Source organism: Cynocephalus volans, chromosome 9 (assembly GCF_027409185.1).
Source record: "Cynocephalus volans isolate mCynVol1 chromosome 9, mCynVol1.pri, whole genome shotgun sequence".
NCBI lineage: Eukaryota > Metazoa > Chordata > Mammalia > Dermoptera > Cynocephalidae > Cynocephalus > Cynocephalus volans.
This window is the reverse complement of record NC_084468.1, coordinates 64174436-64318614: the sequence shown is the minus strand read 5'-3', so window position 1 is coordinate 64318614 and position 144179 is coordinate 64174436. Positions and strand designations below refer to the sequence as shown.

The 144179-nt window shown below is 40.9% G+C and overlaps 1 protein-coding gene across 2 annotated transcripts; it reads right to left on the bottom strand.

The window, feature by feature from the left end:
• Positions 1-39808: 39808 nt before the first annotated feature.
• On the bottom strand, positions 39809-142946 carry PARM1 (prostate androgen-regulated mucin-like protein 1). 2 transcript variants are annotated; one of them, XM_063108159.1, is made up of 5 exons: positions 142645-142946; positions 75163-75894; positions 73673-73720; positions 56778-56856; positions 39809-43673 (listed from the first exon to the last, which is right to left on the bottom strand). In XM_063108159.1, the coding sequence occupies exons 1-5, from the start codon at positions 142685-142687 to the stop codon at positions 43589-43591; spliced, it is 987 nt and encodes a 328-aa protein (XP_062964229.1). In that variant the 5' UTR covers positions 142688-142946; the 3' UTR covers positions 39809-43588. The 2 variants fall into 2 exon arrangements, with proteins under 2 accessions (XP_062964229.1, XP_062964230.1); XM_063108160.1 differs by lacking the exon at positions 73673-73720.
• Between the last annotated feature and the right edge of the window lie 1233 nt (positions 142947-144179).

Sequence of the window (144179 nt, the reverse complement as noted above, 5' to 3'; positions counted from 1 at the left end):
CCAAGAAGAAACACTCAGTCAGGGTGCCTTTCGTCTGTGAAGGCCACAGAATAATGGTCAATGATACGGACTCCAAAACTTTGTCACCAACATATCCTTTTTGAAAAACTTACTTAACTACATCCTCCAACTGGTCAAGAAATAAGTCAAAATGAGAAGGTCAGGAATGGGCAAACTTCAAAGAGGAAGCATGCAAACATGCTAACTATGGAAGAATAAATAATTGCTGTAAATTAAGTTACAAACCAAATGCAATTAAAGTATTTTAAAAATGTTTGAATTTGAGGATATAATAAATATAACTTAATAATTGAAAAGAAAGGACTAGAACAATGACCATAATTTGTGAATGGTTGTATTGATTTCCTGGTTCAGTGTGTCTAAGATACAGTGAGAGCCAGGATTTATAAACTCTGCAATGTTATTTCTCAAATGTTTAAAAAATTGGTTTGCTTTGATTCCCTCAGTGTCCTAAGAAATCGCAATCTTTGCTACCTTGTTCTGCTTGCCATTTTTTGTTTTTGATTATTTGTAAGTTAAGGTAGTACTTCTATTTTTTATGGCACTTCTGTTAAGTGACCTAATTCCCTTCATTACAGAACCATATTGTGGCTCTTATCACTTCCCTTTCCAAATATGCTAGGGTACCTCAAAAAGTTCATGGAAAGATTTATATTATCTTTAAATTCTATTTCTCCATGAACTTTTTGAAGTACCCTTGTGTGTATTTTTTTTCTATTTCTCCCTCTTTATTGTGTTGTCTGTAAGGCCTGTGACATATTGTTTCCCAAACCTTATTCTTCTTAAATGCCTAAAACCCAGGCAACACAGATGGCAAGACGATGTGATAGGCTGACCACCTCCCAGGTATAATTTTAAGATCTTTTCCCTGTGAAGTGTAAGGTAGCATGTTATACAGGTGGTGGAGGTGAAGCACAGACCAAATATCAATAAACTTTCCTCTATTCTCTGTCCTACCAATCAGTAATTATTGATGCAGGAAGAGATCCTAGACACAAGGGTGTCTAGCTCTTGCTTTAGAGATGAGGAGACAGAAGAAGAGTTTTCAAGGAGAACTGATGGTTAATCCCAGTTCAAAGGCCAGAATCTAAGTCTCCTGACTCTCAATTTACTGGCTAAAAATTGTGCCTTGTTTTTTTCTCAGAAATGAGAAATTTAAATGGTGAAGCATTGGGTGGAGAAGAGGAAGGAGAGAGTGAAGTCCAGAAGGGGCCCTCTGTGGGCTATAATCTAACCTCACGAGTACCTCTCCTTCTTGTTCAGCATCTCTCCACTAAGACCACTGTGCTCTGGACCAGATTTTGTCAGCAGAGCCATTCTCTGAAGTAAGTGACTTTCTCGGTATGTGATATTTTACATCCCTTGTAAGGGGTCCCTTTGTTTCCCTTGACAATTTCTATCACTTACTGCTCAGTCTGAGCTGCCTTATGTTCCTCTTAATGGGTTTATCTCCAGAGTGCATTAGCTAGATGCATCTCTGAATGTATGCCATATGCTTGCTTTATCTCCCTTTCTTCTTTTGCTTTTTCTGTTTTTTTCTCCAATCCAAGATCATTGGAGGCTCTTCAGATTAAACATCCAATGCTTCCCAGTTTGGGTTTGACTCTTCTTTTAACCACCTGAACTATTTTTAAGTATACAGTTCAGCAGTGTTAAATGTGTTCACACTGTTATGCAACAGATCTCCAGAACTTTTTCATCTTGCAAAGCTGAAACTCCATATCCATTAAACAACTTCCTCTTTCCCCCTACGGTTTGGTTTTACATTACATGATAACAACCTATAATAAGATAATTTTCTGGACTGCAACTAGGGAAGGAAATAGCTCCCAATTCCTAGGATCTAGTTATATAGAGATGAGAATGCTGGGATGGTTATCTTAAAATTAGGGGGAAAAACTCATTTAGAAGAAACTGTCATCTCTTTGGATGCAATAATCACACACAGGTTGAATGATACTTGGCGCCTGAATCATCAAGACTTTAAATATAAAATACCCATAGCCATGAGTGATGTGTGGCAGACAGGACCCAGCCATTTTTTGATGGCAATTCTTAAATGCATTTGTAGTCACGATGCCTCTTCCTCCTGGTGTTCTAACTTTATGCAATTTCTGTCTGTGAGGCAGCCCTGAACCTTTTCATTCCCAGAGGAAGCCTGCCATCTGCTCATCAAACTTGGAGTAGCTGGAGGGAGCAGCTGCAGTTTCTATCTGAATCTGAATGAGTACATGTTAGTCATTAAGAAAAAAATGTGTGCTCCTTTATGTTTTGAGTCATAACTGTACCATCAGTTGGTCCTAACAAAACTGTCAATGCCAATCCCAAGGGAGCAAGTCTGGGTTCTATTCTCAGCAATGCTCTCCTGTGAATCCTGGGCAACTCATATAAAATCCCTCTCTTTGTCTCCATCTAAAAATGGAAAATGTTCTTTAAAAATTCACCTTTTCCCCTTGTTGAGAATGAAGCAACAGCTCTTTGATCTTCTTCCTTATTGTCTCTGGGAGGGTAGCTTATGTTCAGCTCTGGGGGAAAAGTTCTCCTCGAAGAGAGAGGCTCAGCTAAGAAACTGTAGTGTCCTATAGTTGCTGTAGTGCCCCAGGAGGGAGAAATATGTTTAACAAACAAAGCAGTCTTCGTGAGTTAGGTACCGCGCTGGGTGCTTTTGCGGGTTATTTCATGTGGTAACTACAACGGAAGAGAATTAAAATGAGAGACATATACTCAGAGACTTGCTCCTATTGAACACTGAGCAATGCAAAATGAGGGTTTATTCATTCATTTACTGAATATTTATTGAGTGTCTTTGTTTTTTTTTTCATTTTTAACATTTACTTTTACATATTTGTGTGGTACAGGGTGTTGTTTCAATACATGCATATACTGCACAATGATTCACTTAAGGGAGATAGTACAGTTTTTTACCTGTTAGTCCACCACTTCTCCCCCTCTCCTTCCTCCCCTCTTGGCCTCTGGTAACCATTATTCTACTCTCTGTTTCTATGAGAACCACTTTTTTTCTTTTTTCCTTTAGATTCCATGTATGAGTGGGAGCATGTGGTATTTGTCTTTCTGTGCCTAGCCTATTTCACTTAATATGATGGTCTCCAGTTCCATCCGTATTGCTTTGAATGAAAGGATTTCATTTTTTTTTATAGCTGAATAGTATTCTATTGTTTATATATACCACAGTTTTATTATCCATTTATACATTGATGGGCATTTAGGTTGATTCCATCTCTTAGCTATTGTGAATAGTATGGCAGTGAACATAGGAGTGCAGGTGTTGATATACTGATTTCATTTCCTTTGGGTATATGTATAGTAGTGGGATTGTTTGGTCATAAGATAGCTATTTTTATTTTTATTTTTTAATTAAGGAAATTTATTTATTTTTTAATTGAAATGTATTGATTGTACATATTTATGGAGTACAGAGTTATATTTAAGTACATGTATACAATGTGTAATGAACAAATCGGGGTAGTTAGAAAATTCAATATTATAAAAATGTATCATTTCTTTTTGATGAGAACATTTGAGCTCCCTGCTTCTAGCCATTTGAGAACACAGAATAAATTATTGTTAATTATAGATGTCTTGCACTACTTTACACCCTAGAACTTATTTTTCCTGTCTAGTTGTAATTTTATGTCCATTAACCAATGTCTCACTATCCTCCAACCCTTTCTCAGCTTCTAGTAACCACAATTCTATTCACTACTTCTTAAAGTTCAACTTTTTATTATTATTATTTTAGCTCCCACATGATGGAGAACATGTGGTATCTTTCTGTGCCTGACTTATTTCACTTAACATAATATCTTCCAGGCTCAATCATGTGGCCACAAATGACAGGATTTCATTCTTTTTCATAGCTGAGTAGTATTTCATTGTGTATATACACCACATTTTCTTTATTCATTCATCTGTTGATGGACATATAGGTTGATTCCACATCTTGGCTATTGTGAATAGAGATGCAATAAACATACGGGTGCAGATATCTCTTTGGTATGCTAATTTCCTTTCCTTTGGACAAATACCCAGCAATGGGATTGCTGGATCATACGGTAGTTCTATTTTTAGTTTTCTGAGGAACCTCTATATTGTTTTCCATAATAGCTGTATTAATTTACATTTACACTGACAATGTAGGAGAGTTCCCTTTCTCTACATCTTTGCTAGCATTTGCTATTTTCTTTTTGATAATAGCTATTCTAACTGGAGTGAGATTATATCTCACTGTGGTTTTAATTTGCATTTCCCTGGTGATTAGTGATGTTGAGCATTTTTTCATATGCCCGTTGACCACTTGTATGTCTTCTTTTGAGAAATGTCTGTTCAGGTCCTTTGCCCATTTTTAAACCAGGTTATTTGTTTTTTTGCTGTTTTGCTGTTTGAGTTCCATACATATTCTGGATATTAGCTCCTTGTCTGATGTGTAGTTTGCAAGCACTTTCTCCAATGTTTTCTTTTTCTCTAAGATTACTTTGGCTACACTTGGTCTTTTGTGATTCCATACAAATTTTAAGATATTTTTTTTCTATTCCTGTGAAGATTGTTATTAGTATTTTGATAGAGATTCTGTTGAATCTGTAGATCCATTTGTGTAATATGGGCATTTATATATTGATTCTTCCAACCCATAAACATGGGAGATCTTTCTATTTATTTGTGTCTTCAATTTCTTTCACTAATGTTTTATAGTTTTCATTGTAGATGTCTTTCACCTCCTTGGTTAAATTTACTCCTAGGTATTTAATTTTTTTTTTTTTTTGTAGCTATTGTGAATGGGAATACTTTCTTGATTTCTTCAGATATTTTATTATTGCATATGGAAACACTATTTATTTTTGTGTGTTGATTTTGTATCCTGTCATTTTACTGAATTCATTTATTAGTTCTAATGATTTTTTGATGAAATCTTCAGGTTTTTCTATGTATATGATCATGTTGTCTGAAAATAAGGATAATTCGACTTCCTCTTTTCTAACATGGATGAACTTTATTGCTTTTTCTTGCCTTATTGTACTGGCTAGAACTTCTAGTACTATGTTGAATAAGAGTGGGGAAAGTGGGTATCCTTGTCTTATCCCAGATCTTAGAGGAAAAGCTTGACTTTTGTCTGTTCGGTATGATATTTCCTGTGAGTTTGTCACATATGAACTTTATTGTGTTGAGGTAACATACCTTCTATACATAATTTGTTGAGTATTTTTATCATAAAGGAGGGTTGGATTTTATCAAATGCTTTTTCTGCATCTATTGAAATGATCATATATTTTTTCCCCTTCATTCTATTAATGTGATATATTACATTTATTAATTCGTGTATGTTGAACCATCCTTGCATCCCTTGGATGAATCCCATTCGATCATGGTAAATGATCTTTTTAAGGTGTTGTTCGATTTGATTAGCTTGTATTTTGTTGAGAATTTTTGCATCTATGTTCATTAGGGATATTGATCTGTAGCTTTTTGTTGTTGTAGTGTCTTTTTCTGGTTTTCATATGAGGGTAATGTTGGCCTCAGAGAATGTTTGGAAGTATTCCTTCCTCTTCAGTTTTTTGGAAGTTTGAGAAGAATTGCTATTAATTCTTTAAATGTTTGGTAGAATTCAGCAGGGAAACCCTAGTCTGCTCCTGGGGTTTTCTTTGTTGGGAGATTTTATTACTGCTTCAATCTCATTACTTGTTATAGATCTGTTTAGGTTTTATAATTCTTCATGATTCAACCTTGGTAAGTTGTATGTGTCCAGAAATTTACTCATTTCTTCTAGGTTTTCCAGTTTGTTCACATATAGTTTGTTCATAGTAATCTCTTATGATCCTTTGTGTTTCTGCAGTATCAGTTGAAATGTCTCCTTTTTCATTTCTGATTTTATTTGAGTCTTTTCTCATTTTTATTTGTTAGTCTAGCTAAATGTTTATGAATTTTTGTTTATTATTTTGAAAAATCAGCTCTTTGTTTCATTGATCCTTTGTATTATTATTATTATTATTTTTTTGTCTTTTTTGTGACCGGTAAGGGGATTGCAACCTTTGGTGTGGTGTCGCCCGCACCGTGCTCAGCCAGTGAGCGCACCGGCCAGTCCTATATAGGATCCAAACCCACGGTGGGAGCGCCACTGTGCTCCCAAGCGCCGCACCTTCCCGAGTGCGCCACCGGGCTGGCCCCTTTGTATTGTTTTTTTAATCTGTAAGTTATTTATTTCTCCTCTGATCTTTGTTATTTCTCTCCTTCTACTAATTTTGTGTTTGGTTTTTTCCTTGGGGAGTAATGTTAGGTTGTTTTTGGAGTCTCTCTACTTTTTTGATGTTGGCATTTACCACTATAAAATTCCCTCTTAGATCTGCTTTTGTTGTATCCCACAGGTTCTGATATGTTGTGTTTTTATTTTCATTTATCTCCAGGAATATTTTAATTACTTTTAAATTTCTTCTTTGACCATTCACTGTGTAGGAGCATGTGGTTTAAATTCAATGTATATGTACAGTTTCCAATGTCCCTTGTATTATTGATTTCTAGTGTTTTTCTGTTGTGGTCAAACACAATAGTTGATATGATTTCAGTTTTTAAAAATTTGTTGAGACTTGTTTTGTGACCTACAGTGTGGTCTGTTCTAGAGATTGTTCTATGTGCTGCTGAGAAGAATGTGTTTTCTGCAGCTGTTGGATGAAATGTCCTATAAATGTTCATTAGTCAGCCTATAGTAGAGATTAATTCTGATGTTTCCTGGTTAATTTTGTCTGAATGATCTGTCCTTTGCTGAGAGTGAGATATTAAATTCCCTAACTGTTATTGTGTTGGAGTCTCTCACATCACGTCTAATAGTGTTTATTTTATGTATCTGGGTGCTCTGGTATTGGGTACATATATATTTAGGATTGTTATATTCTCTTGTTGAATTGATCTCTTTACCATTATATAATGACCTTCCATGTCTTTTTTTTTTTTTTTAACTTTCCTTGACTTGACGTTTATTTCATCTGATATAAGTATAGTTACTCCTTCTCTTTCTTGGTTTCCATTTGTATGAAATATCTTTCTTCATCTCCTCATTTTCAATAAGTGTGTGTCTTTACAGATGAAGTGAGTTTCTTGTCAACAGCATATTGTTGGTTATTGTTTTAAAATCTATTCAGCCATTCTTTGTCTTTTAATTGGGGAACTTAATCCATTTACATTTAGAGTTATTATTGATATAGAGGGATTTTTATTGCCATTTTGTTGCTTTTTTTTCTAGTTTTTTTTTTTTTCCCCTGCTGGCTGGTACAGGGATTGAACCCCAGATCTTTGTGCTATTAGCCCCATGCTCTATTCAACTTAGCTAACTGGCCAGCATTCTATTTGTTTTGTAGATAACCTTTTCCTTTTTTCTGCTTTTTCTGTCTTCTTTTGTGATTAAGTAGTTTTCTCTAGTAGCATATTTTCGCTTCTTGCTATTTATTTTTTGTATGTTTGTTTATTATAGGTTTTTGTGTTATGGTTACCATGAGTTTTACAAAACACATGTTATCATTATAAAAGATTATTTTAAACTAACAACAACTTGACTTTGATAGCTAAGAAGAAAAGGAAAACAAAGCCAACTCTATGCATTAACATCATTACCCCAACTTTTTGACATTTTGTTGTTTGTTATATCTTTTACTATTGCCTATCTCTTATATGGTTGTTGTATTTGTTATTATCTTTTTAGGTTTGCCCTTTAATCTTCATACTAAGGATATAAGTGGTTTATTCATCACCCTTACAACACTGGAGTATTCTGAGATTGTGTGTGTACTTACTTTACTAGTTAGTTTTTTTTTTTAACCTTAAATGTTTTCTTTTTAAACTTTAGTGTCATCTTCTTTCAGACTGAAGAACTTTCTTTAGCATTTCTTGTAAGGCAGGTCTAGTGTTAATGAATTCCCTTAGCTTTTGTTTGTTTGAAAAATACTTTATTTCTCCTTCATATTTGAAGATTAGTTTTGCTGGATACAGAATTCTTGGCTGACAGTGTTTTTCCTTCAGAATCTTGGATATATCATTCCAGTCTCTCCTGGTCTGTAAGGTTTCTACTGAGAAGTTTGCTGAGAGCTGTATTGGGGCTCTATTAAATATTATATGTTTCTTTTCAATTGCTGCTTTTAGTATTCTTTCTTTGTTTGTCTTTAATTTTTGATAATTTGAGTATGATGTGCTTTGGGGTGCTCCTCTTTGCATTGAATTTGACTGGTGACCTCTGAGCTTGCTGTAGCTTGATGCTGTCATCTTTGTCTATACTTGGGAAATTTTCAGCCATTATTTCCTTAATTATTCTTTCTAGGTCTCTTCCTATTTTGTCTCCTCCAGGTACATGGAGGTTATTTTGCTTGAAGTTGTCCCATAGTTGCTGCAATTCTGTTTCATTTTTTCTCTTTGCTCTCTGATTGGATAATTTTATAAGTTCTGTCTTTGAGCTCACTGATTCTTTCCTCTGTTTAATCAAGTCTGCTGTTGGAGCTTTGTATTGAGTTTTTCAATTCAGATAATGTATTCTTTATTTCTAGAATTTCTATTTTTTTAAAAATTGTCTCTGCTCCTTTGTTAAATTTCTCATCTTGCTCCTGAATTGTTTTTCACATATTATTTAATTTTCTATTTGTATTTTCTTAATACTCCCTGAACATCTTTATGAGGATTATTCTGAATACTATGTCAGACATTTTATAAATTCACTGTTCTTCTGGGTCCATTGCTTGTGCTTCATTGGTTCTTCTGGTGGTGTCATATTTCTCTGTTCTTTCTTGACCATTGTGTCGTTATGCCTGAACATTTGAGGAGACAGTTACTTCTTCCAGGTTTTGTAGGTATCCTTTGGTGGTGTTAGACCTTTGCTGCTCAGTATCAGAATTTTGTCTCTGATCTGTAGTTTTTTTCTGTTCTGTGGTGGATTAATAGCAACCACCAAAAATTAAAAACTGCGCTGGAACTAATATGCTGTCTTGGGATTAATTCCTGGATTGGGGGAAACTTAATGTAGGTACTGACACTTGAATGCTGTGCCTGATCTAAATTGCTGTCTTGCTGTTGTTTCTCCAATTGGGGAAAACTTTTTGAGTGGACTGGATTTTAACTGTTGGCCTTTTAGTCACTTCAAGGTCATGTGAGGTCTGCACAAACTCAACTGGGCTATGGAGCAGCTGGTGGTGGGATTGATCAGAGTGATGCCTCCTCCCATTTGCTGTGGCTGTTTTCATCTTAAACTCAGCAGGTCTGTACTCCTCTTCCCCTGAGTTCCAGTATTTTTAGGATAGCAGTTTTTATGTATTAATAGTTGTAAGTTTCTCTCTTAAGGGGGCGGGGAGTGACTCTGGGGATCACCTATTCCACCATCCTGGTGTTGTCTGAGTGTCTATTATGATCATGGAACTTATGGGCACTAAGATCACAAAGAAGAAAAAGTCATAATCTTTATCCTTAAGAAGGTCACAATCAATTAGGCATAGTAAAGCAAGTACATGCATTTATCTACAAAAATCATGCTAGGCATGGAAACATTGCATAGCAAGTTCAATTAAAAATAAAAATTATCACACACCAGATGATTACTTATATATAGTTGGCCCTCTGTATCTGCAATTTTGGCATCCACAGATTCAACCGACTGCAAATTAAAAATACAATTACTTTCAAACCATGCAGGTCTAGTCATATGCAAATAAGTGTGGGTCCACTTAAATGCAAAGTTTTTCAGCAAATATATTTATTGAAAAAAAATAGTTAAGTAGGCTACCTAATAATAGGCTGTTAGCAGTTAAGTAAAATATTAGCAATTAAATAGTTAAGTTTGGGGAATTTGAAGTTATACATGGATTTTCAACTGTGTGGGGGGCTGGCACCTCTAACACCCATATGGCTCAGGGAACCAACCTCTTGCATAGCCTCCTAATAACCTACAGTCAGATAGGTGTGAATTCATGACGTCCCTAATCAAAATTTTCCAACATATTTATTGAAAAAAATCCAACCCATGTTGTTGAAGGGTCAACTATATTAAAACAAACAACCCCCCCAAAAAAAACCCAACACAACAATAAACATAATATGAATTTTAAAAATACACTTTATCAACTATTTTTATAGCATTTACATTGTGGTAGGTATTATAAGTAATCTAGAGGGGATTTAAAGTATATGGGAGTATGTGTGTAGGTTATATGCAAATACTAAGCTATTTTATATAAGGGACTTGGACATCAGCAGATTTTGGTATCTGCAGAGGTCCTTGAACCAATTCCCCAAGGATTCTTAGGGACAATTTGTACAATCTTGTGATAGCTTTTCTAAGGAGAAACCAGTGCTTCCTTCTTCACTGCCCCCAGAAATCATCATCCTAATTTTTTATTGCAGTTTTATTAAAAACCTGAAAAAATAGACTACACAAAGATTGATATAGAAGAGTGAACATTGGAGACAGATACTTGGGGACTTATTGATGAATGACATAGCCTTCACTTTGAATGAATGACTTTGCATCTAACTCAGATTGCTACTGATGGAAAGCCACCCGAATTATTATTTAATATTTTGGAGGTGACATCTGTGTTCAAGAGACTGCTTCATAAATAATAGGCTCCCATAAATAATGAAGACCCAGTGTGCTTCAGGAAATTGCAATTGAAAATTGCAATATGCCTAAAATTGACTAAGGAAAGGGAAAATAAAAATTGGAACATTCAGGAAAGCCATTTGCGGGTGGGCTGGCTGGACTTGGGAAAACACTAATAGAGCATAATAAAGCAGACAGAAGGCCAAACTGAAAGCTAAGATTGTGGCCAGGGAAACAAAGGCAAAAACTCAGGCTGGGAAAGTCAGGAATAAATGGAAATCTTGTGCCTTTTGATTTCATACAAATAACATGAATTTCACTTTCTGAAAAATGAAACGAAATAATCCTCTAATTTATTAAAACTTGATATTGCATTTGCATGCAATTAAAGCAGGAGTTTAAAAAATCAATACGGTAGAATTTACTTCCCTGGATGTTACTTATTTGGAATAGAAAAAAGAATCTTTCCTTTAACTTAACATCTCTTTCTGCTGTTGTTTAGTTGGGTTCATGTCAATAAAAAAGAAATTAAATAAGTATATTACATGGTGCAGCTCCTCCCCAGATATAAGACTTCAAATACCCCCAATGAGCTGTTTTTAATGTCTTAATAATAGCTTTAATAATTTTCTCAAAGATGGCATTTTGCCACTTATCTTCTGTGTTATTGTCTTCATGACTGTAGAAACAAGACTTTCTAATGAGGGTAACACGAATAACATCAAGCTTAAGCTGTTGATAGAACTTGCATTACTTGGCTATTGCTGTAAAAGAAACTACCCCAAAACTCAGTGGCTAATAACAATTATTATTTAATATTATAGCTCTATGTCTACAGATCAGATCTGGGTTGGGTGCTACAGGCAGGGATTGGGTATGGTGATTCTGTTGCACATGTCTGTAATCCTCCTCTTGGAACTGGTGAGCTAGTCTGGACATGTACTTCTCTTGAGATTCTCAGAGGCCCAGCTAGGCAGGTGGAAAGCATGCAAGGCCTCTGAGAGCCTTGTACACCATTACTTCCCCCTCATTCTACTGGCCACGACAATTCACATGGCTGAACCTAAAGAGAAGGGGTGGGGAGATATACTTCCTGTACATGGTGGGAGGACTTTGCTCAGTTATGAGCAAAAGGTGTGGATACAGGGAAGGGTAAAGAATTAGAGGGTATGAATGCAATCTTTCTCATTGTGCCAAGATGACAGAGATGTGGGTATAAATTTTAGCTCTGTTATTTACTCATTAAGTGTCTTAGTGAGGTTGCTTAATCTTTCTGAATCTCCATTTACTTGTCTCTGCAACTAGATAATAAAATGTTCAGATTGTGTTTGTAAAACTTCTGGGACTTAAACTAACTTAATTATTCTTTTTTCTTTTTATGTTCTGTGTGTACAGCCATATGTTTGCTATCATCACATTCTTGCAATGATGCCCACAAACACTCTTTTATGCTGCTCATGACTGCCTCTATCAGTTCTCAAAGATGATCCTAGCAAAAAGGAAAAGAGAACAAGGTGGAATTTTTCTTCAGTGATGTAGTGTCCAATAATCCAAACTTGAGCAGATGGGAGTACTTCTCTCTTGGTTTTGGGAATGACTATACACCATATTAACCTTCTTTCTGGCTCATGCTCCCACCCAGAAATATGAAGGACTTACTTTACATGAATAACTAGTGATTTCCCAATGTACCCCCAATTATTTACATGAGAATACTATTTAATATCAACAGTGACAGCTTTGCCCAGTCCGCTGTAAGGTCTCTAAGGGCATCTACACTTGCACAGAAGATTGTTTTATGAGGATATCCTAGAAACACAGTAAGGAACATAAGCCACGTAGCTAAGTGCATCATACCCTTACCTCATTTAATCCTCACAACAGCTCTGTGAGGTACACATTGTTATTTCCTCTATTTTATAATAGAGGAAATATTTTAAGCCTTTGAAAGGCTGAGTATCTTGCTCAAGATCATATAACTATAAAGTCATAGAATCCAGTCACAAATGTGAATCTAATTCTAAACTCTGTATTATTAACCACTTTTTAAAATTTTTAAGTGCAACAGTATTTAATTGGGCATTACATTCCTGATTTAAGATTTGGAATTAAATAAACTGTGGATATAACCTTTGCTCTCAAAAAGTAAAAACACAACAACAAAGACATTTAAAATAATTGGAAACATTATTTTATTCTGAGTAATATGAAATGTGTGTATATGCTGTATACATAAGTCTCCAACATATTATTAAAGATACATATTTTATATAATAATTCAACTCTACAATATATTTGAGCCGTTGCCAACACATTGACTACAATTAATGTCACTTAAATATTTAGGTCACAATAATTTTGCTTTCCTTTGAAGAAATGTTAAAGCCTTTTCTGGAAATGATTCGAATGGTCCAATACTCTTTTTGTTTTGTTTTGCTTTGTTTTTGTCTTTTTCGTGACGGGCACTCAGCCAGTGAGTGCACCGGCCATTCCTATATAGGATCCGAACCCGCGGCGGGAGCCTCGCTACGCTCCCAGCGCTGCACTCTCCCGAGTGCGCCACGGGGTCAGCCCAAGTCCAATACTCTTTTTAAAGCATCTGGGGAATTTGAAACTGATTTACTTTCCCGTTTGCTTTGTAAATTTCCCTATAGCAAGTGGAGACCCTCTAAATTATTGGCTTGACCTTAGATTGTGTTCTAAATTGAGATCATTCTTTTCCAAAATAGCCATTGAGTATCTAAAGATTTGAACATCTGGCTAAAGATTTTAATGATGAGGTTCTAGTAGAAGAGACATTTCTCCAAACTTACTTGCTTTTCACATCTTTCAATCTTTTCTTTCAGCAACTCTCTTTTCATCCCTCTCCCACACCATCTCCTCATTCAAAGAGTCACAAAAGTTAAAATTTGGGGGTCTGGGTGTGGAAGTTATATAAAGGCAGATTTTACAGATATGAGCTTTTTCTTAGACCAACTGGCAGCTCCTTAGGTCTTATCTCCCTTCACTTTCCTGAGCAATTATCCACCATGACTCATGTTGCCTGCAACACAACCAAGAAATGAACAGGCAAAGTTAGTGAAATGTGGATTGGAGGATAGCAGTAAGTGGAGAAATATTAGTACCCAGAATATACCAAAGCATGGGTGAGTTAACTACAATTGAGAACCATATGTTTCTTAAAAGCAAATAGGGAGCTAATTGTTTTCCTCTTGGATTTTATGACATCATAGCCCTGCTTTTCATCCTTCTCACAGGCCAGCACTACTCAGGGTCTTCTGCATGTTCCCCGTTGACTCTGGCCTCAAAATGTAGAGGTTCTTAGGACTTTGTCCTGGGCTTTTTTTTGGGGGGGGGGGGGATTCGTTTTGTTAGGAATTCTTAACCTCTAACAAGATGTGACATATCACTTATATTTCAACAATTTAAGCATTTTTTCCATTTCTAGGATCTTTCTTCTAAGTTTCAGATCCATATATACAACTGCTGACTTGATAGCCCTACCCAGATATTTCACAGGCATCTCAAATCCAACATGTTTAAAACTTGCTAAACGCCTTCAAATGGCCTCTGTCTTAGTCTGTATTGCGCTGCTATAGCAATGCAACAGTCTAGGTAATTTATAAACAATAGAAGTGTATTGGGCTTGTGGTTCTGGAGGCTGGGAAGTCCAGGATTGAAGGGCCGCATCTGGTGAAGGCCTTCTTGCTGTGTCATAACCTGGCAGAAGGCATCACGTGGCAGGAGAGCATGTGAGAGAGAGCAAGAGAGGGCCAAACTTTTATAACAAACCCACTCTTCTCACAATGACATTAATTCATTCATGAGGGGAGAGCCCTCATGATTTAATCACCTCTTAAAAGTCCCACCTCTCAACACTATTACAGTGAAAATTGTTTCCAACAGATAAACTTTGAAGGATACATTCAAAACATTAACAACCCCCCTTTGTTCTGTACTATCTTAGCTGTTGCTAACTTCATCCACCTGCCAGAAACCCAGGAATCACTCTTTTTCTTTATCTCTTCTTTTAAATTATTAGTTTGAAGTTTATTCCAGCTTTAATGCAGATTTCTCTGACATGCTTCAGAGCCCATTGCCAAGATATCCTGTTGTTCTTGTCTTTCTGATTTATAGATCTGTGCAATTTCTGGCACTAGTGCATCTTCTGAGTTTGGACCATATAGTAGTGATAAAATGAGTAGAATAACTTCAGAAATAGTTAAATCAAGAGGCTATTGTGATTCTAAGAAAAATGTTCCCATTATTATTTCATGTTTGAGTGATAAATTAGAATCATTAGCATTTAAGCATTATTTAAAATTTAATATCATGCTAATATTTGGATGACAAATTCTTGCTGTAAATACAATATTATGTCAGAGAGAATACATTGCCTTAATAAGGGCCATCATTAGTGCCTATAATTGTGGTTTGCCAATCTGTCACAGGCTGAATGGTTAAGTTCCTTACAAGTGGTTTTAGTGCTATAGTTTATGCTTTTTCACTTTCTCGGTATGAATGTCAGACCAAACCCGAGGTCATTGGAGTTATTCTTTGCCTCAATCATCTTTGCTGAAGACAAGTGCTAAATGGATGGCAGATTGGAGGGGAGGACGGGTTGAGAGATGAACCAGAGCTGAGAGCAGTGAAGGGGAAGTGAAAGCCTTTGTTCCCTGGGAGTCGCCCTCAACAGTTCCTTCCCTCAGTCCCCTCTCCACATCCAACCCATTACTCAGTGTGGCAATATAAAGCTCAGAACCACTAGTCCTCTCCACCCCACTCGCCACCATTATCTCTCCCTGTACCATTGTCATGCTTATCTAGGGGATCTCCTCTCATTCTCTCCAGCCTTGAACCCATCCTCCACACAACAGCCAAAGTAAACATAAATCAAATTATGTCTTTTCCTTTCTTAAAACCCTTTGGTGGCTTCCTACTGAACTTATTATGAAATCTCATTTTCTTAATGTGTCCTACAAAGGTATTCATGATCTGAGTGCTTCTGCAGCCTCTTCTACCACCACTCTCCCTTACATTCTCTACCCTCTAGCATGTCTTCTTGATCACCCCCAGGACTTCCCAAATGATAGCCATGAGGCATGCAGTTCTCTCTGCCAAGAAGCTCTTCTCCAAGTTTCTGACTGTCATTAGCTAATTACCTGCTATTAACCCTCCAGATCTAGACTTAAATATCACTTCCTCAGAGGGACAGTTCTCAAATCTATTGATTAATTGTCATCCTCTGTTATATTTTCACCTAGTACTTTTCTTTAAGTGCTTATCAACATTTGTAATTTTATATTTATTCATATAATAACTGTTTCCTTTACCAGCCAGTGAGCTTCACAGGGCAGGAACACCATCTATTTTGTTACTATTAGCACATATCTAGCATGTAGTTGGTTGGCAAAAAATATTTGTTGGGATAAAGGTGCTATGATTTTTATTGTAAACTAAATATATATATATTTTCTGGAAAATCTAACTTTTGGGGAGACCAAGTTTATCTTTGGAAGAATTTATCATATAAATCCTCATATAAAAGACATTATCAGGTAGCGTAACAGAATTGAACTTAGAAGTCTGGGTTTAGAGTCTGCTCTCCTAACCACTATGTTATACTACCTCTAACCATGAGGCAATAAGGGCATTTTTTTTCCAGGTACTAAAAAGATTTAGTCCAGATGCGTGGGTCCTAATGATCCAAATTAATTAGATAGAACTTAGATAGCCTAGAAAAATTGATAGTTACTATATACCCTAGACTGTCTCTTTCAATCATCAGTTTCTCAAGTAACCTTTTAGTTACTGTCGGATTTTATCTGCATCAGCCTAGCAAACCAAGTCCAAAACGTTTTATACCTGCCCATCTTCTCTGCTGTTCATATATTGAGTTAGCCGGATAAATTCAATTTTTTTCTACTGCTGGTTTCTCACAAATGTGACTGGTGTCTGTATTTCTGCAAAGGTTCTAATGCACTGCAAGATTATCATTGTATTATTATAATAACACATCACAGATTACACTGATGAATGCCATGAAGAGACATGATAAACAGGGTCTATTTTGACTGTGTAAAACTCTCTTGAATTTCCTGGTCTATAAAATGGGGATGAGAACAACTGACTCATAGTGTTGGGGTGAATATTAGATTAAAGACAATGCCATCTATGAGAGCAATTAATAGTGCCTGGCATGTGGTAGGCATTCGAGTAATGTTGTTTGAATCTGAGTCATTGTAGGCTATGGTTATTGCATGGCTAAGACTAAGGTAGGAGAAAATGAGGAGGGATATACACCAAATGAGCATTTTCCATAGTCTGGGCACTATGCATGGTGGTTACATGCATATTGTTTTATACTGTGTAATTAGTATGTACTTTCATAAGATGACTTTCCTGTGTGGTATAAGGCCTAAAATTAAGGTCCGATATTATATGCTGCCTTGACGTCTGGTGAAATCAGGTAGCTGGGGGTCTCAAATGTCCTAGCCACAAATTCTCCTCCCTACTCTGCATTTGTGGATAAGATCCCCAAACAAGCAACTGTCCTAATCAAATGAACCAGGAGAAGATCCTACTAATCCCTGAGTAGGGGGTTTCAGTCCCTGACAGCCTGCAGATTTATTCAGAAAAGCCAATCTCCTCCTCCCGCAGGAAACAGGGGCAGATCACCCGCTTGCTAGTACAAAGCCTGCCTCCCACAGCACTTAGTTGTTCACTCTGTTCCTGAGTACAGCCCATGTGTATCCTGGTGAGGTATGCGATGTCCGTCCATGCTGCTCCCTGCTGTGAGTATATGTGACTAATAAACTGCGTGATCTCATCTGTCCAGTGTCAGGTGGTCTGTGTTTGCTGTCCCACTAATTTTAGGGTGGGAACTTTTCTTTAAATAACAAGGTGAAATAGGAGGCTGTCAAACACCCTAGAAGAAAAAAAACTGAACCGAATGGGTCGCCACTGAATTCTCTAGATTGCTGTTTCTTAATCTTTAAAGTGCAAACTAATTACCTGGGGATCTTATTAAGACATACACTGTGACTCCGTAGGTCTGGAGTGGGGCCTGAGATTCTGCATTTCTAACAAACTCCCAGGTGATGCAGCTGCTCCTCAGACCACACATTAAGTAACAAGGCACCACAGGACAGAGTCTGGGCTGGAGAGAACTATAGCACTCATCATGTCACTCATCAATGACCTTCCAATCACCTAAGAATCTGGGATCTCCCAGAATGGCTGATAGCATCCTCCAAGAACTGGGACATTCAGCCCGAGGGCTAAGAAACTGACTAGGTGCTAAGACAGAAAAATCCACTGTTTCAAGAAGAAAGAAAATGCTCAGAGGTCACAGGTGGCTGGGAGAAAAGGTACTTATCAATCTATGCCTTGCTTTAGCCACCTTGTGATCAAAGACTGTTACTATTTTAGAAAAGGAAATACTAGCCTCCATAAAGTTCATCACTGGACTTCTTAGGATTAAAGAACTTTGCTTATTTCTATTAGTTTTTGGTAAGATTTGTTGGGAAAAATGTCTATTTGACTCAGGGGAATGAGGAAAAGAGACAGAGGATTTGTTACCAAATGCTCTAATAACGAGCAAGGTATATTCTTTTCATTGAAAAGGATAGGAGGAAAAGGGAAGAGGCAGCAGAGGGCTGGATGAAATCAAATCATGTTTCCTCCAAGAGGCCTGACCTCACTGAAAAGCCAAAGGCAGGACCCCCCAAAGGAGGCCTTCTGCTCCTGGGAGACAATGCATATTAGATTGGCCTTCTATTTAACAGACAGGCCTTGATGCTAATCTCTCTTGACCTTCTCATGTGACTCTTGTCAGCCTGGCCCTCATTTGTTAAACTTGCTTTAATTATGTGCATAATGGTTCATTATTTTTTATAAAGGAAGCAGCAAAGGAAACAATTATGCAAATGAATGAGGCTTGTTGTTCATTGAGGAGCCGTGGGCTAATTGGGCACTGGTACAAAAACTCCATTGCCAAACACAACTCTGCCAAAAGGAAATCACCAATCCCTATTTCAGATTAAGTACGTCAGTACCTGCAAGATAAATGTAATGCCCAAGAACAAAGATAAAATGCCAGAAGAAAACAGCTAAGGCTTTTCTTCCTTGCTAAGGTCAACCAAGGCCAAGCTTCTCCAAGCACCATCTCCTGTTTAGTTTGGTTTTTGGTTGTTGCCAGATGGAAAGGATTTGTGTGTTTGAACCTAGTATTCTTTCTTTTGGTCTCTTCTCAAAATGTCTCATTTATTCATTAATTTTGCCTGTTTTAACCGAATCTAATTAAATTCTTTACCTGCAAGGCTCTGTGCAATTTTGTTTCTTCCTGCCTTAACCAATGTCATCTCTTCCTGACTCAGTTCACTCATCACGGGCGGCCTTCTTTCAGCTTCACGGGCGGCCTTCTTTCAGCTGTAAATATTCTAAGCTTCTTTGGTCTTTTGCCCACAATGGATTCTCTCCACCCCCCCCCCAAACCAAGTGACCCCTAATTCTGATTTATTAGATTAGGTAAGGAATAGATGTTATATGCTTCCACATTACCCTGTGTTTCTCCCTTAGGGCATTTATTTTTGAAATTAATTGCTATTGTAAAATGACCTAAGCCAATGGTCATTTACAATTATTACTTTTCTCCTCCAGAATTCACAAACAGCAGGGACATTACACTGAAGGCAAGTTTCAGAACAGATTCTGCACAACAAATATTATCAAGCAGGCACAGAAACTGTCACACAGCCTGTTCTAGTAGCTCAGAGGAATCCTAGCTTTTTGTCTTTTTATGCAGGAAGATGAGCCTTAGTGAAAGGGTTCATTTAAGGCAAATGTGGAAATATTTTAGCAGCAGGATTCAGCAAGGTTTCTAATCAGGATCAGATACTAACTAAATGGTAGGATATAGGACCAGAAGAAATACCAAGACCTAGGGCATCATTTCAAAAGATGTAAATCTGTTACATTTGCAGAATTCCTACATTTGTTTATGCAAGGATGGGAGTGCCTATACAGTCATTCCATACAACTGGAAGATCATTTATTTGACCAAAGAAAAATCATGTTGTACTAAGTAACAAACCTTTTGCTGTAGATGAGATATTAAGGTAACTAGCTTTATGGTAGCTGCCTCTGTAGTGTGGATTTTGATTAGCCTTTCAGATGTTAACTAACCACCCCTGGATTGTGTATTTCTGATTAGGGTAATTCAGATATTAATCAACTACCCCTAGGATATAAATTAAAATGCTCATCTATTTATCACACATCTTAGAAGTATTTAAAGTAAATTGTAGGCAATATAGTAATTGCTGAATTGTAGACATATAGTAATTATTAAATTTGAGGGTCAATGTTTGCTTTGCTTGCAGGAATGCAAAGCTCCATGGATGAGAGTGATTTATTCTCACCATATACCCAGAGTCTGCACAGTTCATGAAGCAGCTGATCAAGAAATGTTTTTGGAATAAAGGGAGATCAGCTGCCATCCTTTCTCCTTTCCTTCCCGATTCACCCTTTGCATCTCATTTTCTTCTATCGGTATTCCTTCTTTTTTCTTACTCTCTCTTTTCTTCTTCCCCTCCACCCTCTCTCTTCTTAAGTGTGTGGGGAAGTCATGTGGCTTTTTTAGAATTCTGGCTGTATATCTCTGTTAAAGAACTAGGATGTTTGAAGACTTGCTTTATTCTGATTTAGTTGCTTGGAGGCTTTATACTTTCTCTGTTTCTTTGTCTGTAAGAGAGAGATAGCAGGAGTGCCTACCTCAGAGGGCTGTGAGAATTTGTGAGGTGTGCCCAGCATGCTTCATTCTTCTTCTACTTCCCCCTCTTATTTAGCCTTAGATCCATTTCACTAATTATTTGATTACTTGAATTTTCTTAGCCATGATGTCATTCACTTCTTTCTCCTACTGGTCTTGAAAACATGCCAGTGCAGAATCTTCTTTGCTGGGAGTGTATGTATCTGTGTGAGGGAGTGGGCAGGGGTTGTCTGGCCAAGGAGAATGCTTATTCTCTTCTTGTGGCTTTTCTTAGACAAACCAGTTCATCTCTTTGAGCTTTTTTTCTCTTATCTGCAAATGGGGGTAATGATGCAAACTTAACATAGATATCCTGAGGATAAAATGAGATTAGTGTATGTGGAAAGATGCTTAGCCTAGATAGATGCTCAACAGATATTATCAGAATTGAATGATCCTTTTTAACCAATTGTAACATCAGGGTTTAGCCAAGAAGCTGATCTTTCTGAGCTATGGATATGAAATTTATTACAAGAATTAGACCTTGTTGGGAAAATAGAATAGTTTGGTCAGAGACCTTGCCTCAGGTCTGGTTGGATGTGGTTTTAACACATCCTTTGTAAGCAAATTGTATGTGTGTGTGTGTGTGTGTGTGTGTGTGTGTGTGTGGAGTTAGTGTGCATACGTGCCAATGTATCTTTTTAGTTTTGTTGCTATTCTTGTGATCTTTGGGGAGAGAGAGAGAGAGAGAGAGAGTTTCGGTGAAGCAGGCAGGTGGGTGTCTGCCCAGAGCATCCATGCTTTCCAACCTATGGCTCCAAAGACCTTTTGGCCGGTTACCTAGCTCATAGACCTGCATGAAGGGGTCTGGTGACCCAGCCTGGTGTGTAAGGGGTCTGGGGACCCAGCCTGGCATGTGAAGGGTTTGTGACCGAGTCTGAATGGGTTTGAGGGGTCTGGGAGCTCCAGACCCAGCCCTAGCTCATCAATTGGCTCAGTTGGCAGGATTACCAGCAGGTAAAAGAGCCTGACAACTGGTGTGGTCGAGTAGCTAGACAGATCTATATATATGGGAGGCCAGAGGAAGTGAAGGTCTGAAAGGTGAGTTGCAGAATCTGAGAATGCACCAAACAGTTCATCTGAAAGCCAGGCACATCCAGCCATCAATGTGAGACCAAGGGAGATGGAGAGGCCTATGGAAAACCATTGCCTGTCTGGATCTGTAGCCAGGCATATGTTAATGGACCTGAGACCTCTGTTAAATAGCAAGGTGAATGGTCAGGAAGAAGAGCTCTACCTTGAGCAGAGGAGAGTGACAACTATGTGGACCTCTCTGGCACCTGCATTTGTCTGTCACATCCAAGCATCATAACGTTCAGAGAGTAGTGGCTATTGTTTCATTTCAACCTTCCAAATGCATGTACATTCCACTTTTTTTTTTTTTTTTTTTTTTTTAGTCTTTTTCATGACTGGTAAGGGGATAGCAACCCTTGGCTTGGTGTCGCCTGCACCGCGCTCAGCCAGTGAGCACACCGGCCATCCCTATATAGGATCCGAACCCGCGGCGGGAGCGTCGCTGCACTCCCAGCTCCGCACTCTCCCAAGTGCGCCAGGGGGTCGGCCCTACATTCCACTTTTGATCAATCTAACTCTGTAATATGTAGGTGTAGGATTCTGGGAAATGTAGTTTCAGCTTTACCAAGTTGATGCAGAACAAACCACCATACCAATATTTTCCATTTTATGGCTGACTCCTTTTGGCTTTGATTGAAAGGACTTTTTTTCACCCTCAAGTAATTCCAAATATTACTTTTTAACTACAATCTTAAGTTGATGGAGTTGCATAAAGTAATATTCTAAAGAGGTAAGGCCCACTACTTCACATTGAAATGTGATCTTACAAGAGAGAAGGATTTTTGATATAATCATATGTTAGTTTTCTTACAAATGGGAAAGAGAGGTTTTATTGATTATTATTTGGGTTTAAATTTCAAACCTATCCTATCACTTAACATATCTAGGCTCTTTTTAGTTCATTCATTTGTTGCTATTTGTCTCCTCCCACTAGATCTTAAGTTTCGTGAGAATAGAAGCATTGTCTCTCTTGTCATCTCTTCTCTGAACCCCTGGGACTCTGGCATGAGAGGCCTGGACACTTTTGAAACTGTGCTTCTAAACCTCCAGAGGGCCCAGAGCAAAAGACTGAAATAGTAAGTGCCATCTTCCATTTGTTGAAAAATTAAGGTTTTTTTGTGCCTTTAAGGTTAAACCCTTAAAAATTTTCTTAATAAAATTTGCTTCCCTTCCTGGAGGCTAATAGCACAACTGTGACACTGGTTACTTAGAATTTCAGTGTAGTTTAAAAGCATTAATCACCTTCCTTGTTAAGCAACTGGGAAGGAAAGATGAATAAAATGCTGGCACTGCTCTCAAGGAATTTCAAATCTAGCATGTCTAGGGGGAGAGGAGGCAGCAATTATAACTTTGGACTCTGGAGGAAAACATGGCCTATTCTTGGGGAGGATAGGACAAGAATCAGGAGAAACAAACTAGAGGACGTGCCTCTATTTGGCCCCCTAATATTTCATGAAGCTAAGAAAGTGGGCAGGGTGTTTATTCCCAGTAGGGGAAACTCAAGGAGATCTGATCTTTTAATTAATCTTTTAATAGTTCTGGTTGAGTGAACTGAGAAGCTTAGTTTCTGTCTTAACAAACTGACTTCTGACAAGAATAGATTTAGGAAAGATAGAGAGCGAGCAAAATAGAATGAGCTTATGATCACAAAAAGGTAAATTGTTAAGGGGATGAAGTTGATTTTTAGCATCCCTATTTACCCTCTGGGGCCCTCTAACCCACCTTGCACTCAAGGATCTCAGTGACCTTATGCTATCCATGGTCATTCTCCCTAGTTTAATGCCATACTTTTGCTCAGCAGGACTTTCGTTTCTCTATTGAGCCCTAACCATTTTCTTAGTCTGCTTGAGCTGCTATAACAAGGTACCATAAACTGGGTAGCTTATAAACAGCAGAAGTTTATTTCTCATAGTTCTGAAGGCTGGAAAGTCCAAGCTCAAGTCTCCAGCAAATCTGATGTCTAGTGAGGGCCCACTTCCTCACAGGTGGCAGTCTTGTCTATGCCCTCACATAGCGGAAAAAGTGAGGGATCTCTCTGGGACTTCTTTTATAAGGGCACTCACCCCCATGACCTAATCACTTCCCAAAGTCACCACCTCCTAATACCATCACCTTGAGAGTTAGGATTTCAATATTTGAATGGGAAAACACAAACATTAAACACAAACCATAGCATGTCTGTGTCTTACTCTTTTGGGGCTCCGTTATTAAACTACCTCTTTACCCAGACATCCACTATCATCATTTGAATGTCTTACATTTGTAGAGTTCCTTAAAGTTTGCTAAGTGCTATTAAGTACGAGGGTACTTCAAATAGTTTGTGGAAGAATAGCATTAAAAGATAATATGAATCTTTCCATGAACTTTTTGAAGTACTCTTGTATCATGTCATTTGATCAACTTACTAGAATGGGTAATATGTTAATAAGTTAATCCTTCTAGGCCACACCTTGATACATTAACTACTGGAAATAGTACCATACTCCCCGAATATCTTAGATTTGCATAGTTCTTTATACTTTGCAACGTGTTTTGACATCTGTTATTGAAAAGGCTCTAGATTAGAGGGAAGTGGGCACTGGGTAGACTGGAGGAGAAGATATCTTAAAGCAGAGGGATCTTTTGGACTAGGGCCACCACACTGTGCAACCCCAGGGGGTGTCATTGACCCTGTGACTGGGAATGGCACCTGGCAGCTGTGCAGGGCACCACCTGTGAGCAGCCAGACCCAGTAGCTATGTTTGTGATCTTCAATTCATTCCCCTGGTTCTTCTGCCCATGCCCAAGAAGATGGCTTAAACCTCCCCAGCTAGTAATGCTTAGGGAGGACAGGGCTGGGGGGAGGCAATTCTGACCCTTATACTTCCAGGACAGAATAACTGAAAGACCCACAACCTACCCTTCTTCTTCCAGCCCAGGAGCAGTTACAAAACTATGCTCCAGAGAATTTTCCTCTGAAGGCTCAGAGTAAAGCTCCTTGGAGTTAGGATTAGAGCAGAGGTCCCAGATCATAAAACCATATAAAGCACAACAGGCTTTTTTTGGTTTGTTTCTTAATATACAATTCTCTCTCCTAGTCAGCTGTCATTTTCAGCTCAGTTACTGTTCTCATGTTGCCAAGTATCTGTAGACAGGCCATTGCAATTTTCAGTTTTCCTGATGAATTCAGAAGGTACTCTAGTTTTAGACGAAGTTTGAGTGTACAAGATTGATAAGAAGGGGCTCTGACAGACACGCACTGGCTGTCAGAGCCCCTTCTTATCAATCTTTTACACCCAAATGGTATTTTCAGGGTTTCCTGTTTCTTCTGCTTTAAACTCACTCTTTCACTGTGGTGTTTCTGCTGCAAAGGCCCAGAGGTCTTCATGGACTCCTGAGACCACAGGTTGTCTCAGCAGTTTATCAAGAATTCCTCAGAAACTATGGCAATTTTACAGAAAAGGGAAATAAACATTTGGTCCAAATATGAACACATTTGCAATGTAAGATCAATTATAGGCTTCAAAGAAATTCTGTTATTTTCCTAACAAACCAAAACTGTTTTAAAAGCACTGCTTGTGTCAAAAGACCACAAGGGTCAGCTGTTGCTGCTGACATTTGGTTCATTTCTATGACTACATTAGTGTTAGGTTTGAATTTCAAAAAGTTCACCGTCACTGCTCCAGACACAGATTTTGCCCCAAACTACATAGGGACAAGAATAAAAATGGAAGAAGCAAGATTTCTCTAAATAGTCACTCCTTCCCACACCTATATTTTCCCAGATAAAGGTGCAGAGGCTTATGAGCTTTTCTTCAGATTCTTGGCTGGAAGCATGGAGACCCACAGAGGTAATGGGATGTGTTTGAGTGGCCCTGGGGGGCTTATGATGAATGCACAAGGAGCAGATGCTCCTCGGGCATTAAGTGGAAGCTGTCTGTCAAGTCACTTTATTTGAGGGTCGTTTTGAAAGTCTGGAAGGGGTCAAGCCCGTGGGGCATGGAGCCTAACCCTCCAGTCCCAGCTACCGCCCCTGTGGCCAGCATGGTTGTTCTGCCCTCCTCTAACTGTCCACAACCGCTTTCTCTGAACTGTATTCCCACATTCAGTTCCTGCCAAAACTTAACAAATGGTTTTTATGTGATATTACAGCCTTTAAAACATATGGACATTATCTTAGCCCTCATTTTATGCTCAACATCTTAATTAATGTCATTCTTTGTCACCATTTTAGGTGGTTTACAAAGGCAAGCTTTTTGTACATGCCTGTGTGCAGCTTTGTGCTCTCACACTCGTAATTTTTACTTTACAATTATCATTTGGGCTCACAAGCTCTCTATTTACCTCACTCCTAAAGGGCAGGTGAGGGCATTATATAATATTGTGCATAGACAATCTGGCAGATTAAATGCTTTTCCCTAACCCCTGTTTATGTTTGTTATTTTTATTTTTGATTGTTGCCTGATTCCCTGATTTTATCAAAATGATTCAAAGCCTTGAAAGGATCTATTGAAGTATAAACATAATGGTAACAATAGTCACATAAATATTAGAACTCAGAATATATGAAAAGAACTCCACAATACAGGGTGCAAGTATAATGAACATATACTGTGAATTTACATGAACTGGGACAAGTAAATCCATGGGAATAATGATTTTTCACAAGACAAAAACGAGTATTATTAGAACTCATAGCAATAAATATCTGAAATTTGAATGTTACTGGACTGACAAAATAATTTTTCATAGTAGTGTATTGTCCATTGCAAACAAATAGAGGCACGAAGTCATTGTAGTCTTTGAATCTTTTTCAAACACTGCATAAAGATAATTTCACTAAAGATAATTTCAGCTGGATATGAGAAATTACCCCCCAAACAACAGTAACTTGAACAAGAGAATGATTCATTTCTCTTTCTCGAAGAAGTCTGGGAATAGGCAGTCTAGGGTAGGTATAGTGGCCCCATGGTGCCATCAGATCCCCAGGCTTTTTTCTCTCTATTCCATCATCTTAGTGCATGGCTTCTGTTCTTACAATTGCTTCATGATCAAAGGTGGCTGCTGGAGTTCCAGACATCACAATCACTCTCTGGTCAGCAGGAAGAAGTAAGGGTGGGCACACCTATTCTATTTCAAGGAGCCTTTCCAGCAAACATATCTATTTATACTTCATTGACCAGACTTAGTCACACAATCCTAATTGTAAGGAAGGTGAGCAGGTAGTCTTCTACTAAGCAACATATTTCCATCTAAAATTTGATTTTTTGGTACTGAAGAAGGAGCAAATGGACATTTTATGGACAACTATCATTTTCTTCTACAAATGACCTCCACAGCAACCTAATCAGTTTTCTAAGAATAAGCACACAATGATGCTTTTTAGTATGATAACAATATACTTTGTTGCTAAAGGTAAAGAAGAAACCAAAATGGAATCAGAATCATTTAAAGTACTACCCATGACAAAAAATAGGTGCTTACACAAACCACAAGAATCTTACAAAATTAGTCACAAAGTTAATAATAAATATCATGTTTGAGGGTTATTGGTAAAATGCCTTTATGAAATGACTGTGTGTATGGCTTAACATCAGTGAAATATAACGTGGAGGGGCATCACCACAAGTACACAATAATAGTAAATATTTTTCTTTGCAGTTCTATAAAACCTCAGATTCAGAGTTTTAAATTAGCTCCTGACATTTGTCAAGTTATATATGAAAGAAAATTGCTAGACGTCTTTTTGGTTTTTTTATTCCTGAAAACTCATGGTGTAGGAGATTTTTGTTCATTTAGTTAATAATAACTTTGTAAGTCATGATGTAGACAGGAAACATGCATTGAGATTAGTACTGAAGGGGGACCAGCCATGTTTACAGCAAGCAAAAGAGATTCCATTGAAATGTGAAATCATTCACTGTTTTATTTATACAAAATAGATGGTGGTCAAGTAGACCACAGGTTTTAATTTTAGAGGGAATAGTGAAAGTTACAAATACAAATAGTGGCCATGTAGAGTATTACTGTTAAATGCATTATTCAAAAAATTGGGCAGCAAGTAAAATCTACTGAGGTAGGTAGAACACAGCCTGTGTCATGGTGGTGCAAGGGTTAACCATTTTAATCATGGTGAACCAGATGATAAGCAGCCAACAAATTGACCTCGGCCTTGTGAAACTTAAACAGAGAATCCTGTTGAGCCTGCCTGGACTTCTGACCTATAGATATGTGATGTAACATATGGGTATTGTTTTAAGTTGCTAAGTTTGTGGTAATTGTTACAGAAAATTAATACATTGTGTTCCAGAGGATAGGAGATAAACTCTAAAAAGATTCAGGGGCCCACAGCAACAATGCAATTTTTAGTCTAATGATCTGAAGTACACAGAACATTCTCTCCAAAGTTAGGGGAAGATTATTGCATCTCACAATTCTCATCACCAGGAAGGAACACCATGCCTGATAGGTGTCTTCACTTTACAAAGGCAGTAGATTGCACACTTGGGACTATTGTCTCAACTCATATACTGGGTGACATATGAGACTCCAAAGTTTGTGTGTGGCCCAGGATAGAAAAGTATCTGCAGTAAGTCCAGGCTACAGGATTCCTTCCACACTGGACTTGACACCTATTCCGAATATGGGTTTGCTTTTTCAGCTTGCAGAGCCTCACCCAGCACCACTCACCAAGGGCTTAGAGAGAGTTTGGTCCATTGGATGAGATCCCACATAGAACTCCAATGGATTCAGAGACGAGTTATACAGGGGTACTTCAAAAAGTCCATGGAAAGATTTGTATTGTCTTCTAATCTTACTTTTCTGTGAACTTTTTGAAGTACTCTTGCATAGCAAAGGAGGTGCAGCAGTGGGCACATGACCATGGTATCCACTGGTCCTATCATCTACCCCACATATTAGTCCATTTCTGTTGCTTATAACATAATGCCTGAAAATGGGTAATTTACAAAGAAATAAAATTTATTTCTTACAGTTTTGGAGGCTGGGAAATCCAAAGTCTAAGGAATACATCTGGTGAGGGCTTTGTTCTTGATGGTAACTCTACAGCAATGCAGAATATCATATGGTGAAATGGCAGAAGGAGAGAAAGAGACTAACCTCCTCACTGTCTCTCCTTTTAAAGCCATCAGAACCATGCCCATGACTACCGAAAACCATCATTGGATTAATCCATTCACTAGGGCATGGTCCTCACAATCCAATCACGTCTTAAAGGTTCCACTTTTCAATTACTGTATTAGGATTTCCCACCCTTTTAACACTGCCACAGTGAGGATTAAGTTTATAATACACGGAACCTTGGGGGGACACTTTTACCCACAACACCTCAGCACCCAGAAGCTACTAGAATGATAGACTGGAATTGTCTGTCAAAGATCAGCTGAGGTGTGATCTTGGAGAGGATGCCCTGTGCAGATAGGACACTATCTTCTAAGATGTAGTACACACTCCAAATCAATAAACATATGGTGCTGTGTTTTCAAAATGTAGGATACATGGATCCTGGAAGCAAGAGGAGGCAGTGACCCTGCTTACCGTCAGCCCCAGTGGTCCCTTTAGGGAATTGTGCTTCCCTTCTCTGCAGCTCTGGGTTCTCCGAGGGGGAATAGTTCCATCAAGGAGCATAGCAAGATCCCAGTAAGGCAAGGATACTGCTCAGTCACTTCAAAGACCTTGTCCTGAGAGACCAGCAGGCAAAGAAAGTAGTCGGCATACTGGCAGGAATAATAGACCCTGACCACCAGCTGCCATTGAGAAAAACAGGGGCAGGAATGAGTACATTTAGTACTCAAGTGATCTACTGGGATTGATCTCAAGCCCTGGGTAACCATTTTCCAGATTTGACAGTAAATGGACGAGAGTAGCAACCATGGCCTGAGAAGGCCGTGGCGACCAGTAAGTGGTCGTTTTTCTCATTACCTTTACTCTGGCAAGATTCCCCCAAAATACTGGAAGAGCTTCTCCCAGAATTTATCATATGAAGCAAGTGGATCCAAATGGTGCCAGGAATTGTCTAGAGTGGATGCCACTGTGTGCCCCTGGATCCCCCTCCAGGTCTGTTCATTCATTCCCCTAGCTGGTGGGAGTGTTAGAGGCAGAGAGCTCTCAATGGACTTCCCTTTCTGGGAGTTGCCATTGTCTGGAGAGAGCTGTCTTGCCCAAAGTCATGCCTCTGTGGAGAGGGGAACATGCAGTACTCTCCAATTTGAGACAAGACTGAAGGGCCACCATAGCCCCAGAGATTCTCATGAGGTTGAGGAGCCCTTTGTATTGCAGTTCCAGGTCATCCTCTGCCCAATACTGCTGCCTTCCTTCCCTCTCGGGTGCCAGTCCCCAAATCACTCCCCCCAAAGCCTCCTGCACAAAGCTCTCTGTTCCAGAGTATGATTCTCAGGTTTCTGACTTGTGACAGGTTTGTGCCAATCGATATCCCACTAGAAATATATGAAGTAATAGTTTCATTGAAGCATTTCTGGCATTGGATACCTTGGTTTTTAAAGTTGAGGATTTATTTTTTGTTGTCTAAATTTATTGTGCAAGATGGTACGTCAGTTTTATTTAGAATTTTAAAAATTACTAGCAAAATTGAAAATACCCTTACATATTTGTTTACTAGTTATACTTTTTTTTTGGTAAAATGTCTGTGGGCATGATTATTTTTGGATCTGGCCTTTTTATATCATCCAGACCAATGACTTTCTTTTCCAGCTTTCCTCCTTCTTTTACAAGGAGCACAACAGAACATTTTGAAGTATGCTGGTCTTATTTACTGTCAGTGTTTAAGATGCTATTCTGTCCAACAATCTCCCAAATTCCTGGAAGGGCCAATTAATGAAATTGGGAGGAGCACTGGGCTGGAAATATGCTAAATATAAATAGGCTTTTTATTAAGGGGCTGTAAACATACCTCATGACTCCTCTTTGTTTATTTAGGCATTTCAGCTTTTCCAAGGCTGGACTGTTTTCTCTGGATGCAGGGCTGCATGTTCCAGGATGAAATGAGAGACAGCACTCTGCATCCATGGCCTGTGCTGGGATACTCTTCAGACCGACAACAACTTCAGCTTTTATTTGACTTCTTAGAAAAGATTAAACAGAAGTAAGGATATTTGGAAGCTTCTTCAAAAGTCAGAAACACTTTAATATCACTCCAACTACTACTGACATTTTAAAACTTCATTATGCAAAGAACTTCATCTCTGGGATGTGGAATTACCTACTGCCAAAAATAACTCAATTGAAACCTGGAATCTTTTTCTAGCTCTGGGAGATGTGATGTTAGTAGGATTAGTTAATAGGCCAGAATTCCCATTTTGATCAAAGACATCAAATGTGATTAACGTTATATTTGGAAACAGGTACTACCTGGTTTAGGATGGTTTACCATGAAAAGTTCAATCTTTATAGGTTTATCATAAGAAGGACTTTAACCATAATGAACAAACTTCATATTTATGATTGCCTATCAGCTAAAATTGATGTGCTCTTAGAATAAAGTCAGTGAAAATAATTAGTCATAAGACAGTGTGATGTGCTCACCCGAGAAGAAAAAATTTGATAATATGAATTCATGATAGGCTAAAGAACATCTTCCTGAACTAAGCTATAAATTTTGGCAAAAGCAATGATTGTCTCTTTTTGAAACTTGTAACAAGAGCTTGGGAAACCATCAAGAAAAGGTGGTAAGGAGTAAAGAATGGTTTGATAATTCAGAGAGATCATTGGTCAGCAAATGATCAGATTTCAGGGGAAGCTGAAAGGACTGATCTAGAGACACGGAAGGCTTCTCTAGAGAAGTTAGCTGATGTCTTTGAAGATGAAGGCTACTGTTCAAGATGGGTGTTTGATGTTTTTGAAAAGGGAGCAGGAGGTCACCATAAGAGAAATCACCTGGGAAACTCCTCCGTTAGAATTGGCCCTTTATGTTCACTAGCTTATTGGTGGAAAATTTTGCCCCAGGTTGTCCAAATATTTAACATTTCCAGGTCCCTAGAGCAATAAAAACTGCTGATTCTGATTACTAAGAAAACTACCAGGAAAAGAAGGCATCCTCAGTCCATTGGACTCACATTTTCAGGAACTAAACAATTAGCCTATACCCACATCCCCACTCCCAAATATTTTCAATTACGTGTTTGATTTTTAAATACTGAGTATATGTTTGACAAAGTGTGTATCCAAAGTATGGGGAGTTTTCTTTTCATGAGTATTTGGCATTTTAATTATGTTCAATGGGTTTTTGGGAACAAAACTCCAATTTATAAAACTTCAACTCTTTTAGCTGTCATCCAGAAACTTTATTGTAAATCATGCGTCCACAATCTGCATTTCTAATTCTGCTGTGTCATTCCTGCTGAGGCACAGAGAAAGGAAAAGAAGAAATGAGGGTTAATGTTTATTGAGTACTATGCATTAAGGATCTTATTTAGTCCTCACACACAAAACTGCCAAGTAAGTATTATCCCCATTTTTTTGAAGTGAGGAACCTGAGGCTCAGGGAGGTTTAGGAGTGTGCCCAATGTCATTAAAGCTAGCACTGTGATTGGCAGAACTGAGACTTAACTGCAGGTTTACTTCCACATACTGCTTTGCCAATAATCTATCCAATAAGAAGATAAAAATATAGCATGAAACCATTAGTTTGAAAGTGAACATTGTGAATTTTACTTCTTTTTATGCTAAAGTATGCCTAGCTCAGGGCTGGACACACAGCAGATGAGTGACAGGGGTAGGTAAGGAAATGGAGAAAGTGTGAAGTTTGGAACTGTTGCACTATGGTCCAGAGTCAAACCCTCAGGCTCAAATCCTGGCTTCACCACTAACCAGACATGTAACCTCGGGCAAGTCACTGTTACTTACTCATTTTGTCTTAGTTTCCTCAGATGGTAAAATGGGGATAATGATATCTATCTTTAAGGGTGGTTGTGAGGATTGAGTTGATCCTAATAAAACACTTAGAACAGTATCTGGCACATAGTAAGTGCTTAGTATTAGCTTTTAATATGATTAATCAGACAGATTTCACCACATTATGCCTGTGATCAACTTGAGCAAGCCTCAGGTTCCTCATTTGTAAAATGGAGAAAAATATTTATCTTATATGGCTATTTTATTCTGTAAGAATGTACTTTTATAGTCTTTGCTCTGTGCCAGGTACTGTGCAAAGCATTCTATGGGTATTCATCTATTTAACTTTCTAACAGCCTAATAAACAGGTACTGTTCTGATCCTCATTTTATAGATGATGAAACTGAGGAAACAAGAAGTTAAATAATCTTTTCAAGCTCACACAACTGGTAATTAGCTTAGCTGAGATGCTAACCTAGACACACTAGCTCCAGAGTCTAAATTGGTAATGACTGCTCTGTGCTACAGATCCAGTGAAATAATATTTGTAAAAAATCTGTCCAGTTCCTGACACATAGCAGAAGCTTAGTAGATGTTAGCTCTTCTCCTATCTTCTCAATAAATACCTTTTGAAATTCTCATGGAATGCAATAGGATGTAAATTTATCAGCTGGCCGACATGCTTTCCTAAAATGCCCAAGTTTGTATAGTAGTGGCATCCCTATGCTTTTTGAGGGTGCCCAGATCTATGTGGACACACCTCTTTCTGATTAGGCCCATCTTGGATCATCTCTTCTGTTGACACTCTGGAGTTCCAGGCAGCAAGACAGCAACACACACTCGTGCATGTGCAGAGATATCCTGTAGAACAGCTGTCAGTGATGACAGTTTGGAGCAGAACAGCTGGAGGGCAGAGCTGATATTTCTAATGACCGAGCACAAGTAGTAGAAGTAAGGCAGCCCAAGAGTTGGTGTCTGACAGCAGTGCACACCCCCAAGCTGCTCTTTGGGGTTCCTCGATGGGGATGCTATAAGAATTTCAGTTGGGACAATTCTGTACTGTGTGGGACTATCCTGAACAAATCAACCTGGACTATTTCAGACACTGTAGGATTTGTAGCATCCTTGACTCCCACATACTTAATGTCAGTAACTCCACCAGTCACAGTACAACTGCAAAACTAAACGAAAATAAGCTGCCCCGAGGGAAGGTGGTGTTACCACCCCTATTGAGAGCTATGTCCTGTGGGGCCCTTTGGGCTTACCTAGGCTTATGAGTAGATGGCTGCACCTTGTATTGCCTTGCCAGTCAAAATTGGGGGTGGAGGGGGAGGGAGGTCCCAACATCAGCACTACCTGGGAACTTGTTATGAATGAAGAATCTCAGGCCCCTCCTCAGACCTATGAATCAGAATCTGCATTTTAATAAGATCCCCAGTGATTTCCATGTGCATTAAAGTTTGAGAAACATTTCCATACTAGAGGGCACATGGGCTTTAGAGTAAGAAGGTCCAGTGTTAAAATCCAGATTCTGCCTCCTACTAGTTGTGTAATCATGGGAAAGTCACTTAACCTTTCTCAGTTTCCTGCTCTCTAAAAAGATCTTAATACCATCCTCATGGTGTGGGCATGTAACACGCGTTCAACAATTGTCATTTCCCTTCTCCTCTTCAACTTTGCAACAGAGAACACAGTCAGGAAAACCAGTTTAGCTCTTTGGATATCATTAGGGAATTATTACTATAGGATAATGTGGCAAGGTAAAGAGAGAGAATTATTCTCTCTTTCTCTCTCTCTCCACAGTTAGAGAGATAACACATGTCAAAATCCGGTTAGGGCATTTCTGGGGCATGACAAACACTGGGAGAGAGGCTGATCTGGGTGTGCCTAGGATTGAGAAGAGCCAGCACTCCTGGTTCAAGCAAGACAGTTGAAAGGAACATATGAAATTGCCAAGATGAAATCTGGGGCTGATGGCAAAGGATGGATCTACAAAGGAAGAGCAAATTCAGGTCCAGGAAGTTGATTAGGCAGACAGTGGGGGCATGAGAATCAGAGAGACATCTGGGAATAAGGAAGAGGGAAATCAAGTTGTCAGGATGCTCAGATCCTTTGTTTACGTCCTCTTCTGTGCTCCCAGTGTGTCCTGCACATTGCTCTACCAAGGTGCCCACTGCTCTCTACAGAATCGTAGATTGGACTGTTTTATTATTAGATCATTTGAGAATGAGTATTATCTTAGGGGTTATGTCTTGTTTCATTGTTTCACCTAGATTTTGTGTGCAATAACCAGGAAAGTATTTACAATGTGTAAATAAATATTATTTGTAGAATGAATGAATAAGTGAATGAAAAAAGCTTCCAAAGCTATAATTCCATCACAGTCTATTCCTTGGGGAAATCCACAGGGCCTTTAAGAGAGCAAACATTGAGGGTCTCTATGAACAAATGTGTCTCCGTTGGTTTCACTTACCACATGCCTCTAATCAGGCAGCAGCCTAGACTTCCTGCCCCATCTCTTCTTCCATCTAATGTCCCAAGCATAGAGAATGAACCAAGGGGGAAAGGATATAAAGTTGTCAGAAACTTCCAGGCTACCAGTTCTTCTTTGCTCATGGTTTTGGCTATGGTTAGCTTGAGAACCTGTTACTTTCCAAGGAATCAGTTGCCTCAGTTTCCAGGAGACCAGAGTAGCTAGGAAAGAATCAGCTTCTCTACTGAAGAGCCACCTGCCAGCCTCTTGGGATGGCTTGGGAAATCAGTGCCCAAGAAGTTAGCTCAAGGATTTACCTGGACTCTGATAGATAAAGCATTAAAATGGGCCTGTGGGAGATGGACATAAAACCCAGCCTCTCCACTCTTTGGAAAAGAAGAGGCCAATGGCAAGGTTACACTGGGAACCATAGAGGCAACATGCAAACGTCTCCAGCCTGTACCCCCTGAGTAGGGCTGCTTGATGAGCTTGGCAGCTTTCCAGAAATGGGTGCTCAGGAGGGAAGGATACAACCCTTCAAACAGTCTTTGGGCTTCAGGATTTGAGATTAATTGCTATTGGGGATTACTCATCCTGTAAGAGTTAAGTGCATTTCATTTCATTGCATGTCAGCTCCAGAGCGTGTTATCAGCAACTCAGCAAAACCATCTGCAGCCTGTAATTTCCTCATGGGAGGGGATGATGAGGGGAATGGGGTGGATTTGGGGGGACAGTGTGTGGAATGGCTCACAGCACTTCTAAATCGAGAGTGAACACTGTTCTTAACTCTCCTCCACTCTTCCTAGCAGGTCTTTTACCAAGCTCTGGCTTTCTGAAGAATGCATAGTTTTCCTCGGAAGATGCTAAGAAGAGATGGGAGAGCTTGAGGGGCAGATGGAGGTGTGGAATGGCCCACGGCTCTGCATGCAGCAAACTAAGTGCTGAGAATGGTTTTGAACACCTTTGCTATTTTTTCCCTCCACTTTTTTTTTTGGTGAGGGTGAGTGACGTGGGCCGGAAGGATTGGGGAGGACAGAGGAAAGGATGATGAAAGTAGGGAAGGGAGAGTGTTCGGAACATTATATACAATATGAACTGGTCTGTCTTCCTTCCTCTCTCTCTCTCTCTCTTCTTTTTTTCTTCTTTCCTTATTTCTCTCCTTTTCTTTTGTTCATTTATCTGTTCTTTTTAAATTGTTTGACTGACAGAAACATTATTTGTTTAGTAGCTCCCTTTCTCTTTTCCAGCCCCCGAGCTTTACTCATATTTTGACAGAAGCTTTGAGTCATTCTGTCACATAAAGAACTGTGACCAGGTGAGATGTTGACTGAGGACAGGAACATTCAGTGATTAGTGGAAGAAAAAAGTCATAAATACCAACATGGTCACATGACTAGGGGTAAAAAGGAAGTTTTTAGTAACTATGCATATTCTCTGCTTTGCTTTGATGTGTGTGTGTGTGTGTGTGTGTGTTATATATATCTCGGTTCTTTTTCTCTCCTTTCTCATCCCCCTCTATTCAACCTAAAGTGAGTTAAAGTGGTTAGCTCTATAATTTGGTATCATGGGAAGATTGCTTCTGAACTATAGAAGAAATGAATATTACAGAGATAAGGTGACATACGGGATGCGTGACTATCTTTTAGGGAGAAGGCAAGTGCATCCTCAGCACTATAAGGGACAGTCACAGCACATAAGGAGTAGCATGTTGTAGTTACTGTCTTGTTTGGGAAGTTCTAATCTGGAGAAAGTGGGGCTGGCTGTGGCCATTTGTTTATTTTTAGCTCAGCATTGCTACTACCCTTTTCTCAGATCTCCTTTGCAATACAGAGGAGAAGCCGGAAACTACATTTCCTGGAGTCCCCCTTCCTGCATGGTTCTGGCCAGGGTTCATCTATGACAGGTTGTTAGGTGAGGTGTGGAAGATGGAAAAAATGCAAAACCATTCTTCTTCAGAAATTGTTGTCGTCAGGTGCGTGGGCAGCTGTGACTTCCCAGTGAGCTTTTGAGAACTACTTGCTTTGCTGTTGCAGTCGAGATGGTGGCAGTTTTCCAGAAACCTTAGAATATCTGCAGTTACCTGATGTTGGATTTTCTCCTCCTGCTCTTTCAAAGTTTGTGTAAGACTCTAAGTTCTATATGAAATCATTAACATTGTATTAAAATTTTAATATTTATTCTAGGAATACACCAAGCAGTGTTTTTGCATTTCCTGATGGAGCCCTGTTACAGGGCTGCATGTTCAGGCACAAGGGATGGAGATCTCTGTCTCTCACACCACCTGACAACAGCTGGCTTATGACCGACTTGAACTTTTCAACACTCTGCTCAGCAGTGTTTGTGGCAGCAAATTCTGGCCAAGAGCCAAGGGGGAATGGTGAGTGGGAGAATAAGACGGTGCTCTGCACTGTCTCACTACAGCTGCCATGTGGATCTGGTGACAAGGGAAGGTTCAGCCTGGAATCCTTGCTTTTGAGTTGATGGTTACTGGGTGGCTGACCTTGACTGGAAGTGTCAGGATGCAAATAGGGGCTGCTCAGAGTCTGCCAGGTCATCAGTTGTGGAGGCCCCACTGAGTTCAAAATATCCTAAGCACCATGAATATGTAGGTGCTTGGCCACAGAGCTGCCCAATTGTGGGTGCCCTTGGAGTGGGCCCTGAGGCCACTCTAGAAGCCTTTCTTCAGGGAAGATCTGGCTTCTGCATTGGGTACTTTGGGTGTACTACACAGATGGGCCTGTCTGATGGCTGGCAGAGAGTGTGTGTCAGGAATCTTTCATGTAGAGTGAGGATTCTGCTTGGAAGTGGTCCACGGCATGGACACTGGAGATCAACTGCTGGCATTTCAATTCCGCTCCACCACTATATAGCCTTGAGCAAGTTTCTTCTCCTCTCTGGCCCTTAGTTTCCTCATCTGTACAATGGGAATATCAATAACATCTACTTCATTGGGATGTTAACCCATGCAACGTACTTAGAACAATATCTGACTCATAGTAAGTGTTATGTGAGAATATGTTATTATTATTATTATCACCCCAAGGAAAGACAAGTTGGCACAATGACGGAGCCTCAGGGTAAAAGTGGGGAGAGATTCCAAGGGCAACATCTCTAGTCCAGGCTGCCATGGATTCACAACTGACTCCTGTTCTGTGAAGAGCAGGGAGGCTGCAGTTGGAAACTAAGAGAGGTTTTCACTAAAATTCCATGAGACTGTGGGCCCTGTGCTGGTGTCCTAACAGGACAGGAGGGAAGGCAGACTTCCCCTTGGCAGAGAACACAACCACAGCAGTGGGAGTCAGCAGAAAGGTGACTGTGCCTGGCAGGGGACCGTGTGTGGGAGCTGACTGAGCTTGCTCCAGACTGCATGCCAGACACCCTCGAGACTGCCTAAAATAGCTGAGGGGTACTTTGCAAAGGTGCAAGGTCCAATATTAGCAGGAGGTGTGAGGGTCTTAAGATCCAGTTTATACTTACTTCAGATACCAGTCCCTTGGGTGGAAAAAGACCAAGGGCTCTGGTGACAGATGGATCTGGTTTGAAACCCACCTCTGCCACTTACCAAACTGGAAATACTTGGACAGAAGTGGTGACCTTATTCATTACGGAGTACACAGAATGATTCGGTACATGTATGAATGAATTTAATATCCTAGAACTTCACTTTCCCCATCTTTAAGATGGATAGTGTAATGACCTCTAAAGCTGATGTAGGGATTACATCAGACAATGTCCACAGGGACCTAAGTTCCTTAATAAATATTAGATTCCTTCCTTTTTTTGTAGTAAATATTCAATATCTTGCTTAAGATAGAAACCCCATACTGAAAATCAGTATTTGACTAAAACTGATGCTGTTTTGGTGCAAGAAATGTAGTACATTCTATACCTGCCAAAGACGAGATCTTTTAACAGAAATGATCATGCCTCTTACAGGTTTTTCCAGCATGATCAGTGCTTTTCAAGAGTCATTTATGATTCAATGCTTTCTGACAAAAGTCAAAATATAACTAGCTATTGGTGAGTGCAACTGAATTTTAGGAGAGTGAAAAATTGCAGATAAGATTACTAACTAATCTGAACAGATTATGATCTCACTTGGAAAAGCTATAATACAGGGAAAATATTGATTTGGATCCAAGAATTCATAGCAGGTAAACACTACACATTATTATTAAGCCTTTTCTTTCTATGCACATTTTAATTGCTTTCTGATCAATCTCATCCAGCAAGCTTAAAATAATGGGGTCTTTAGTTGCTTTTGTACCTATGGCGGGCCCTCAAGAAGTGTCCTAATAATCGATGGACAGGGCCTGTTTCATGCCTGGTCCTTGATCTCTATCTTGACTCTTCCCAGTCCATCCTCCATGCTGTGCCACTGGAAGCCAGGCAACTAAGCTGCTTAAACCTGATCTTAAGGTTACAACCCAACTTGTTGATTTAATCAATAAGATCTAGTTTGCAGCTGGTCCATTACTTGCCTATGGAGCAAAATGTGTGGGTCTTGCTGTTGCTCTTTTCTTCTGAATCAGAATAATCTTTGGTTAGCTTCTGGAGGTTGAAATTACATTCTGGATGGCTGAAATGGTCTACTATTTAACTGTCAGATAGGAATGAGTATGCTAAATTTCATTTTTTGAGGAGGAGTGAAGCAAGTATCAAATATATCACTATTGTCAATACGTCTTAATATGACTTAATTATGTATCTCCGTCTACTCACTGAATCAAAGTGTTTATCTTTACATCTATTTTATAAGGCATGCAGTTTACGTGAGAGCAAAATTACTACTTGGTAAGTTTCTTTAATTCTGACATTCTTCAATTCTATTTCAAGACCAGAGAGACCTTCCTGCTATGCAGAAAATCTTATTTATTGATGTGGGGTAAATTTTCTTTAAGAACAAGTCAGAGCTACTTAATATGAGCAGTATTGAGCATATCAACTGAATGGCTCAAATAACAAAACACATCAAAATGTGAAGCACCACAGCCAGGCACAAGCTTTTAACAACTTTAATTGATATAATTATAATTGGTATGCAATATGTCTTACAACAAATGTAGATACAATGACATCAAATATCAAAGAAGTTGCACATCTTTCCATCTTTAAATGACGTCAGCTAACTCACCCAAGACAGAAATCTGGCACTGATCTCAGGTAGCACTATTACCAATATCAATTAGTACTTTTAAAATCAAACTTGAAATGGTACGTTGATTTGCCAAACAATGAAAAAAAAATTAAAGGCAAAGAAGGTGAATCAACGTGCAAATTAGCATCTGGCCCAGTTGCAAAATTCATTTCCCAGATGCAAGGGACTGAACCATGCTCACTTGCAAGCAAGATGAAGGGCAAACAGATGACATCAAACCAAAATCAGCTCCACAAGGAATCCAGAAGCCCTCAGGATGGTAAAGGCAGAGGTTTACTGCTGTTAGTGCTCAGGCATCCATTCTGTTACCCTAACCTCCTGGATCCTGACTCAAGAGTCTGTGAGACCTGTGTCCTGGGCTATCCTTTCATTTGCAGATGGAGACCACCATTCGTGATCCCAGGCACGGTTAACCCTATAGGCAGTCAGCTACATCGGGGGTAGTCCAGGGCTGTAACAGCTGTCTAACGTGGCTATGACACAACTGACATTTATAGAGTAATAACACACCAGTATAACAGCAAACAATAAACTGAGATCATTTATATATCTATGTAATACTTAAAATGTCTATACATATTTTTCTCCAGGAACTGAAAACACTGTAGACACGATCTCATCAATCCTCACAAAACATTTGTGAGGTAGTCTGGGGTGAGGTCAATATGAAAGCATCACCCTGATTTTAGAAACGAAGACACAGATGTGCAGGGAGGGCAGGAGGTTTCACCAGGGCCTCTGGAGAAGAAAACAAATTTGAACCCCATTCTTCCATTACTTGCAATCTATGATTGAGAAGAGGCTGCTTGCCTCCCTCCTGCTCTGACATTCTCTCTAAAGCATAATGGCGAGTCCTATCCACAAACGGGATGTGGTTGTTTAGATCCACTGGAGCCATTTCCCTTGGTAGATCTGAATAGACTCTCCCTGAGGTAAAGGACATCAATTGTCAGCATATATTTCAGATGTGTGTGTATTTTAAGTAATATTTGTAGAATACAGCTGCTAAAATCCTTTGACCAAATGAAAAGCAGAAAAAATACATTTGGCAAAATAAGGTTCAACCCTTAGGTATTTTATAGTGACATAACAAGGATTGTTATGAATGCATCTGCTTTAGCCCCAGATCCTTCCCTTTGCTGTAATCATTTGGAAGTTAACGAGAGCAACACACCCATCACGTGCTCTTGCACAATGTCAGCCTTCTGGAAGGAAACTTGCTTGCTGTGTCCAGGATTTATAATAAATCAGGGTTCCTGGGAAGAGGCTGGTCCCTCTGACCCAGTATTTATGGCAGAAGCAGCATCCAGAAGTGCACTTCTCCAAAGGTTTTTACTGATATTTTGTCAAAATGTTTTTAGCTGAGAAAGAAAAAACTGTATGAATGTCCTGTTGTCATTGGCTTGCCATTTGCCAAATTGAAAGCCCTAGAAGGGGGCAGGGTGGGGAAGAAGGACAATTACTGAAACCAAACACTGTCAGGGGGCACTGTAGGCTACTCTTTGCCATTTTCCTGAGAAGGTCCACTTTTTTTTTGTCTTTTGTTTTTCATATTCAGAGATATTATAGTTCCTGGCAGCCCACTCCTCACTACCCATCCTGGTTGGAAAATACCTTTGGGGCTTGCTCATTCTCCTTTGGTACCTAAAGAGTTTAGGGATAATTTTCTTTCAGAGTGTGGGGTGGCAGGCTGTGGAAAGTGGCACTGGTGTCACTAACCACCAGAGGGGTGAGAAAAAGCATGGCAGGGGTGGTTTTCATGTCAGTACTTTGCTGGGCCACAGTGAGCAAAAGGATGAGCCCAGGGTCATTTCTCTAAACTAAACAGAGTCATGGCAGCAAGGACCAAGGTTAGAAATAAAAATTAATACAGTTTCAAGTTCTTTATGACATTGTTATAGGATAATATAACACATTCTCAAACAGGCCCCAATGTATGTTTTCTACCACATGAAATCGGGATATAAGATGCTAGTTGCTGATATCAGATGTTATAGGAGGACAGAGTTGTAGCCGTGAAATAAAGCTAGCTCTCTAGAAAACACATAGAAATAAAAAGGCGACCATGCATGCCAAAAACCAACCCATCAGCTAACAAAGGAAACACTCTGGAGCTAAAAATTTAACACATTTCATTTTGTTAAAAATAAAAAAGTGAGTGTTTTGTTCTGGCACAGTGGGCATTGCAACCAATCTGGGTTTCTCAGTCCCAGCACTATTGACATTTTGGGTCAGATGATTCTTTGTTGTGGTGTGTTGTCCTGTGCGTGGACAGGTAGGATATTTAGAAGCATCCCTGGCCTCTGCCCACTAGTAGCATCCCCAAGTCATGACAATCAAAAATGTCACCAGACATTTTCAGATTTCCGGGGTAGGGAGGGGGCAGAATCACCTCCTGGTTGAAAATGTCTGCAAATAAATCAATGCTTACAAGGATGAACAGTTCTTTCTCAAAATTTGTTGTGCAGGATTTTAAGACTATATACCCAGGAGTGTTCATTTATTAAAGGGAAGAATTAGTAAGGTAAATGCATGGGAAGAATAAACAGATTAATCATGTCTGTTCCCTATGGAAATGCCTCACTAAGCAATTGCAGACAGACTAGAGTCTCTCTCTCTCTCTCTCTCTCTCTCTCTCTTTAACAGTTTACAGCCGTTATCCAAGAGACAGTAAGGCAGTGAACCAGTTGCTTCATGGGTAAAAAGCAGGGATTTTCTGGGCTCCTCCAAGCAGTGGATGTCTCTGGCAGTTATTGAGAGCTGGGTCCCCCTTGCCCTAATGAGGTGCTCAGTGCATGGTAGTGTCCTTCTTTCCCTCCTGCCCTCCTCCACTCCCCCACTGTGCGCTCACTCAGCATGCCTCTCCCTTTCTCCTCTATAACTAAGCTCAGCTCATAGCCTTCTCCTTTGGAATGGCAATAGTGCCTAAAGCTTGTGGGCGGGGATCCCAGCTGCAGGGGAGAACAGGTAGAGGAAATGCGGAGAAACCTGCTACCCTGTGCCTTGCACCTGCTGGCCTCCTCCAGGGCACTTCCTATTTTCATCTTTCATTAATTCGGCCGCTAAGAAGCTGCTCTCCCACTTGCAGAGCCAAGCAGGCATCCTATCAGATACAACCTGGTAAGCAGAGATTAAAAAGGCATCTGAAAAACCCCTGCTTCCTTACATGCAGGGTGAAATTGTCCCAGGACTCATTTCCTTTCCCATCATTGATATTTAATGTAATTTCCTAAATAGAAAGTTTAAGAACTACCACAAACAAAAAGTTCCCCTAAAAGTAACTCCCAACAAAATCCAATCTCTCTTGCTCAGTTCTTCTCAAAGTGGGTCCAGTGATGGGGGCAGATCCTTCACCATGGTGGTCTGGCCTGGCTGATGTAAGGTTGACCCATTTCAGCTGCAAATCAGCCTCCACTCATCTTTAAATAATGGTTCTTTTCATACCAGAAATGGGAATTTGTAGCAGCTGGAGGGGAGGGAGGAAAAAAAAAAACAACCATACCAACAAAACAGGGTTTAAGATTGTCATTCAATGTGCATCAGGTACTTGTTATTAATTCTACTGGATAAGCACTTATAAATAAAGAACAGTTATTCCTCATCCCAGGACACATTCCTTTGTTAGGAGTCATCGTAGAGAGGGTTGTTGTAGTTTCCCCAGGACCCGTAGTCGTGGTCATCCAAAAGCCTTCCATAGGAGGAGTGCCTAGTGGTGAATGAGAAGAGGGTTGTGGTTACTTGGAGAAGTTGCCCATCCCCGGAAAGCCTAATGCCTTGCAGCCTGAACTGGGGAGACTTGTGGGGCACACAAGAGGAACCCATAACGCTCCCACTAGGACAAGTCCTTTGCAACAGACCCAGCAACCATGGAGGCCCCAGTCTACCGAACACCCTGTAAATTATGACTGATCCAGCTGGGAGCCTGACTGGCACCTTCTGTTGAGATCAGCTGGGTTCTTATCTCTCTCCAGAGCTGGAGCAGGAGGAGGCGGCTCCATTTCCATGGCTTATTTAATAAGAAGGAATGGGAAAGGCAAGCTTGAGTTGCTAGCATTCTGACTTAGGACCTGAACTTAATTTTCCTTGAAATAATAATGACACAAGCACACTACTATTGCTATCACCATGTCTCTTGACATTTATATTTTGTTTTATAATTTACAAAGTGCTTCTCTATTCAGTTTTTACTTGATTCTCAAAATAAAGCCATGGGGCGGGTATGGTTTATTCTTATTTCTCTAATAAGAAAAATGGGGCTCAGAGATGTTAATTGACATGCCCAAAGTCATTCAACTGAGCTGTAAGTAAATCCTTACCTCCTGGACCTAAATCCAGTGCTCAGGTTCTAAGAGTCTGATTAGCACCTTAGTTCGATGGTAATATGGATCAAACAGGCTTTGGTGGGTCATTTGGAAAACCTGTCTCACAATATTTGTACAAGAAACTGAAATCAGATTGTTATTATTCCTTTGTTCAAAACCTTTTTATGGCTCCTATCTCACACAGAGTAAAAGCCAAAGTCATTACAATGGTTTGCAAAGGCCCACAGGATCTGGCCCCATCAGCTACAGTTGTAGACCCCTTGCTTCCTCTACTGCAGCCACACTGGCCTCCCTTGCCTCAGGGCCTTTGCACGTGCTGTTCCCTGGCTTGGAATGCTTGTCCTCCATATGTCTACATGCTCGCTCTCTCATCTCCTTCAAATCTTTGCTCAGATGTCACCTTCTTAGTGAGGCCTTCCGTGACAGCTCTATTTAAATTTGCAACCCCACCCCCAGCACTCCCTGTTGAATTTTTCTCATAGTACTCCTCACCTTCCAGCATACTATATAATTTATTTTATTATTGATTTATTTTGTTATTGCCTCTCTTTCCTAAATAGACTATAAGCTCTGTAAGGGTATGGGTTATTTGCCTGTTCTGTTTATTCTTGGCTCTATTTCTAGAACCTAGGAGAGTATCTAGCACATAGTAAGTCCTCAATAAATGTCTGTGGAAGACACAGTGACTGGAAAATACACCCTGAGTTCCCTGAAAAACCAATCTGTTCCCAAGATGGGAGCTTCCTGGAGAGGGAAACGGTCATCTAAAGACTAAAACTGATGACAGGATTGGAAGAAAACCATGAAATGAGCATCTGGTGCCTCCGAAGTTCATGTTAACATGTGAATTATTACACCTTACCACTAGAAATCATGTATGCTAGATATAGTACAGAAAAACATGCCCACTCTCCCTAATGCTTTTTCTCAGCTAAATATGAAAATTAAAATGAAAATACAATCTGAGAGGCATAAAAAGCACTTGCTGCGCTTTTACCTGTTGCTAAAATAATTATAACTGCTATTGCTCTCTTGAAGCTTACTTACATCTGCCAGGTATTTTCAAAGGGATTATTCTTTGAAAAGAACCAGGCCCTTGCTGTGCTTATTCCCAACTCTTAGACTTCGAAATTCTGATTTATGTCTAAAAGGCTGACCCAACTGACCCAACCTATATACCTGGAAACTTGAAGATGTTCCACAATATACTTTGTTTTCCCTAAAGATCCATATTCATTTCTGTGGTATGGGGAGATGAGACCACAAATATCAACCCAGAAACACCACTGCTGTTTCTGATCTACAGGAATAAGGGAGGTAGTTTTGGTAAATGCAGGTCATGGGCTATCTACCTAACCAACACTCATCCCAAATTTAAAACCTCCAATTCCAATCAAATTCTTTAATAAGACGGTGGAGAAATGGAAGCTTTAGAATGAACAAGTAAAAACCTGGGGATTACAGCACTGGAGCCCATCATAAATCTCAGCATGCCTTACTGTTGCAAGCCTGGCAAATACCTACTTAATAAACATGCTGCTTTGCTGATGGGGTACTCCTGTTTCACCTTCGTATGGTAATTTAACTTCTCACAGCATTTTCATCTCCATCATATAATTTTATTCCATAAAATGTCAGTTTGGTCAATAGATATATGTTCTTGAATAAATTTTTAACCCTCTGTTTCTTCATTTATTAAATGGAGATTAAAAAAAAAATTGCATCAGTTTTGTTGGGAGGATTAAATGAGGTAATGCATGTAAAAGGTCTGGCACACAGTAAATGTGCAATGAATGCTGGCCAATGTTGCTTTTTAATTTTTATAGTAATGAAACTTACACAAGCACATGGTAAATCTGCAAATAGTAAAAAATAGCACTGAGTGAAAGTGAACCTCTTTCCCATGGGAAATGCCTGAAACTACGCCCCAGGCAGAGTTATAAAATCAGTTTCTTATATGATCGTTATTTGAATTTTTAAAAATTATTTTTATGCAAAGTGGGGTCGGAGGATGGTTATTTTAGGCAAGGCAATTTGGTCAATGCGGTACCTGAAGCTTCTGTATTGTAAGGGGCATCTCCTACAAAAACACTAGTAAAATAAAGGAAAAAGATTGATCTTTACTTTAATTTTTCTTTGCCTTCTCATTTGAATGAAGAGTGAGTTGAGCAAAATACTGATAAGTGAGGAAAGAGATGTAAGAGATATAGATAAACCAAAATTGAGAATGTACTGACCCCATAGGGCTTGTTTAATACATTAAGGAGCCTAAACAAAAAGAATTGGGTGTGCTGGGATTCAAGCCAGGTTTGGATAATACGTAGAAAGAGTAAGACAAACACATTTGTGTGTGTGTGTGTGTGTGTGTGTGTGTGTGTGTGTGTGTGTGTGTGTGTGTGTGTGTGTGTGTGTGTGTGTGTGAGATAAGGGAAGAATAATTAGTGAGCATGTTACACTCTCTCTCTAGGTCAGAATTTCTTAAATCATGGCACATTTTGGATGGAAATGGGGAGGTGTTCAGACTGGCCTTTGCAGAGTTTAAGAGGTAAAAACAAAAGACGAAAAAAAAAAAACAAAATTCTCACTTCCAAGATTAGGAAGGTGGGACCCAAGAAATTTAGATGACTTTGTCAGTGTTATTTAATGGTAGAGCTGGTACTAAAACCAAGGTCTCCCAACTCTATAAGGCAACATTGTTTCATCTAATTTCAATCTGAACAGCAAACTACACAAACAGAGTCATTGTCAGGTCAAAGCAATTTTGTTTACTCAATTTCTTAATAAAGACTGGCCCCTATCCAACATAGCTAGGTTTTCTGTTTGCTGTGCCTTGGCTCACCTTAGATGGTAAACTTTTTGGAGGCAGACTATGTCTTACCATTCTTCTAAGTACCTGGACACTTAATATATTGCTCTTGACGCATTGGTTATTTTATAAATATTTGATGATAACTGCATACGTTCAGTAGCATATAAATAGAATATGTGGAGTTTGCTTGGTCATTACCAGCAAGGATTCATATGGTCTGTGGCAAATTATTAAACAATATAATGTGGTAAAGTGAAAAAAAATCTCATTAAAGAATGCCAAAGGTCAAAACTACCATTTTGACTTTAAAGACAAGAAGGGGAAAGAGAATTAAGCCTAAACTCCTATGCAATGATGTGGCTTTAAAGCACTGAGCACAGTGTTTACAGTCCCTGTCAGTCAATGGCACTGTACTTAGTGTCAGTGTGATTCTATTTATTGTATGGTTTAGTTAGCTAAAAGCAGAACCTGAAGAGGTAAAATAAAGGATGATTTTTTTTAAGCCCTTCCATCATAGCTCTCCTTTTATAGTGGCTTACCTCTAATAGAAAGCAGCACTCCCACTCCCTACCCCCAAATGGTGACACCTTATTGGTGACAACTGGTAAATGTTGTGGTAACATTTGCAGTTTGAGGCCTTCTCCACTACTGCAAAATGGTACCTGTTTTAAGCTAACTGTAGAATCAATACTTAATAGAACTCAATTGTCTCTGAAAGTGAGTGAGACGTTTTACTTTCCTTGTGTTGAAACAAAACGTGTTTTAGAAAACACCTTCTACCTCGCAAGGGTCAATCCCAGTTCGCCACCAAGTCTCCACCTTTGTTGACAACTATGCCCCCAAAGTCCTCTCCTCTTCAGTCAAGCGAGTCTTGCCATTCAATTATTATTGCTTATCATATGCTAAGAAGGAGGGATAGAAAGATGATTAAGACATGGCTCAGCGCTGGGAAAACACAGCTGAACTTGCAGCTCATTAGCCATTAGTAATTAAGCCTTAGATTCTTATTATCCATTAGCAAAACCAGTGCAGCTGTCACTGTCTCCTTTTTTGGTTTCCACTGGTGATTCTCTTTTTCTGATTGTCATTTCCCTGCCTGGCTCCTTTCTTTTAACTATTGAAAAGCCAGCATCTATCAGGCCCTATTCTAGGACCTGAGGGATACTGCAGCAAACTAAAAGACCAAAATCCCCATCCTCAGGGAGCTTACATTCTAGTGGGGGAAAACACAATAAATAAGATGTAAATAATAATATAGTGGATGGTAACAAGTGCGATGGGAGAAAATAAAGCAAGGAAGGGGATGAGGAGTTCCAAATGGGAGCTTGTAATTTTGAACATAGTGATCAGGGAAGGTCTCACTAAGATGTCACTGGAGCAGACACATAGAGGAGACGACGGATGAGCCATGTGGGTATCTGAGATAGACCCTACAGGCAGAGGGAGCAGCAAGCGCAAAGGTCCTGAGGCAGGAGCAACAACACAGCTGTGTGGTAGCTATTGGACCACACATTTAAAAAATAAACTTCTTACACTGGGATGATTTTAGATTTACAGCAAAGTTGTAAGGATAGTACAAAGAGTTTCCATATACCATTCACTTGGCTTCTGCTAATGTTAACCTCTTACGTAGCTATGGTACATTTGTCAAAACTAAGAAATTAACATCGTGAGCCACAATTGTGAAGCTAAGAAAATTGTGACTGTTAGGGGTCAATTTATTTTATTTGCCCACAGTTCCCATAGTAAGTTAGTGCAGATTGAGTATCACAACTCAGGAATCCTATCAGTTCCATCTTCTTTCCACCAAAATCCCACAGATGGAAACATTTCCAAACACTAATTTTCAAAATCCTCTTTCCATAGTCTGTTTTTTTTAAAAAAGGTATTACTCAAAAATATCTTTAAATAATCACCTTTACTTAGAAGGGACAGATCAAAATTGTTTATTTTATTTATTAAAAATTGATATGGAGTATACTATAAAGCAAATGTATTTCACAGGGCCCCCAAAGCCCTGCAGTCTCAGGTTTAGCTTAATCTTTTGGGATTACATATAGAAATGTTAACCTTGCAAAAAGATAGGAAACTTTCCTCAGGCTAAAGTCTTTGTAACACAGCAAAGTTGCTGGCTCAAGGACAGACAGTTACTTGACTGATATGTAAAAATGCTGAGGAAGCTGCTATAGGGAGAGACAATGTTTACTAAGATCAAGCTTTTGTTGGTAGATCGACTTAACCTTTTGTAAATTGCATTATAGACTGTCACTTTGCTTGTTTAACTGATATTACCACCCTATATTGTTAAACTATATCCCCACCTATGTTCTCTTCCTGTAACTTCCCGGTCTGGAGAATAAATGCAGGAAGAGAACCCTAGTTCGTGGTTAATTTCCCAAAGGAAGAAATGCCTCTCTCTTGAGGGTACTGGGAAATTAACCCCTTCGGGGTCTCTCACTGCTCAGAAGAAATGGGCTTAGAGTAATCCTTTTGCAGCTCCGTCACCCAAGGGAAGAGAGGTGACAAATCCGTGTGAGGCAAAGCAACAAATTATCTGCCAGACATATACCATACTAGTGGTAGACATTCATCACACAAAAGGTCTGCACATTGGCTAGTTCAGTGTTATGAGGTAACTAGTGAAAGTCAATGTGATTTAACAGAGTCCCATGGCATCCCCTTCCCAAACCTGGTGGTTTTTCCTGATTTGGAATAAACAAATATTGCAGTTGCACCCCAAACTTCCCTACCCAGAATCATTCACTCATCCAAAACATGTTTATAAAGCCACTATTATATGTCAGGTACTGCCAGGGGCTTTGTATAGTTCTAGTGAAGGAGACTGTGGTGATTTCGGCATAGGGAAGTAAATGGTACAAAGGAGGTATGTGCAGTGTGAAGGGGTGGGAGATGGCTTCCCAGAGAAAGTCTCTTTTGAGGTGGACGGCTTGGAATTAGCCAGATAAAAAAGGGGTGGACCAAACACCTTGGACAGTGGGGTCAGCCTATTCAAAGTCAGAGAACAACAGGGCGATATATCTGGGGAACTCCACAGCAAAGAGTGTGTTTGGAGTGCTGTGAGATGAAGGCAAAGCAGGGTCACTAAAAACGTGGTCCTCGGACCAGGAGCATTCACATCACCTGTGAGCTGGATAGAAATGCAAGTGCATGGGGCCTACCTGGATCTACCGAATCAGAATCTATGGGAATGAAACCCAGGAAACTGATTTCAATAAGCTGTCCTAATGATTCTTATGCACATTAAAGTTGGAGAACCACTGAGGCAGAAAATCAAGTAAACTAGACCTATAGAACTCCAAAAGCCAATCTGAAAAAGTCAACCTGTGGGTAACAAATTCTAGAAGTTCCTGGCCCTTTTGGCTGGCTGGGCCATAAACCTAACAGCCACCGGAAGTAATCCAGTTGTATAACGTGCAGCTACTAAAAGACATCAAGCAAAACAGGTGACTTCTAACAAGATGCCTTAAAAGCCAGGCCCTTGCTGTGTCTATAAGTCAAGATCACATTTATTTTTGTGAAGGAAGCAGCCTCTGTTGTCTGTCTGGGTTAGCAGCACACCTAGTTATAGCAGCATCCACATTTCTGGCTGTAGCAGATACGGTCTTTTGATCAGGGAGGTTATCTTGTGGCTGAACTGTTTTAAGCCAACTTAAACAAAATCAAACCAACTTTATTTTTCAGTCAACACCAATTAAAGACACCCTTCTCCAAGAGGCAGGCAGAACCTTTGCTTTCTTTTAAAGTTGCAAACAAGTCCTGGAATAAAGACTGCTCAAGAGATAGTTTCTATTTATGAATTTATAACATGAATGCAACTTCACAGGCATTAAAGAACAGCACCACCAAAACTGCCAAAGTGGAATATGGAAGCCTGCCACATCAATACACAATTAGAAAGCTGAGCTGCCGTGCCGTCTTCCTTCTCCTCCTCCTCCTCCTCCTCCTTTGAATTCCTGATGCCTACTGAACAGGAAAGGCAAGGCTGGAGGCTGTTCTTCCAACCTCATGGCGTACCATTGGTGGCTACCACTTTCCTGAGCCCCCATGTGCTAAGCACTGTTCTAACAGAAACAGCAATGACAGTCATTAGTCCTTCCACCACCCTGACCTCATACCAGGCTCTGGATGTCTACATGTGTCATAATTTAATCCTCATGACAAGCCCGTTAAGTATTATTATTATTATAGTTCCATTTCACAAATGAAGAAACTGAGCACAGAGTGACTAAGGAACTTGCCCCAGAGTGCATGTTCTTAACCACCAAGCCATGGTCTCTCCAGGTACTCTACATTCATTACTTCATTTCGTCCTCAAAACAACCTTGAAAGGTACATATTATTAGCTCTAATTTTGCAGTTTGAAGAAACTGAGGATCAAGGAAATTATAATTTGCCCAAGGCCACCTAAATAGTCAGTAGAAGGGTCAGTTTTGACCTTGCCTGCAAAGCTCCCGTTCCTTCCTCCACGCCACACTGCTGCTGGTTAAAACAGGGATGGGATGGGGTGGTGGTGTGGAGAACAGAGAAGGGCCCTGGTGGGTTCAGGGCAATTTATTTTTATAAGCCATTTCCAAAAGTGGCTCAGGTTACAAAAAGATGTGATTCTCTGGGTAGGGGACACTGTGACAAAACTAGGGGCCATGGGTTCCTGGAGAATAGGAGTGTGAAAAAAGATGGCTAATGAGTTTACCAATGCCTTTGGAGGAAATGAAAATTTGGGAAGAAGGGGAAGGTACTGAGCCACTATTAGCAGAGATTGCAAGGCCTGCTATTTTTCTGGCTGTGAGATTGCTTTTTCAAACAGACTCCGACCCCACCTCCCGCGGCCTTGCATTTGCAGGGACATTGGCTGGGGCAGAGCTATAGCCCATGGTTGCAGGCCAGAAGCTAATGGTTCCCTTATGGGCTGTGATTTCAGTCACTTGCTGCTCCAGCCAAGTGAGCTAAAAGACCACAGACAACAGACCTCTTGTCATGTTATTGTTCTCAGAAATCTGGGATGAAAGAAGCAGAATAAATTTCCAGCCAAGGCAAAGCCTAACCTTAGGTATACATACACAAACACACACATCGATTGAGCCAACAGTATTTTTGATGGATGATTATTGGGGCTTTCCAAGAATCTGGCAAAAGAACACTTGAAGGGGTTTTAGCATAGCCTTAAAATTCATGAGAGGTATTAACCTCCTTATGTTATCATTTTGCCAAAATAATTAACAGAGGAAAAGAAAGGGTTTTTCCTCAGGGGGTTTCTAAATCAGGGGTCTGATCACTTTATCCTTCTTTAAGTTTATAGCGCCAAACACAAGTAGCATAATAGCAACCTTACATAAATAGCAACCTTATATTCATACCACTGTGGACCTTACTGCATCTAGGGGAGAGAACCTATATGAGGAAGAGAAAAAAATGATTAATTCAATTTAATCATTCACTGAATTTATCTGGTGTTCAGAAGGCCTGGGGAAAATATAGTTTAAAATAAAATTTTATACAATTTTAATCAGCACTCATTGGAATAGACTGTGATGCCCTGCGAACAAAATTTTCCAAGCGTAGTACATCTGTAATGGCAGAACTGTGTCTCATCACTGATGTGGCCCCCGTGCTTAGAAGAATGCCTGGCACATGGCTGATGCTAAACAACTATCTGTCTACCAGGGGACTGTCTTAGTAGGTTTCCTTCCAGTTTCTCACTTTGATGATGATGACGATGATGATGTTGGCAGTGCTGTCTACTTGGGAAGCATATACATTAATCGTCCCAGCAATACTGTGAGGTAGCTAAAATTACTGCCCTTGAGGGAAATGAAGGTTAGGACACTCCGTTACACACCCAGGTCACACTGCTAGAAAGTGGTAGAGCTGGGATTCTCACTGAGGTCTCCCTGCATCTCGAGTCCAAATTCTTAATCGCTGTTCTAGACTGGCTGCCTACAGCCGATGTCAGTGTGAGATGGTAAGCTTGAATTGTTGTCTAAAATCAGAAGGAAGAATCCTTCAGGTTATTTCAACACCATTTTTGGGACGTGTGTAGCAAGACGGAAGTGTGTCTATTTGACTCCACACTCCAGCGGAGATCATATTTTTTGTAATATGGCCCTTGTGAAATTCACCATTTTTGATGATTCCAAAAATGACTCTAAAATTTATCTGTAAGTTCCTTATTTGGCGGGCCCCAGGACATATTTTGCAACAACTACTTTGCTACAAAATGAGAATGAGGTTCCCAGAGTAGTTCATAAAAACCAATTTAACTCATAATTAGAATACAGCGTATCAGCAGCGATAAACACGTAATTAAACTGGATGGAAAAAGGTACCATTCAATAAGATATAATTTACAAAATTAAGTTTGGTGCTCAAGGAAATGCAGACTTAATGAAGAGAAAGATTTTTTTAAAATCTGAAGGTGACTTCTGGTGCTTTTATAAAGGCTTTTAGACATAGGTCATACTGGCCTTTTAGTTTCAATTTCTCTGCGAAACCTGGCTTCCCTGTTGTTTGTACCTTAGACACAGGTGACAGCACGAGGTATCCTCATAGCTGACACCATCATCAGATTTTGGTGCACATTTAGAACAAAAGATGGAGGGAGATAGAAGGAAAGGAGGAGGTGCTGGCCTGGGTGGGGGTGACCAGAGGAGAGGAGAGAGGGCAGCAGAGATGATGTGTGTGCAGAGATGTAGGGCTAGGGCTAGGTCTCACAGACCCCTTGAGCCCGTTGTCCAGACTGGGCCACAAACCCTTCGCACGCAGGTCTACGAGCTAGGTAATAGGAAAAGGTCCTGGAGCCGTGGGTGAAGAAATAACAGGCTTTATTCAGAGCTAGGAGCAGTCGACCTAATATGGCTTCCCAGAGCGTCCTCTAGAAGCTTCACACATCTGCACCATTCGTCCCTTTTACTCAAGTCCGTAATCCAAAAAGCAACAACAACAACAACAACAAAAACCCCAGATGCACATGTGCAATCACATTAGACAATGACAAGGAGCACCCATGTGCACGTGCTTACCCACCTCAGATGCTCGGCAAGACTCTGAACACCTGGGGGGCCCTGATCATTTTCCTTATATTTTCTCAACAGGAGATGAGCTTGGCATGGGGAACAAGGACAGGAGGGAAAGAAGGACAGGTGGGCACAGGCCGCTTGAAGAAGCACAACTGTGGAGAAGACAAGTCCGTCAGGGTGAAACAGGAGGTGCTCAGTTTCCTTGGGTCCAGGTTTCAGAACACTCGACTGAGATTCAGGCCACTCTTCAAGGTCTCGGGCCCCTCATCTGGGCCCTCCCCTGGAGGAGAGTTGCTGTTGCTAATTGCACCTATTTTCAGCACCAGCATGGCAAATTGAGACCACAAGGGGCAGATTTGTATCCACCAATGGCTGAGCATGCTCAGTAAAACGTAGTTATATAACCCCTGAGGCTGAGCATGCTCAGTAGAAGGGAGTTTATCCTTTGAGTGACCTTCCACCTTCCACGGAAGAGCTAAAGAGCACCTAGAATATTCTGGGTGTATTTGATGCATAAGATGGAATTTAATGAGCATGCTCTAAAAGAGACTAACTGAGCATGTGCAAGACCGTTACATAACTGGGAACCACCCCCTCACTTAAATATTCATTAGACAGCATGAACATGTATTAGATAGTGACAAAAAAAAAATGGAATACTGGTAGAAGGGGAGGCTATTGCTCACTCTCCTAGAGCCAGCCCACGCTTTGTCTGAGGTGTGTATTTCTTTCTTTTTGTATCAGACTTGCCTTTAGCAGGCTGCTTTCACTCTGGGGCCAGCCTGCTCTTTGTAAATGTGTATTTCTTACTTTTGTATTAAACCTGCTGTGGTCAGTTGCTGGCTTTCCTGGGGCCAACCTGCACTTGGCTTGGAGAGGTGCGTGTGCTTTACTTTTGTGTAAAGCTTATTTCCAAGGGGCAGCTGCTCACTCTCTTGAGCTGGCCTACGCTTTGTACTACACGTTCAGTGTGTATTCCTTACTTTTGTGTTAAACTTGGTGCAGGCCCTGCTCAGTCTCTGGAGCTAGGCCACGCTTTCTCTGTGAAGCCTATACTTCTTATCTGTTACATTAAACCTGTTTTCACTTTGTACTGTGACTCTGCTCTTGAATTCTTTCCTGTGGTAGAGACAAGAACCTGCTGGAGGATGCGGTGGTTGAGGCTGGGGCTACAGGGCCTCCCCAGCCCCTCTTGTCTGCTATCAAGGGGGCTGTATGTGTGCACCACAGTACCCATGGGGTGCACGTTCTCATGTTTAGTTGTTCACTTATGCCATTTATCAGCCATCATCTTTGTGCCTAGCACTGTGCTCACAAAGTCCAGGTCCTCATGAAGCTTACATTTTTGAGGAGAAAAGAGATAATAAACAAGCCAACAAATATGTAAAAAACAAAATAAAATAATAGACAGTGACAACAGCCAGGATGAAAGTAAATAAGGCACTAAGAGAATAAATCATAGGGTACCAAACTAGACGGTAAGAGGAAAGGTAAGAGGAAAATCAACACGCGCAGCATGAAGAAGAGCCAGAAGAAAAGCATTTCAGGGACAGAGACTAGCAAAAGCCAAGGGCCTAGGAAAGCAAAGAACCCGGTGTGCTCTAAGATTTGGAAAGAAGCCGGTGGGCCTGGAACTCGGTGGTTAAAAGGGAGACAGAGTCATGATGAGTGAGCAGGGGTGGGTCCTTGGATGACCTCGAGGGCCAAGCTGTGGAGTTAGAAGTTAGTTCTAAGACCATGGCGAGCCACTGAGGGCTTTTGAGGGAGGGAGAGACAGGGTAGAAGAGCTTCCATAAGATGGTCTGGCTGCTGGGAGGACGTGTTGAGGTCAAGAAGCGGCTGTGGCCCTCATGGGGCACGTGTTACGGTCAATGCACAGATGGGCAAATGCTACTGCTGCTTGCCACCTGGCATTTCACAGCTGGAGGCACACTCAGGGAGTATGAGTAATGTGGTTTTGAGACTTTTGGATTTCACAGAGCAATAGAAAACAAAAGTGGGGGACTCAGAGAGTATTGCAACTTTCTATGTGGTAAAAGAAAGTAAAATCTCAGCTACCACCTACGATCACCTTCATTTCATGGAAGAAAAGATGCTTTTAAACCAAAAATATGTGGGACATAATCCCAGGCAAAGAAAAAACAGTTTTATAGAAAATGCTATACTTTGTTTATATTTTTTACATTTTGCATTAGAACCAGTGAAAATCTCGTTAACAGATTGGGTTCAAATCCACAGATCAGCATTCAGGACATCAGCACTAAGGAAGCATTGATCCCACCTTCCTACCTCATTTCATGGATGAGAAAACTTGTACTTCAGAAGGCATGTGTCTTTCCCAGGGGAATGAGGTTGGTTAAGGGCAGGGAGCCTAGGTTTCAGTCTCCTGACTCCAGGTTAATTCTTGTTCCATTATGTTACCATGCTGTATATTTCAGCATGTTTCTTACACTTTGCCAAGGTTCAGATACTGTACCATCTGTTCTGGTGTAGTGGAGAGTATGCCAGCCATTCTTACTGACCTGCCAATATTTCTAAGGGCTATGATACCTATTAAGAAACAAGCACACAGCAAATCAGCTTCAGCCTACAGCTCAACAAAATGGAATCCTTTTCTTTCTAAAGAAGAGTAAGGTGCATCTCACCTGATCTTCAGGTATGCTGCGACTCCAAACACCAGCAATACCACGGCAATGACTGTCACCGTGATGGCGGCAATGCTGCCTGTGAAGGAGGAAAGGCACAGGAAAGAAGATAAATAGAGAGAGTTTAACAATTTTGGAGTGTATAGTACCCATCCTCTGCCTGGTCCCATCTTTCCTCTGAAAAGGTTACCTACTTTACATCATTCTGCATAGAAGTCAGAGCTAGAACAAAACCCAGGATCTTAATTCTGTTACCAAAATGCTTTTTACACTAGGCAAGGTTCAGTAAATGGTCAACATTTATTTCAATATATATCAAGACCTGTTGGCTGGCCTGGACTTCAGTAATATTTGATTATCTTTTTAAGAGCAACACCAATCTGTTGCTGCTGCTGCTGTTGTTTGCAGGGGTAGTGGATTTTAAATCTCTTGATGCCTATTTTCTTCTTTTAGAGGCTCTGGCTCATCTTTTTATCACTTGAGAAATATTGGGAGACTTATTCAAGGGTCATTACAAAGTAATGTGGTTGGTTTTTTAATAAACCAGAACCACACAGTTATATCAGTAGTGTCTACGTCAAAAGGGTCACCTTGGTAGGAGATGTGCTCATTTTGACAATGCCATCAAATCAAAACATTTTTTAATACTCCTCTTTGGGATGTGTGTCCTCTTTGAATGGTAAATCTGGTTTTATAGAGAATAAAGTCAAGTTTGGTGTATAAAATAAGATCAAATCTGGTAAGGTAACACTATATTTTTGTTTGTAGAAATAACTAGGTGCAATTATAAAGTAACATGAACATTTTTTTCTGTAGTGTGAAATCTGGTTCCAAGAGCAAATGTTAATGGGCAGTTAAACAAAACCCTTTGAGCATGCAGCCTTTTAGGAATAACCATACTGGCTCTGAATACTACTTTGAAGCACAACACTCTTTTTGTGTGAGCTTTGGGCTAATAAGGCTAATAATGTATATACTTCAGTTTTATTTCACCTTAGAAATGCCAAGAATCAATTGGGCTCTTGTCCCCTAATACTTTAAAGTGACTTTTTGGCACTAAGGCTGGTGTTAGGGACCCTATTTACTCTTTCAGACCACTGGGAAATTATTTACTACTTCGACAAATGAATGGGACTCTTAAACACACTGGAAACAGCATATGAGATTTGGAGTTCTGATATGTGGATTCAAGCATGTGACCATGGGCTATTTACTTAACCCTGCTGACTCTTATACTTCTCACCTGCAGACACAGAAGGATACGAGTGTTCTACCCACCTCACATGATTTTAAGGGGATGAAATGAAATGCCATGTGCACCAATCTAAGGGACTATCCAAATGTATGATTTTGAACCAATTCCTATCTCTCATGAAGTAGGTCTCCTAAGTAATAAATTTCCCACGTTTTTGGAAATTTATTATTTGTAAATTATTTTGCCATCTCTCTTTTTATTTTTCCCCCTCTGGTATGAATGACTTTCGTTTATTGTTCTTTTCACTAGCCCTTCCACTGAAAGAACTGGAACACAGCTAAGAAGCAAATCAGTCTACTTATTAACTCTAGTAACTCCCCATAAGTTTTGATTGAAAGAAGGCTACATCAGATGTGCATGCTCCCACTGGTTATAATTTCCAAAAGAGAGCCAAAGAGGATCACTGTAAACATCGAGACTAAGACCAGGGCTTGATATGTCTACACAGACGGACTATATTCAACCATTTCAGAGACTACACACTTCTGGACACTCACACATCCATTTCTTTGCTCCTGAAATTCTTTAATTATAATTATCAGTATAATCCTCTTTCCCTTTTTAGTATTATAAAGACAGAATTATGGCACTATGATCAAAGGTGCAGATCAGTCAAGTAGAGAAAGTTCTAGGTCAGTTCCCCTGATGGAAAACCTCCACTCCTACTTTGAAAGGCTGCTCTTAGCTTCTTGGCCTCCAAACTGTGCTGAAATTAGAACAATTCAAAGTTCACTACAGCTTCATAACAGCTCTTTCCAGAGCTTGTGAAAGGAGGATTATAAACGCACGGTGAGGTGATGGGGGTATTGTAAGATTCATATACAGTCATTGCGATTAGAAGCAGTTAAAAAAACTGAACTTTTAATTTAATTTCTCCCTTTTTAAAAAATGGGAGAAGAGCAAGAATACACTTGATTTCCCTATAAGACTCTTCTTCCTTGCCTTAGGGATAGTTTAACACAGAAAATCGTAGGTTTGACCTTTTTCAAAATTTCTTCCTTAACTCTAAGCAGTTGGGTTTCCTCCAATTCTGTGACTTGCTGAATTTGTTTATATACCACCTCTTTTCTAAAGATAAACCAGGCAGTTCCCTCGACTCAAGTGCTGTTCTTTTTTTGAGACAGCGAGTGATAGAGTGACCTCTATGTGACTGGTGGCTGTCTAGCTCTCAATGTAACCCCAGTCTTCAAATAGGACTCTTCAGGCCACCCTTCCTTGTCCATAGAAGACATCAGCCTGTATGACCAGATCTGAAATTAGCAAATGATTTCTCATCTGAAGGGTCCTTGAGGGCAGCTGGGCAAAGGGGCACTTCTGAGAGTTGGTACTGTGCAGTGTGAGGCCAAAAGGTAAAATAGATGACACTTAAACATTTGGACCACATTACTAACTATTCTGCCACCCACTGGCTCTTCCCAGAAGGTGCTAGCCATGGGAGCAGGAGTTCTCTGGAAACAGAAGACCCTTCTCAGCCCCTGAGCCTAGGAGGTCTTGTGTCCTGAGCCTGCTCTCCCAGAAGTAGCCGCAGCCCTGGGAAGTTCCACACTCAGGACGTCTCGGCTTGAGCACCTGAGGGGGTGATGAGCCAACGATAGCACAACTTTATACAGTGAGGGAAAGGCTTTATTTCCCCCTTGTGAAAACAAGTGTCATTGCCCCTGAGTTCTGTTTAAATTAAACTGGAATTCCCCTTCTCCTCCTCCTCTTTCTTTTCAAGGCCGGGCAGGGAGAGAAAAGGCGAGGAAGGTGTGGGCGGCCATGGATTCTTTGCCTGTGCGAGGGTGCAGGACGTTGGAGGGGCAGTGTGCAGGGATGGGGGCAGGGAGCTGGCATTTCAGACTTCCTTGTTGGGATTTGCAAGTTACAGACTGGCTGTGACTCATCCTGTAAAGCCCTAGAACAGGCAGAAATTAAGAGAGAATGGAGGAAACTTATCTGTATATTTTATAAGCCAAGATACAAGAATATCCCACTGAGCTGGCACATTCTGCTGTGCCAACACGTTCTGCCTAATGGAGGGCTGCTGAAGACCCATGAGCCAAAGACTCCTGGAACTTTGGACCTCCCCAAAGTTTGGGATTTCTCACGGTGCCATTTTGCCACTTTCGCAATGGCCCAGAGAAGAATAAATGGGCCAAGAATAATCATAGTTGCCATTTGTAGTGATTACTTTTGGCCAGCATGGTCCCAAGAATTTTACAGTTATCATCTCATTTAATTCTCTTTTTGAGATGAGTGGAATCATTCCCATCTTATAGATGAGGAAGTTAAAGCTCAGAGAGATTAAGGTTTTACATCCAGTAAACGACTGTGCTAGCATTTGAACAAAGGACTATTTCATCCAGATTTTGCTGTTTTAAATTCTTCTGGTGGCTGGCCAGGATGGGAATCTGGACTCTTGACCTTGGTGTTATAACACTGCACTGTGTGCTCTAACCAACTGTGCTAACCGGCCAGCTGGTTTTGCATTTTTATTCAGTGATACTGGCTACTTCTTCCGGCCCTTTTCTCAGTTTGGCCAACTCCTACTGCTTCTTTATGACCTAAATAAATATCAACCCTTCTGAGAATATCAGTGCTTCCCTGACACCACCAGGTACACTGCAGTGTTGTTATGTGCTCTGGATATTTGTGTCTATTTCTTTCAAACAGTCGGAATTGTGCTTATGAGCTTCACAGGCAGGTCCTAATCATATCCAACCCGCATCTCTTCCCATTTCTTTGTGTACCCTTAGCACCAGGCGCAGTCTCCATCCCATAGTGAGTACTTAGCTCATTTATTTAATGTTGAATAAATAAATGTAATATTGGCAATAAAAAATGATAACTGGAAGAGTGTGACCCCAATCACTGTGCTAAGAAAGTTCCTGAGCAGCAGTCTCTCTGCCCACTCATGTTGGAATCCCAGCTGCACTGTGCACCTGAGTACGTATTCCTGTGACTGCACCTGTGGTCCTACTGCCCCAGCCTTGCCCTCCACACTGTACACTTGTGAGACCTCACGGACGACCAAGGTGGTTAGCTGGAGGAGATTTAATTTAGGGATAACTGTAAATAGAGTTAGATAGTATCCTGGGAGCAGCCAGAGCAAACTCCTGGTCAGACCTGGTGGGCCACTCCTGTACTCCCCATGTCCCCAAGGAAGAAGACTCCCTAGAAGCACCACTTCCCTTGCTGCTGCTCATGTCCAAACTTCTGCCCCCTCACTTCACCTAAAAGTGCCCTTCCGTCTTCCTGGGCTTAGCAATATTCCCAAACCTCAAATGTTTCTCTGGGGACTCTTCTCATTGAGGGATTTTCTTTTTTAACCCCCCTCCCTTTAAGTATGCAAGAAATGTTTTGTCTGACTTTAGGCATACTTTCCAGGTGTATCCCAAATAAAAACACTAGGATGTGATGAGGTGAATCCAAACCACCTCTGGAAGAAAGAACTTTTCTAGGCTCTTTACAAAAGTTATTGTTGCTCTGAGAGAGCTGGGGGTGGAGGTGGTGATGGTGGAAAGTTTCCAGGGGTGAAAAGAAGGTGAGTGTCTCGCTCCTATCCACAGATGACTCCTGCACTACATTCTCCTTGAGAATTCAGCAGTCAGCTTGTTTAGAACGTACATGTAGGTACTTGACCAGCTCCTGGGTATGTGTTCAGGCTTCAGATCTATTTTGAGAAGAGTCTTTAACAAACCTCTTGACTGTTTTTCAATATTCTTGCTCTTTTCTTTCCTCTGCTTGGTTCAGAGATTAGGCAAGAAATGGAGAAGAGGAGCAGGTGGCCACTTCAGAGTGTGTGGCAGCTCCTTCAGTCAAGGTCACCAAGAGGAAAGGAACATTTTGTCTCAAAGGAATGCTTTCTCTTTAGAAGTGAGTGTCTGTGGATGGGCTGGAGGAGGAAAGTCGGTGCCTGGGGAGGGAAGGGACTCAACAGTTAGAACTCTGTGTGTGTCCACCTCTCTATTTATTATGCTAGGCTCTTCCAGCTTTACAGCAGTCGTGTCAGATCCAAAGACCAATGATGATAATAATAGTGATAATTGACAGTAAAAATAATAGCAACTAATAATTTCCTGTTACATACTCTGTGCCAGAAACTGCTCTATGAGCTGCACTTGTTTCAGTTTATTTAATCCTCATGAGAACTCCATAAAGTAGGGACTCTTATTATCGCCAGGTTACAGATGGGGACACAGAAGCACAGGGATGCTAAGGGCCCAAAGCCATGTGACTAGTAATTGTTAGAACTAGAATACAAGCACAGATTCCAGAGTCCATGCCGTTATTGACTAGGCTCTCCTGCCACCCTGGGCTCTGGGTTAGACCTGAGTCTGCTTTTAGATAAAATCTGTGGCTCTGGCACATCCCCTGTCTGCTTTCTGTTGGCTGTCCAGGAATCAGGGTCTAACCCAGGACTGTGTGATGGCCTGGGGTCCTCTTGTAGATACTTGTGAAGCTGGGTTGAAGCTCAAAAATTCAGATTAATTGGGAGAAGAACTAGTTAGAAGCAGACAAGTCACAGAATAGCAACTTAAGAAGGTCGATGTCATTGGTTTTCGCGAGTGTTGTGGTCCAGAATAACTGCTCAGAGTGCTGTCAATTGCTGTATGTTGCAGTATATCAAATAACCCAGCATCTGTGCTAACTGTAACTTGCTTTGTTGGTTGGGGGGGGGCTCAGGGGGTGTATGTGTGTGTAGGTTATGAGATGGGGGAGAGAAAGGGAAAAAAGAAAACCTCAGTTCTCAGATACTGCCACCTAGGTGGATCCTAATTTTATCCTTATTGAAGGTTGCTTTGATTTCTGGCCTTATCTGCTTGGGTTTCACTCTTGCTCTTCTCCCTGCTCTACCCAAGCCAAGGCAAGCTAGGCTTGTCTCCTCCCTCTTACCCCAAATCCATCCCACAAACTTCTCCTGAATGAGCTCCAGGGCTCCTTTTGAGTTAGGACAATGTAGGATGTAGAGAAGCAACAGTCCAGGGCTCTGAGGTTCACCACCCAATTGTAGGGACAGTGCCAGGCCCTGGAAACCATACAGGAGAGTGTTGGATTGGATGGACAGACAGGCAGGGAGGTATGGGGAGGTGGGTAGTACCAAACTCTGATTTTTTTGCCTATAAATGAGGGAGGTGGGTCTATAAAAGCTGGAGCAGTTTTGGGAAGAGGTGAGCATGAAGCTGTTTTTGGAAGATGGTCAGGACTAGGAAAGGCAGCAATAAAGGCTCAAGGTGGAAACCTGCTAGGATGAGAACAGACACCTAATATTTCCAGGCTTGAAGGGTTAGCACTGGGCTTGAAGGCAGAAGAGCCTTGACTGTTGTCTTTATCTAAAAAATGGGCTAATCCCTGTCCTCTCCACCTCATAGGGCTATTGGGTGTATCAAATGAGATGAAGTGCTTTGTAAATTAGCACAAATGAGAGGGGGCTGTTGCGATCTTTATATAGCTCAGCCCCTTCACTTTATGAATTAGGAGACTGAAATACTGAAGGATTGACTAAGTAACTTTCCCAAGGTCACACAATTTACAGAAGTGACAAAACTAGGACCACAGTCTACATAAGAGGGTGTAACGGAAATTAACAGAAACCATGAAAATGGTTGGGTACTCAGGACCAGACCATGGAGAACTCTAAAAGCCAGATGTGGTGTTTGGAACAGGGGTCATGGAAGTGTTTTGGGAAGAGGAATGCACCGTTTTTTGCAAGAAGCTTCTTAAATCCAACCTTCTCTTGGAAATCATCCCCGATCATGGCTGCTATCTTGAGTCCTCTTTGTCTAGATGTTTGCACTTTTACTTTGTATGGCACAATTTGGTAAACTTATACTAGTATATGACTGATACTGACATATGTAGGTGTGGATAGTTATGCATATTACAAATACAAAACATACATGTGTGAAATACACTGTTTTACTAACGGTTTTATGTGGGCATGTTCTGCCTGCTTTCTAGAATAAAGTCCCTTAAAGTCAGGGATTCCAAATTACACTTCTTTATCTGTCTAGGCCCAAAGTAAGTGATTCATAAAATAACTCTGATTTCTTCTGAAGTGTAGCTATTTTTTAACTGAACTTTATTAGTAGTTATGATGCAAAAAGAAAGCTCCTTTATAAAGCATACAGCTTGCATGCAAATATGCTACAGAAATGTTTTAAATGAACACAGCCTAAGCTTGTCTCTGTAAGTTGGTCCTTTCCCCCCCCACCCCTCCACCAAAATCTTTAAATAATTTAATTACTACTTAGTCATTTCTTCACACAGAATGGCAGAGGTAAACTTTATCAAAATTAGCCAAACATCACAACCAGAATCTATTACCCCATGTTTATACTCCTATCTAAAAGCTAGTTCGTGGGAAGAATTGGTTAGTGAGCAGAATTGGGATTCAAACTTTGTGGCAGGATCCCTAATATTTACACTTTTATACTTCATATAATCAGAAGACCTGGTTTGGGGATTGGCTTTACTTTTATCTAAAAGTATTTTTCTTATCTAAAGCATGTATTTAAAAATGTATACTAGAAATATTAATCTCAGTTGAGATAAAAGATTTGCACTCTCACAAGCCAAGTATTTGTTTCCTCTCCCTTCATCTCTCTCTCTCTCTCTCTCTCTCTCTCTCACATGAGGCCACATCAGCTGTACTTTAAGGACACAGGGAGCGAAGGTCTGCCATTAATGCAAATCAGGGCACGCACGTGGGCACAGTTCTGTTTCTGTGGTTTTAAAGTTTCTTCACTTCACTTATAATTACAATCTTTTCCAACACAAACGAAGCCTCTTTCCCACTTGGAATTTGTTTTCATTACCTGTTTAGGTGGCCCAATGCCAGCTCTCCTTCGACACCTGCAATGTGAATACAGTGGGCTTTGGAGAAGAGCAGAGGAGGCCCCTTCTCCCCTTTCCTCATAGCCTAGTGGCGTCCTCCACGTTAGAACAAGCTGACTACCACACAGCAGCTGGCTCAGGGTCTGGCAGCTCTCCTGTCATTCAGTCGGCCCCAGAGTGCTCCCCAGACTAACACTGCAGGGAATGAGAAACCTTAAGGGCCAGGGTGGGGATGTCAACTCCTAAGTCACCTCTTTGTGGATCATGCCCAGCTGAGCAACAACGCATGGCAGGAAGCCTGGCGCTGTCAGGCTCACGAGCTGCTGTTTGTGATGAACAGCGAGGGGGGTGGTTTCACTGTTGTTGTTACCTCCTCCTCTCTCTCTTCAGTATTTCAATGATGAAAACAAGGGGGAAAATAAGCCAGAAAAATTGCCATATGTCCATTTGGAAAATCATCCAGTCTGCCAGGTGAAGGCTCAGATTCCTTCGGGGCTCAACAGTCTTGGTAAGTACGATGTCCACACTGACATCTTGTTCAGGGGACATAAGGAAAAAGGAAGGGAGAAACTTCTCAGAGCCCGAGACAGAGTCCCAGCCCTGTTAGCCAAGCAGCGTGCAAGTTTATCATTCTTATCATGCAACATGGGTGGGGAGCGGAGAGTCACAGTTTCAGGTCACCTGACTCAATACCTTGGCCAAGGGCAGTGACATATAATTACCGCAGTCCCAAGGACACAGGGATCTCCTAGGAACCATTAGCTAAATTTAGCCTTGCCCCTGTGTAATTAATCACCAAGGCCATGTAGGAACCTACTTTTGGATACTGCATTTACCAAGTTTTAATTTCTCCCAGTCTCAGGCCCCCAAGGTTTCAGAGTTAAAAATACTGGAAAGAAAAATAATTTCCAAACTTTGATGTAAATTAAGGGTGTCAATTGTTCACCCTCAGTTGGGGGGCACTTTGTTTCCCCCAACTCCCCAAGATTGACTATACTTCTCCCAGTGAGAAATCTCTAGGTGTGTGAACTCTTTAACCCCTTCCTTTGCACTTCCCAAGTTTTCTGAAAGTGTTACTGTTTCAAATGTGGACATGGTTCTTTTTCCCCTCCGCACTTTTTGGATTATCCTTTTCTGTATTGTGCTGTAGGTGAGTACTTAAATAGACCTTTATTACCTAGTATTCACAGTAATAATCCCTTCGGGTGTTTTACAAACATTCTAATTTTTCAAGTCGAGAAAATCAAAATCTAAATGGGTCGACACTCTTGCTGGCACCCACACTGAGCAATAAGGACCCGACTGTAATAATAATAGCTAACACTTACTTGGTGCTATCGATGTAAGAGGCACTTCACACACTTGTCTCATTTAATCCTAATAAGAATCCTGTAAAGCAGGTACAGTACTAGAATTACCCTCGCCTTACAGATGAGGAAAATGGGAACCCAGTGAAAAATAAACTCGCCTGTTTCCCAGTGGGTGAGAGTTGAACTGGACAGTCTGATCCCAAAGCTCGTACTGTCACTAACTTCTTGCCTTCCTAGAGCGTAGCTTTGAAATGATGCTATGATTTCTTCAAAGGGAAATATGGCAAAGTGTTTTTGATGGCTCGCTTCCATGGATTTACTGAGATTTTATGATTTTAACATACTTTTACCTTTATTTTTGAGACTGTGCTCCACCCCTTGAAGCCCATGAGTCTGGTGATGAAAGCAAGATATTGTTAAATAAAATGCTGTTTCTTATTGGCAAATATTTTTCTTTCCTAGGACCTGAGAAACAAGGCATGCTGAAGACAATATCAATTTAGTATCCTTTATGTGCTCTCCTAATATGATACTTCTGACAATTCTTGGGGATGGGATTTTCAGATCCTTCTCTGATGCAGATGATGGTTTTGTACTGATCCATCCTCACTTCCCTGCCTGGTTATTTTGTAACTAAAAAGACATGCTTTTCTGAGTTGGGAGATTACAGTAAAGGTTCAGTCTGGGTATGGAATAAGACATATTTCAATCAATCAGTTTTTCCAATGAGCCAACAGGCCATAGATTCATTGATGATATCAGCTGTACTTATAAGATAAATCCCAATTTCTCAGTGAAGCATTTCTAAAATCACTTTAGTCACATATGATTGGTGAATGTATTTGAAACAGAAAAAAAATAAATTGTTCCATGGAAACAGAAACTCTTCAAATGTAATAAAAGGTAACACTGGGACAATTACAAATATGTGATAGAGTTATATTGCTACTGGATGACTACATAAATGGTAAGTAGCTGATTTTATTACATTGACATGTATTTTTCAAAGGATATTTGGAAATATTTCAAAACCAGATTAAGATTTAGATGGTAAAAGTAAGCCAAAGGAGAAATATAAGAAGTAGAGACAAGAACTTAGAATAATTCTTACCTAAAATAAAATCTGACAGTTGGGACTCCTTATGGGAATTTACCTGGCTTTAGCAAGCTTTGAGGTTTAGCCTAAGTTTAAAGAAATGGGCACAAAAGAAAAAAAACGTGATTATAACAATTCATAACCTTGGCAGCCCTGAATTCTATGGGAAAGCCAGAGGAGGGAGTCAGGATGGTGGGAAAAGAGTTGCGGTGGGAATGGGCGTGGGCAGAAACTCTGAGTGGCAGCAGAGCCCTTGAGACAGTCTGCAATGATTACAGTGTATCAGAGGGGGCACCTCTACATGCGCAGGTGAGGGTGTTCAATCTTTCTTCATTCTCAACTCAAAGCTCAGGATGTATGAGGCTAAGAAAATATGTGGATTTATTGTCTAAAGCTTGATATTTAGTCACCAAAAGTCATTCCTTCACTGATTCATTCATTCATTGAACATTTATTGAATACTTACACTGAGCCAGAAACTGATAGGTGAGGGGAATATATTTGTGAGTCAACACAGACAAGCTCCACTCTCATGTACCTTGAAAAGTAGTGAAGTCAATAACAAAGAAGCCACACAGGCAAGTGTATAATCACACATGGTAAAGAAGGGATAAAGTAAGTGTGACAGTTTGTAACTGGGAGACCAGAGAAGGACTGGGGGCCCCCTAAGAGATGAGATGTCCTGAACACATGATGTTTGAGCTGAGACCCAAGGAATAAGTTGGAACTAACCACGTGAAGTGATGTGTTATGAGAATATTCCAGGTGGAAGTATCCGAATGAGCCCTAAGTTGAGAGGGAGATTGGCAGGTTTGTGGGACTGAGAATCAGCCAGTGTGGGCGGTGCAGAGAGCAAGGGGCAGGCATGTGGGATGATGCAGGGTGGCAAATACAGGGCACGTAAAGTGCAGGCTTAGGGACTTTGCACTAAGAGCAGTGGGCCGCCCCCAAGGGGCTGGGATGTTGGTGGTAGTGAGGTTTGTGTGGTCTGGTCAGATATGTGTTTAATTGTCACTCTGGCTTCTGTGGAGAACAGGCAAGATGATGCAGGGCAGAAGATGAAGCGACCAGTCAGGGGGCTAATGCAGTGGGACAAGGGAGCTTTGGCTTGAGAATGAGAATGAAGAGAAGTAGAAGAATTTGGGAACTACTAAGAGTTCAAAAGCAGTGCTCAGTGATGGAGATAGGGAGTGGAAGAGAGAGGACTGAAGAGATGGCAGCACCATTCACTGTAGGAGGACCAGGCCTGGGGATGAATGACCATCTCATACTTGAAAAACTGAGCCTGAGATACCGTGCTTTTTAGGATTATTGCTTTCTAACACATTCTAGGCATTCTAAAAGAACCTGATCAGGAAATGTTTAACCTTCTTTCACATCATCTTCTCACTCCTATGTTTTTTATGAAATTATTGTTTTCCCCTTTAATCTGTTTTTAATATGTCATTTAATATGATGGTCATTAACTTAGTACAATACACACTTTTTACTCATAAAGCTTTTTTAGGTAAACTTTTAAAATTATTCTTTACTGTTTTCTACAAGTTAATTCTTTTTTCAAATCTATATTCATTCTAAAGGTTTAGGATGTCTTAGAGAGCTGAAAGTCCCTTGCAGGTACAGACACAGATATGTCTAGGTGTCTGTGCCTGCTTAGTACTCCTTACTTAAGGGTATTTATTAGCACAGTTCATACTGAATAAGTACTGGGGTTCAGACCAGCAATTTGAAGTTCAAAAGACTTCACCAATTTTCACACTTGTGTGTCCTTCTCTTTTTAATAGAAAGTATAGGATAACCTAAGACCAGTGGACATGGATTTTACAGACAAAAGAGAATATCCACTTTGCAACAAGCAGAGTAACTATAATTTAAGGTTTGCATATGCCAGAACTGATGATGTTTTGAGCATAACTTGGTTTGCAATCTCAGTTAATTCCTCAAGCACTTACTGAGCACCCAGTCGTGCATAGCACCATCCAATTCCTTTCAGGGAGTCAAAAACACACTGTAGTCAGTTTCCACCCTTGAAGAGCACTGATTTAATAACACAAGTTGACCCAAATTTAACACATCACATCGTTCTCTCTTCCTGTAAAAGCCAAACAAAAGCTGAAAGATGAAAATTAGTCAAAACTCATTTCTTCTGCACAGCTGCTTTTTGATGGCTGCTACCACCATCTGCTGCTTCTCCTCCTAGTGGGCAGCTCCACCCACTAGACCCAGCTGGCAACATCTGACAACATCTTCTCTAGCCCATTTCCACAGTGGTGCTGGGGCCTTCATCCTCCCCTGACTTTTTTCCCCACTAATTCAGGTAGGAGAGCTGTCATGGAAGGTACACCTGACTTAGGGTCAGTAGGAGAACTGAATTTGAATCCTGGCCTGGTCACTCAAGTGAGAACTTGAATAAGTCACTTAATCTCTCTGGACCTATTTTGTCACCTGCAGAACAGGTACTGCTGATCTCTCTTCACTGAAATGTTCATTTTTTTTTAATTAAAAAAATTTTTTTTCATTGTACATGTTTATGGGGTACAGTTTATTGTTTTAATACATGCATATATTATATAATGATCCAAGTTGAATAGTTAGCATATGTACCACCTAAACATTTATCATTTCTTTGTGATTATAACATTCTCACCAGAATGTTCTGAGGATCAGATTGGTGCTAACTGAGTAGCCACTAGCTCAATTCCTGGAACATGCATATTCTCATTAAGCCTCATACGAATATGAATCTCACGTCTCTGCACAGGATAATTGTAATAAACAATGATCATAGTATGGAAAGCCAAAATAACCTAAAATATTGCCTATCTTTTATTCAATTTACAGCTAAGAGCCTTTAAAGTTAAACTGACATGCCTATTAGTCACAATGACAAACCAGAAAATAGGTATTAACTGGTGTATGTTTCCAGCCCTGAACTCCCAAAACATGCTACACATATTACTACCAGTTGAATACTCTCAAAATATCATTCTCACACTCAGCACGTTCTTCCCCTGATTGAAAGCCTCTGGTGACTATCAATGGCCTGAAAGTACAGCTAATTGTCTTATCCTGCTATGCAGTGTCCTGTAACACTTGTCCTGAAATCTTCCTTCTTACTTCATCTGCAAGTGAAGGGATTCACACAGTCTGGGAGCCGCCAAACTAGATTACTTGCTATGCTGTATGCCATTTACATGCTTCATTGTAATCTACGTAAGCAAAGTGACTACATTATTCACTGCTATATCCCTTACACTTAGCCAGATGTCTGATTCATAGTAGAAGCTCAATAAATGTTTGTTGAAGATGGGGGACGTTCTTTAATAGGATAAATTTAATAATAATCTCATTAGCAAGACAGTAATAATAATATAACAACAACAGTAAGTAATAGGAGAGAACAACCATAGCCATCCATTAAGCTATTGCTCGATAGCCACTATGCTGTAAATTCATTCTCTCATCTAAACTTTCTAATTGCCCCATCATGCAAATCCTATCCTTATCCCATTTTACTGATAAGACTGAGGCTCAGAGAGATTAAATAAATTCCCTGATATTAGATGATTGAGTCTTTCACTCACTTATTCAACAAATGTTATTTAGGGTCTATGACGTGTCAGGCTCTGTTTTAGGGGCTGGAAATGTAACCTACGTCTTCCTTATTGTGAACAGGGTCCTTGCTTCCATGGAACTGATAGTCTAGTGGCAGAAAACAGACACTGACTTACCAAATAACTGAGATGATGTCAGAAAATGGTAAGTGATAAAAAGCAAAATAAAGCAGTGTTGGAGATCAGGGGTGATGGGGGCACTATTTCAGACAGGAGAGTGAGTAAAGTCTTGCTGAGGGGGTGGCAGCTAACCGTATCCTGACTAATGAAAGGAAGTTAGCCATTAAAGATCCGGAGGGAGAAAGTTTCAGGCAGGGGAAACAGGAAGTACAAAGGCCCTGAGGCAGGAGTATCTTTGTTTATGTTCCAGAAACAGTAAGATTGACTGTGTGTTTGAGGTGGAAGCAGGTGAGAGCAGAAAGGCCATGTGGGCTCAGGCTGTGCTGAGTATTGCAGGCCTGCCACAGGCTTGGGCTCTTACTCTGATTTAGAAGGGAAGCAATGGAAGTGGTAGAGCCAAGGGGCAACAGGATCTGAGTTTTAAGGGTATTGTGAGTAGTGAGATCAGGTACAGGAATATTAAAGTAACGCAGGTGAGAGGTGGCAGAGGGGTGAGATTTGAGTCCAGATCTGATGGACTGAATGTGCAGTAGGCGAGAAAGAAAGGAGTCCAGGATTACACCAAGGTTTGGGCCTGAGGAATGGAAAGAAGAGAGGGAAAGACTGAGGGAGGAGCAGACTGAGAGTGGAGGAAATCAGTATTTCATCTTATACATATAAAATGTGAGATGTCTATGAGCCGCCCAAGTGGAGATTATGAGTTGGCTGATAGCTGGGTATACATATCTTTAGCTCCATGAAACAAAACAGGGACAGAATTTTACATGTCAGAGTTATCAGCATGCAGACAGTATTTGAAGTCACAATCCGGGATGAGATCATCTCAGGAGTGAGTGTGGAGAGAAGTGGAGGGACTGGGGGTTGGGGACAGCAGTGGGGTACCTGCCCTGCTTAGCGTGGGAAGGGGAGGGGTGGAGCAAAGTGGCACAGACAGCAAAGTGTCCTGGAGGCAGGGCTGAGGCAGTGCTTCCAGGATGATGGCAGTGCTCATCTGGGTCAAATGCTGCTGATAGGTTGGGTCAGACCCGATCTGAGAGTTAACCTCTAGACAAGAGCAGACTTAGTGCTTACAACCGCAGGGTGGATTGTGAACCCAGGTGTGCACAGCCTTTGTGCACAGACACCCAAAACTCCCTTGCCCAAATCCCCTTCATCTCTCTTTAGGCCCCTGTTCCCTTTATCTCCTGCGACTCAGCTTCTAGCTACCTCCATCACGGAGACTTCCTTGATTCCTCTAGTTAAATTGAATGCCCATAACATTTGCCTTGTTTCAGAATTATTCATTGGTGACTATGTTTAGATATTTGAGTGGATGGGTCCTTGGATTAATAGAAATATGCTATGTGAAGCTACACACAATCAGAGAAAACACTATACAAAAGTGTGGTATTATTTCTGCCACTACTAAAGACAGCACAAGAATACCTAAACAAGAACATCCCAAAATAGTAATCTGGAGGCACAGCCTCCCAGAGCGCTGCTCGGTCTGCTGGCTGACGAAGGCACAGAGTAGCAATGCTGGGTAGCAAAGCAGGATTAGGGTTTAGGGATCTGGGCTCTGGGCCCAGCTCTGCCACTGAGCCATGTGACCTTGGGTGAGGCACTTCAAACTTCTGGGACGTAGTTTCTTCACCTTTGAAATGAACAGATTGTATCACATTGCCCCAAAGATACTTCCACCCACCTCAGTTCATTCTCAGATTAGAAACTAAGGAGTGGCATTCAGAGATACCCGTGCTTGTGCCCTTTCTTCCCACTTAAACTATAGAATCTCAAAGGGCAGGTCTTGCACTTCTTTGCATCATGCAGAAGGTCCTGGTAGATGCACAGTAAGTATATTTTGATTTAATAGATCCTAAGGGATAAATCCTCTTTGATCTATAAAACGTACAGTGGCCCTGCTTGGTGATCTCCCTCTAACCTGCCACACCTATCTCTTCCCCAGTCACTCAAGCATTCCTTCATTCATTTACTCTGGAGTTCCTACTGTGTGCAATACTCCCAAGAACTATGAAGGTTCATGACCCAACTGTGCTATTTATTTTGTGCCTCTTGACCATGCTGACTTAGAATTGAGGATATCAAGACATATGTCCTAAAAAGTAAGCCAAAATACTGGAACAGAACTGTCTTGGAAAAATCCAGCCCATGAAACTAGGGTACTTTAGAAAGTAGTAGATGTGTTAGACTGTGGAGATTCATGAGTGCCAAGCTCAGATTCTGTGCTCAGTAATATTAATCTGCCATGTCTAAGGAATCCTGGAGGAGAAAGAGAGTGAAGAGAGGGAGACCAGTTAGAAAATGGAAGTAGTGTACACAGGTGGTGGTGAGGGCAGGAACTAGAGAAGGGACGGGCCATGGCCTGCAAGCCTGTACTCTCATGGCCCCTTTGTTGGAGACAGTTGTTAAGACACCAAGTCAAAGTTGACACCCATTCTGCTCCAGGTTCCTATGCCAGAGATGTTGTTACCTGCATGCTGGGAGCATGGGGTGTAGGGGTTAGGGTAGAGACAGAGGCAGAAGGCACACATCCAGGTCCAGCATGGTGAGCACTGGCCTGGAGGTAAAGCAGGGTGCCAGTGGGGATGGGCTGCACTGAGGAACCAATAGGTTTCCTCCTTCGCCTCTGCAGGTCCTCTCCACCCTCCTCCACTTGGCTCCGAGCAGTCCTCCAGGAGGCTGACCTGTATAGACTATATCCATGGGCGGCGTCCCTTGTCCTTGGCTTCTGGCTGCATATCAGAGGAGAGAGGGAGAGAGAGGACAGAGTATTTATTCCCTTCACTCCAAAGAGGTTAACCTTGGGTTAGATGTGTCTCTCAACCAAGAGTGCCTGCTCCTGTCAAGGTGATCTGCTCTACAGAGCTCTCTGCTCTGGGTCCTGGTCACTACTCCGTCCTTCCCTCTTAGGCCTGACCCCTAACAGCCCTGCTGTTAAGACACTCCACCCAGACCTTTGTAGTTAGTATCTTTATCCATTGTTGGGGTCCTCACTGATATACTGGGCCTCTGAAATAAGAACTTGCATTTCTTTGGCACTTCTTTCCTTACTATGTTGTGAGCTCTTCCATGAGAAACCAATCATGTCTTTGTTAATCTTAGTTCTATCGCTTCCACCTCTGCTGCCTAGCACAGTTTCCCTTTACAGTGGTTGCTTATTAATTGTTTGTTAAAAGATACAAATTTCTCCTCTCTGACAGCCATTCCTTTGACATAGCAGGTCATACATGGTTCTGTCTGGACATTCCATTCTCACTTCACGCCTCTTGCAGGGCCATGCAGGGAAAGGGCCCCGGCTCCATTTTGCCCTTCACCTTCTGGCTGTCCTTACCTCACTGTTTCTCAACCAAGTGGCCAAATGCTTGCATGAAAGCCCCTTCCTGCCCAATACCCTAAAGTTTACAGTCTTTACAAAAGTGTCAGATGCATGTGGCATCAGAAAAGACCCTAAAGTCTTTCCTCTGTGATTTCAAGGATTGCAAAATGAAGATAAAAGTAATACTAACTTTATATGGTCGATGGGAGAATAAAAACAGATGTAACATCCTGTAAAATTTATTGTCTTTTCCATGAAATACATCAGTAACTATAAAGAGTGAGCAAGTTCTCTCCATCCCCACTTACTTTGACTGCTTTTCCAAGAGTAAAACACTTCTTTAAAACAATGAGCAGAATAATAACTGACATTTCTGAGCATTTACTCTTTGCTGAGAACTGTTATAAGTGCTTTTATATATCATCTCATTTGAACTCCACAAGAACTGTATATGGGAGAACCTATTTAATCCCCATTTTTCAGATGAAAAATAAAGGCACAGAGAGATGAAGTAACTTGCCCAAGGTCGGGAGCCAGAATTGAGACCAAGGAAGTTTGTCCAAGAGCCACATCATTAATCTCTTTGCTATACAGTCTCATGTGCTTACATTCCCTGTGATATCATGTGAAGATAAATCTTAAAGGTGGCAATTGGCTGCAATGAATAACATACCAGGTGGAAACTATGAAGTCACTAAAAATAAAGTGTGCAGTCTTGTGGTAATTCTTGTGAATTATAATTCAGCTCAGGTGCTACACTCCAAAATTCAAACCTAGTCCATTGTGTTTGGTTAACTGAACTGCATTCTTAACATCTCAGCGCAGTCATGAACACTAGCGGTTTAGACAGAGACTCACCTGAACTTAATGCATGTTCCACTTCCTGCATAATCACCCTGGGGAGGGTGGTGGTGGTCTCGGTGTCTATCGGCTCACAGGTCCCTTTGGTTGGCACAGGAGTTTTCTCCTTGGGCACTGGCTTGGCTGTGGCATGTGAAGTGGGTCGGTGGCCAGAGCTGTGCTTCTCTGTTGGGGACTCTGGTGTGGTTGGAGCTCCTGTGGGCTGCGTGCTGGCCACAGTGGAGCTGTGGTCGGTGGTGATGGAGGCAGAAGAAACCTCAGGTGGTGAGGTCGAGAGGGATGAGGGTGATGAAGCTGGAGCTTGAGGGGAGATGAGTGTGGGAGACTCAGTGGGGGACTGCGACCCTGTAGCTGGCATGCTTGCTTCAGGAGTGCCCGAGCTGTATTCCTTGGGCATGGGTTCCTTGGGCATGGGTGCTAAGTGGACTCCAGCGCTTGTTGATGCAAACCCAGGAGGTGAGGGATCTGTGTTTGTGCCTTCCCAATTCGGAGCTGGGTTGGTGGTCGCCTCATCCCTGGGCTCTATGGAAATGTTCTTGGGGAGCGGAGATGTTGGGGCTGCTGCTGTAACTGGGAGTAGCGAGGTGCTGTGAGTGCCGTTGGATGGGGAGGCAGTGACTGTGGCAGTGTTTTGTGGAGAGCCAGTCCAGATGGTGGTTGGTGTGGTAATTTTTGCTGGAAGAGAAATAGGCAAGGGGGCCGACGTAGGCACACTCTGTACCCTCCATCCTGTGGAAGAGCCAGTACAAAAGTGGTTAATATGTGAAAACTAGGTAAGAGGTGAAATAGAGGCAAGGCTGTTGCCCTGTGGCTGTTTTACAATATTTCCACAGGTATTTCTCATTTTGTATGGTGCCCTCCCAATTGTGAAGGTGAAATTTAAAAATTTTCTTCCTACTAATTGCTCTCCCCTTGCGAATCTCGTAGGAATCAGCCTGAAGTTTCAGTAAAAGCAATTAGTAGGTCAGTCACCTCAAGACCAGCCAGTATGTGGACTGAACTAATCTTGTCCCCTGCTTGCTTAGACCCGTGACCCTCTGGGGAAACTGACTTATGGGAATTTGTCTGGACTGCTGGGGGGCCAGCTCCACAACACCTGCACTGTGGGGATGCTGAGAGCCTGTGGGTTGGGAGAGGGATGGGGAGGTGTGGTTGGTGATGTGGGGTGACTGGCAAGAGGCCCCACCCCACTGCAGAGGAGCTCACTGATTGGCTGTTCCCGCTTCAAGGGCTGTCCCTCTGCACTTCCGCACAGGAGTGCCAGGGCTATGGGCCTGCTGGCCGGGATGACCAAACAGGTAAGCATGTTTCCGACAGAGGAAGAAAGAGGGAGAGGTGCCAGAATAAAAGCTGGGAGGAGTAATTTGAGGTTTGGTTATCTTGTGAGGCCGAAACCCCGTTCTCCCAAATTGTGGCATGGGGTCTTTAAGATAATACTATTTTGCCAAATATTCTTCTCCATGTTTTGTAAAATTTAGAGGTAGTTTCCTTTCTTCCTTCATCCCTCCTTCCCTCCATTTACCCATTCAGTGTCATTCATTGATTCATTCATCCATTATTTGATAAATAGCTATCCCTGTGCTAGTACTCTGCTAGACATATGATTTCACTTTCTATGTAACACATCCCTTGATTGCCTCCCCATACCTCTAAACATTCCCCAACTAGTTTTTCCCCTAGGCATTTCCATCTCAGTAGATGGGACACCCGTGTTTGCTAAGTTGCTCAGATAAAGACTGAGACATCATCCTTCATGCATCTCTTTTCCCTACAGTGCAGGTCAAATCCATCAGTGAGTCACGATGACTCTACCTTGAAAATACAATCCCGGTCTAACCACTTCTCACCACCTCCCCCTTATCTCAGCATCACCTGAGCCGCTGCAACCACTAGCCTGGACAATGGCAACAGTCTCTTAACTGGTCTTCTGGTTCCCAGCTTTCCTCCCTTCGTCTGCTTTCACATAGCAGCCAGTATGATCTTTTAAAGTGGTAACTTTTTTTTCTTTTCAATACTCTCCAAAGGAATTCTGTTGCATTTAGAACAAAATCAAAATTGTTCCCCAGTGTCATCCCATGTTTCCCTCATCATTCCGATTATTCTCTACTCAAACGTCACCTCTTCCTCAGAGGAGACTTCCCAGACAGTCCTAACTAAAATCCCTCCTACTCCAGCCCCTTCCCCATTTTTTTTTTTTAAAGATTTTTTTTGGAATTTTTTTTTGTGGTAAAATATACATAACATAAAATTTACCATTTTAACCATTTTAAGAGTACAGTTCAGGGGTATTAAGTATATTCATAGTACTGGGCAGTCATCATCACTGTCCATCTCCAGAACTTGTTTATCTTCCCAAACACAAACTTTGTGCCCATTAGACTACAGCTCCCCACTCCCCTTCTCTCCCCAGCCCCTGGAAACTACTGTTCTACATTCTCCTATCTCTATGAATTTGTCTGCTCTAGGTACTTCATATAAGTAGAATTATACAATGTTTGTCCTTTTATGACTGGCTTATTTCACTTAGCATAATGACTTGAAGTTTCACCTATGTTATAGCATGTGTCAGAACTTCCTTCTTTTTTAGCCTGAATAATATTGCATTGCGTGTATATACTACATTTTGTTTATCTCTTCACGCATGATGAGCACTTGGGTTGCTACCACCTTTTGGCCTTTGTGAATAACGCTGCTGTAAACATGGGTGCACAAATATCTATTCGATATAATGCTTTCATTTCTTTTGGGCACATTCCCAGAAGTGAAACTGCTTGATCACATGGTAATTCTCTGCTTAATGTTTTGAGGAAATGCCATAACTTTCAATCATTATTGTTTTTCATAATACCAGTAGTCTATTCCTGAAATTATATATATATTTTAAAAATTTACATATTTATTACCTCTCTCTTCTATAAGAATGTAAGCTCCATGAGGGCACAGGGACCTGGTCTTATTCATTGCTGTTTCTCCTAAGCTTAGGGCAATGACCAGGTCATAGTAAGTACTCAACAAGTACTTGTGGAAGGAAGGAAGGAAGGGTGGAAAAATGAATTAACCTAAGAACTTTATTCACAAATACTCCAACATCTCTCCACTATCTTCTACATACCACTTAGTTATGGCCATATCCATCATAGCTTCTTCAGAGAGGGCTGCCTACTTGGTGTTATTCAAGGGCAAGATTCTTACTTAAAAGCTCAGCCTTACCCTTGGTCGTTCTACCATGACATATGCCTATGACTGATTTGTTAGGTCTTCAGCTACTTAACCCTACATACCTTGAGGAAATTTCCTTGGAGGTGGCATACATCTAAAGGCCAACTAAAATCAAGATTCAGAAGAAACAGAACAGGGGCTAGATGCCAGTACAGAGGAAGGGAGAAAAGACTAAATGGGAGGTATTCAGCTATTTAGGATAAAATATGCTTACTTCATGATTCTGCCACACAACACATTAAGGAACTGTTGGAAAGTTGTGCTCCAGATTCTATCCTGAATTTAACAATTTGATTGTCATACAAATAATTGGTTTTATTTCATTTACAAGGAGTTGTCAAGACCATAAACTATAGGAGAGTTACTTTCCTAGTAAACAGGAGGACAGACCTACCAACTTAGGCCACATAATATTCGATGTTGTTATGGTGGTCTTTGGCAGCTGTGAACAGTCAGCAGTTTCAGGATGAATACAGATCAAGAAACCTTTGAATTATGGACTAAACAACAGTTGGGACAAATATTATTAAAACACTGGATCTTCATATGTGACCTTTGGAGCTTACTGGCTCTGCATCCTGGCAGCTCCCATGGCTGATTAAAGATTCTGAGGACAGAAAAAAACGATAATGCTTAACTACTGTTCCTGGCATTATATAATAGATGGGCAGATGGAGGCAGAGAGAGCCACAGTCTGGCAGCCACGTCAAAGAGTCTTTGGAAGGCTGAGATAAATGTGGAATCAGTCATATACAAAGGAGCACCAATTCATTCATCCATCCATCCATTCATTCAAGCATTTATTGAGTAGCTTCCGTGTCCATGGCTTTGCCATCAGAGAATTCATTAACTAGCAGAACAGAAAGGAAATGCAACTTCCTGTAATATGATATTATAAATGCTTTATAAAAGTAAAACCAAGTTGCAATGGGAGCCCTGAGGAAAGATTAATAAATTTTGTGTGGGGACCATGGAAAGTAAAAGTATGCAAATGTCATTTTCAAATGATATTTAGAAAAGTCACAGGAAAGATGACATTTGAATTGGGTGAATGCACAAGATGTCACTTAAGATATATGATGTTCAGCGTGACACATTGTCATTTCCAGTGGAGCTAAAATGTATACCATGGAAATCATTACAGTGATGAAAATGACAAGCTCTAGAAATTGGTTTTGTTTCTGGAGGCATCCATCTCCTTGTTTAATTCTTACTAATATACTTTTATAATTCCTACCCTGCCTGCTTCCAAAGAGGACTGGAGGTCCTCTTTCATTTCCCATGGCTACCTACTGAGTACTTATCTTAAATATTTTTACAGTTTAGTTCAAGCAATTTCTACTCCTAACAAATCAACAATGCATGAAATTGTGTGACAATGTTGGTTATCTTCACTTAAATAAGGCATGAAAAGCCTCTGCTTTGCCTTACTTGATGATACATTCCATACTGCCTGGACTGCATGAAGATGGGTCTTTCAGCACAAAGATGGCCAAGGCTAAGGCACCATGACTATCCTAGAGAATGCTTGCTGTCTTAGTCTGCTTGGGCTGCTGTAACTAAAGACCATAGACTAGGTGGCTTAAACATTTCTTATAGTCTGGAGGCTGGAAAGACCAAGATCAAGGTGCCAGCCAACTCATTTCCTGGTGAGGGCCCTCTTCTCAGCTTGCAGATAGTCACCTAGTAGCTGTGTACTCACATGGCCTTTCCTTGGTGAATGCGAGTGCAGAGAGATTGAACAAGCTCTCTGGTGTCACTTTTTATGAGGGCACTAACCCATCGTGACAGCCCCACCCTCATGACCTCACCTAACCCTAATTAGCTCCCAAAGGCTCCATCTCCAAATGCCATCATATTGGGGACTAAGCCTTTGACATTCAGAATCACTGAGATAGTCTTAGGAAATAGGAATTCTGCTTTCTCATATGTAGGACTTTTGTTGCCATAGGAATACCAAACGGAATAAGTCAAACAGGTAAGAATGTATTCTTTCTCAGGATTTCAAGAAATCTTTTAGAGCTAGAGAGGGCCTAGTCGATGAGTGAGTACAACTCCTCATTTGATTAGTGAGGGGTGCAGGGGGAAGTGACATAATTGACCTTACACATCTAAGAGGAACAATTGGATAGTGTCTGCCTGGAAAGAATTGTTCAGGGACAGTCAGAACTAGACCATCCACCCCCTCACTCCCCAACCAACAATCTGTGCCCCAGCCTCAAGAAGGATCCACTTTAGCAATCACTATTATTAATTACAGAGTAGGTGAGGACGAACCTATGTGAGATTGGGCAGCTGAAGATGTTAAAAAAATACAGTGCCCCCCTAGACCTACCCACCCAAAGTAGAGCCACTTTCATTTGAAGAAAGGAATTAGTTTTAGTATTTCCTTGAGGAAATGGCAGCGTTAATACAACGAAGAAATTGAACTCATTAATTTCTCAATTAGAGGTGAATGAGCATTGTTTCAAAACAGAGTGACATTGCCAGCTATGGAGTGCCCTGCCTGGGCAGCCACAGGCCCACGGAGGTGAAGCAGACTGACTCAGGGAAGGGTATCTCCTAGGTGTAGCTCACATGTCAGGTCTAAGGGCATGATGGCCAACTTAATTGGAAATTCCTCCTTGTAAGTTTACCAATAACAGTCTTTCCTGAAGTTTGGTCAGATTCAAGCTTTTATGTTGCAAAAATAGCTGATAGATTGTTGCTTGGAAGAAAAGCAAATTCTTACTTGGATAGAAAATTATTTGTTTCCATGTGCATTTTCCTTTATGAAGGAGACTGATTTCACAGTTTACGTCTCTTTGATCTTTGAAAGAGCTTGGGTTTGGCTTGATCCTCTGTTTCTTGCCTTGCTAGAATGAGGGATTTGGGGGCTGATGGCTGGGATATGCAGGCTAGATCTCCCAGGGCTGGAGGAGTCACAAGACACTGTAGGGTGGAGAGTCTGTGTTCCGCACCTCCTGACCTGCCTGGGCATCAGGAGTATGGTCAGCAAGTGCCCTGAACATTGTCACCTTTCCCTGCATTCTATGAGCAGCAACCTGGGCTGGTGCCAGAGTCCCAGGCAATCTGATTACCTGTGTTGCTCACCTATCTTTTTTCCCCTGGCCGTGTCCTTCCCTGCCCTTGGATTGTCAAACACCTGAGAAAACATGTGACAGAGCTTTGGCAAATTCAGTGAAACTTGATTACAACACAGTCAAGACCTCTTCTGCTGCTGCCAGGTCAGCCGGGAGTGTTGCCTGTGGTCTCCTGGCAGAGGCCCCACTGCTGCTGAAGGTCTGTATGCTGGATAATTGCTAAGTTACTCCACACAGCCACCATGGCGAGCTTCAGAAAAGGCCTATATATCTATATCTATATCTATATCTATATCTATATCTATATCTATATCTATATATTTTTTTTAATGAGTGAATGAGCTGAGTGCTCTATGCAGGGCCCTATACTGAGCACTTTACATGTATCTCATTTAGTTGTAATATAACCTCTACAAAGTTGGCACCATTATTATCTCAGTTTCACAGATAATGAAAAAGAGGCCCAGAAAAGTTAAGTAACTTCCCTAAGATCACACAGCTAGCACATGGTACAGCTGAAACTTGAACCCAAAACATCTGGCTCCAGGCCTAACCTTTTAACTATTTTATGGTATTGAACTGGGAAATGTGAGGGTGCTTTTGAAGTCTGGGCCCTCCATTTGCAAGGCAATCCATCACCAGTTTGCTTCTATCTCTCCTAATAAATTCTTCAGTGTGGGCCACAAGAGTAATGTTACAAACATTACCTGACCATATGAGCCCTTTGCCTTGCCTCAATCCTTCTGCAGACTCCTTAATGTCCTTGGGGCAAATCCTGAAGTCCTTGGTACAGCACATGGCCCCTTTTAGATCTCCGCATTCCACCTCTCATGCACCCTGTGATCTCGTCAGTCTGAATCACGGTGAGTTCCTGACATACTCTGTGACCGTCTGCCTCCCAGCCTGTGCACCTGCTGTTCTTCTTGCCCTGACTCTCCCAGTTCTGAGAAACCTAGAGCCCGACTTCCTCTATGAAACCACCCGACAGAGCCTTTCTCCTCTGTGTGCCACAGCGCTGCATACGGACTCTGTCTGGCGCATTGCACTGAGCCACAATTTCCCTCCACGCTTGACTCCCATCAGGCTGGGGGCCCTGAGAACTCAGACTGTGGCTTGTCACTGTGTCTTAGTGCCTGGCACAGAGAAGGTGCTCAATATATATTCACTGAGTAAAAACACGGATGCTCTACTCTTTGAAAACCAGAAATGTTCTCCGGCTTATATACTGGGTCATGGTAGCAGAAATACATCCTCCCTTTGATTTGTCTGTAAGTTCCATAAAAACGACCAGATAACATGAAATTTTGGATGGGCCTCTAAACAGACTTTTGTTCTTATTGTTTGCTTGTTTTCATTTTAGAGACAGTGGGGATTTCTTCCCTTTATTGCTGATATAGACCAAAGCCACAGTTCTTGAAATGCTGGCCATCTATCAGTTGGCCCAAACTAGTCTTACTATCCCCACATTAAATGGACTGAACTTCAGCAAGCATTGAGAGAGAGGGAGAGAGGGAGGCAGAGAGAGAGGGAGAGAGGGAGGGAGGGAGGGATGGGGAGAGAGAGAGAGAGAGAGAATTTTTAAATGATATATATTTTTTTTCACTATCAAAGCTGGGTCTTAGTGTTCTTTAGGTTGAATGAAGACACTATTTGGGACCCTCAAACCTACAAAAGTTCCCCATGTTGTCTTGATTGGGGCTGCTAAGGGTACCCAATGCTCCAGAAGGTTCATCTAACATCTGCAAACTCATTACTAATTACAGTGTGGTCCACCCATATGGTATTTGAAAGCTATCATATGTCTAGACAGAGTGTGTATGCCCCAAAGCCATCAAACTGTGTTTAAGAAGACACTTGTTTGAAGTAGACAAGCCACATTCTCCTGAGTATTTTGTTTATGGAAACGAGATATAATTCAGTCCAAAAAGAGGAAAGAGCTTGTTTTCTAACCACTGAATCAGAACCTGCAGACCTGGTGTATGACTCAATTTCTCCATCCACAAAATCAGTACTAATGGTATCAGCAGGCTCCCTGCGGATGCTGTGAATGCTAATAAGAGCATAACATCTGTGAAGAATGTTGTACTTCCTGGGGAAAAAAATATGCCATTTTCTTTCTTTTCCTGAGAAGCAACAGCTATCTTTGTCAGTCAAATGCCCCCCAAATCTTATTGCCTGTGGGCTGGGAGGAACTGTGGTGAAGGCTGAGCAAGGATGCGATGCCTGAACTCCTGAAGGTCCCAGAGTGGGGCTTCTCAGGGTGCACAGTGGAGAGAGAGACAATGCAGGGAGGGCATGTAAGTTCTCTGCGATCCCTTTGTGGGTGGAGGTGGATATGGGCACATGCAGGGGGTAGAGAGATGAGAGAGGAAGAGCCCTAAGGCTGCGTTCAGTTAGCAGGGGATTATCTGACGGCCAGTGTCAGGTTCTCTGATACTTCCTTTTATAGGCACTGTCCCAACATTTGTGGATCCAGGGCAAGAGTACACACAGAGGCTCACACAGAGAATGTCTGAATTTGTAATTGTTATCAAATAAGATGTGCCAGTGGACTGAACTGAGCTCCACCCAGGGCTCTGCAGCCCATTTCCAGGGGATCCCTCCAGTGGCCCCAAGGCTAGTGGGCCCAGAGATCTTTGGGGGCAGTGCAGGCCACTGCCAGGCTGAGTCCACCTGAAGCCCGGATGGAGCCTGGCCTGGACACGTTTCCCAGGCAGCTTTGGCGAGAGTCTTCCTCTTCCCCATGCCTCACTTTTCCGGTAGGATTTTCAGGCATTCTTAAGCAGAGGGGAGAGAGGGGACACAGGCAGCACTTTGGGTGATATGCTAGTGACCAGCTTTAAACAAAGGCAGCCACTCTGGTTGTGACTCCCTCCCCGCTACACTCACTCCTGTGCCTGCAGGACACACCCTCGGGCTCCGAGTTCAAACTCTCCTTTTGGCTCAGTTACTGAAATTTCAGAAATGTTCTATGGGATTGAACTTTTTGTGTGTGTGTTTGGGTGTCTGTAAGGTGCAGAGGTCTGGTTGAGGGGTGGCGGTACCCTTCCACCCACCTCCTATAGGCCCAAATCACAACCAATTCATCTCTCATCTTGCAGCCGCTAGAAACTATCAGAAGTTAACAAAGCCCCTGATATCTGCTCTGACTCTGAACACCTTCCTTCAGAGGAACTTTTTCAGGCTTACAGTTGCCCAGATGGCTGAGACAGTGCTGGTGCAGTTGACTTCTTGGCCTAAATGCACTTGTCCACTTCTTTTCCCACTTTATGTCCATCTCAGCTGGCTGCACCACCCAGGACCCCTGTTCCACATACAGCTGGACCTCTGTTAGTGGTCGGCTCCAGGGCAATCTGCCTTTGGAAGGAAGCTTCTCAGGGGCACCCCAGGCAGAGGTATCTTGGCACTCTTCTTGGTAAATTTGACTGATTACAGGATAACATCCCTGAAATGCAATCAGGCCTTGCATTCCTGTTTGCTTCACCACCAAAGTCCACCACTCACCATCCAGGGGGTGGGCAAGAGGGCAGGGATGGCCCCAGTGCAAATGCATCTCCAGGACTGGGAAAATGACTCAATGGATGTTTTCTCTGATGTAAGGGCAGGCAGCAGAAGCTTTCTGAGAGATGATGAATAACCTGTGATTTGGAGTGCCCCTTTCTCTTCTTGCCACCATTTTCATCTAAGGGTTTCCGTCAAAGGTGCCAGTCTGCATGGATAGGTATGCTTCATGTTTTCTTTCTTTATTTTTATTTTTGAAATATAACTTACATGCAGTAAAATGCACACATCTTAAGTGTACAACTCAATGAATTTTTACATGTGTATATACCTGTTACCACCACTTAGATCAAGATTCAGAACCTTTCCAGCACCCCAGAAAGTTCCCTTATATCCTCTCACAGCATGACTCTCCAAAGGTAACTCTTATTCTGACTTTTATCACTATAGATTAGTTTTGCCTGTATGGTATTTGAACTTCACATAAATGGAATCATGTAGTGTGTACTCTTTTATGTCTGGGTTCTTTCACTCACTGTGAGACTCACTGTACTGCTGTGTATATTACTAACCATTTTTCATTACTGGATTGTATTCAATTATATGAATCTACAACAATTTATCCATTCTACTGATGATGGACATTTGGACTGTTTTCAGTTTATGGCTATTACAAATAAAGCTGCTTTCTTCATAGCTTCTTAGTTAACACTTTTCTAATGCTTATTATATACTAAATTCCAGGTACTTTGCAAGTATTAAGTGACTTAATATTCGCAATAAACCTAGAGTAGGTATTATTGATATCCCCATTTTACAAGTGAGTGAACTGAGGCATAAAGAGGTTAAATAACTTCCCAAGAGACTCTAGAAAGTAGTCTATCTCTACGGCTTGCCCTCTTAACCACCATGCTGTACAACTGCCTGTACTAGTTAAAACTATAAGCCAAACCACTTAGCTGTATGACCTTGGGAAAGTTTCTTAATTACACTGTTTCCTTATCTGCAAACTGGAGATAACAACACTACCTCCATTTGAAGGGTTATTGTGAGGACTGAATAAATAATCCATGAAAGGCAGATATTTGCTTGGTTAATCCAAAAGCCATTTCTGATCCCCTTCTTGCCTGCCTCCTTATAGAGGCCATAAAAGTTAAATTCTCCCTTTCTGGCCTCCTTGGCAGCTAAGTGGTGTCCAAGTGCCCCAGTTCTGTGCAATAAGATTGATGGAACATAGGCTAAGAGACTTCTGGAAAAGCTTTTGCCTTCTTATACAAGGAATGTAAAGGAAAGGCGAACTCTCTTGGTGACTACTCTTTCTCTCTCCTTCCTATCGAATCCAGATGTGATGTCTGGCACAGGGGCAGCCTTCTTGTGAAGCCAAGGATGAAAGTCAACCCACTAAAGAAGATGAAAGTGAAAGAGAAAAAGAGAGTGACAATACTGTTGATCTGCCAAGCCAGGCCTGGCAATGCCTATCTCCAGACTTCCTGTTAAATAAACGATATATACCTTCTTGTAAAGGCACTGTAGGTCAAGTTTTCTATAACTCGCAATATAAATGATAGGCCATGGAGAAAGCTTACCACAATGCCTGGCATATAGTAAGAGTTCAATAAATATTAGGCTAGCATAATGACCTCAGTCTAATTGGAACCTGGACCCAAATGCACTCACCTTCATTAATCTGCTAATGATTTTCAAAAGGTACTCTTCAGGTACTATCAGAGAGACAGTATTACTGTTCATGGCATCAGCTGTGAGCCTCAGGGATGGAGTGCTTCCCACATTCTTCAACAAAGCATTAGGCAGCTGGACGCATGAGCATCCCCAAGGTACTTTTTGGGCTGATGCCTGTGAAAGTTGAGCTGCCTCACATACCCACAGAATGCATCAGAAATGGGGAAAAAAATCCCCAACTAAATGTGATTTGTATTTTTCCACTGTAATAAAAAGAAGTCTAGAAACTTCCGGGAGCAGTGTTCAAAACGAGATTTGATATGAAGTGCATTAGGCAGAGAGGCTGCAGTAAACTGGCAAGCCCAGGACATAGCACTCAGTGACAATCAGGGACCCACACCTTGTTATTTTTAGACTAGCTGGCCTGCCTTTATCTTTGCTAGAGCACACTCACTAGAATGGCATCCAACTATTATTATAAAATTTTAACCATCACTTAGCAGTTTATTTTTTAAAAATTCTATCGGACTTTTGTTTGTTTAGGTCTAATTCGACAACTACATATGGAGTGCCTGCTATGAGAAGGGCACCCATGTATCTAAATGACATGGAGGAAGACATACTGGAAGACACGTATGTGTGTTTTATACTTCATATAGCATTCCCATTGACTGCTGCAATGGGCTCTATTTTTCCCTTGTGTATGTTGATGCTTGATGTCTCCCACACCTGACCTTTCTGAGTAAAGGCTTCTAATATTGAGGCAGTTATGTTTCCTTCCCTATCACCTCTTCTCCACACAGATAATCTGTTTTATCAAGTATGCTGGAAGGACCTGGATAAACAAATAGGGGAAAGGGATTTATAAGCAATTAACGAACACACCAATGTAATTCATTCATTAATTATAAATTATTAATTCATTCAGTAATTATGATTTCTGCCCTTCAGCTCTCTTTCTGCCACTTTAACTCTCTTCCTAACTGCAGATTTTAAAACTTACAGTGTCAAGATCTGGTTCTTAGACTCTGAAGATTGCTGTGCTCTACAGACATCTAAATGAGCACAAGGTTTGCTGCTCACTTGCGTGTTCCAGGCTGGAAGTGCTGGGGCAGAATTGGGAGCTCTGAAATCCCTGTCTGGCTTTTGTGAGTCTTGAGGCCATACTTCCTTGGACAAGCTGCTTCTCCTCTTGCAGATCCAGTTCCCCTGCTATTAACTCTCCTACCCATCAGGGACCCTCAAAGCTTTACTTGGCTTCTCTGCTAAGAGGGGCTATTTTCAAAACTAGGATTGGGTAGAGGATGAAGGTTCTGAATAGAAACATGTTGTGTGGCAGGAACCAACTTATTACCAGAGACTCTGGGAGAGGGCTTTGCATTTTATTTTCTCCTGCAACATTTACCAAGACCTGATAGGTTGTCAAAAGTAGGTAGATCATGCTAGGGGAGAAGGAAACTTGTACCCATACTTTCCCTGAATAAAGAAAGACAGCTGGAGAATGGGCACTCCATCATCGGGGCGTTAGAGTAACATGTGCATGTCTGCAGCTCACACAAAGATACGGAGAGATAAGGCTAAGGTGGGACAAATCTTATTTCCAGTTTAGGTTTATTAAGGTAACCTATCAATTTTGTAGGAGTGAATTCCCTCTGAAAAAATGTTCCTCATAACGAACTAAATCAGTTGAAATTAATATGGGGAACCATGCTTTATGTAAGAGATGTGGGTAATGAATTTTAATCAAATACTTTGTGACAAGGGAACTGGCTGTTTGAAGAAACTCCATGGTGAATCCTTATTTAATGCGACTCATTACCTCCTAATTTGTCACCTGTATAAGAAGCGTTCAGATTTTTAATTTGCCTAAAAATCTAGATTCTCATGCTTTTGTTACCCAACACAGTCACACTGCTCTAGAAAGAAGCAATTAGTTCTCCTTATTCACAGAGTTTGCATCTCTGGCTCAAATAACATAAGTCACTACTTGGGTACACACAGCCACATAAACATCATCTGTACTGTTTCATTTGTTAACCAACCTCCAACTGCTGCTACCCTCAGTATCTCTCAAATGCCTGCAGCACAGCCACCTCTGCTAAAGAAAGTGTCAGCAACACCAACTGGGAGGTGTCACTGGCACTGTTATTGGAGTACAGCAGATTGTGATGAAAATCTTTGGGATTCATTAAAATGCTACTCTGCAGCCACTGCTGACGGATGCTGTTAAACACATCAATCTGGAAGAATTGGACAGAATACGGTGAAATGAGCTAAGTCGGGTGAATTGTGGAAGTGGTATAAAAATTGGCTCTGCTGATAGCTCAACTCAAAGAATAATTTTGCTTTTGGTATACTTATTTAGAATAAATTTAGAAGTGTTGATGCTTAGAAAAAAATTATTCAAAAAATAACTGCCCATTTAAAACCTAATGAATCACTTTTATAATATATTCCCATGTTCCCTCTGGCAATGTGGGGATTATACAGTGACATCCCAAATACACACACGTTCAGTTTGAGGAAGAGTCAGCTCTACTACATGGCTTTATTTTAAAAGTGGTTCTCAGATCTAAATATCCAGCTTTGTGTTCTCTCCTATGTTCCAGACCTCTATCTCCAAATGCCTTTTGATCTTAACACTCAAATTAAGTATAACATCTGGTTTATCTTTCCCCATCAATCCAGCTCTTTTGGGCTTCCCTTATTTCTGTCATCACCCTTTCCCTTTCCTGAATTCTAATCCAAAGTCAAATAGCCCACAAGAGGTAAAGCTAGGGTTTGGGCTCAGATATGTCTGACTATTCCAGTAATCCTATGGGTCTTTTTATAAGGAGAATCCTATTCTTACAGATATGGGGGCTACTAAAGGAAGCACTTTGGTTGCACCGTGTGAAATATTAATCTACACATGAACACACACATGCACACAACCTTTCAAGTGATCCATCAAAAAGGAAGAACTTTTTCTGCCCAGCCAAACATACAAATTCTTCAGATAGCTACCCAGAAGGGATAAATACCCAGAAGGGGTATTTTATGGCCTACTCTTTAGGCCGTAAAATAGATGCCCACACATCCTTTGGCAGGAACTATCTGCCAGCCAGACTATTGACACACCTCTCCAGTTCAGAGGCTGCTTTTAGCATGACAGATTCAGATCTCACCCTAAGAGAACTTATCAACTGTTCTTTGGGTCTTTGTGGGCTGAAGCACAAGCACTTGTGCTTGGTATGGCTATGCGGCTGTAAATGCATTCATAGCCCCACAGCCCAAGTCTTCATCCAGAAAATCTACCTTTTACTAAGTCCTTATCAAATAATGATGTGTAGAAAAGCCAAAATTATTCTTTGCAAGATCAGAAATAGCACTTTTATTTCCTGTGTAAATAAATCAAGAGCATTTCAGCTGCTGCTCCTCTCTCCAAAACCTACCCTTTGTTCACTACCTAAGTAAGCAACAGCACAATAAAAAAGATACAAGTGAACTTTCTGAAGGATGCAGAGTAAGTTAATTCTCTGTGTATGATTGTACACATTACCTGCAGAAGAGTATGCCTGGTAATAATTTCCATTTCTATTTTACTGTAGTAAACCAAAAATCAGTCTAGGTAAACTCTACTCAGCAAAGAGTGGAAAGCAAAATTTTCTAAGAGAAAAGTGGTAAAACCACCAGGAATTAGCAAGTCTGAGTCTCTAGCCTAATTTTCAATGAGCCGTGATCCCATCATTCCAGCTACACACAGGGCATTGCTTCTTGGATGACATTTTATCACCAAATTCAGCGGGTAAATCTAAACCAAGCAACTCCCCACCATCTACCTCTAAAAGAATTTTCTAAAATGCTCCCTAGTTCTGCTAATGGTGCTACTCTGTTTTTATGTTTTCAAAGAAAGTTTGATTTCATTCTCACTTTTGTTTTTTATATTCTATGAAACTCAATCCTTATTTATTCATCAATTAAAAAATTACTTAGAGCCCACCATGTAGCTACCAGGAACCATGCTAAATGTTGGGAATAAAATAATGAACAAAGTCACTGCCCTTGCTAATATTCAGTGGATTTAGCCAGTTATCAAGCCTGAGGTTAGAAGCAGTAGAATTAACGATGGCACAGGGTTCTGCCCAAGCACATCAGAGGGGGCCTAAGGCAGATGCAGGTCAGAGTGTTAGAACAGGAGGGTGAACAGAATTTCCAACTCAAAGAGCATCATGTTCAAAATCTCTGAAATGAGAGTTTAAAGTATTATGTCTGGAACTTAGAAATGGGGAGGAGTGGGAGACAAAGCTAAAGATATCCTCAGGGACCAGATCATGTAGGGCTTTCTAAGACTCGTATGAACTTTGGGCTTTATCCCAGTGCCTTTGAACTGGGGGGTGATGTGATCAGCTTCATGCTGTTGGAAGGTCACTCTGGGAGGGTGGAGAACTGATTGGAGGATGGCATGTCTGGAGACAGGGAAAGCAGCTACACGCTGCTGCAGAGAGGAGAAGACACTGTCCTGTACTAAGGGGGTGGCCAAGGGAAGAAGTGAATGCACTCAGGCTGTCCCTTGGACTTGACTCCTTCTTTGACGGCACTCTCAGTACTTATCATAGGACCCATGCAGAGTGAACGCTTGAGGGGCTGCAGAGCATATGCAGCACGTAGAGCCTGACCTCCCTGTTCAAACCCTGACTCTGCTCCTCATTAGCTCTGAGACCATGGGCAAGGCATTTAATCTCTTGGTGCCTTGATTTTCTCAAATGTAGACTAGGGATAATAATGATACCATATACATTCCATAGTAAAAACATACTAAATGGATAGTTAATGCATGTAAGCACTTAGAACAATGCCAGGCACATAAGAAACACTCAGTAAATACTTATATATTACTAAATGTGTTTGGGATTGTACTGCCATTTCCTTTATTCACCACATCTACCCAGTCTACCCCATGATGGCATTTTAAATAACCTTCCCGCCACATTCTTCCTCTGCCTAATTCTACTCTGCACATACTTCTAGATTAAACTTCAAAACATCTTTCATGATGTCACTCTCCTATTCTGGATCTTATAAGCCTTCCAATTAAGTCCCAAATCCTTAATCTAACATTCAAAACCCTTCCTTAACCTGGTCATATTTACTCTTCTCTACGCTTATTTCACTGTACAGTCATATACCAGGGTACACCCTTTTGTTTTCCAAGAATATAAATTAGCAGGGAGTTTCATGTAATATATGCTTTGGCTTATGATGCATTTGTTCACATTTATGGGAGCTATTTTGGACTGTGTACCTCCCAAGTGGCTGAGTGCCAGGGGATAACAGCCCCTATGAGGTCATCTTCCCAGTCGTGAGGTATTCCCAGTATTCTTGGTTGGCAAGTTTATACTAGTGACAGTCTTATACATCATTTGCATTGCTTTTATTGATTTATTTGGTCTTTTGTGGGCTAAAAAAGGACAGTAAAAGTTTAATTGCATGGTATTCAATCTCCATAAATGAGCTTAACAAAGGCATTCAGTCTCATCATGGAATAATTAGTAAAGGGAAATTGCCTTGGAAGGCCATGCCATGACAGCTAATGACATCTACTAGAGTGATAGTGTCCATTTTAAGGGGATTTGGTACTGTTTTAGTTCAAGTGGCTTAATTTGGGGGCTCAAGATGCATCAACATCTCTTGAAATTAATAGTAATTATGTTTTAGACTTATAGGAATCTGCCTTATGGGGGTTTTCAGTGAGAAATTACCCTTGCAAGAGAGAGGAAGACCACTTTCTTTAAAAGAAGTACTCTGCTTAGATGGGGATCAACTTGTTCTTGCTCTGCACACCCCGCACCAATTCCTGCTTCTTGGCCTTGCTGATATTCTGCCCTCTGCCTTAATACCCTCCCTACATTTCTTCTGACATTTTATCAAAGCCCAACTGTATTGCTAGGTGCTCTGTCCTCTGTGAAGTCTTCTGTAATAATTAGAACTCACATTGACTTTTCTCTTTTCTAAACTTCTGTTGTCTGTTCCTTATACTTTTATTTATGTCTTTTTTGAGGTACAATTTATGTACAATAAACAGCACATATTTAAAGTATACAAAACTGATGAGATTTGACATATATACTCCTATGAAACTGTCACCATAATCAAGACAATGAACAGATCCTTCACTCTAGAAAGTTTCCTGGTGCCCCTTTGGAATCCTGCCCTTCACACCCAGCCCTTTCCCCAGACAGCCACTGATCTGCATTGTGTCACCAAAAATAAAATATTGTCATACATCTCCTTTCTTCATTTGTTATAAAAATCACAATCCATTGTTATTACTTTTGCCTTAAACAATCATCTTTTAAAGATATGTAAAAAGTAAGGGAAAAAAGCATTTTTCAATTTTCCCTATATATACTTCCATTTCCCTTGTCCTCATGGTTATAAATCACTGCATAACAAATTACCCCCAAAACTTAGTTGCTTAAGACAATATTCATTATTTCAGTTTCTGTGGGCTGAGAATTTGGGTGTAGTTTAGCCGGGTCCTGTCTCAGGATCTCTCACAAAACTGCAAACAAGGTGTCAGTCAGGGCACGGTCACCTCAAGGCTCAGCTGAGGAAGGAACTCCTTCTAAGCTCGTTCAGATGGCAGTTGGCAGGATTCAGGTCCAGGTGAGCTTTTGGACTGATGACCTCAGTTCTTCATGGCTGTTGGCCAGAGGCCACTCTTAGTTCTTTGCTACATGGGCTTCCTCATGTGCTTATAACATGATAGATTGCTTCATTTGAGTGAGCAAGCAAGAGAAAGAGAGAGTGTGAGCAAGATGGAAGTCACAGTCTTTCATAACCTAATCTCAGAAGTGACATCTTATCACTCTTGCTGTATTCTACTCATTATAAGCAAATCTTTAGTCTGTCCCACACACAAGGAAAGGGGATTATAGCAGGACATGGGGATCATTAGGAGCTGTCTAGATACTATCTGCTACTGCATCTTATTTCTACTTATGTTAGAAAGCTCACAACACCCTGTTATTATTTTTATTTTAAAAAGACAATTCCTGGAGCACTTCATTCCTTTGTTTAGATCTGAATTTCCATCTGGTATTATTTTCCTTCTGCCTGAAGGATTTCTTGCATTGCTTGTCTACAGATGGTACATTCTTCCAGATTCTGCATGTCTGAAGAAGTCTTTGCACATTTTTTTTAAAGATATTTTTGCTGGGTACAGAATTCTAAATTAAATATTTGTTTTCTTTCAGTACTTTAAAGCTGTTGCTTCACTGTTTTCTTGCTACCCTTGCATTGTTTCCAGTGAGAACTCCCCTGTTGTCCTTATCTTTGTTGTTCCGTATTTTTCCCCACCTCGGGCTGCTTTAAAGACTCTCTTTTTCATTAGTCTTAAACAATTTGATTAAGATATGCCTCGATAAAGTTTTCTTTATGTTTCTTTCACTTGGGTTTGTTGAACTTCCTGAATTTCTAAATTTTTAGTTTTCATTAAATTTGGAAAAATTTTGGCCATTAGGTCTTCAAATATTTTTTCTGTACCTCCCTTTCCTCTGAGGACATGTATATTAGGCCACTTGAGGTTGTCCCACAACTCTGCTGCTTTGTTGATTTTTTGTATTTTTTCTCTGATTTATTTTGGAAATTTCTGTTCTGTCTTCAAATTCACTGTTTTATGTTATACAATATCTAGGTTTTGTTAGTCCCACTCAGCGTATTTTTCATAGTTGACATTGCATTTTCTTTTCTAGAGGTTTGACTTGGGTCTTTAAAAAACCTTCCACTATCTTTGTTTCTCTTCAAAACGTATAAATCTTTCGCCTTTTTAAAAAAACCTTCCATATCTCTTCTTGACATGTTCATGCTTTCCTCTATCTTCTTGAACATATGGATTATTATAGTTACTACAATGTTCTTTCCTACTAATTCTATCACCTGTATCATTTCTGGATCAGGCTCCATTGAATGACTTTTGCCTCATTATAGGTCATATTTTATTCCTTCTTTACATACCTGATAATTTTTGATTAGGTGACTATGCTGTTGGGTATTTTTTGTTTGTTTGTTTTTTGGTTTTCTTTGCATTACTTTAACTGTTTTCATACTTCATCCTGGGACATGATTAAGTTACCTGGACACCTTTTTATCTTTTCAGCTTGCATTTAAGCTTTGTTAGGTGGGGACCATAGGGGCCCTTATTAATTTGGCCTCTGTACTAAGGCAACACCCTTCTGAGTGCTCAGCCAATGCCCCATGTATTATAAGGTTTCTCTCCTCCGGCTGCTGGAATCATAATTATTTCCAGTTTGGAGTGACTGTCAGGAATTGTTCTGTCAACTCCTTTCTGGTGATTCTTTCCTCAACTACAGGAAGTTTTCACACAAGCATGCACTGACCAGTATTTAGCTTAGGACTTGAAAGGAATCCTCTTCAGGTCTGGAATGCTCCCCCTCGGCTACTCTGCCTTGGCAATCCTAGCTGCTTTGTCCTCCCCTAAAATTCTAAACTCTGCCTGGTCAACTCAGACAGACTGCCTGGCTCTGCCCAAGTTCCCTTTGCCTATACCCTTGTTTGGAAACTCTGTCTGGGTATCAAGCTGAGGCAACTGTGGGGCTCACATTGTTTCCCTTAGAGATTGCTGCCTGTTGTCCAATGCTGAAAAACCATTGATTCATATGTTTTGTCTTTTTTTTAAAGTGTTTAAAGTAGACAGTAAAATCTGGTCTCTGTTACTCCGTTATGTTCAGATGCAGAAATCTGTTCCATTTGCTTTAATCACTTATAACACAGTTTACCTCTAAAACTTTTCATATATCCCTTATGCCCATAAAGCAGAACCCATGTTGTCTGATTTCTTTTACATCTAGAACAGTGCTGTGCACATGTTGAAATGTGTGTGTGTGTGTGTGTGTGTGTGTGTGTGTGTGTGTGTGTGTTTGTGTGTATTACTCTTTACATGGTCTTTTAGAAGGATTGGCTGTGAAGTCTGTTCTCTTTGTTTCCCAAAATAGTGCATCCTTTTGGTCCTTCTCTTACCGCTGTCTTCTTCAATCTAGCTGCTCTTATTACACCATAAATATAGGAGCTCCCCTTCACATTATTACCCAGTGTGTGAGTGGTAATGGGAATGGAGAGAAAAAGATGAATAAGAAAAACATTGGAGGGTTAGAATCCATAACATACAGGACACATCATACATATAAAACTATTGCAACTAGAAAACACATCAGGTGAAAATAGTAAGAGACCAGGGCTTCAGTATTATCTTTGTCAGCTACTCACAGCTTTATAACACCAAAGCACCCAACCGGCATTTATGTACCAACCATTTTAAAGGTGAATCCAGGCAAAATATTCTGCCATCTGGCAAAATTAGTCTGATTATCCTAATTACTATGCTTGTTGGCACCCATTATTTTGGCCAACTCCCCACTTTCTGATCCTAACCTCCCACTCTCTGCTGGGATTCTCAGTGTCTTCCCAGCTCAGTCAGTTGCAACTTGTGACTTTCTAAGACTTTCCCTGGATGGTCCTACATCCCTGTCTCTTGGATCATAGATAGAGCCTGAAGTCCATTTGCTGTCTCTGGTACTGTTTCTACATATGTAAGTTTCAGCTCTGGCCAGATCTGTGTTTTGTTGAGGCCAAAAGTATTCTGGAAGAGCTCGCTAATCTCTTTGCAGCTGCAAAACTCTTCCTTCTCCAGCTGGAAAAACTGGTTTTGTAGATGAAGATATCAATGAAATTACTATCTCAAAGGTGAAAGTTGCCCTTTTAAAAACCAATTACATGGCTCCCAGGCCTTGCTGGCTTGAATTAAAAGCCCTGTGCAACAATGTGCTACACATTCCTGTGTGGATGTTCTGCTCTCACGTCAAGCCCACTATATCCAAAATTCATTTTTCCTGCCAATGTAATTATTCTCCCGTGGTCCCTACTTTCATTAGTAGTGCCATCAGTCTCCTAATCAGGTAAGCTTGAAGCTCAGGAGTTATCTCTGACACCTTGATCTCTCACTATTTTCACCTGATGTGTTTTCTAATTTCAATAGTTTTACATGTATGATGTGTTCTGTATGTTATGGATTCTAACCCTCCAATGTTTCTTGTGTTTATCTTTATCTTTCCATTCCCATTGCCACTCCCTTGCTGCAAGGCCTCATCCTCGATGCCCCCACCTCTAGCCTCACCAATCCATCCTGTACAGCGTTGCCAGCTGAATCTCCCTGGGATGTTGTGGTCTTCATGCCATTTCCTGATATACAGCTCCTAAAACCTTTGGAATATCAGGAGAGATGGAGTATCTTCTGTATGTTAATGAGATGACTGGTGGCTGGAAACCCTGTATTAGGATAGGGGATGGCCACCAAAAAGACCAAGGCATAATTATTAGAGGGTTGGAATTTTTAGCCCCACCCCACATCCTCTGGGAAGGGAGAAGGGCTGAAAGCTGAGCTGATCACAGTAGCCAATGATTTCTTCAATCATGCCTAAGTAACGACACCTCCATAAAACCCCAAAAGAGACAGAGTTTGGGGAGCTTCTGGATAGCTGAACAGGTGGAGGTTCCTTCTGGGTGGCACCCTAGTGAGGCGTGGAAGCTCCCCAACCCATCCCACATACCTTGCCCCAGGCATCTCTCTCACCTGGCTGTTCATCTGTATCCTTTGTATTATTCCTTATAATATATTGGTAAATGTAAATAAGTTTCCCAAGGTTCTGTGAGCCACTTTGGCAAATTAATCAGTCTGGTTTTCACAACCCCCAATTTATAGCTGATCAGTTAGAAGTATAGGTGACAACCTATTTCTTGTGACAGGTGGGGGAAGTCTGTGGGACTGAGCTCTTAACCTGTGGGGTCTGATGCCATCTCCAGGTGGATAGTATGAGAACTGAATTGAACTAGAGGACACCCAGCTGGTGTCTGCTGGAGAAAAGAACTGTTTGGTTGCTGGTGGGGAGAGATCCCCACATATTTTGGTGAGCAGAGGTGCTGTGTTTGTCAGGTGGTAAGAGAAGAGAAGGAAAAAACACTTTTTTTCCTTTTTATCCTCAGATCCTCTCAAAGATGACCTGCTTATATAACTTCAAAAGTTTTAATAAATCCCCATTGCCTATAAAACTAATTCCAACCTAATCCTTCAGCACTGAAAACCATTTCCACAGTGACTTACACCTCATTTGTAACCTCGGACATCGTGCGCCCCCTCCACCTGCCATGTGCAGCTAAACTGAACTTTTATCTTCTCTTGGAATTCTTTCAGGCCCATTTTTGCCTATTTAAAACTAAAAATCTGAACATTAAGGTCTAGAACACGTGCTAACCTCTTCATGTCATTTTCTCCAGGTTTCTAACCAGAAGAATAGCCATGTGCTTATGCTCAAAACAGTGCCTGCCACATAGTAGGCATACAAAGAAGTATTTATTTAATGAATGGAAGTCTCTTCTCTTTTATAATTTCTTTACATTTCGTACTTGTCTAATAACACTTTTATCATCCTGCCTTGATGCACCGATTAGTTTATTCATTTAAGAACTGACTGAGCCCCCATGATGTGCAAAGTTCCATGCTATAAAGCTTATTGAATTGTGGTCTTTGCTTCCACATCTCACCTATCTCTCCCAATAATGGTCCTCTCTCCCATATTTACACAATAGTGTAAACATGTTCATTGCATACCTGGCCATCTCTTTCACCATTGTGTGAATGTGTCTATGGTATAGATGGTCATCTCTCTGATAGCAGTGTAAATGTGTACACTATGCATGTGGCCATCTCTCTCACCACTGTGTAAATGTGTTTACTGTACACATGGCCCTCTCTCCCACAATGAGGTGCCCTGCAGAACAGACCACATGTCATTCCTCCTTACTTCACTCACAGAGCTTAAGCCCAGGGCCTCACATGACACACAGTAAATGCTGAATTGAACAGAAATGAATTATTTTTGGAATTAATGAAACAATACAAAGAAGAATCACAAGGATACTGACAATCTGTTTATGTCTCAAATAATTGAATGGAGGACAAAGATCATTTAATATCCCCAGAGGAAGTAGATTCTGACTTGCTTCTCTATATTTGATTTTAATTCCTTTCAAAGCAGAACAGAATTCTGTTGTTATTGATGAACCATAAGAAAATACCACAAACAACAAGGAATCTGTGAAGTTTAGTTTTTTTAAAAGGTGATCAAGCTCACTGAGTAGCAATCTTTAAAACTTCACAATTTCATCACTTGACTTTGACATAATCTGTCTTAAATATAGTTCAAATATTTTAATTTTTAATATACAAAATGAATACTCAGTGTACCTATTATTTCAAATTTAAAGGGAGTCTTTACAAATGATTTTACTTCATGATCCTCTTAGATCTCATTTAAAGTAAGGTTTGATTTACACATATATTTCCTTAATATAAGGGTCCTTCAAAAATTTATTTTTCAATTACGTTTTACCATGAACTTTTTGAAGAACTCTCACATAACTTTGTTTAAGATAAACAGTAAAGCATTCAATTATCTCTCATTTATAACTATTTATACTTATAATGCATTCAAAAGTGTTATGAAAGTGTTGTCTCTTCTTTTCTAAAAACTCACACCCCCAACTAACAAAGGCATGAGCCCCCGTGGTCACACCTGAACACTGTGATGCTGTCTTCCAACCATAGCTGATAGGACCGGGGTAGACTTTACCTCAGCTGGACTAATCAGATTCTTTCCTCCAGGAAATTGGGACTGAGACACTAGGTAGTCTGTCAGAATTGATGTTAAAATGGGAGGGTATCTGCCCATGTGCATAAAGAATGAGGGGAAGCTGATTTGCAGATGGAAAAGAATGAAGCAAATATGAAAGACATGCATAAGTAATACTGAGCATTTAGTACGTGCTCGGCACTATCTCATTTAATTCTCACAGAACTTAAACTCAAGTGTTTACAGTCAAGGAAACTGAGACAAAGGGAGATTAATGGAAGTGGCAGAGCAGGGATGTGCATCTAGCAGTCTGGCTCCAGAGCCCAGGTTGTTAACCATGACATTATACTGCTCCTGGAGCAGGAGCAAGGGACTGTGTGACTCCAAAGAGCAGAGCCAGCTGGCTTCTTTAGTGAGAGATTTCCTGGTCTTACCTGAGACTTGTCTGAAGTTTCTGCTTGTGGATATTTATGATGAAAACCAATTTATTTCATTCAATTCTTCCCCATTTGCTTAAACAGTTTCAGATGTTCCAGTTACCTGCAAGCCAAAGTCATCTACAACAGCCCTCCCCTTCATTTACACCCCCTGCATCAGACCTAGGCACTGTCACTGAGCTCCATGTGTGTATGTTCACATTCCCACTTCCAGCAGCCCCTGTGCTGTTTGTGTTGGTTGCACAGCATGTCCTGCACCAGCTCCTGTACTATCCATAAAATCAGTTATTTGTGTGTGGAAATATGGAGAGAATAATGCAGAGGGTTTGGAGGAGGATGTCTGGGACTTCATTTAATTGGTGGGCCTGGTAAAGTCAAAAAGAATATTTTACTGTGAGCTACTGTTCATAATAACCTCTGTGAATAATGTTTTTAGTGTAATTAGGCAGTTCAAACATTAGTTTGAGAAACATAATCAAATCTGAGTTTTGCCTTTCATACTGCAAAGGAAACTTTTCAAAACTACTGGGGAAAGGTAAAACCCAGCCAAATCCATTTTTTTACCAGGAAAGTTTAGGCAAGATTTTGCTGACATCAAAACATATATAAACCTTAAAATGAGTTATTATGCATTGCAGGCCCTATGCCCAGTAAAATTGCCATCTCTCAGCATTATTGTTGTTAGAAGAGGAAAGCAAAACAGTGAGTTATTTTCTCAGGTACATAATTTAAGTCTAGTCCTTGTGGTTCCTGGCTTTCTGCTAAATGAAATGAGGCAATTGTATGTTGTTTGGGATCTGCATTCAGATAGATCAGGGTCATGGCTACTAACTATGCAAACTTGGGTCAAGTTAGTTTCGACCATAAGCAAGTTACTTTGTTACTTTCCATTCTCCGAGTCTCAGTTTCTTCAGTTGTAAGATGGGATACTGGTGGTACCTCCTTCACAGGACTGTGGTGAGGATGAAACGGGCAGCCCACTGTTGGCAAAGGCATCTGCCATGGGCCCAAGCATCTGCACCTGTCCTTGCTGAGTGTACCACACTGCAAGACCTAACTGTCCTCTGATTCTGAGCCATTTATGTAGCTAGCCACGTAGCCAACTAAGTAGGTCATGATGACACAGAGTGACTACCATATGACTACTAAGTCCCCAGGGGAAGGAGCCTGGCTTGCTCACTACTTTCTATCAAAGGTGCTGAGTCCTTGGTCCTAGACTCCTCAGCTGTAGCACGACTTCCTGCATAGCTACCATCCGTGCCCTTCATGCCTTGTGGGACTTAGTGGCAGAAGAACCAGTAGTACCATTTGATTCTCCTGCTGTTTTCTGTGCTGTAAATAAAAATTGTCTTGCTCTGATCCACTGAATCTCATTGCCTACTTTTCGAATCTGTGGAGTTATGGCAAGCCACCTTTCCCACTCACCTTCTAATGTCCTTTGGATCTTTTTTGGAGTCTTGTCAACCCTTGCCACCCTCTGTGACAGGCAAGCTTTCTCTCTAAAGGGCCAGATAGGAAATATTTTAAGCTTTGGGGCAACGTATGGTCTCTACTGTATATCCTTGTTTGTGTATATTTTTCTTTAACAGCCTTTTTAAAATATAAAAAGCATTTTAAATTCACAGGTTGAGCAAAATTAGGCTGAGGGCTAGATTTGAGCCCAACTCATAAGGCTGGGGTCTTCCCAGCTGTCCCCATAAAGTACTTCAAATAGCATGTGGTGTATTAGCGAAAATTCAGAAAACATTAGCTATTCTTACAGTTAATGCTTCTTATTTTGTTATGTCTAAGCCTAAGGAAATCTGCTTGTACTCCAAATAATGTTTCCAAATAGCGGGAAACTTTCTGGTACACATATAATGCTCAGTGACTAGTTCTTCCCATTCCTGCAAGTGAGTTCTGTTTTTTGGAAAAAGAACAATTTTTTATGTCAGGCATCCCAACATGGCACCAAGGACAGGTTACAGGTGTGTGTGCAGATTGAACTCCTCAGCCTTCAGAGTGGCTGGGCACCTTCTTCTGTTTTGCAGTGTGTGGGCACCTTCTTCTGTTTTGCAGTGTGCTGTGCAAATATTATCATTTTCCACGTGTGCCAAGGCATGAAAAATGTTAAACCCTGTTTCGCGTCTTTAAGTTGCTGCTTAGTCAAGTACAACTGTGATGTATAACAGAAGGCAGTTTTCAACTTTCAGACCACCATTTTCAACTAGAGTGTAGTTAGTGTGGAACTCAGAGGGGCATGAGATCCATTTACTGATCCCAGGTGACTGCAGAATAGTTTCTCCTCACAGAACAGGAGATACTACTAAGTCAAACTAACTGGTTAACTTTTAATTGTCCAGGCAGCCTCAGAGGAGAAAGATGAACAAACATAGCTAAGAAGACATCAACGGCATAAAGAATAAAGACAAGAGGTCTTGGAGGATTGCTGAACTGAAAAGTGAAGGGGTGAGGGGGAAGAAGCCAGAGAGAATTAATCATTGAGTGACCACAAATGTCCAGGCAGTGGTTCTAGTTAAAAAGACAAACTCTTGAGGGCCAAACCTAAGAAAAGAAGGAAGGAAAAGCAGTGGAAGAAAGAAGTAAATAGGGGGAAGGCAGGGGAAGCTGAAGGAAGAGAACTGTGGTCTGCAGAAGCTGCAGAAGAGAGTGGAAACATTGGCAAGGATGATGTAAATCAGGCCCAGTCGTGGTAACCAGCAGAGCCAGTGTTCAGGATGGGAGGAGAAAGTCCTACTGGAGTCTAATGGCTGGTAGTGCCATCCACTGCACCAGCTTCCTGTCACATAGCTGCATCACTGAAGTTCTGTGACCATGACCTTGAGTCACCCAGAAGTGCAAGAATGATGCACAGCCTGTTTTATTTCCTGAGTCAGGAAAGTGTACATTTCAAAGATTTCCCTCAGAAACTCATTATGAGTTAAGATTGCAAGAATTCCCTTTATAAAAGGACAGAAATTTTAGTTTTCTTAAAAACCTTATTTTCAGGTCATATTCAGTAACCAAAGCCACAATCTATTATGGATCTCATCGCATGTGTAGACAGCAGAGCAGACGAACATGCTAGATTAACCATGGCAGACCTGTCCTGGTCCTGAACGGCAGTCAGTTCCTCAAATTTCCCCTCTTAGTATAAGATTCTGAGTTGTCACTGTAAATATATGACAGTATCTGGTCCCTGGAGCAATTTTTTTTAATGGTGTTGGTGGTAAGGTAAGACAGTGGGGATCTGGCTTTTTTCCTGCTATAGTGTTAATGGACAAGTAGGAAAAGATGCACGAGACAAACAAATGGACTTTATAGGGTCAGACAGCAGCATCCTCTGAATAGTGAGCTGATTGACTCAAGAGGGATACTGATTTTCTGCGTAAAAAGAATTAGAATTAAACTGTACATGGCTTGGAATAATGGCAACTTAATTCATGCATATCATTAAGGAAACTGCTTTTGAAAAAACTGCTTTTTTTCCTTTAATGTTTGACTGAACATTTCAGAAAGTGTTCCTGAGGGGAACTGTTTCTGAAAGTTACCCTGGAAATGCAGGCCCATTGCCTCTGGAGTAAATTCACATTCACCAATGGCGGTAGGGCTTCAGGCCTTAATTCCAGGAATCAGACTCTTCATTTAGAAAATATACTCGAGAACTAAGGATAAATAGTGGTGATATTTGGGTGGTGAGAAGAGTAAGTTGCTATTAAAAAAGTGTTTGCTGAAGTTTCTAATTTTCTACAATACTTATATACTGCAACTGTAATAGTGCAAAGCTCATTAAAAAAAAAAAAGCTACAGTCAAGCCATTGTGAGGGATGATTATATGATTATACAGAGGTTGCTGAACTATCAGTCTATGTGTCTCTCCTAATCACATTATCTAATTAACACAACAAATGGAGTCAAAGGCGACTCAATATGAGTGTTTTACAAACTTCCCTGGTATGTAGATTACTGTAAAATTTCTCAGAAATGTCAAAAACTAGAAAGGAATATTCCTTCTTTTGTATTCAGTCACAATTATGTCTTCAACTATCTCCAAACTCACAAAGTTGATCAATAAAATTCTGGCTGGAGCTTCATGTCCTATGTTTTCATTTTGTTTGGCTTTGCAGAAAAAGAGTGGTCACAATCTAGTATGACAGGGAAATGCAAAACTCTCATTAACTACATTGTCTGGCTTTGTCTAATGAGAGTTGATTTGACTCTAAGGCTAGGCTAAAGATGTTTTTTAAAAAAATGATGCATCAGAATTTAATGCACCTAACAGGGACTGCAATCTTTCAAATATCAGATGCCATGGTCTACTTGTTCTAGCTTTGCAGAGACTGCACTGACATCCAAGGGTAGGTGGAAGGGGAAATGTGTAAGTTGTCCCTTGATGGACATGAAATGGTAGCATCAGCTTTCAGGGCATGACAGTGCTGGGCAGAGTCTCACTGGGCCATAGGGTGCCCAGATTAAACATTATTTAAATTGGTAGACTCAGTAAAGTAGATTGCTCTCCCCAAAATGGGTAAGCATCATCCAATCTGTTGAGAGCCTGAATAGAACAAAAGGCAGAGAAAAAAGGAATTTGCTTCTTTTTCTGCCTTACTACTTGATCTGGGACATGTTATCTTATCTTCTCTGGCCCTCAGTCCTTCAGATTTGGACTGAATTCTGCCACTGGTTTTCTTCAGTCTCCAGCTTACAGATGGTAGATCATGGAACTTCTCAGCTTCCATAATCACATGAGCCAATTCTTAAACCTGATGGTGGTGGCCTGAGTTCCCCTGCCCAACACTTCAGGAAGTTGTGTCAGGACAGAGGTGACAGCCAGAATCTGCACAATGTAGATAGTATGGATTTTCGATACCCCAAAAATGTATGTTCAAATTTGTGGCCATCTTGAGGCTTGTGCCACTGCAAGAGGGTCCCAGGAAGAATCTGAGATTACTCAGGTTCTCAGGAGAGGACTCTGTATTCAATTTGTACTCAGATGCAGATAAGGAGGCCCGGCCCATAGATGCAGATAAGTGACCTCTAGAAGACAGAATGGCCCCAGCTCTACCCCTGGACTGTGATTTATTACTGGCAGGGGATATCCTTGCTTGTTTTCAAGATGCTGAGATCCTTACAGGGAAATGAAAGTATTTTATGTGCTGAGATCATTTATTCTTTTAGTCACCGTAAAAGTCTGTCCATATTTATTGGAAAAAAAATGTGACTTTCTTCCACATAGTATATATTTTCCAACATTGCCTAGATGGCATCAATTTTTCCATTTCAAGTTTCTGTTGCATGTAATTTTACACTTTGTTGATTGGAAAACAAAAACAAAAATCAAAATTTAAACCAACAAAAAATTAAGCTTTTACTCCTAAAAGCAGTGTGGAAGTGGAAAGAAGTACATTTAAATACCTGCTATGTGGTAGAGTTGTAGGAAGCACTTATATTATTTTGTTTAATCTTCAGAATACCACTGTGAAATATGATTGTCTCATTATTTATGAATGAGGAAAATGAGGCTTGGAGAACTAAAGATCACATGGTAGACCAGGGGCAGAGTCAAAGATTTCAACTCTGACCTGTCTGAAAGCACAGCCCGTGGCTTCTCCACTACACTGTACTAGCTGAAGATTATAAATCTCCAAATTACAAATTTTCACTTCATTTCATTGCCTGTAAACACAGGGGCATCATCAAGGTTATATCATCAAGGACTTAACATTTAAAATAAAATAATCCAGAGAATTTAGAAAGTTACCTGTTAATAGGCTCAGATTGGGCCCATGTTACTTTTTTAGGGTCTCTGCCAATCAGAATAAGAAATCTTGGAGTACTACTCTGTGTATTTACCACACGAGTTTTCACAAAGGTGTTAAGGTAAAAGACAAATTTCCCAAATATAACTCTTGATTCCAAAATGCTATTAACAGCAAAATGTCAGAGATCGTGTAATGCTACTAAGGAGCTACACTGAAAAACAGAATTTTGAGAACATTCAGATTCTCCTGTAGGTGTTCAAAAAAGCAAAAATTTCAGAAAGGTTTTAACTTAGATTTGTGCTTCTTTCTGAAGTTATCATATTGTTATGAAACATAAATACACAACTCAGTGCTAAATGGAGGGGTTCTGAGAGAAACACACGGAGAGGTTTCAAAACCAAGTGAATGAATATGATTGAAAGGGAAGTGTTGTCATAGGCATTCTTTTCTACATTGCAAAAAACAAAACAAAACAAATCCAATGTTTAGGGCAAAAAGCAAGGATCCCTGACAGTAGACTAACATCTTACAGAGGCTTGGGCAGCTCTGGAGCCATGTGGCACTGCCATCTGCTCCAGCTCCCTCTGTCTCTGCAGTTCCAGGAAGGTGACACAGGCAGCGCTGCTCCCTGGGGCCTGACTCAGGAATTTCAGTGTTTGCAGCCCTGCCCTGCTCAGAGTTGGGCACACGTGCTGTCAATGTTCTTGCTCACCCTTGCACAATCTCAGCCACACCCACACTACTGGTGACCTCAAGGAGCTCTCTGTGAATAAAAAAAGTAACTGTGACATAAAATCATTAAGATTGTAGCCATAAAAGATGTCCTCTGGCCCTGCTGGGGCGGGCACCATCCAGCTGATCGGTGCTGCAGGAAGAATGTGTTCCGACACCTCAGACTTCTCAGAAACCTTGAGGACTTTCTCCTGGAAAGAAGAATCTAAACTAGGCTGGGAGAAGATTAGGCTCAGAGGTAAGGTCAGTAAAAGGTTAAGCCAGCTCCTCCTTGGGTGATGGAATGGACAGCTGAGCAAAGCAGAACTCAGAAACCCAGAGACCAAGAACTTGCCTTGCCCACCTGCCTAATTTTCAGGTAAACAAATCCAGCCCAGAAACATGACCATATTGCATCAATCTAAAAAGTACTGATGATCAGACATACTATTGTTTTATGTACCATTAAAAGAGAGACAAAATGCTGCTGATAAACTATGATATGATGCTAATTGTGAGACACATCCCAGTTTCAGAGGTGGCAAATGTAAAACAAAAGAAAAAAAAATTTTTAAAGGGTGTCTTAGAATTGATGAGCTGTAGTAAGCAACTTGCCTGAAAACGCTCAGAACTCAGTCGTTAGATCTCTTTTCGTTCCCGGTTATACTATGTGGCTTCACTTCACAAATGAGAAATTCAGAGGTTGGGTGACTTACTCAGTCACTGAGCTAATAAGGAGCAGAGCCAGGACTGAGACTAGGTCCCTGATTCCTGCGTGCTGGCTCCCTTGACTCTGTGTGGCCTCTTAACTCCAAGATATTTGTCTCTGGCTCTGGAAAAATGGAACTTAATTAGTCTGCAGAACATTTCCCTCCTGATGAGGTTTTGCTTATGATAATGTAAAATTAAGTTGCAGTCCTAAACACAAGCAGGCAGGTTGGAAGCAGCCTAGGTCTGCCAATGGGGAAGAGAGTGTCCCTGGATTTGAAATGTGCTCAGTAAAATCCGTACAATAAGTAATCCACATGCCAGGCAACTGAATAGCTGTTCATCACAGTTAGATTTGGTGTTTTACTAGATCTAGACTTACTAGAATGTGGGAGGGGGCAAAAATAATTTTATTTTCCCATAGGCTTGGCTCTTCCTCGCACCATACAGCTGGAGCACTAAGATTCCATCATGACTCCTGTGCCACTGCTTAACTGGTTGAAGTCTGCCATGCCTGTAACTAAATGCACTGGTGGCTGATGTGAACTCTCAAGCCCCAGATGGCTCAGAACCTCTCAGACTTGAGAAGAAGGGAAAGCCCACACAAAAGAACAGCTCCTTCTGCAGTGCCTCCTCTGGCCAGGCGGGCATCAAGGCACAAAGTAAGCTTGGAAGAGAATGTTCTGGAATGTTTCATCTAGCTGTGCTCCAGGAACCCCCAGATACTGTGTACCTCCTGTCCATATCCTGGTACTTCTAAGTTTAGCTAAGGGAGGCATGGCGTCTGATTCCTCATATGTGGATAAACTTCCTTTAACTTCTAATGTTCCACCCACCCCCTGCAACGTGACTGGATTACACGTGACTGGAGATATTGACACACACACCCCTCCCCCACCAATTTCCCCAGCTTCTAGGCTGGTCATCTGACTGTGAACTGCCTTGACTTTCTGAGTCTGCCAATGACTTAGATAATAACAAAGGACTGCACCCAGACTCACTTGGCCTGTGATGACGTCTGGGAGTCCAGCCGATAGATCTCCAGATGAGAGCACAGTGCACTATCAATTTCTACCATTTCAAAAACAGTGGGAAACAAAACCCCCACTGCTCCCTGGTCACTTTATTGTTGCCTGTTGGCTGATAGTGAGGTGCTGAGGAGCACCCAAAAGAGGAGCATGTGAGCTGCCCGTGCTGGAGAGGAACAAAGGCTTCTGCCTTCTCCAGAGGCATTCGGTTCCACTGCACCACTGCTCAGTCATTTCACCTTCATTTCCTTTGCCTTCCCTGCGTGATGAAGAGCTATGTCTTCAGACCAGGTGCTTGAGAAAACGCATCGCACCTTTTCAGATCCCGGCTGTTCTCACAGAGAGATGGGCATTTCACGGCTCCTGATGAAGTGTGAGGCTCTGCACCCTCCCAGCCTTCCTCTGGCTGCAGAGGGTCACAGCGTGAGTCTGGAAGGCAAGACATGTGTGCCGGTGCTGAGTAAGATGGATGGCAGCTGCATTCAGACATGGTGTTTGCCTGTCTGCTCTTGCATAATACAACATTCTGGGGGCTACACCATACTCCCTGGCATTTAGGTTCCTTATATGATAAGTAGGAGTTTAGGTTCACACTTTCTCTCTGAGTGCTGACAAACCCTCTTTAAACTACTTAACATTTCTAGGAAAGGACCTCGGACCACCCACCACAACCAAAAGGGGGCTGTGAGCTTGGCCCCCTCTGGGTACCCCTGGAAGCGAGAGGGAGCAGCAGGGGACATCCAGCTGACCTTCCCACCCTCCCCTCATCATCAGGAGAAGCCCCATGCGCACACCATGACCTGCCTTCACAGTATCCACAGCAAGGAGAGACTGGAGGCCACAACGTGGTTTACTGCGTGCCTCTATTCAGTCCAGTCTGGTTCCTTGTCTGGAAGGTTATTTCTATTTGTGAACATGAATTGCTTTGGCAAACCAGCCCATAACCTACTATTGTCTTTCAAAACATTTCTTTAATATGGGAAATCAGCACTACTCTCAGGGTGACTAGAAACCAGAATTCCTATGTATTTGCCTGTATTTCTAGGATTCAGTTTTAATACCTTCCTAAGCTCAAGGTTGGTTTAATTCTACCCAGAGAAATTACATCATGTATTTTACTTCCTTTGAGTAATGGAGAAATAGAAGTAAATGATCAGAAGGAAAAGTTCCTTTTTTTGTTCTGAATGTATGAATGAATAAGTATTGGATCCTTACTTATTGGATGATTACTGGTAAAAGAAAACACAATAGACAACTGAGCCCAAACTGCCTTTTCTCTGCAGTCAAAAGGATCATGTCAGAGAGATGATGGAGCTGGTTTCACAATTACTGTTTCAGTTAATTTAAGTGCCAGTATTATTTTTCTTTCCTCTTCCTTCTTCTAGGTACACTGACAAATAATCAGGGTGTGACATGTAAAAATTTCAAATCTCATTTGAAGTATAGAATTCAGGAAGTGCAAAAAGTCTTATTACAAAAATACAGCACCCACATAAAGGGTAAGGCTTAAAGCCAGAATAAATCAACTTTCTTATTTCTTGATCTGTACAAACTTAATTATCTAGACATGATGTTTTAATAATCTGATTTTCAAATGATACAATGTTTTTTTCTCTTAACTTTGTCTTGAGACAAATGCTCTAATTTTATTTGTAGCAGTTGGGGGAAAGTAAAGTTCAATGTCCAATTTCTCTGATATATTTAGAGCTCCTTTCCTCTGCTTTCCAGGAGACAAAATAGAGAAACAGAAATGGAATCAACTTCCATAAATAAGTTATGGTTGACTTGTCCTTAAATATCATAAAGTGCTGAAAAGAAATGAAGTAGTGGACATACATTAATTTTATTTTGAAAGCTAGCTAAGAGATGGTGTTAAAATTAAAGAGTTTTGCAAGAAGTAAAATGCACAGGGGGTGGGAGTGGGGGGAGACCTGCAAACACTTCAAAAATAATGAAACACCTGTACTTTCTTGCCAGCCTCTTCCAAGACAACAGAATTCGGTGTTTGCTGCTTTATCCACAGTGCTGGTGGGATACATAGGTAACCCACCAAAGTACTGGCGCACTGGCTGCCAATCTGTCCACGTGTTGCTTGTTAATAATGGTTACATTTGCCTAATATTCTAGCCACTGTTTCATCTTCTCTGTATATTAAAATATCCCCCAAGGAAAAACCACAGTTAAATAACAGCAGAAAAAGAGGACCTTAAAGGCAAACATGTTTTAGGTTGGCTTTTATGACCTTTCCCATCCTTTCACAATTTATTTATGGAGTTGGGAAAGTCAGAATATGTTAGCCTATGAAGTTGTTTTTGGAACTGAAACAAAAAAAAAAAAAAAAAGAGGAAGAGAAAGAAAAAAGAACAACTTTGAACTTAAGTCTTCAACAGTTTGGCCTGTGTGCCAATATCAGCCTCCATCACCTCCCCCCGCCATATCTCTGCTTTAGTGCTCCTCATGGCACAATCTGTCTCCCTGCATACAGAACTCTAAGTACAGTCTCCATAGCCAAAGCCAGGTGGAGAAATGGGGCTACTGTGCAGATCATTTCAGGTCAGAATACAGGCCCGAACCAAAACTGGTTCTGTTTGAAATTGCCTGGCTGCCCTCATTTCATCCTGTGGCTTTACATGGAGAAACACTGCTCCAGGAATTACCCAAATGACAACCAACTATGATGTTCTGCACCAAGAGTAATGCAAAGTGGAGACTGAGCTTTTCAATTTTTGCAAAGCCCTCCACACCTGAGTATGTTAATGTGAATGAATGTGCTGGACTGGCACAAAAGAAAATAAAGTCCTCATGTAGTTTATCTTCTTTACTTAAATTGGAAGATTTATGGAATTCATGTTTGCACATATGTAAAGTTCTTACATATTGGTAAGCGTCTTTTGACTGGAAAGATCTACTTATTTCAAGGGCTTTGGTTCTGGGAAGGAATTGCCTGTTGGATTAAAGGCACCATGTTTTCTGCCAAATCATATGCCAAATCTCAAAAGCTTACTGTCTCCAGATCCACAAGCCAATCAACTTGGGAGGAAATTGACTCATATAACATCAACCTTGGTAATGCCAATGGCCAAGATCCAGATGCCAGATGTGAAATCACAGGTAGAATATACTCCCAGGTTGCACCATGCCAAGACTTTGAATGCAACCAAATCATCTGGATAGGAGTCAAGCTATCAGGTGAATCCTGCTCAAATTGGAATCAGATGGTATTAATGTGACTAATGATGACAAAGACTCTTTCCCTGACCAAACTTCAGCCAGGCTCCTCTGAGCCCTCTTCTCAACTAGGCCTCAACCTTGGCCTCTGTCCTGTCTTTGACCTGTGTAGTTCAGTCTTAGCAAGAATCCTGATAAATCAGTTTAGTGAGAATCTCTCCTTTTCTTGCTATCTGATCCAGTTCCTCATCCCCCACCTTTGATGTGTAAGCCCTTGGCCAGACTTCAAGAAGAATCCAGCAAAGTTGGTTTACCAAGAATCCCCCTATCTTTATTTTATGCAGCTGGCTGGTAGAGGGATCAAACACTTGACCTTGGTGTTATCAGCACCATGCTTTAACCAACTGAGCTAACTGGCCAGCCCCCCATCTCCCTATTCTTGATGTCATCCACTGACCCCCTCATTCTGCTCATTGGCTATAAATCCTCACTTGTCTTTATTGTTTTTAGAGCTGAGCCTGATCTCTCTCTCTTATTACATAGTCTCGACAGTTACTGCAATAGTTTTGAATAAAGTCTTCCTCATAGTTTTAACATGTGTCAGAATAGTTTTCCTTTAATGATGATGACTATGATGCAATAGGAGCCAAAGGTCAAGGCATTCTGGTGACAACAAATGCTACTATCCATTTAGAAGGAAGCTTAAGTTTTCCTTTCTGTGATTGCTTTGCTTAAATAAACTTTTTTTTTTTTTTTAAACTTTAGTGATTTATTTTACTTTGCTTCCCCTTCAAGGAGCAAAAATTTACTATTTTAGTTTTGAAGTTTTACTTTTAACTAAACTATTTATTTTGGAATAATTTTAGATTTATAGAAAAGTCAGTATAGAGATAACACAAAGAGCTGCTATATACCTGTTACCCAATTTCCTCCATTGTTAACATCTTACTTTTGCCCAAACTGAGAAACCAACATTAGTACATTGCTATTACTAAAATCCAGACTTTATTTGGATTTCACCAGTTTTCCCATTAATGCCCTCTTTCTGTTCCAGGATCCAGTCCTGGTACCACATTGTATTCAGTTGTCTTGTCTTCCCCATCTTCTCTGGTCTGTGACAATTTCTCTGTCTTTCCTTGTTCTCATTATCTTGACAGTCTTGAGAATACTGGCCAGGTATCCAGTAAAATGCCCCCCAATCTGGGTTAGCCTGATGCCTTTCTCATGATTAAACTGGAGCTATGGGTTTTTGGAAAGAATACCATAGAAGTGAAGTGTCCTTCCCATCACATGATCAAGTTTTTGTGATGACTTTTGATTGTTTTGCATATTGCAAATGTGGCAGCCTTTGCTCACTAACCCTAGAGCAGGACTCCTCATACCCTATCACTGTACAAAGTGAAACCCACTACCCAAGGCATTGCTGAGGAATTTTACTGAAGATTTCATAGTGGAAGGTGGGGGAGGGGAAGGAGGAGAAAGTTTCATGACATGTAACAGAGTACAAGTTAATGAAAATCCCCCCTAATATCAGTTTTTACCTTTTTACAAAGGAAGGTCATCCCATGTATCCTCCACTTGCCCAGGTAACTTCTGAAATCCACCAGCTTTAACCCACCTGCACCCTAGATCTCCCGTCTTATGCATTTACACACAAGCTATCAGTGAGAAGTGACTTCAAAACAATGTCCACTCACCCAAAATGAACTGGAGAGTTGAGGCAAATTGTCCTGCCCCTGGTATCTGGGGGGAGGAATGAGTGCTTAGGAGCTTACTTTGACCTCATGTCTAATATTAATTTCTTAACAGTCACATTCTCAAGGTAATCAACACTAATTACTTTGCTTGAGTTGTTTGCCACTCACTCCCATTATCTATGTCTTAAATGGTCTTTAGGCAAGACTATGCTAAACTTCCCAGAGAAGTAGAAATTAACCTGGAGTTCTCAGGTAATTTACTCATTTGCTTATTCAACAAAAAATTATTCTTTGTGTTTGGTTGCTAAAGCAGCTAGTCATTAACCATTAATATGTTTTTTTGTTATTTATGTTTTAATTCAAAAGATATTTACTAAGTTCCTACTAAGTATCCAGGACTGGAACCCTAGGGATAGGGTAGTAAATGAAACAGACAGAATCTCTACCCTCATAGAATCTACAGTCCAAGAAGGAGGTGGATAGTAAACAAATAATCATAAAAAATAAAGTATCATTACAAGCTATGATGAGAATCATAAAGAAAACATCAAGGAAGGATACAGTGAGTGAGTGTGTGTGTGTGTGTTTTGCAGGAAATGGGGGAGCTGATATACTTTATAAGGGTAGGGGTCAGGGAATACCTATCTGAGGGAGTGACATTTGCAAGAGACCTGAAGAATGAGTAAGAGTTAGTTAAACTGGCCAAGAGGAAAAGTGCAGACTCGGCTGAAAGGAGGGCCTGCTGGAAAGTTCTGGGAACTGCAGATGACAGCGGGTCTGGAGTAGGGAGACTGACAAACCTCACCAATCATGCAGAGCCAGACTAAGATGAAGTTTAAGACTGAGAATGCTGTCTTCCATGCAGGGCACACTGGAAAGCGCTCAGGCAGGCAAGAGTTAAGCCCTTTCTTCACATCATAGAGCAGTATTATCGGAACTGTGAATACCATGCTGACTCGCCTTCCCCTAATTCCCTCAGCTGTCCATCCTGCTCCTTCCACACTCATGCCCATGCCTCAGAAAGGAGGCAAATAAGGCAGCAAACCTGCAGTGTCTACACAAACTCCCTGACCTGAGTGCCATTTCCTAACCAGGGTCTTTTACAGCTCAAGGCTGGGATTGCTCTGTGCAAAAGGAAAGAGCTACATTTGTGTAGATCAGGCACCATAACAGTCTCATCAGCCCAATGGTTGCTACAATGACTTGTGTCTGCACCTGATCATCTCTAATACACATTTTTTGAGAGCAAAATATATACAACATAAAATTTGCCATTTTAACCATTTCTAAGTGTATGATTCAGTGACATTAATTACATTCACAATGTTGTTCAACCATCACCACTATTTCCAAAACTTTTTCATCGCCCCAAACAGAAGCTCTGTACCTATTAAGCAATCACTCCCATTCCTTTCCTCTCCCTAGCCCCTGGCAACCACTAATTCACTTTCTGTCTCTATGGATTTGCCTATTCTGGATATTTCACATAAATAGAATCATATAATACATGACCTTCTGTGTGTGACTTCCTTCACTTAGCATAATGTTTTCAAAGTTCATCCATGTTGTAGCATGGATCAGGACTTCATTCCCTTTTATGTTTGGATAACATTTCACTGTGTGGATATAGAATGTATGTTTATTCATTTACCTGGCGATAGATACTTGGGTTGTTTTCATCTTTTGGCTATTGTGAATAATGCTATAAAGAAAATTAGCATGAAAGTATCTCAGTCTGTGTTCAATTCTTTTGGGCCTAATATCCATTTCTTAAAACAATAAATTTTTAAAATTGTGGTAAAATGCACATAAAATAAAATTTACCATCTTAACTGTTTTTAAGTTCAGTGGTATTAAGTCCATTTATATTGCTGTGCAACATTCACCACTATCCATTTCCAGATTCTTTTCATCTTGCAAAACTGAAGTGCTATACTCAAATAATAAATTCCCATTCCCCTTCTCCCTAACCCCTGGCAGCCACCAGGGGTCCTGTAGACAAAAACTCTACCTTCTGTCTCTATGAATTTGACTACTCTACATACCTCGCATAAGTAGAATCATACAGTATTTGTCTTTATGTTACTGGCTTATTTATATCCACTCCTGCTTTTTTCTGGTTACCATTTGCATGGAATATTTTTTTTTTCATCTTTTCCTATTCAACTTATTTGTGTCTCTAGACCCAAAGTGTGTCTTGGGCAGGGAGGGGGTAGGAGGGAGAAGACACAACAATCACAACAATCCCTTGAACTTGTTAAGACAAGTGAACAGATATGATGTTGATGGGGGCGAGGGGGGAAAGGGAAGGAGGAAAGAGGAATTGGTAAAGGGACATGAAAATCAACTACATTGTATACTGATAAATTAAAATATAAATAAATAAATAAGTAAAAATAAAAAATCCATCCTGCCAATCTCTTTTGATTGGAGAGATTAATTCATTTACATTCAAAGTAATCACCGAAAAGGAAGGACTTCTGTTATTTTGTTATTTGTTTTCTATATGCCTTATAGCTTTTTTTTGTCCTCATTTCCCGCATTACTATCGTCTTTTGTGTTTAGTTGATTTTTTTTTTTTTGCAGTGAAATGTTTTAATACTCTTTTCATTTCCTTTTATGTATATCTGTATATTCTACAGCTATTTTCTTTGTGGCTACCAGTGGGACATTTAACATCTCAATGTTATAACACTCCAATTTGAATTTATACAGTTTGACTTCAATAATATACAAGAACTCTGCTTCTATACAGTTCCACCCCAACCCTATCAGTTACTGATGTTACAAAATTATATCTTTATACATTGTATGTCCAAAAGCGTAAACTAATAATATTTTATGCATTAGTCTCTTAAATAATGTAGAAGACAAAATGTGGAGTTGCAAAGTTACGATAATACAGCTTTAAAAATGAATAATAATTTATAAAAAAGTGTTAGTTTCTTAAATCATGTAGAATATAAAAAGTGGAGTTACACACCAAAGTTAAAATGATACTCACTTTCATAATTGCAGATGTATTTACCTTTACTGAGGTATTTGTTCCTTCATATGGCTTCAAGTTACTGTCTAGTGTTCTTTCACTTCACTTCAACTCCTTTTAGTATTTCTTGCAGGGCAGGTAATACACTTCCTCAGATCTTTTTTTTTTTTTGCTGACCTGGGACTGTCTTAATTTCTTCTCCACTTTTGAAGGACAGTTTTGCTGAATACAGGATTTTTGGTTAACAGTTTTTTGTTTTGTTTTGTTTTGTTTCAGCACTTTGTATATATCAGTCCACTGCCTTCTGGTCTCCAGAGTTTCTGATGAGAAATCAGCTGATAATCTTATTGAGGATATTTGCATGTCACAAGTTGCTTCTCCTTTGCTGCTTTCAAGATTGTCTTTGCCTTTCTCTCTTCTCCTTCTGAGGCTCCCATAATGTGGTATACTAGATGATATACCACAAGTCTCTTCTACTCTGTTCGCTTTTCTTCAGTGTTTTTTCTTTCTGTTTCTCAGACCTGATAATTTCCATTTCCAGTTCACTAATTCTTTCTTCTGCTTGCTCATATCTGCCTTTGAATCCTTCTGGTGATGCTTTCATTTCAGTTATTGCACTTTTCAGCCTCAGATTTTTTTGTTTGTTTATTTTTAGGTTTTCTATATTTTTATGGATTTTTTCAAGGAGACTTTCTCTACATCTTCCTTTATAGTTCTTTGAGCATCTTTATGACAATTGTTTTAAAGTCTTTGTCTAGTAGATCCTCCATCAGATCTTTTCCAGGGACAGTTTCTGTTTATTTTTTCCTTTAAATGGGCTGTACTTTCTGTTTCTTTGTATGTCTTGTGACTTTTTTTGTTGTTGTTGAAATCTGGATGTTTAAATCTAATAATGTAGTAATTCTGAAAATCAAATTCTTCTTCTTCCCCATGGTTTACTAATTTTATTTTTGGTTTTTGATTGGTGTAGGCTGTGTCTGTGCTGGTGATCAACCTGAAGTGTAAAGATAAGCCCTTCTCAGGTCTTTTCAAAGCCTGTGTTTTTCCCTGGGCATATGTTATGACTTTCTAAGTTTCTCTATATACATGGTTGCTTTTGAATGTCCTATAACATTAAATATCTGTCCCCCAAAAGGGGAAAAAGACAAAAATTAAGGTGGGGGGGGATAAAAGAAAAGTGGGATGGTCCTTTAGATCCCCTGGAAGTTGCTTCAACCAATGGGAAAGGGGCTTAAAACAGTGAGGAGAGGGCTGCTCCTTGTGTGTCTGCAGCTACAGGAGCAAAAACAGCAATAGCCAGATCCCCAATTTTTGGAGAACAGGATCCTTTTCACTTATCCCAGCTTCCACAAGTTGCCTTCAGGTTAATCCTGGAATGTATGCACAGTTGTCCACTATGGGGCTGAGGAATGGATAGCTGCTACCAAGCTAAATGCTGAAATAGACCAAAATTCACCACAACTTACCATCCAACCATTCCACTGGAGGTTGCAATCTTTCTAATAGACTCTAGAGTCTCCAAAATAGTCACATCAGACAGATTCTGCCAGTGCAATTGCTGTCTAGATAGGGAGACCGGTTCCTGGTGCTTCCTACTTTGCCATCTTCTCAGAATTCCCTGATCACGTCTTCTTAACCAGTGACTCTGCTAAATGATTTGACCGTCTCAATTTTCTAATGATGAAGAATTTGAACTCATGTTTTATAAATGCTATAAGAAGATTCATACTTTTGTTTATACAAATATGCTAGTGTTAAACTAGGCAAAGTAACAAAAAGTAATAACAGTAAAACAACAATGGTGCTGGGCATTTTGTGCTAAATGAGCTGCTGCCAATACATATGTTTCCATTAGCATTTGTCAAAACCAGGAACTAAAATATCTGTCAGTGAGTTTAGATTACTCAGGATCTACTGGGTGTAGCATGTATATTACATTGGGAACAAAAGGAGTAGAAATGTGCATGGCAGGGGAAGGAGAGGTGGACCGGAGGTTCATCAGAACCTGTGATGCGTGGGCAATAGGCACTTTCTGAAGTGGAGAGGATAACTCAATTAGACCTCAGAATAATGAGAACTTTGCCCAGGATGCCAGAAGAACTGCTAGGTTCCAGCACCAGGTCTGTCAATGACTAACTGTGTGACCCTGGGCAAGTCAATTTCCCTCTCTGAGCCTCCATTTTTACATTTACAAAATGGATGAGGGAGGAGGTGAAGGAGGAGGGCTTTATGTCAATCTCCAAGATCTCTTGATGTAAAACATTTCATGACTCCATGACTCTAGACCTCTGCTGTCTAATATAGTAGCCACTATGCATGTGAGGCCATTTAAATTTAAAAAATTAAATAAATAAAAATTTCAGTCCCTCAGTTCCACTAGTCACATTTCAAATGCTCAGTAGCCAGATGCAGCTAATGGCTACTGAGTTGGACAACACAGAGAACATTTCCATCATCACAGACATTTTTAGCAGACAGCCCTCTACTGCACCTTTTTCTTCAAAAAGACCCTTGAGAAGTCTAATGTGACTCTTAGTTATGTTCTTATACAAGGTTATTGATGTTATTGTAAAACTGACTATTGCTACCATGACTATTGCTAGAATTGTGCTAAGGGCTATTTTTACCTAATCCTCACAGCATCCCTGTGCAATAAAAACTGTTACTGTACTCTTTTTATAAATGTGGAAAACAGATTCAGAATGACTCCATGAGTCTTTCAGAGCCACATCTGAGAAGTGGTAGAGCTGGGGCTTGAGTCCTTAGCTGTCACAATCCAGACCCTTAGATGTTTCCTACTGGCCCCAGGCTTGATCTGTGGCCTCACTATCTCACTGATTCCTCATAATCCCCTTTGGGGACAATGGGCATTTATATATGCTTTGTCTAGAATGCCTTTCCTCTCCTTTTCTTTGCTTGGCAACTTCCTATTTATCCTTTAAAAACTGACTCAAATATTACTTCTCCATCAGGTAAAATAGTTACCTGTCAGCCTAGGGCTTCCACTTCATTCCATTCGTACCTCAAACACAGAGCCCACCAGGCAGCATTATAGTGTCTGTTCATGAGTCTGGTCTCCCACCAGACTGCTAGTACATTCAGAAGGAAGCCTGTGCCTTAATCATTTTGGTTTATCCCCAGTTCAGAGAAAGTGCTGAGTCAATGTTTGCTGAATGCAAATATCGAAACATCTTTCTAATATTAAGAGACACCACTCCAGCTTCTCTAAATGCTTTCCACTGCTCTTGGAACATAGTTTTAAATGCAATGCATTATCTGCAAGCAGAGGTCCCCAGCACCTTCAGAAAGAGAGCAAGATAAAATAAATAAATAGATAAACAAACAAACAAATAAGCAATCACTATTTCTTAGACAAGCAGCTCTTCCTAAGCCTATCTGTGAGCAGTCTGTCATTTACAGGCAAGGAAATACTGCCCTTACCACCAATTCTGCTGAAATTCTGTTCGCATTTCCTGCTATGCACCAAGCCTGGGCAGCACTCTGGGCTACCTGCCTATGATGACAGAGGCCACTTGGAAATACTGCAGGCCTATTAGGGTGCAATTAGGCTGTTGTCTGGCTTCAACCCCTCCCCAAAGCAATGGACTACAGCTGCTTAATGAAGGGATATTAAAGTTGTTTGCAAAGGTCTTGGTGCACAGTTAAAGAGACACCTGCCAATCCCACACATTCTCCCAGGGAGCAGAACAGCACCACCCCATTCTCCACTCTGCAGCTCTTCACTCCAGAGAGACAAGGGAAGAACAAAATGTTATTCTGGCTCTCCCTGTCCTCTAATTTGGCTCATCTTTTTGCTTCTGCATTTTAGAACAAAGCTGAGGCAGGCCCAAATCTTTAAAGAAAAATCCAAAAACCTAATCAATCAACCAAACAAACAAATCAAACAGGAAAATCAAAGCTATTACCAGAACAAAGTGGAGGAAGAGAAATACTATTTATAGAAGGGCTCCTGTTTATTGGGATTGTTCTGGGTAAACTAATCTCTTATAATCCAACAATCCTAAAAGGCATGCTTAATGGTCTCATTTTACAGATGGAGACACTGAAGCCCAGACAAGAAGTGCTGAATAATAGAAAGAGCACGGATTTAATGGTAGAGAGATCTGAGTTCAAACTTGGGTGCCACTAGCTCTGCAGCTTTGGACAAATCATTGAACCTTGTTAAATCTCTGTTTTCTCATTTGGAAATAGACAGCAGTAGTACCAATCTTCCAGGGCTGTTACAGAGTCGGATATGAAAATGTCTGTAAAGTGCCTAACACAATGGCTGGCACCTTATTGATTTGATATATATTTGTTCCCTGTTCCCTTGTCTGCTACATGGCAGAGTTGGAATTCAGAAACAGGGTCATGGGTCCCCAAACCCAAGTTCTTTGCATATCTGTAATGAGAACTTATCTGATCTGCTCCTCCACCACTGTAGTGATACAGTCAGGCTGGCTGGACTTGAGTAATTCTTTCCTTTGTACTGGCAAACCACTCTCTATTACTTTATGTATCTATGCCCAAATGTAAATCTCTTAGAAGTCAAAATCAAAATACATAAATCATGCATCTCCCAGTGCATTCTAATGTGCCTTCAATACAGCCAGATCATAAAAATATCTCTGCCAGCCACTTAACGTCATAGACCTACTGAGGAAAAAGGTTTAACATTGGCAAAATATAATAGAACAATTACTGTGCTTCAGTTTTGTGGAATTTGCAAAAAGCCAACAAAACCCAGGGAACACCAACAGCCTTTCTTGTCCTAAGTCTCTTTCTTGGTCCTCCTGTTTTGAATCAGGCCACAGTTTCTTCTGGAAAGAAAAAAGGCAAGTCCACAAAAAATGTTGTTGTGTAAGGCTGAAGGCTCCATTTACAAATGGGGAAGATTTCAATCTCTGTAGTTTTCTTGATAGTCATGGATATATTTATCTTTTGTTTGCTTGGTATGGAGAAAGAATCTGCACTTTTAGAAACATTCTTCAAACTTAGATTCCAAGGAATGCACTGTGTATCTTACCATGGAATTTCTTTGGCAGACAGCTCCTTCTTCATTGCACGGGTCTATAAAAATGGCCTCATCTGGCAACATATTCTGCAGCCTGTGCACCTCTCCCCCACCCCTGATGCCCTGAGAACACTGTAGAGACAGCTGTGGTGTGATGCACACGTGCAAACTGGGAGTCATGAGATCAGCACTGAGCTCTAGTTCTGCCCCTTTTTCTCTGACTTTGTGCATGTTGCCTCAATTCTATGTGCCTCAATTTTTCTCATCTCTATAAAGGGAGCATTAGCCAACAGCCAAGAGTTTGTGAGCACCGAGTGTCATGGTGTACCTGAAAGCTCTGTGGGGACCATGGGTGTTACATGAATGGTTTTTGATTAGAATTTAAAGAGCAGGAGTCTGAAGAACTGTATGATCAGGAAGTATTTTTCATTTTTTGAATTAAAATCCATACTTGCTATTAGTCTAATTTCTTTTGAATCAGTTTTTCTGGGGCCTACACTTTGGAGACATTTGCTAACATAAGCAGCTTCCAAAATACTGAGCTTTGTGCATTAAAATGTAGCTTTTACATATTTTACTCATAAAGGACTATAATGGAAAGAATATCAGACCAGGAAGCCCAAACATCCATGACTGACCCCCATGCACAGTGTCATATCTCTGAGCCATTCTGCCCCTCCATTTCTTCATCCAAACTTGAGGGGACAATCTCTGCCCTTGCGGGTGATCCGAGGGTGAGGTGAACACGTGCGAGAACAATTTGCACAATGGAAGCTATGGCCCAAATCAACTTCAGCCAGTACTGGAACATCCTGAGGAGTCTTTTGCATTTTCAAAGAAACACTAAATTATTTCATAGCCAAATTAATCACAGAATGAATGTTAGATGTTCTTAACCTTATTGGCGGCATGCAAGTACATGCACACAATGTTTGATACAATTTCAGGTGTTTTGTGGACTTCCTGATGCTCTTTTATGGATCTTCTGAGTTTTGCTGGACCTCAGGTTAGAAATCTGTTTTAGATCATAAAGAACAGATGCTATGATTATCTCAGTTAATCCTCTTATTTAACAGATGACAAGTGGAGGCATGGAGCTTATCAGGGACTTACTACAACTGTTAAATACTTGAATAGTTTTAAATAAGTTTTTTTCTGTAGTTTTCAAAATCTGCAACTTACATTTTATAGAGTAAGCTCAGTTATTTGGGATATTTTAGTTATCATGACATTTCATTCATCATCCTTGTTAAATCAGAACAAGCGTATGCATATACTATACGTTTTCCATAATATAAATTGAATATATAGCATGAAATAATGCCATATAGCAAGAAAGCACAGATCGAATTAATCCAGTGCTCTTTTTAAAGCCAAACTGCCTAACTTTTTGAGAAGGACTTTATCCACCATAGTTTAAGTCTAAATTCTTACATGAATTATGATCTAACTATTAATCAGTTTTCCTGAATTTACACAGTTCCTAGCTAAAAAAATTTCCTAGCATCTGCCAAATTCCTCCTTAAAAAAAAAAAAAAATCAAGTGTTGAAAGAGAAATGCATTTTTATAAAAATAAAATCAAAGAAAACACATAAACAATATAATTTGCAAATTTAGGAGCCTGGGTGATGAGGGCCAACATTCCCATTGCAGATGGGATTTGAGACCTGTTACTATTCCAGTGCCATCACAACCACCAGAAATTGCTCACCCACAGGTACAGGGTTGGCTGATGTTTTCTGAACATGATGGTAGAATGGGCCATCAGCATCACAAGTAAAAGGAAAATGAGCACCGAGTGCACAGCAAATGAGCAGGGAGTGCATAGCAAATGAGCAGGGAGTGCATAGCAAATGAGCAGGGGGTGCATAGGAAATGAGCGGGGTGTGCATAGCAAATGAGCAGGGAGTGCATAGCAAATGAGCAGGGAGTGCATAGCAAATGAGCAGGGAGTGCATAGCAAATGAGTAGGGAGTGCATAGCAAATGAACAGGGGATGCATAGCAAATGAGCAGGGAGTGGACAGCAAATGAGCATTGAGTACATAGCAAATGAGCAGGGAGTGCATAGCAAGTGAGCAGGGGGTGCATAGCAAATGAGTAGGGAGTGCATAGCAAATGAACAGGGGATGCATAGCAAATGAGCAGGGAGTGGACAGCAAATGAGCATTGAGTACATAGCAAATGAGCAGGGAGTACATAGCAAATGAGCAGGGGTGCATAGCAAATGAGCAGGGAGTGCATAGCAAATGAGCAGGGAGTGCATAGCAAATGAGCAGGGAGTGCATAGCAAATGAGCAGGGAGTGCATAGCAAATGAGCAGGGAGTGCATAGCAAACGAGCAGGGAGTGCATAGCAAATGAGCAGGGAGTGCATAGCAAATGAGCACTGAGTGCATAGCAAATGAGCAGAGTGTAGACAGCAAATGAGCACTGAGTGCATAGCAAATGAGCAGGGAGTGGACAGCACATGAGCAGGGAGCGCGTAATAGGTTCTGAGTTACATGTTGCTATCTATGTAATTTCAAAACAGCAGCATTTTTTGTTCTTGTTATTGGCATTATGAATCAAACACAGGTCAAATTTGGGTTGTTAAAAACCTTGCAGTAAGTACTCAGCAAAGAACATAGGCACCCTTCAAATCCAGGCTGCTACTGTGGATAAAGTTTGACCAGAACAGACACGGTTTGGGAAAGAAGATAAATGGCATCACTTTTACTAGCCAAGGTGTAGTGAAGGATCAACTGGCACATGTCAACAAACCTTGCCTCTCTAGTTCAAGTTTTCTATAACTTTCAGAAACCCCGACCCAACCCTGAATAAGTCAGGAAGATACTGGGTCATTTCCCTAGAACTCCTGTTCCTTCACTCACCATCTCAAGAGACTTTTGGTTCTTCCTGTGTGGTTCTTGCTTGAATAGTGAATGTTCTCTTTCCACTAATTTCAAGAAGAATTTACTGTGGATACTGAGCATTTGTGCTTCAGAGAACATACTTCAGATCTACTTCTAGTTTTTGCCTCAGGCCACCTTTGAAGAGGAGGTCATGAGGCGGCCAGGCCAGCCACGGTGGAGTCGATAGTCTCTAAATCAGTCAGCGTGACTTGCCAGGAGGGACAAGCTGTGTCACCATACGTGACCCACTTCCTCTTCCTGTCGGGCACTCCAGGTTGGAGCCCCCAGTTGGCTCATCTGCTTCCCTGGGTTGGATGTCTCTGGAGAGGCCAACACGTCCTCAGATGTCACTGGCTGTGCAGATTGTTTTTCAAATTTTGGCGTTTCTTGTCACTTCTTTCATGCTGGAATAATTATCATAAAGTACAATCTTCCATGGAAAAGTTTGGTCATTCCGAGCATGTGCCCCAAACCAGATATATGAGCTGGTTGACCTGCTCACCCCTTATATAACTTCAGATTTCCTGATTAACTCCTTTCATCTTAATTGTTTTTTTAAAAAAATTCAAAGCTTCTAAAGCTCTTTACTCCTAGTCTCCTGGGCACTGATGTTGGGTCCCAGGCTGTCTTACCACATTGCTCTGGCAAAACAATGACTCTCTCTGGGATTTTAAAAATATAATGAGGCTGTTCTCTTGCTTTGTAACTTTTTATCTCAGCATGAACTCAGTTCTCATCAAGGAGCTTTGTTTACAGTTTCAGAGCTTTACATTTTTATTTATTTATTTATTCCTTAAAGAATAACCCAAATCAATAAAGGCTTTAGAAAACAGATCTCTCACTTTTCTTAGAATATTTCTCTTACCTATATAAGTGAAACTAAGTAATTAAATATCCTATGTGTGAAATTATTATTATTTTTTCCAGAGGAAAGAGTTTCAAATGTTGGTTTTTACTCTGACTTATAAGGAAAGCTGTGAGTTCAAAAGAACATCAAAAAGGTAGCTGCAGAACCAAATATATGTCCGTGTTTATCTAGTAAACATCATAGATAGTAATCAGAAGAGATGGATGACTATGGTCATGGCTTTTAAACGTATAGAATATCCTACTTTTTATGGGGAGGGAAAGTGAATTTAAGGTATTCCAGAAAATGTATGAATTCATTGAATGTTAATTTTCCTTAAAAAAGGAAACATTCTTTCTAAAGCTGCTTGATGTACACCTTTAAAAATTCTTCTAATTATTTTAGCAAGGAAGGAAGCAGCTAAGGAAGGAGGGAAACACGCATCCCACTCACAAATACACATATATACACATTTCACACAAGCACTCTTCATATTGGCATACAGAAACCCACTGTCCTAGAAAGTCACAGTTTCTGCATTTTTCCACTAAAGATTTCTGTGACCTCCCACATCCCCACACCCTATAATACATTACACAGAACTGAGAAAAAGATACTTTTTAGAAAGTGGATCATACCCTCCTTGCACACAAACAGAGGGAAGGCATCATTTCTGCACTGCAAATGAGCTACACTAAAAAAGAGCAGGAGGCTATTTTCACCTCCTGCAACTTTTTGCTCTCTTTCTGTACTCTTCTTGACTCTACCAGAGGCACAGTGTTATAAAAAATATTGTATTAAACATTACAGAGGAGCGATGAAACGGTGCCCTTGAAATCTGCCACATGCCTCCAAAATAGTATATATGCTACTAACTAGACTTGTCCAAATCAGAACATTCCTGAATCATCTAGAGGCCTCTCACAGTTGGCGGGCTGGCTGAGTAACCAGAACTGTTATTGCTTAGGACAACCCATTCTGTGTGGGGCTCTCAGGAGGGACATTAAAAATCTTATTAATTGAGACTACTGGTTTTCAGTGAGTCCGATAGCTTGGAAATGTGCGAAGGCATTTCCTCACTCTTTCCTTTTTCCTGCCTTCTTTTTTGCTTTTCCTGATTTTCTTTTTTTCTTTTTCTTTTTTTCCCCTTGTCACAATGCCTGTAGGATGCTACTGTTATGGAACAATCAGGGACCAGGGATGCTGTCTCCATGTGTTGAAGAAATGCCTCCCTCTAAATGCCTGCAGTACTCAGTTTGAGAAACACCAGATTTAAACAGTCTCAACCAGCCATCTACCATTAAGAGCAATAAATAAATAATAATAAGTAAACAAATAAAAAATACTTGAGGTGATAGCATCTGATATCTTGAGTAAAAGTGATTTATACTTGATTAAGTTATTAACTGCTTCTTTCATTAGTGAAAATAATATAACAGCTATGGGTTAAATGTGTCCCCCCCAAAGACATGTTGAAACCCTGACTTCTAGTATCTGCGAATGTGACCTTGTTTGGAATTATGGTCTTTGCAGATATAATCAAGCTAAGATGAGGACGGGCCCTAATCCCATGTGACAGGATGACTGGTGTCTTTATAAGAGGGAAATCCGGACACAGACAGACTCAGAGGGACGAAGGCCATGGGAGATGGAGGTGGAGATTAAAGTTATGCTGCCACAGGCCAAGGAACACCTGAGCTACCAGAAGCTGGAAGAAGCAGAGTATCCTCCTCTGGAGCTCCCGGAGTGTGGCTCGGCTGAAACCTTGATTTCAGACTTTTAGCTTCCAGAACTGTGAGAGTCTACACTTCTGTTGATTTAAGCCACCCCAGTGTGTGGTAATTTGTAATGGCAGTCCTAGGAAATTCAGACCATAGCTGATCTATATTTATCCCAAGTTTGGCAGGTTGCTATAGTTCAAGGGGACGGGTGGCTCACAGCAGTTTGGGGGAAGTCATGTTTGGGGACAAGACATGCACTTACTGGCAACCTCTGCTGCTGGGTAACTGAGAGGAACAGAAGGTTTTCCCTTTCTGTCCAGGAAGGCACAATTCCTTCTAACTTCCTCTAGTCTTGGTTGATGACACTAGCATAGATTTCTAAGTCCCAGGTTTGAAGGAAGAAAAGTGTCCTTTTGGTGACATAAAAACTGAGAGGAAAACAAAACTCCCTTCTGGCACTCCCCTTCTACTGCAGAAGCAGATTATGTTGAAAACGAGAAGGGGCCAGCCTGAGGGGACCACCTCAGCTTGACACCACCCTTCATTTCCATAGGACTTGTTTGCCATCATGAACTTATTATTGGCCTCACCTAGACTCTGTCTTGACACCACACTTCAAAGGTTAAACTGTGAATTGCGGTGATAAAATAAGAAAACCTACCAATGCAGAAACACAGCTCATGCCCTTTCCCTATTGAGGATGAAACCAAATAGATGCATTTTTCAGAGGACCCTGTGGATTATCTCTTTCCTATAGAAATCTCCCCTGTGGTTAGCACTAGCTAGCTCTACCTGTGGGTTTTTAAAAGGCAATCCTTATTGCATTCACTTGTCTAGAGTGACAATTTTATTTTATAGGGATGTGCAGGTAAGATTGGTTGCCCAAATATAGTAAGCTTGTCTGGAAAGCGATCACATGTAATTCCTTTCCAAATTTCACTTGCTGAGGCGCAATTGCATGAAGCGGGCCAGCTGGATCTCCTGCAGACTCCCACCTCTCCCTTCTCTGCTTCCTTGGGGCCCTTTGGTATCCAGTGCATTCATGGTGCTTCCCACTGTGTGACTCCTGATCCAGGGGCATCCCAGGTCCAAGGCCACTTCCTCTGTCAAGACGTATTTGCTCTATGGTCCACTCCCTTGAGCCTCCATGCTCTCTGGTATGCCAGTGCATGGCTATAGATAATAACTTTCAGCTACTCTAAGTTAATGTGCTACTTCTCTCAAGGAGAGGAATGCTGGTGAACAAGGTTGAAGGGACTTTGGAGACCCTGAAGTCAGGGGACTTAAGTTTACATGAGATCTTTAGGCTAAGTTTAGCCACGAACTAGCTATGAGACCTCAGGGTCCACATCTTCGAGTATCAGTTTCTTCAGTTCAGTTTGTCAAGCATGGCACACTCTCTATGTATGTGCTCATATGGGGAGGGAGGGATATGAAGCTAAGACATGATCCCTGCTTTGTAAAGGCAGAAAGACCAGGAGGACTAATATGTGCAAACCACTTAAGGAGAAATTTGAGCTTGCAAGAGGAAGAGAATTCTGGTTGGCAGAGAATGGAGTAGTACGACTTTCTAGAATGAGGAAATGGCATGGGCAGAGGCAGAGAGGCTTGAAGGTATGTGGCAAGTGTTCCCTTCTTAGGGAAGACTTCCAAACAAGAATGCCTATCTGCTTCTCTGGCCTCTCACACCATGATGAACTGCAATTCCTTTCATTTGTTCTGCCTCTAATTCAGAGTGCTAAAGAGTTTGGACTTGTTTCTGTGAGCAACAGGAAGGTCTGAAAAATACTTTTAAAAAACTTTTTATAATGGAAAATTTTAATGGAAAAACAAAGCAGGAGAGAAGAGTATAATGAAACCTACTCTCATCTACTCTCATATTATTTTGAAGCAAATCCAAAGCATCACAGCATTTATTCTGCAAATATAATGGTATGCATCTTTAAAAGATAAGGGTTGTTGCAAGCATAAGGGCTATACCATTATCATGCTTAAAATATTAATAATACTTTAATATCATCAAATATCTAGTCAGCGTTCAAATCCACAATTGCCTCATAATGTCGTCATTTAATTTTAAAGTTTTGGTTTGATTCAGGATCCAAATAAGGTCAAAATTTTGATTGATTGCTATGTCTCTCATCTCTTTTTAGTCTATAAATTCCTCCCTCATCTGCCCATCTTTCTCTCAACCTCTCTCTCTCTTTACTTATATTCATTTACTGAAGAAACCAGGTTATTGATACCATGAAGTTTTCTATAGTCTGGAGTTTGCCGATTTCATTTTGATGGTGTTATTTAACATTTTCCTCAGTCCTCTGTATTTCTTATAACTTGATAGCTGAACTTAGAGGCTTAATCAGATGCAGATTCTCTTTAACTTGGCAAGATTGTTTCATAGTGGACAGTGTGTTCTTCCATCAGGAGATAGAGTATCTGGTTGTGTCACACTTCATGTTGGCAGCCACTGATGATCAGTGCCAAGATCCACCCACTCATTAGGTCATGTGATATAGTAATACTCTATTTCTACTGTGCCTTCTTCATTTATTAGCTGGAATACTTCTATAGAGACAATCAATTATCCCATTATCTAATATTTGGTTACCAATGGTATACTTCATAAAGTAAAGGCAGAAGAATAAGATAGATAAATTAATCTAGAATACTGGATTTTTTTTCTAGTTATCTATTATTTCTCAAAACAATGTGTTGGTTTGTTAGCACCCTCCAACGAAGATCAATGAAGTTTTGTATTGTCATTGTTTTGTTCAGGGTATCATTATGAACTCATGAGTTTAAATGTATCCAGGGTGTTTCAATCTACTGCAATTATTATCCTCATCAATGTTTGTATTGTCTCATCATTGGCCAGTGTGAGCCTCATTATGTGGTTCTGAGTCTTTGTGACAGGACCCTAGGAGTCTTTGAGAACTTCTTTGCTATCTGGTCTAAGAAGATGTTCCAGAGTCATCTTATACATTTTTTAACCCAGATCTGGAAGCAGCCACTTCTCCAAGGATCCTTCATTTCTTTAGTGGAAACAGAATTTAGACACCACAATCTGAGCACCAGGAAGACTCTTAAGCAGATTTGGGTCTGTTTCTCCTACTTAGGAAACAGGCAATTCGGCCTGGCCTGAATGGGTCCCCAAAACTGTTGAGGGACTGTGGGAAGAAAAATGGTGTTCTAGGAAGAGATGATGAGATTCTCAAGCAAGGGTGTAGCTGTGGGGATAAAAGGGAGAATCAGAGTCAAGAGAAATTCTAGAGACTACGTTGCCACAAGAGGATTTAGCAATTGATTTGGCAGTTCAAGGCAGTGGGGGCAGAGGTAGTTAAAGATTAGAAGCCTGGGTTCAAAGCCCAACTGTGTTGCTTATCACTGTGTGATCTGGGACGGTTTACTTAACTTCTGAGCCCCAGTGACCTGCACTGCAAAATGGGAATAGTACTGCCTACCTCATAGGGTTGTTGGAGGATTAGATGAAGTTGCAGATGAGATGAATGTAGCATAATGTGTGATATACCCAGTAAGACAAAAAATTAAAAATGTGACCTGACGTCACTCCCCTGCCATGGGTCTAGTTTTATCTGTAATACGAGGGGTTGGCCTACATCATGTCAAAGCTTTTTCCAGTCCCGTCTGCTCCAGCCTTCTTCCCAGTCACACCTGCATTGTTCTCTGACAATGCTGCAGTGTATTAATAATAGATTCTTAGCATTTGCCTAGACCACATTTTATTGATTATTTTATTAAAAGATGACATTGCAAATTTAATGTTGCCAGAAGAAAAATAAATCATATATTCTTCTGAAGGCTATTTTTCTTATTTGATATCTAAGTTATCTACTTTCATTTAAGAAAAGCTTAGAATAATATTTTAAGAAATTGCTCCCCAAAGTGAAAAATACTGAAGAGACTTAAAAAACTAACAAAATACCTTAAATGCCAATCAGTTAACTCAGAGCCTCTTAAAATACTATCCAAGACGGTCATCCTGATCAATGATTTATGCAGCACTCTGGTTTTAGAAAATGTAATATTACTTTAAGTCAATTTCTTCCCAGAACCTTCCCTGCTCATTACATCAGTGTTGCTCTGTAAAACTTTCTGAGGTTATTTGCTTCTTTAAGACGTTATTTTATTATTATTATTATTTTTGTCTTTTTGTGACCAGTAAGGGGATCGCAACCCTTGGCGTGGTGTCGTCTGCACCGCGCTCAGCCAGTGAGCGCACCGGCCATTCCTATATAGGATCCGAACCCGCGGCGGGAGCGCCGCTGAGCTCCCAAGCGCTGCGCTCTCCTGAGTGCGCCACGGGGCCGGCCCAAGACGTTATTTTTGAGGGCTTCATCTGAACGATTTTTGAATCAAGATTTTGAGGATCGACAGAGCCATCTAGCAGTTACTATGGCCCCATTAACTGTTGCTAAAGAGGGATTGAAGATATTTATAACATATAATTGGAAAGGCAATACAAACTATAAGAAAAAAAAAATTCGGGCAATGCAAATGAGAGGGAGAGTAAAAAATGAAAGTGACCCAACTCAGTTGCCAGAGAGAACCATTGCATCTTTCCATACCCTTTTCTCTGCAGGCACACACGTATACATAATGTGTTAAATGTTTCATCGCAATGAACATCTTATTCTGTAGCTAGCTTTTTCAATACATTGTAAAATACAAAGTTACAATATATTGGCTCCATATATTGTAACCATTTGTACATGTCAGTACTACTGAACTACTTCTTTAAGCAGTTGCTTAGTATTGCCCAGTATGAGTGTTGGATGTGTGCTGGTTTATTTGAACAGCACTTTATTGTTAGGCATTTACATTGTTTCCAATTGATTGGTTAAGATGTATTTTATTGAAATACGTCCTTTATAAAAATACATCTTAACCAAAACAAACAAACAAACAAGGCTTTGAATCAGGTCTGCAGAGGCAATAGGTATATATACTCTTGTCTAATTCTGTGTATGTTTATAGTTTCCATAATAATAATAAAAAGCCAATACTTGAGTACAGCTTTTAAAAATTGTTGTAAAAAAAGAGACAGCTGTCACTTACTGACTTTTTTTTTTCTTACTGAAAACTTGGCTGTAAACTTCTGAATCTCCAAACCCACATTTCTCCTCTTTCTGTTAACCTCCCAAACTGAAACTCTATTCCCCATGTAGTTATTTTCACTCTTCCAGCAGCCACATTCGCATATGAGATTTTGAGCATCACAAGCCTTCTCTTGTTATGTGTGTTCTTTTTCCTTCCAGTGAGAAATTGGGCCCTGCTTTTCATTTCACTCAGGGAACATGGCATCTTCCATGGAAGGAAAGCTGGCGGAATGGTCACCCGTCCTCCAGTGCCATGTCTGAAACACCAGACACAGCTCCCTGTCGGGCTTCCAGTACAAGATCAGGGCTCCTCTCCTTTGCCCGCACCTTTACAGCCAAGGAGGCTGAACTTCAAGATGGCCGAGAGCCTGCCCTCCTCAAGAATGGACACATGGACCTCATGGAACAAGCAAGGCAAATGTTTCTAATATAAAGTGTCACCTTTCCCCGCCTTTGGTTTGCTGTTCTTCAAGTGGATGTAATCTTAGATTTTATCATTAACCCTAAGGCTTCAAGACAAGTATGTTGTTATTTTTTAAGCTCATGCTCTTTTTGGCAGCTACTAAATAATTAAACATTCCTATGTTGAGTAATCCAGAAAGCACCATGAGTATCTGCTGCGCGGTAAAGCGGGGGATCTGCCTACCTGGGCAACTTGAATACCAGCCATGTCAAAGGGTGTCAGCCCTGCAGGGTAGATAACAAATGCAATCCCTCCCTCAAATCCAGGATGCAGGTTTTATTTGAGTCAAGGTTTCACCATCACTTCTATGCATTGCTTAGGCTAAAACACCATTCAGATTTCAGAATCACAAAGGAAGGTAGAAAACAGGGTCTCTAAGGTCAAGAAAACTCCCAATCTGATCTTGAGCTTATATAGTGATAACTTCCACCTTCATCACTCAGCATTTGAATTTACCTGACTTTCTCACATTTACTGGGTAATTGCCAATTGTGCTCCCCTTAGACTCAAATCACTTTTCATCAGCAGGCTATTTTTAGTTAATCAGAAAATTCTCGAAAATGTTCAAATAGTGGAGATATCTTTATCATCCCTAGTTGAGCTCAAAGGTGACATATTCTTAACTGGCCAGAGAGTTTAAGAGTTTCAGCAATTTAAAAATGATGTCCACATAAAAAAAAAAGGGGGGGGGGAGGGATTACATTTTAAGAAAAATTTTGTATGTGCATAGATCAACAATAGCTGATTTTTAAAGTTTGACTTATGTAATACTGTAATACTCAATGAAGACTAAAGTCCTGACTCATTTAAAAAAAAAATAAATAAAGGGCCGACCCCGTGGCTCACTCGGGAGAGCACGGCACTGGGATCGCAGCGGCGCTCCTGCCACGGGTTCGGATCCTATATAGGGATGGCCGGTGTGCTCACTGGCTGAGCGTGGTGCCGGTGACACCAAGCCAAGGGTTGTGATCCCCTTGTCAGTCACTAAGAAAAAAAATTTAAAAATAATAATAATAAATAAATAACAAGAAAAACTGCTTGGAGACACCGGACATAGCACCTGATAGTAAGCAAGTTTGCCAATGTCTCATTTTTGGGTAGGTGATATAAGGCAAAATTTGAATTGTCTTCATTTTGCCAGCCCTCAAAAATGTACTTAATCACCCAATTCAATAAATAGACTTTGAGTACCCCATATATGACACACAGTATTCTAGCATTGCGGGATACCACAGCAAAACAAGACAGACAAAGTCCCTGTCCTCTTGGAGCTGTGCTTCAGTGAGGGGGAAGGGGAAGAGATGGAGGGAGATAGATACCAGAGAAAAAGTAGAAGCAAAAGTCAGGCAAGGGGCACTGGGTGTACAGTGCTGGCAGGTGGAGCAGACTTAATTTTCAGATGTTGGTCAGGGCAAGTCTCCCTGAGAAGCTAATACTTGAGCAAGGGTTTTAAGGAGGTTATGGAATTAACCTTATGGATATCTGGAGAAAATATGTTCCAGACAGAGGAACCAGCCCTGGCATGCTATAAGGCACCCAGTACGGCTGCTTGTAGAGAGAGCGAAGAAGAGGGTAGAAGATCAGGTTCAAGAACAAATGAGGCACCAGCTCATTCAAGTCTTGACAGTCACTTTAGGGTCTTGGGCTTTTACGCTGAATGCCACGAGAAGCCATAACAGAGCTTTGAACAGAGTGGTGACATCCTCTTACACGTTCACAATGGGTTAACGGTTGCTATGTATCAGACAGACCTTAGGAGGAAAAGGATGAAAGCTGGCAGATCTGAGAGAGGCTACTGCAGCATTCCAGCAGGAAGATGACAGTGGCACAAACGAGAAAGAGAGCAATGGAGGTGGCAAAAGTGACTAGATTCTCCATATATTCTAAAGGCAGAGCAGAGAGATTTTCTTGAAGGACTGAATGAGGGGTGCTGAGAAAAAAAAAGACTCAAGGATGACTCATGGTTTGCAGTCTGAACACCTAGGAAGTTGGAATTGCCATTCGTTGAGATGGGGAAGACTTCAGCTGGAGCCTCTGAGGAAGGAAGTCTAGAAGCTCAATTTTGGACATGTTGAGTTTGAGATAACCATGAGATATTCAACTATTGTTTTCTTTTGACTAAGTCAAACTTCATCATCCTCAAAGAAGGTTGATTCCCCGAGGATACACTTTTGTCTATGTTGTTCATTATTGTATGCTCAGAGCTTCCAAGAATGTTCAGCATGTGTAGATTCTCAATTAAAAATTAATTGAATGAATGTTTATTAAGCACCCAATATGTGTCTCACTGTGTTCCACCATGTTGGGGATATAGCAGCAAATGAAACAGCTAAAATTTGAGCTCTCATGCACCTTACAATCTAATCATGGGAGGCAGACAAATAAAGTAAAATAAAATAAATCTTGTCTCTTGGTGTACAGGCTTAGTAGACATTGGTTGAATGTTTAGACCCATGGCATTCTATGTATATTATTATAACCCTATGAGGGAGGAAACTGAGATTCCAGAGTTGGCATTTCATGCTAATCTGTCTTACTCCAAAGTCCTGTGATACCATACCATGTTGCTTCTCATAAAATGACCCAAATCACATTCTTACCCGATAAATATCAGGGCTGTGTTTATCTGCTTATAAGCATTTAAAGAAGAGCCTGCTCATCATAGAACTATTTTTAAAATTCAGTTCTAGAAAGGCTGCCTGGAAGTAAGCAACCTCAGGCCACTCACTTGACCCTCTTGAATTGATCTAAGCCATGCAGCTGAATTCATCTTGGCATTTCAGGGCATTTTCTTTTTCTTCATCCCCTTTTTCAATGCTGGGAGTACCTTAATTATCTGCCACAGGGACCACCATACTGTTTCATCTGAAAAGTTCAACTTGCAACCTTTCACAGAACTAAAAAGGTGTACTAAAATAGGCTTTATATTCATATAAATTTGAGGAAGCATCCCTATCCTCTCTAAAAATTAAACTCGATACATTTTTCATTCCCAGCAGTAGGATCAAGAGGTGATTTGGGCCTTTAAAATTACTCCCAAGTAATTTTAATTATCATCTGCCACTCATTCATCCATCTGATATTTTCTCAGTCTCATGCAACACTGTGCCCCTAGCCTCTCCTATGTAGCCTGTGCAGAAATTCTGAAATATTCACTGACTCTTCCTATTGTCCATTTCTTATCCAGTTTTCACATGTAATTTGATATCACACTTTCTTCCCCACCAACATGTCCTATAATGTAAATGATGAATGATCATTTACCCTCAAAAATTGACAATCCTTTCTCCTGCTTAGACCTGTCTGAACAGCTCTCCAAAAAGTAGAATTTCAGGGCTCTCCTCTTGAATGTCATCTCCATCAAGATTGAAATTTTTAAGACAAAACATCCAGGGCTCCCCCTTAGTAGAACATGACAGAATACGTCTCGATGCTGACTCTCATGCAGCAGAGTCCATCAACAGCAAGGATTCCCATGACTGACTGGCAGACTGTGTGATCCACCAATAACTTGCCTCTTTCCCAGGCTGAGAAAGATGTGTCCAGTCCACCAGATTTCTTTGGGACCCTCTGATGAACAAGTGGCAGCAAGGCCCCGTCATGTCATAATTTTGAGATATACTAACATCCTCTCTTAATACAACGCATTACATTAACACAGTAGAATGACTGGGGTCGTAAATGATTCTCTAAACACACACAGACAGTGCATTGTAACTTTTACACAGCATATAGAGTATCCTTTTATTCTTACAATAATTGTTACTGTTCTTCCTGAAGAATCTAAAATATGGTACAAAGCAAGAGTCATATAGAGTGGAGTGTTTAACAGTCAAATAAATGTTCAACCCCAGTAAAACAGTATGTGTTTGCTGTCTATCTGTGAATCATTCTATAGTCTGAATAATTGAGTCCCCCCCAAAATTCATGTGTAGAAATCCTCACCCCTAAGGTGATGGTACTAGAAGGTGGGGACTCTAGGAGGTGATTAGATCATGAGGGTGGACCTCTCATGAATGGGATTGGTGCTCTTATAAAAGAGGCCCCAGAGAGCTGCCTTGCCTCTTCCACCATGTGACAACACAGTGAAGAGGCTCCATCTATGAGTCAGAAAGTGGGCCTTCATTGGACACTAAATCTGCAGGTGCCTTGATCTTGGACTTCCCAGCCTCCAGAACTGTGAGAAATAAATGCTTATTCTTTATAAGCCACCCAGATTGTGGCATTTTGGTATAGCAGCCTGAACGGACTAAGACAGGTCACAAATGCTTTTCCAACAAAACTGAAAATATTTCATAAGGGGCAGACAGTACCATTAACTATCCATCATAGATACAATAGTGAGTGAATAAACTGTCAGTAATGAGGTTATGCTTCTGGACCACACAAAGCTGGTATGAATATGACAATGTAAGAGTGTGATATTTCCTTATATAACCCCATATAAAGAAATATAATATGTTCTAATCAGTGGGAAGTCTGAATGGTAGCTCTAAGTTCATAATCATGGACAAAAAACACAAATAAACAAAATTCTCTCTCATCTAATTCCTTTCATGTTCAACACCTGCACTGAAGTTCCCATGTCCTTATTTCCCTGCTTACAGGAAAGAAAGTCAGGTGTCAGAATTTGGCATGTAAGTGGAGAATATTATCATCAAAGTTGCATTCTACCAGCTCACCTTATTTTGTATTGAATGGACATGTTTTCTAAATATCACGCCTGGTAATTTTCCACAATTTTTTTTTCCACTTAACAGCTCTTCACAGATTTTGCCTTAGGTATGAAAGGTGCAAATTTTCACTATCTTCCAATTGCTTAAAAAAAAATTTTTTTTTTTTAAACTTCTGCTTTAAAATTCTAATATGTTGCTTCAGGCTCTATATAGCCACAGCTTTCAAGTGATACCAACAGACTTTCCTGGCAGGAATTATGTAAACCTTATCCAATTAATATTCGCAAGGTGTCTTTAAGATCCTGGCACAAAAGAGATCACTAAAATCCAAAGCTTTCAGTTTTAATCACAACTTTCTTTTTTAATCAGTTGCCACCTAAATTCTAGAAGGCTTCTAGTTCCAGCTCCTATGCAAGAACAGTGCTACCATTAAAAATATACTGATTTTTTAAAAAAGAAAGGGTCAAAGGGGGTTAGTTAATATAGCTCAGGGAGGCTACAGAAATCCCACTTATTGTTCAGAAACACACCACAATGCACAGTTAATGGATATGCAATCAAATTCAAAATATTTCACTGGAGTGAGAGCTTCCTCCAAATCCTAACCATGAGTTGCTAACTGAGAGAGCTGCTCTAAATGTCCATGTCTTCCCATAAACATTATTTTTAATGAAATGGTGCAGGGCAACTAAAGCCCCATGGGGCAGGGTTCAAAATAAAGCAAATTCTATATAGAACCCATTGCATAGATGAACTGCAGATGAAAGGGCAAAGGAACGACGCCAGATAAAATATAGGGCAACAAGTTCAATCTGAATTTAAGTTAAACAATGAAGAATTATTTGGTCTAAATATGTCCCCAATATTGTATGGGACACACTTAGAATTCACTGTTTATCAGAAATTCAAATTTGACTGAGCAACCTGTAGTGTATTTTTATTTGCTAAATCTGGCAAAACTAGCCAAAGGAAAATTAAGACAATGTATTTTCAATTGACATTATGTCACCCTGCACTAATGAAAGCACAGATGGAAAGAATTCTGTAGTTGTCTATTTCATTTTAATGATTTCTATTATTTGTAAAATAGCAACAGTCTCAAGGTTTATAAACAATGTTAAAATAGGTAAAAGAAATGGGCTATGCTGGTGTAAAGGATTATGATGAACATTTAAAGATTCACTTATCAGAAAATCTGATGCTAGGGCCGACCCGTGGCTCACTTGGGAGAGTGTGGTGCTGACAACACCGAGGCCACGGGTTCGGATCCCTATATAGGGATGGCCGGTTTGCTCACTCGGGAGAGCGTGGTGCTGACAACACCAAGTCAAGGGTTAAGATCCCCTTACCGCTCACCTTTCAAAAAAAAAAAAAAGAAAGAAAAGAAAATCTGATGTTACATCTATCCCCATTATTTAAATAATTTAAGCTATAACTAGAAAAAATGTAATGAACTACATACAAAAACCAGTCTTATTTTATAGTCACCCTGCTTGCACATTAACTGAATGGTAACCTATTAGCCTTGCGTTTCCAAGTAAAAAGCAATCATTGGATAAAGCAGACGCTACCTGCCCACCTCTTCTTAGAGCTGTCATTGTCTTCTACATGAAACAATTTTTCCAAGCAACTGTTTCATTTGATATTTTATGAGCAAGGGAAATATTCGATTCGTAAACTAACATGTCCAATTTCAGTGACAGATACTTCCAAAAGGGAGCAAATTGCTGTAACTGCTATTGCAGAATTCCTTTCATTTTGATGTTAAGACAGCCAATCCCTTTTGAAAACATTTAAAAAATGTCACTCTTGACTGTTTCAGTGAGTGCTATAACCCCCAAGGGGAAATTATTGCTTAAGAAATTCTGCTTAAATAAAACAGTATAAACACTTGGTCAATATTTTCCTCATAAAAACATAGCACAATTAGACCAGACCCAAATGTTGAAGTTAAATTAAAGATCTGGCAATTATTGAGATGATTCTGGGTTCTGAAAAGAGCCATTCTGGAGCATTCAGACAAAATGACCTGTCTTTTCCTAAGTTGTTTAATCTGAATTATCTGAAATTTGTGACCCTGGAAACTGACCTTAAAGGTTTAGCTGATTTGAGCTTTTGAAACACACCAGTCTGCAAAAGTCTCTGTGGAAGAAGTAAAGTCCTTGGTGAGACTTCTTTTTGTTACTTGGCATTTTTTGGACTACAGTGCTAAATCTGAATTGGCACATTATTAACCTTTTCAAATTAGGCATTTAGTAGGCTCAGCTGAATATTTTCTTAATTTGCACATTGGGTTTACTGGAACAGCTGGTGCTGCACTGGAATATTAGTTGAGAACTTTGATTTACATAGTCTGAGTGCAAACATATAAACTCTGTTTTTGGAGAGGATGACTTAATCAGTGTAGAATATAGTAAACTTTATTAATAAGGAAATAGCAACAAATGCTAACACTTATTGAGCATTTACTATGTCCCTGGCATGGTATACCTGTTGGTATATTATGAGGTTTTATTCCCCCAATTTTGTGGAAAAGAAAACTCAGACTGGTTAAGGTACTTGCTCTAAATCACACAATTAGTAAGTAGTAAAGCTTAGATTTGTACTTAGGCAATCAACCTGCAGAATCCTCGCACTTACCATTTTGTAACACTGCCTCTGTAAATGCAACAGATAACAACGAAGAGTGTCCATCTTCTCAGACGAGGTTTCATATGAAGGAAGTAACTAGAGATTTCAGGCCAAAGGAATGCAAGCAACTCTTTACCACCCCCCACAACAAACCACAGGCAACATTGTTGTTCCTGTAAATGTGTGTGCACTTTTGGTTTATTTTAATATATCTGTGATATGTCTACTGAGCTGACACATATCAGGACCTATCGTAGGTACAAAGCCATAATTGTATAGGGTGGGGTCTTCCTTCAAGGATAAGGACATTCTAGATGTTAGGAACCTGGAAAAGAGGTATCTGACAGGCCCAGAACAAGTAGGATCCCTAGCTGATGGCAGACTGGAAATCCAGGTCTTCTGGTCTTGATCACCGAGTGACCAATAAGTCTGCACAGAGTGCCTGGTAATGGGATGGAATGTATTCTTCCTGAAGGGAGGCCAGGGATGGACAGGGAATACTCAGGGCAGAAGTAGGGTCATGGGGGTTGTGCCTCTCTTACCTATGTGTCTTTCTCTTTCGTCCTCCTTGAATGTTTGGAAAAGGTCTTTTGAAATTTCCAGTATATCTCAGATATCTCAATGAGTGAGTTTTTAAATAAATTGGGCCATCAAATGCCAGAAAGCAGCAATCATGGTGGTGGGGATGAATGAAGAGAACCCAGAGGGGAGTAGGAGAGGGATAAAGGTGGAAGGTGCCCAGTGACCTGCCATCCTCCCTTCCTTCTTGGTTCTGGTGCCAAACCTTGGAGGTCTGGCTTGTATCTTAATTTGAAGGCAGTACTCCTATATGCCCTGTGCTGGAATAAAATGTATTTGAAAATGATTTGTAAAACAGCCACACTAGTTTCTTGCCACAATCAACCTTAAGAGAAATGAAGACTATCCAAGGTTTCTCTCTTCTTCCTTTTTAATGTACAAGTGAATAAATGTAGAAATCTACCCTTGCTGGATTGTCGACAATGCACATCTATTTGCAAGTGCCCATTAAACATGCTAGAGGAAATGCTACTTATATATTGATAGGATTTGTTAAGCTAAAAAAGTTCCCTGCCCAACCCCATTCCCAGCTCAAAAATACCACTTTAAAAGTTTTACAAACTTTTTCTGAAGGCCTCTAAAGCTGGAGTACAAAAGAAGAGAAGAAAAAAAAGAAGCAACCAACCCTCTGGTGAAACTAACTAGAGCTTTGCCAGGGGAGCTCCAGGATGAGCCCTGAAAACACGTGTGCCACTTTCATTTCAAGAACTCTTGCCCCTTTCTCCTTTAGGAACACATTTATTTTTTCTAGAAAAATATTTTAGATTCTGAAAACACCCTACATTGGAGTGCAGAGTCTCAAGAAGTATTTATACCAATTTTTATATCATTCTTCTGACAATTTATTGCAAGTAGCTCTAACAATAATCTGACTCCTAAAGAGACTACTTCAGAGGGAAGGATGAAGCCTCCATTTGCTTCATCACTGTTTAGGATATGCGAATAGAAACATAATTAAGGGAAAGAAGCAGTATGTCTTCCTGGGTCCGGGAGCCCCAGAACTGAAGGCTGTGATCATCTTGGCTCTGATCCCGACGCACATGCTTGGGGAAGAGGAGCATAGGGTAGGTAGGTATGGGGCTACTCATCAGGTCCCTGAGCCACCAGACTCCTCACTTTGGCTTGGACAAGGGCAATATTCCTTTCCCCGGAACAGCGAGTCTAAACTGTAAGACTGATTAAAAAAAAAAAAAAAAAAAAAAAAAAAAAAATCTCGAGCTCTTTTGGAAAAAAATCCTACAATACAGTGCTTGTTAGGGTTAATCCCGGTTTTGCCAACTGCCAGAGCTATTAAAAAAAAAAAGAAAAAAAAAAAAAAAAAAGAAAGGCAAGCCACTGGGGGGGGGGGGGGCGGGGAGGGGCGAGGGAAGCAAACTAACCCATCTGCTGGCTCTGCGGGCTCTCTCAAGGTTTTCTGAGCCTCAAGAAGAGATATTTTTAGCGAGCAAAAAGTAGAGGAACCTTCCATGTCATTTTTAAAACACCTCTTGCTTCAAGGATTACGGGAATCACCACGCATGGCAATCCCGGAGCTGGGTATGTCAATTACACCTGCCTGATCCAAGCTCTCTCAGCCTGGTCCGAGGCTGCGCAACCAAAGCTACCTTAGGGTGTTCGGGAACCATCTGCGGACGCATCTCCAAACCATACAGACATTGGAGCGAAAAGGGTGTTTTCTCAGACGTTCGGCAAGTACAGAAAATACCACGCTGTAGCCTCAAATTGGCAAACTTTTCCTTAAAACTGCATTATCTTTTGTGAGCTGCCAAGAAACCTCTAGCTTCTTTTCAAGGGATTGAAATGACTCGTGTCCACAATTACAGGAACCCCAGGAACTCAGGGAGTCGAGTGGGCTTGTCCTACGTGGCTCTGGATCATTTTTGACTAACCACGCCAGTGGCCACGCACTCGGGCTACTTTTTTCCACCGGTACCTCATCCACAATCAGTTGTCCTTGTCGGGCTGCATTTTCCGGAAAAATTAGGTACCCAACTCCAGACTCAAAGAGTGTTCTGAATCTCTCCCCGGCCCCCACCAAGACGAGCTCTGTGGTCAGGCTCTTTTCTCCCTAGCACCCCCTGCCAGGGTCGCCGCCGTCGGTGGTCCCAAGACCGGGAGGCGCGAGGCGGGAAGCTGTCCCGAGGCAGTGTGTGTGCGGAGTGTGTGGCGGGGAGGAGTAGGTGGATTGAGGGGATGCTAGTTTTAGCCAAGTTACTAGTTCCTTCCATTCGGTGCATTTTTGGGGAGACTCTGGGCCACCGGGTAGATCTGTAACCCCCCCAGAGGTGATCGCGAGGTTGATCCCGGCCGGGGCCACTGCCCATGGGACTGTGCCGTTTCATCCCCGAGCATAACTAGGAAGGGACTCTGGAGATCAGAGACCTTCAAGTCTAGGGAACGCAAACCAGCCCCACCAGGCGCGCAGCCACGGCTCAAGGCTTCCCAGATACAGCTACCCCCGACTCCGCCGACGTTTTCATCCCAACCCCGGGTCGAACCGCGGCAAGAAGCCTGGTCCCGGATTCTGGCAGGGTGCGTCCCGAGACCCTGGCGAAAAACAAGAAGCCTCGAGGAGCAGTCGGTGTCGCCCACCCGGTGTTCGAACGCGCCGCGCAGCCAGCCACCTGTTCCACAAAGCCGGAGTTTGTCCCCGCGCGGGTTGCGGCAGGAAGGACCCCGACATCCCCTTCCTCCAGCGCGGCTCACGACCTCCGAAGGCGCACATCAGCCCAAATCTAAGTGCGCACACACCCGCGCGCACCCCCGAGGCTCGCACCGCTCGGGCCACCTGCGCGGCACCTACTTCCCAGTCTCCCAGCTTCAGCCCGGCCCCAGCGCGGGCCCTTGGTGCCCACACCGCGCCCGGCCGCTCGCGGAGGACGGAGCCAAGTACCTGCCGTGAAGATGCAAAGAGCGAAGAGAGTCTTGCAGACCATGGTACCCTGGTGCTTGGTGCCGAGCCCGGAGCGGGCGGCGGGGAGTTTGCCGGGACTGACCGAGCGCACCGGACGCAGGCGGCTCCTACTCTGCCTGGCGGGCTGCGGTGGCACCGGGAGGCGCGCACGGCTGGGCACGCTCGGCCCGGGAGGCTCCGGTGGCAGGCGGCGAGGCGAGGCGAACGCGGCGCGGCTCCGTCAGCTGCGTGCCCTCCGGAGCCCGGTCCGCTTCTGCTCCATTCCAGCTGCCCGAGTCGGGGCCGCCTCCACCGCCGCCGCCAAACCCCTCCCACTGGGCGCCACGGCGATGACAGGGCCACCCACTGGCCTTCTTTCTCCCAGCTCTCGGGTCCCCGGAGCCCCGGCCCAGAGCGGCCTCTGCTGGACAGTGAGGACGCGAGACCCGAGCTTTGATTGGGTTCAGCAAATGTTTAGAGCACCTGGTATTGTGCTATGAAGTAGGGATGCAAAGAGTGAGTAGATTTTAGGCGTCATTTCGGAGATCCAGCACATTTCTTTCCAAATACGAGGACCTTTTCCTTCATTTCTTAAACCCAAACCCACATTCAACCCCACTGCCCTTCCGGTGCCGGAGCCAGGATGTCTGCTGCCCTATTCAGTTTCTTACTAGAAGAAATAGTATTAATATCCGGTAACATCGATCGTGGGATGTACTGAGCCAGGTACCCTACTAGGTGTTGTATCGAGACTCCTTCTAACAACCGTATGACATAAGAATTACATTTTACAGATGAGAAAACGAAGGCACAGAGAAGAAAAGTAATGTGGTTGCATAGCTGGTAAGAATAGTTTGTGCACCAGATCCACAAGAACGAAGGCTGACATTTCCTGAGCAATTGCTGTGTCCTAGGCACTGGACAGCCTGTGGTACAGGTATTAACCAAGTCATTTAGTTCTCACAACAATTTTTCGAGGTGGGTACTATTCTATCCTGATTTTTCAGGGGGAGGAAATGGAAGTACACAGAGGTTTAAATACTTGCCCAAGGTCACACAAGTAGCAAATGGTAATAAGGTGCTTGCCCAGGCACCCTGACTCATCCTCTGTACTCTTATTACCTCTCCAAAGCCTAAAGCTTCTCAAAGCCCACAGATCAAAACCGACCTTTCACTAAATTCCATCCCCTCTCCCCTTACATGCTTAGTTCTGACACCTCAATCAAACCAGATTCAGATTCCCTTTCAATACCTGTTATAATGAGTCTGGTGGTCCCATAGTCACTAGAGCTGGGGAGCTGCAAAAACTAATGAACCTTCCTAAAGAACTGATTTGCTTGGTACCATTTTTAGCTCTGGAGAACAGCTTTCTTTTTTCTGTGACTTCTTTCTTGTGGTCTCTTTTCTCACTGCACAGGCCTTATCACGTTATCTGTGGCAAGATCAATTCCTGTGCCTCACTCCACCATTACCAAATTGTAGATCTTGCTCACAATTCCACAGCCAGATTTTTCCTTGGTAAATTTTTCCTTGGT

Bases quoted from the DNA above. Each gene is read 5' to 3' on its own strand.
- PARM1 (XM_063108159.1), bottom strand. From the start codon at position 142,687: ATGGTCTGCAAGACTCTCTTCGCTCTTTGCATCTTCACGGCAG. The intron at 73,721-75,162 runs GTGAGTCTCTGT...TCTGATATGCAG, and splicing joins GGAACATGCATTAAGTTCAG to CCAGAAGCCAAGGACAAGGG. The intron at 56,857-73,672 runs GTCAGCCTCCTG...CCTCCTTCACAG, and splicing joins CATGGATATAGTCTATACAG to GCAGCATTGCCGCCATCACG.